Source organism: Tachyglossus aculeatus, chromosome 14 (assembly GCF_015852505.1).
Source record: "Tachyglossus aculeatus isolate mTacAcu1 chromosome 14, mTacAcu1.pri, whole genome shotgun sequence".
NCBI lineage: Eukaryota > Metazoa > Chordata > Mammalia > Monotremata > Tachyglossidae > Tachyglossus > Tachyglossus aculeatus.
This window is the reverse complement of record NC_052079.1, coordinates 3,887,221-4,016,794: the sequence shown is the minus strand read 5'-3', so window position 1 is coordinate 4,016,794 and position 129,574 is coordinate 3,887,221. Positions and strand designations below refer to the sequence as shown.

Genomic DNA, 129,574 nt, shown 5'->3' with positions numbered 1-129,574 from the left:
CTATGTGCCGGGCACTGTATTAAGTCCTGGGGTATATGAGGTAACTGAGGCAGAGAGAAGTGAAGTGACTTGCCCAGGTCACACAGCGGGCAAAGGGCAGAGCCGGGATTAGAACTCGGGTCCTCTGGCTCCCAAGCCTGGGCTCTAGCCACTAGGCCACGATGCTTCCCAATTGTCGGCTCCCCAGCCGGGGTCCCCTGGGGCAATCAAGGCTGGAAGGCCTAGTGGGGAAGCATCTGTTCCGAAAACACCCTTTTCTTGCCAGGATTCTGCCACTCTGGGATTTGGTGTGCGGCTTCTGGATCCCTCGCCGGGACCAATCAATCAATCAATCGTATTGAGCGCTTACTGTGTGCAGAGCACTGTACTAAGCACTTGGGAAGTCCAAGTTGGCAACACATAGAGACGGTCCCTACCCAACAGCGGGCTCACAGTCTAGAAGGGGGAGACAGAGAACAAAACCAAACATATTAACAAAATTAAATAGAATAGATATGTACAAGTAAGATAAATAGAGTAATAAATCTGTACAAACATATATACATATATGCAGGTGCAGTGGGGAAGGGAAGGAGGTAAGATGGGGGGATGGAGAGGGGGACGAGGGGGAGAGGAAGGAAGGGGCTCAGTGTGGGAAGGCCTCCTGGAGGAGGTGAGCTCTCAGTAGGGCCTTGGAGGGAGGAAGAGAGCGAGCTTGGCGGAGGGGCAGAGGGATTGGGGGCATTCCAGGCCCGGGGGAGGACGGGGGGCGGGGGTCGATGGCGGGACAGGCGAGAACGAGGACCAGCTCCGGGGAACCCGAGCGCGAGGCCGTGGCGGCGTGAACCCACCCTCCGACCAGTGGGTGTGACTTTGGGTTTCAGGGTGGAATTAGGCAACAGAAAAGAAATTCCCCCCTGCTTATTCGTTGCTGTTACATTGTTTCAAAAATGCTGAATCTCACAGGCCGGACCCTGCCCCGGGAGCAATGAATAGGAGCCCAACGCATTCCTGTGGCATGTGTGTTTGGGGCAGACGGGGGAACAAGACTTCATTGATGAGGATGTTTTCAGGCTATTAAGGACGTGACCCTTACGGGGGGGAATGTCGGGGCCAGAGGTTCAGGCTGCGGTTTCAGATTCGCAAAGCCCGGGGCACCCAGAGCGGAGGGTCCGCGGCAGAATCACAGGAGAATCAATCAATCAATCAATCGTATTTATTGAGCGCTTACTATGTGCAGAGCACTGTACTAAGAGCTTGGGAAGTACAAATTGGCAACACATAGAGACAGTCCCTACCCAACAGTGGGCTCACAGTCTAAAAGGAGAACTGAGGCAATGAGCCCTGTGGTCGGGGTTGGGGGAGAGGGGGTGAGCTGGATGTTTGGTTTTGTTCTCCGTCTCCCCCTTTTAGACTGTGAGCCCGCTGTTGGGTAGGGACCGTCTCTATACGTTGCCAATTTGTACATCCCAAGCGCTTAGTCCAGTGCTCTGCACACAGTAAGCGCTCAATAAATACGATTGATGATGATGATGATGATGATGGAGGATTTCTCACTCTTGTCTGTGTGGCCCACGGGGAAGTTGAGTTCATTATTTCGTTTCTTTCCGAAGCTGGGTCATCACCGCCACGGGCCCTCCTGATTCTTTCAGAAACCCTCAAGAGGCTGGAGACTCTGAGTTTGGGTTGTATGGCACGGTAGAGGTGTATGGCAAATCATGGCAGCGATAATAACAAGGGCATTTAAGTACCTGCGGGCGGGGAACGTGTCTGCTAATTCTGTTGTACTCTCCAAGCACTCAGTACAGTCCTCTGCACATAGTAAGCTCCCAATAAATACCACTGACTGACTGACTGGCTTTCTCCATGCTAAGCCTTAGGCAAAGCGCTGGACTGGATACGGGCTAATCAGATCGGATGCAATCCCTGTCCCTGCTGGTGCCCACGCTCCAAAAGCCTGGGAAAACGGAGATTTTACATATGAGGAAACAGAGGTCGAGAAAGGTTAAGCGGCTAAACCAAGATCATACGGTGGAATGAGCCCGGGCTTTGGAGTCGGAGGTCAGGGGTTCGAATCCCGACTCCGCCACATCATCATCATCATCATCATCAATCGTATTTATTGAGCGCTTACTACGTGCAGAGCACTGTACTAAGCGCTTGGGAAGTACAAATTGGCAACATATAGAGACGGTCCCTACCCAACAGTGGGCGCATGTCTGCTGTGTGATCTTGGGCAAGTCACTTCACTTCTCTGGGCCTCAGTTACCCCATCTGTAAAATGGGGATTAAGATAGTGAGCCCCACGTGGGACAACCTGATCACCCTGTATCCTCCCCAGCGCTTAGAACAGTGCTTTGCACATAGTAAGCGCTTAACAAATGCCAATTATATATATATATGTATAAAGCATATATATAGTGTATATATATATAGTGTACAGTGTATGTGTATATATATATAGTGTACAGTGTATGTATGTGTATATATATATATATACACATACATACACTGTACACTATATATATATATAAGTGTACAGTGTATGTATGTATATATATATACATACATACATATATATATATACATACATACACTGTACACTATATATATGTATATATATAGTGTACAGTGTATGTATGTGTGTGTGTGTGTGTGTGTGTGTGTGTGTATATATATATATATATATATATATACAGCAGGCTAGGGGGAGAACTGGGATCAGAACTCAGGTCTCCTGATTCCCAATCCCAGGCTATTTCCACAAGGCCCATCTGCCTAGAATTAGGACAGGGAAGTTCCGTTAGGAGGAGAGAAGCAAGAAGATACCTGTGAAAGGGGAGGGAGTGGAAATCCCCGGGAGGGGGGTGGGACACGTCCATCTTCACTCTAAACATAGGAAAGACCAGAGAGCGTCCACCCCCCTGCCACTCCTTAGCTTTCTAATTTTTTTTAATGGTATTCAAGTGCTTACTACGTGCCAGGCATGGTATCGAGAAGCAGCGTGGCTCAATGGAAAGAGCCCGGGCTTTGGAGTCAGAGGTCATGGGTTCAAATCCCGGCTCCACCAACTGTCAGCTGTGTGACTTTGGGCAAGTCAGCGTCTCTGTGCCTCAATTACCTCATCTGGAAAATGGGGATGTGAGCCCCACGTGGGACAATCTGATCACCTTGCATCCTCCCCAGCGTTTAGAACAGTGCTTTGCACATAGTAAGTCCTTAACAAATGCCATCATTATTAGTACTAAGCGCTGGGGTCTATACAAGTTAATCAGGTTGGACACAGTCCCTGTCCGACATGGGACTCGCGATCTTAATCCCCATTTTCCAAACGAGGTAACTGATGCACAGAGAAGTGGAGTGACTTGCCCAAGATCACACAGCAGGCAAGTGATCAATCAATCAATCGTATTTATCGAGCACTTACTGTGTGCAGAGCACTGTACTAAGCGCTTGGGAAGTACAAGTTGGCAACATATAGAGACGGTCCCTACCCAACAGTGGGGAGCTGAATCCCAGGCCCGGGCTCTATCCATCCATTAGGTCCCGCTGCTTCCCTGCTTCTAATCAATTAGTGTTCCTTTTAGAGACTTGTTGCTTTACCTTAGGGATGCGGAACAATTTGCCAACATCTGTTGGCACAAAGCAGCTCAGGAGGAGGTTAATATCGCTTACATTTTGCAGCAGTGAAAACAGCGGGAGTCAGGTGGAGTTCTTTAACCCGCACAAGGGTAGCAATGGACAACCACCGGGCCTTCCCCGGAGAAGCTAAAGGGCAGGGAACGTGGCTGCTCATTCTGTGGTGGTGTGATCTCCCAAGCTCTGCACGTAAAAAGCGCTCAATAAATAGGCCTAGTGGAAAGAGCAAGTGCTGGGGAGTCTGAGGATGCGAGTTCTAATCCCAGCTCCGCCTGCGTGTCTGCTGTCCCTTCCTTCCTCTCCCCCTCGTCCCCCTCTCCATCCCCCCCATCTTACCTCCTTCACTTCCCCACAGCACCTGTATATATGTATATATGTTTGTACAGATTTATTACTCTATTTATCTTGTACATATCTATTCTATTTATTTTATTTGTATGTTTGGTTTTGTTCTCTGTCTCCCCCTTCTAGACTGTGAGCCCGCTGTTGGGTAGGGACTGTCTCTATGTGTTGCCGACTTGTACTTCCCAAGCGCTTAGTCCAGTGCTCTGCACACAGTAGGCGCTCAATAAATACTATTGATTGATTGATTGATTGCTGTGTGATCTTGGGCAAGTCACTTCACTTCTCTGGGCTTCAGTTCCCCCCCTCTGGAAAATGGGGATGAAGACCGTGAGCCCCACGGCGGGCAGGGACTGTGTCCAACCTGATCATCTTGCATCTCCCCAGATCCCCGAACAGCGCTCGTCACAAAGTAAGCACTCAACGCACACCACAGTTATTATTAAATACCATCGACTGATTCCCTTCAGACCCTTCCCTGTAATAAAGTGGAAAACAGGGAGGTTAAACTGGATTTTTCGTTCTTGGCTCGGGTGGTGGGCGTGTGTGTTTGTTTTGGGGGGGAAGGGGAGATCATCATCATCATCATCATCATCATCAATCGTATTTATTGAGCGCTTACTGTGTGCAGAGCACTGTACTAAGCGCTTAGGAAGTACAAGTTGGCAACATATAGAGACGGTCCCTACCCAACAGTGGGCTCACAGTCTAAAAGGGGGAGACAGAGAACAAAAGCAAACATACTAATAAAATAAATAGAATAGATATGTACAAGTAAAATAAATAAATAGAGTAATAAATCATCATCATCATCAATCGTATTTATTGAGCATTTACTGTGTGCAGAGCACTGTACTAAGCGCTTGGGAAGTACAAGTTGGCAACATATAGAGACAGTCCCTACCCAACAGTGGGCTCACAGTCTAAAAGGGGGAGACAGAGAACAAAACCAAACATACTAATAAAATAAATAGAATAGATATGTACAAGTAAAATAAATAGAGTAATAAATCTGTACAAACATATATCCATATATACAGGTGCTGTGGGGAAGGGAAGGAGGTAAGATGGGGGGGGATGGAGAAGGGGACGAGGGGGAGAGGAAGGAAGGGGCTCAGTCTGGGAAGGCCTCCTGGAGGAGGTGAGGGAGATGAGGAGGGTGCCTAATTGGTCCCTAGAAGGGGAGAAGGAGCCGAGCTGCCTCCCGGACGGTGTGCAGCTGGCGGGGTGGGCTCTGGGGCCTCCACCTCCGATTCCCCTTCCCACCGGACCCGCAGCCGGAGGCCGGTAACTTGAAGCCCCCTCCGGCCCCAGCCGCACTGGGTTCCACCAGGCCAGCCACCGGTGAGACCGGTCGCGTCCTTCCTGCGTGCACAGCCCTGGGCTGAGCACCCGAGCCGGGGCGGTATAAGAGAGTTGGTAGGCGCACTCCCTGCCCACTCCTCCGCCGCCAATCTCCTCACCGTTAGGCCTCGTCCTCGCCCGTCCCGCCATCGACCCCCGGCCCCCGTCCTCCCCCGGGCCTGGAATGCCCCCGATCCCTCTGCCCCTCCGCCAAGCTAGCTCTCTTCCTCCCTTCAAGGCCCTGCTGAGAGCTCACCTCCTCCAGGAGGCCTTCCCACACTCATCCCCTTCCTTCCTCTCCCCCTCGTGCCCCTCTCCATCCTCCCCATCTTACGGGAGGCATGACGGGAGCCCGCCCTCACCTCAAGGGCAGCGCGGGACACGACGGTGACGGTGAGGGCCACCAAGTCGCCGGGCGACTAAAGAATGAGTCAGACGGCATGTGGCTGCCGAAAGTTTTAATAAAGTTTTATTGGTAAGGCCGAAGACTGAATAGGGGGGCAACACACACGGCCGGCTCATTTCCTGAAGGGAAGAGGGCCCCGAGTGACCGCCACAATGGGCTTAGAAACTGCTGTTGCTGCTGATCACAGTGACTGGCAGGTTTGAAAACAGTGGGGACTGGATTGGTGCAGATTTGGTGCGGAGCTGGGCGGAGTCTATCCCCTTATGTGGTTTGGTTCCTGGACCCAGCCGGTGGGCTGCAGGGGCTAAGGCCCATACGAGACATGGCGACAGGACCGCGTACATTCAAACAAAATCTGCAACCTTTCCATGGTGCATGGGGGGGGGGGGGGGGGGGGGGGGGCGCCATCAACGGGAGCCCGCCCTCACGCCCGGGGCAGCGCAGGGCATGACGGGCGCCGCCCTGGGCGGCGCGGGGCATGACGGGAACCCGCCCTCATGCCTGGGACCCCGCGGGGCATGATGGGAACCCGCCCTCACGCCCGGGGCAGCGCGGGGCACGACGGGAGCCCGCCCACACTCCAAGGGCAGCGCGGGGCATGACGGGAGCCAGCCCTCGCCCCCGGGGCAGCGCGGGGCATGATGGGAGCCCGCCCTCACGCCCGGGGCAGCGCGGGGCATGACGGGAGCCCGCCCACACTCCAAGGGCAGCGCGGGGCATGATGGGAGCCCGCCCTCACCCCCAGGGCAGCGCGGGGCATGACGGGAGCCCGCCCTCGCCCCCAGGGCAGCGCGGGGCATGATGGGAGTCCGCCCTCACACCGGGGGTGGCGCGGGGCATGACGGGAACCCGCCCTCATGCCTGGGACCGCGCGGGGTTATGACGAGAACCCGCCCTCACTCCCGAGGCAGTGCGGGGCATGACGGGAGCCAGCCCACACTCCAAGGGCAGCGCGGGGCATGACGGGAGCCAGCCCTCGCCCCCAGGTCGGCGCAGGGCATGACGGGAGCCCGCCCTCACGCCCGGGGCAGCGCGGGGCATGACGGGGGCCCGCCCTCACGCCCGGGGCAGCGCGGGGCATGACGGGAGCCAGCCCTCGCCCCCAGGTCGGCGCGGGGCATGACGGGAGCCCGCCCTCATGCCTGGGACCGCGCGGAGCATGACGGGAGCCAGCCCACACCCCAAGGCCAGCGCGGGGCATGACGGGAGCCAGCCCGCACTCCAAAGGCAGCGCGGGGCACGACGGGAGCCCGCCCTCACGCGCGGGGCATGGCGGGAGCCCACCCACACTCCAAGGGCAGCGCGGGGCATGATGGGAGCCCGCCCTCACGCCCGGGGCAGCGCGGGGCATGGCGGGAGCCCGCCCTCACGCCCGGGGCAGCGCGGGGCATGACGGGAGCCCGCCCACACTCCAAGGGCAGCGCGGGGCATGACGGGAGCCAGCCCTCGCCCCCAGGTCGGCGCGGGGCATGACGGGAGCCCGCCCACACCCCCGGGGCAGCGCGAGGCGTGACGGGAGCCCTCCCACACTCCAAGGGCAGCGCGGGGCATGACGGGAGCCCGCCCTCACGCCCGGGGCATGATGGGAGCCCGCCCTCACTCCCAGGGCAGCGCGGGGCATGACGGGAGCCCGCCCACACTCCAAGGGCTGCGCGGGTAATGACGGGAGCCAGCCCTCACAACCCGGGGCTGCGCGGGGCATGACGGGAGCCCGCCCTCACGCCCGGGGCAGCGCGGGGCATGACGGGAGCCCGCCCTCACGCCTGGGGCAGCGCGGGGCATGACGGGAGCCAGCCCTCACGCGCGGGGCACGTGCGGGCGCCCCCCACTGGAAGCCAGCGGCACCGACGGCCTCAACCGCCAGCACCAGGTGGGTGGGGGATGGGTGGGCGGGGAGCCCATCCCCCTCCTCTCTCGCCATTCATTCATCCATTCATTCTCCATTCATTCATTCCTTCATATTTATAGCAATAATGATAACGATGGTATTTGTTAAGCGCTTACTGTGTGCAAAGCACCGTGGGGGGGACACAAGGTGATCAGGCTGTCCCACAGGCTTCATCCCCATTTTACAGATGAGGTCACTGAGGCCCAGAGAAGTGAAGGGACTTGCCCAAAGTCACCCAGCTGACAAGTGGCAGAGCTAGGATTATTCATTCATTCAGCTGTATTTATTGAGCGCTTACTTTGTGCAGAGCACTGTACTAAGCGCTTGGGAAGAACAAGTTGGCAACATAGAGAGACAGTCCCTACCCAACAGCGGGCTCACAGTCTAGAAGGGGGAGACAACAAAACAAAACACATTCACAAAATAAAATAAATAGAATGGTGAATACATACAAGTAAAATAAATCGAGTAATAAATCTGTACAAACATCTATACAGGTGCTGTGGGGAGGGGAAGGAGGTAGGGCGGGGAGAGGAAGGAGGGGGCTCAGTCTGGGATCTTCTAGAAACAGTGACATTCCCTGCCCACAAGAAGCTCACAGTCTGGGGGAGAGGGGAGACAGGCGTAGTAAGTGCTTAACAAATGAAGCAGCGTGGCTCAGCGGAAAGAGCCCGGGCTTTGGAGTCAGAGGTCATGGGTTCAAATCCCGGCTCCACCAATTGCCAGCTGGGTGACTTTGGGCAAGTCAGTTCACTTCTCTGGGCCACAGTTCCCTCATCTGTCAAATGGGCATGAAGACTGTGAGCCCCACGTGGGACAACCTGATCACCTTGTAACCTCCCCAGCGCTTAGAACAGGGCTTTGCACATAGTGCTTAATAAATGCCATTATTATCATTATCAATACAAATAAATAAAATGACAGATGAATTCATAAGGGTGTTGGGCTAGAAGGCAGGGGAAGAGGAAAGGGGGCATGTCAGGGTGAGCCAGAAGGGAGCGGGAGATGAGGAAAAGTGGGACTTAAGTCTGGGAAGGCCCCTTGGAGGAGGTGTGCTTTCAATAAGGCTTTGAAAGAGGGGAGAGCCATTGTCGGTCGGATTTAAGGAGGGAGGGCATTCCAGGCCAGAGGCGGGATGTGGGTCCGGGGTCAGCGTCGACTAAGTGCTTGGGAAAGTACAAACTGAACCCCCTTTTTCCTCTCCCCCCCACCATAACTCCTTCCCCTCCCCACAGCACTTGTATATATTTGTCCAGATTTATTACTCTATTTATTTGACTTGTACGTATTTACTATTGTATTTATTTTGTTAATGATGGGCATATAGCTTGAATTCTATTTGTTCTGACGATTTTGACACCTGTCTACGTGTTTGGTTTTGTCATCCGTCTCCCCCTTCTGGGTAGGGACCGTCTCTATATAATAATAGTGATGGCATTTATTAAGCGCTTACTATGTGCAAAACACTGTTCTAAGCGCTGGGGAGGTTACAAGGTGATCAGGTTGTCCCACGGGGGGCTCACAGTCTTCATCCCCATTTGACAGATGAGGGAACTGAGGCTCTGCACACAGTAAGTGCCCAGTAAATACGATTGAATGAATGAATGAATGGATGAATCATCTTGCTCGTGCCCATCTTGCTCGTGCCCATCATCTTCCTCCTGCCCATCAATCAGCGTGGCTGCTTCTAGACTGCGAGCCCGCAGTTGGGTAGGGACCGTCTCTATATGTTGCCAACTTGGACTTCCCAAGTGTTTAGTCCAGTGCTCTGCACACAGTAAGCGCTCAATAAATACGATTGAATAAATGAATGCCTGAATGAATCATCTTGCTCATGCCCATCATCTTCCCCCTGCCCATCAATCAGCGTGGTTGCTTCTAGACTGTGAGCCCACTGTTGGGGAGGGACCGTCTCTATCTATTGCCAACTTGGACTTCCCAAGCGCTTAGTCCAGTGCCCTGCACACAGTAAGCACTCAGTAAATACGATTGAATGAATGAATGCCTGAATGAATCATCTTGCTCGTGCCCATCTTACTCGTGCCCATCTTGCTCGTGCCCATCATCTTCCTCCTGCCCATCAATCAACGTGGCTGCTTCTAGACTGTGATCCCGCTGTTGGGGAGGGACCGTCTCTATATGTTGACAACTTGGACTTACCAAGCGCCTAGTCCAGTGCCCGGCACACAGTAAGCGCTCAGTAAATACGATTGAATGAATGAATGACTGAATGAATCATCGTGCTCGTGCCCATCTTGCTCGTGCCCATCATCTTCCTCCTGCCCATCAATCAGCGTGGCTGCTTCTAGACTGTGAGCCTTCAGCTGGGTAGGGACCGTCTCTATATGTTGCCAACTTGGACTTCCCAAGTGTATAGTCCAGTGCCCTGCACACAGTAAGCGCTCAATAAATACGATTGAATGAATGAGTGACTGAATGAATCATCTTGCTCGTGCCCATCATCTTCCACGTGCCCATCAATCAACGTGGCTGCTTATAGACTGTGAGCCCACTGTTGGGTAGGGGCCGTTTCTATATGTTGCCAACTTGGACTTCCCAAGTGTTTAGTCCAGTGCTCTGCACACAGTAAGCGCTCAATAAATACGATTGAATGAATGAATGCCTGAATGAATCATCGTAATCGTGCCCATCATCTTCCCCCTGCCCATCAATCAGCGTGGCTGCTTCTAGACTGTGAGCCCGCTGTTGGGTAGGGGCCATCTCTATATGTTGCCAACTTGTACTTCCCAAGTGTTTAGTCCAGTGCTCTGCACACAGTAAGCGCTCAATAAATACGATTGAATGAATGAATGCCTGAATGAATCATCTTGTTCGTGCCCATCTTGCTCGTGCCCATCATCTTCCTCCTGCCCATCAATCAACGTGGCTGCTTCTAGACTGTGAGCCCGCTGTTGGGAAGGGACCGTCTCTATATGTTGCCAACTTGTGCTTCCCAAGCGCTTAGTCCAGTGCCCTGCACACAGTAAGCGCTCAATAAATACGACTGAATGAATGAATAAATGAATGAATCATCTTGCTCGTGCCCATCATCTTCCTCCTGCCCATCAATCAACGTGGCTGCTTCTAGACTGTGAGCCCGCTGTTGGGGAGGGACCGTCTCTATCTATTGCCAACTTGGACTTCCCAAGCGCTTAGTCCAGTGCCCTGCACACAGTAAGCACTCAGTAAATACGATTGAATGAATGAATGCCTGAATGAATCATCTTGCTCGTGCCCATCTTACTCGTGCCCATCTTGCTCGTGCCCATCATCTTCCTCCTGCCCATCAATCAACGTGGCTGCTTCTAGACTGTGATCCCGCTGTTGGGGAGGGACCGTCTCTATATGTTGACAACTTGGACTTACCAAGCGCCTAGTCCAGTGCCCGGCACACAGTAAGCGCTCAGTAAATACGATTGAATGAATGAATGACTGAATGAATCATCGTGCTCGTGCCCATCTTGCTCGTGCCCATCATCTTCCTCCTGCCCATCAATCAGCGTGGCTGCTTCTAGACTGTGAGCCTTCAGCTGGGTAGGGACCGTCTCTATATGTTGCCAACTTGGACTTCCCAAGTGTATAGTCCAGTGCCCTGCACACAGTAAGCGCTCAATAAATACGATTGAATGAATGAGTGACTGAATGAATCATCTTGCTCGTGTCCATCATCTTCCACGTGCCCATCAATCAACGTGGCTGCTTATAGACTGTGAGCCCACTGTTGGGTAGGGGCCGTTTCTGTATGTTGCCAACTTGGACTTCCCAAGTGTTTAGTCCAGTGCTCTGCACACAGTAAGCGCTCAATAAATACGATTGAATGAATGAATGCCTGAATGAATCATCTTAATCGTGCCCATCATCTTCCCCCTGCCCATCAATCAGCGTGGCTGCTTCTAGACTGTGAGCCCGCTGTTGGGTAGGGGCCGTCTCTAGATGTTGCCAACTTGTACTTCCCAAGTGTTTAGTCCAGTGCTCTGCACACAGTAAGCGCTCAATAAATACGATTGAATGAATGAATGCCTGAATGAATCATCGTGCTCGTGCCCATCTTGCTCGTGCCCATCATCTTCCTCCTGCCCATCAATCAGCGTGGCTGCTTCTAGACCGTGAGCCCGCTGTTGGAGAGGGACCGTCTCTATAAGTTGCCAACTTGTACTTCCCAAGCGCCTAGTCCAGTGCCCTGCACACAGTAAGCGCTCAGTAAATACGATTGAATGAATGAATAAATGAATGAATCATCTTGCTCGTGCCCATCATCTTCCACGTGCCCATCAATCAACGTGGCTGCTTCTAGACTGTGAGCCCGCTGTTGGGGAGGGACCGTCTCTAGATGTTGCCAACTTGGACTTCCCAAGCGCTTAGTCCAGTGCTCTGCACACAGTAAGCGCTCAATAAATACGACTGAATGAATGAATAAATGAATGAATCATCTTGCTCGTGCCCATCATCTTCCTCCTGCCCATCAATCAACGTGGCTGCTTCTAGTCTGTGAGCCCGCTGTTGGGGAGGGACCGTCTCTATGTGTTGCCAACTTGGACTTCCCAAGCGCTTAGTCCAGTGCTCTGCACACAGTAAGCGCTCAATCAATACGACTGAATGAATGAATGAATGAATGCGGTTGAATGAATGAATGCTTCCAACGGTCCCCAGCCCAGCGGCCGGTTTCGAAAGGGCTGATTGTAAAGGAGAGCGGCGCCGCCCTGTGGCCGGCCGGCGTCCCTGCAGCTCCGGCCCGCCCCGCTGCGCCCCCTAGCGTCGCCGAGCCCGCATGGCCCCGGGAAAAGTACCGTGTCCAGAGCGCGCCCTGGTGGACGAGGGGTCTATTGCACCGTGGGCGCCGTCGTGGACAGCATTCGCAGGGGAATAATAATAATAATAATAATAATAATAATAATAATAATAATGATATCTGTTAAGCGCTCGGCACTGTTCTAAGCGCTGAGAGTACTGTAATGATAATAATAGTAATTCTGGTATTTGTTAAGCGCTTATCTGTTAAGCGCTTGGCACTGTTGTAAGCGCTGAGAGCGCTGTAATAATAATAATGATGATGATAATAGTAATTCTGGTATTTGCTAAGCGCTCGGCAATGTTCTAAGCGCTGAGAGCACTGCAATAGTAATAATATAGTAATTCTGGTATTTGTTAAGTGCTTACTTATCTGTTAAGCGCTCGGCACTGTTCTAAGCGCTGAGAGCACTGAAATTATAGCAATAATAGTAGTAATTCTGGTATTTGTTAAGTGCTTACTTATCTGTTAAGCGCTCGGCACTTCTAAGCTCTGAGAGCACTGTAATAATAATAATAGAATAGTAATTCTGGTATTTGTTAAGTGCTCGGCACTGTTCTAGGCGCTGAGAGCGCTGTAATAATAATAATAGCAGTAATTCTGGTCTTTGTTAAGCGCTTACTTATCTGTTAAGCGCTCGGCACTGTTATAAGCGCTGAGAGCACTGTAATTATAATAATAATAATAGTAATTCTGGTATTTGTTAAGCACTTCCTTATCTGTTAAGCGTTCGGCACAGTTCTAAGCGCTGACAGCGCTGTAATAATAATTATAAAATAGTAATTCTGGTATTTAAGTGCTCGGCACTGTTCTAGGCGCTGAGAGCACTGTAATAATAATAATAGTAATTCTGGTATTTGTTAAGCGCTCGGCACTGTTCTAAGCGCTGAGAGCACTGTAATAATAATAATAATAGTAATTCTGGTATTTGTTAAGCACTTATCTGTTAAGCGCTCAGCACTGTTTTAAGTACTGAAAGCACTGTAACAATAATAATAATAATAATAATTCTGGTATTTGTTAAGCGCCTACTTAACTGTTAAGCGCTCGGCACTGTTCTAAGCTCTGAGAGCACTGTAATAATAATAATAAAATAGTGATTCTGGTATTTGTTAAACTCTCGGCACTGTTCTAAGCGCTGAGAGCACAGTAATAATAATAATAATAGTAGTAATTCTGGTATCTGTTAAGCGCTCGGCACTGTTCTAAGTGCTGAGAGCACTGTAATAATAATAATAATAGTAATTCTGGTATTTGTTAAGCGCTTACTTATCTGTTAAGCGCTTGGCACTGTTCTAAGCGCTGAGAGCACTGTAATAATAATAATAGTAATTCTGGTATTTGTTAAGCGCTTACTTATCTGTTAAGCACTCGGCACTGTTCTAAGCGCTGAGAGCGCTGTAATAATAATAGTAATTATGGTATTTGTTAAGTGCTTGCTTATCTGTTAAGCGCTCGGCACTGTTCTAAGCGCTGAGAGTGCTGTAATAATAATAATAATAATAGTAATTCTGGTATTTGTTAAGTGCTTACTTATCTGTTAAGTGCTCGGCACTGTTCTAAGCGCTGAGAGTGCTGTAATAATAATAATTATAGTAATTCTGGTATTTGTTAAGCGCTTATCTGTTAAGTGCTCGGCACTGTTCTAAGCACTGAGAGCACTGTAATAATAATAATTATAGTAATTCTGGTATTTGTTAAGTGCTTACTTATCTGTTAAGTGCTCAGTACTGTTCTAAGCACTGAGAGCACTGTAATAATAATAGTAATTCTGGTATTTGTTAAGTGCTTACTTATCTGTTAAGTGCTCTGCACTGTTCTAAGCACTGAGAGCACTGTAATAATAATGGTAATTCTGGTATTTGTTAAGCGCTTACTTATCTGTTAAGCGCTCAGCACTGTTCTAAGCGCTGAGAGCACTGTAATAATAATACTGATTGATAGTAATTCTGGTATTCGTTAAGCGCTTACTGTGGTGGTGGGTTCCAGTCCCGGCTCCACCAATTGTCAGCTGGGTGACTTTGGGCAAGTCACTTCACTTCTCTGTGCCTCAGTTCCCTCATCTGGAAAATGGGGGTGAAGCCTGTCAGCCCCACATGAGTCAACCTGATCACCTTGTATCCTCCCCCAGCGCTCAGAACGGTGCTTTGCACATAGTAAGCGCTTAATAAAGGCCATCATCATTATTATTGTTGTTATTATTAAATGCCATTTAAAGAAATTCTGCTGCCCCTTCCCTCCTCGAGAAGGAGGTGTATCCGAGTCGGCGGACCTGTCGGGATCCTGGTTTCGGGGTTGACGGAGAAGAGGTTCCCAGCAGTGTTGGGGCCCAGTATCCGAGGGGGGCAGGTTGCCCAGGCAGTCGAGTGGCGGCGTGTGGCCTGGTGGGCATTTGCCAGGTGCCCCCACCGTCCTGCCTTTGTCCTGCTCCCGGCCTAATCCTCACCCCTTCCTATGCCTGGCCCGAATTGGGGGGGGACCTCTCAGTCTCCTTCCAGGCAGTTGTTCTGCCCGGGGGGCTTGGGGGGAGCATCCTGCTGGTGACCCTTAGACCCTTGGGCAGGGCCAAGGTGCCCGTACTCTTTTCCATACTCTTGCCCGGATTGTCTTTGTCCAGAAACGCTCTGGGCGTGTTACTCCCTTCCTCAAAAATCTCCAGTGGCCACCAGTCAATCTGCGCATCAGGCAGAAATTCCTCACCCTGGGCTTCCAGGCTGTCCGTCCATCCCCTCGCCCCCTCCTCCCTCACCTCCCTTCTCTCCTTCTCCAGCCCAGCCCGCACCCTCCGCTCCTCTGCCGCTAATCTCCTCACCGTACCTCGTTCTCGCCTGTCCCGCCATCGACCCCCGGCCCCCGTCCTCCCCCGGGCCCGGAATGCCCCCAATCCCTCTGCCCATCCGCCAAGCTGGCTCTCTTCCTCCCTTCAAGGCCCTACTGAGAGCTCACCTCCTCCAGGAGGCCTTCCCACACTAAGCCCCCTCCTTCCTCTCCCCCTCATCCCCCTCTCCATCCCCCCATCTTACCTCCTTCCCTTCCCCACAGCACCTGTATATATGTATATATGCTTGTACATATTTATTACTCTATTTATTTATTTTACTTGTACATATCTATTCTATTTATTTTATTAGTATGTTTGGTTTTGTTCTCTGTCTACCCCTTTTTGACTGTGAGCCCACTGTTGGGTAGGGACCGTCTCTATATGTTGCCAACTTGTGCTTCCCAAGCGCTTAGTACAGTGCTCCGCACAATGTAAGCACTCAATAAATACGATTGAATGAATGAATTTAGCTTTAATTCTATTTGTTCTGACGACTTGACACCTGTCCACATGTTTCGTTTTGTTGCCTGTCTCCCCCTTCTAGACTGTGAGCCCGTTGTTGGGTAGGGACCGTCTCTATATGTTGCCAAGCGCTTAGTGCAGTGCTCTGCACACAATAAGTACTCAATAAGTACGATTGAATGAATGAATAATGATGATAATAAATGATGGTGCTTGCTAAAGACTTACTGTGTGCCAAGCACTGGGTTAGATTCAAGTGAGTCAGATTGGCCACAGTCCCTGTACCATGTGGGGCTCAGACTCTTAGTCCCCATTTTACAGATGAGGGCACTGAGGCCCAGAGCAATGAAGTGACTTGCCCAAAGTCACCCAGCAGACAAGTGGCGGAGCAGGGATTAGAACCCATGACCTTCCAACTCCCAGGCCTGGACTGTACCCACTATGCCAGATTAAGACTGTGAGCCTCTGTGGGACATGGATTTTGTCCAACCTGATTAGTGGGTATCTACCCCAGCATTCAGTACAGTGCCTGGCACACAGTAAGCGCTTAACAAATACCAATTTTTTTTTAAAAAAAGCATAGTCTCCATCTCCCCAGGAACGGCGGCGAGCTGACATTCCCACTCCAGTGCCAGCGGAGGTGATAGGGAAAGCTGGAGGCTGTCACGATCCCTGGGGACTTGATGTGTCTGTTGTTATTTTGTCCTCTCCCAAGTGCTCGGTACAGTGCTTTACACGTGGTAAGCGCTCAGTAAATATCATCATCATCATCATCATCATCATCAATTGTATTTATCGAGCGCTTACTATGTGCAGAGCACTGTACTTGGGAAGTACAAATTGGCAACATATAGAGACAGTCCCTACCCAACAGTGGGCTCACAGTCTAAAAGGGGGAGACAGAGAACAAAACCAAACATACTAACAAAATAAAATAAATAGAATAGATATGTACAGGTAAAATAGAGTAATAAATATGTACAACCATATATCCATATATACAGGTGCTGTGGGGAAGGGAAGGAGGTAAGATGGGGGGGATGGAGAGGGGGACGAGGGGGAGAGGAAGGAAGGGGCTCAGTCTGGGAAGGCCTCCTGGAGGAGGTGAGCCCTCAGCAGGGCCTTGAAGGGAGGAAGAGAGCGAGCTTGGTGGATGGGCAGAGGGATTGGGGGCATTCCAGGCCCGGGGGAGGACGGGGGCTGGGGGTCGATGGCGGGACAGGCGAGAACGAGGTACAGTGAGGAGATTAGCGGCGGAGGAGCAGAGGGTGCGGGCTGGGATTCAATAAATGTCATTGAATGAATGACTTGATGGAGACAACATTTGGAGACTCTCCCCATCCCCTTCCCCCCCAACCCCCCAACCCCGGCCCACTCTCCAGTAGGCGGACGGTAGATCCTTAATTTTCCCCGGCCTCCCCTGCAAAATGCTAAGGCATCCTTCCTCTGCTCCTGCCAGCTGATGTGACAGAAATCCAGCCACCGGAGACGGGCACCTGCCTGCCTATCACCATGCCAACTTCTCCGTCTTCTCAGCCTGTCTCCCCTTCCCTCCCTCCTCCCCAGGCTCCCTCCTGAAGGTTGAGGATCAGCACACCCTCACTCCATTTCCAATTAGAACTGCCTTCCCCCACCCCTTCCTCCATGAGAAGGGAAAAAAAGGGCCAGAGAAAGAGTCTTTGCTGGTTAAATAGCATTGCCTTTTGCAATGGCCGACCTCCCATCGCATTTACCCTGGGCGAGGCAGGAAATCAGTGGGCCCGGGGTTGCTGTGGGAACCAGAAGGGGAAGCCCACTTTATCAATCTAAGCGGGCCTTTTCCTGGAAACCTCCGGCATTTCTAGGCACATGTAACTCTGGACCGAGAAACGAGCGTCTGCGTTCAAATGTTCTCCTGAAACGGCATCACGAGACCAGCTCGTGGGGCCGGCCGGGCAAGGAGCTAGCGCATGTTTCGAACCCGGGCAGGCTGTTTTTATTTTAACGGTGTCTGTTAAGCGTTTACTACGTGTCAAACTGTTGTCAGCACTGGTAGGTACAAGTTGGACTCAGTCCCTACCCTGCGTGGGGCTCACAGTCTAAGTAGGAGGGCGAACAGGAAAACCGAGGCCCAGTAAAGTGACTGGCTCAAGGGCACCCAATCAATCAATCAATCAGTCGTATTTACTGAGCGCTTACTATGTGCAGAGCACTGTACTAAGCGCTTGGGAAGTACAAATTGGCAACACATAGAGACAGTCCCTACCCAACAGTGGGCTCACAGTCTAAAAGGGGGAGACAGAGAACAGAACCAAACATACCAACAAAATAAAATAAATAGGATAGAAATGTACAAGTAAAATAAATAAATAAATAAATAAATAGAGTAATAAATATGTACAACCATATATACAGCAAGCACCCAGCAAGCAATTGGTGGAGCCGGGATTAGAACTCGGGTCTTCCGACTCCCCAGCCACTTGGCCACGCTGCTTCGCCGCCCCCTGCGCATCTTTCCACCACCAGAAAGTGGTTCGTCCCTCCGTAACCCCCAGACTGCAGAGCTGGACACCCTTGGCCCTTCGCGGAGGTGAGAGTAGAATAAACCCGATTGGATTTTGCGTAAATGAGGGGAGGCTGTTCTTTTGGTAGGGGCGGACCTGCCTGCTGAGATGCAGGGAAGGGGAAAGAGAGAGTGTGAGAGAGAGGGAGGGAGAAAGAGAGATGCGGGGGGGCCTCTTTAGCTGGTAACAAAATGGGAAACTGAATTGCAGAAATGAAACGAGCAACGGAAGCGACTGTTTCGGCCCTGCTTCCTGCCAGGCCTCTGCCATTCCCACCCCTTAGGGTTGCCCTCCCTCGCTGGAAGGAGGGCGCGAGTGTATCCCGGTTGCCGTCCCTCCATCCATCAATCAATCAATCAATCAATCGTATTTATTGAGCGCTTACTATGTGCAGAGCACTGTACTAAGCGCTTGGGAAGTACAAATTGGCAACACATAGAGACAGTCCCTACCCAGCAGTGGGCTCACAGTCTAAAAGATCTAAAAGATCCATCAAATTGGGGTGCTCAAATCCGTAGTCTGCGAGCGTCACCTGCCCTCCGGGGGGGCTGGGGTTCAGGTGGCCATCGTACTGGGGGGAAGGACCCAGCAGAAGTGGCCGGCAGATGGTCCGTGCCCCCCGGGACAGCTTCGATTACCCTGGCATAGCTTCGACGCCTCCGGGAGGCTGGGCCCTCTTCGGCCGCCCCAGAAGCGACCAAGACGCGGCAGGATCTGGGCATTATGCCAGTCGCACAATGCTCCGTGATGCTCTCGTGGGGTGCCCGGGCCCTTGGCATCTCCCTCCCCGATCCCAGTGAGCCCGGGCGCTGCTTCCATGCCTCCCTCTGCCCATCCGCCAAGCTAACTCTCTTCCTCCCTTCAAGGCCCTACTGAGAGCTCACCCCCTCCACACTGAGCCCCTTCCTTCCTTTCCCCCTCGTCCCCCTCTCCATCCCCCCCATCTTACCTCCTTCCCTTCCCCACAGCACCTGTATATATGTATATATGTTTGTACATATTTATTGCTCTATTTATTTTACTTGTACATATCTGTTCTATTTATTTTATTTTGTTAGTATGTTTGGTTTTGTTCTCCGTCTTCCCCTTTTAGACTGTGAGCCCACTGTTGGGTAGGGACCGTCTCTATATGTTGCCAACTTGTACTTCCCAAGTGCTTAGTACAGTGCTCTGCACACAGTAAGCGCTCAATAAATACGATTGATTGATTGATTGATTGGGAGCGGGCGGCAAGAGCCGAGACGGGGGGAGGCTGGGAGCCCAAAATGAAAATATTGTACATATTTGCTACTCTGTTTTATTTTGTTAATATGTTTTGTTGTTTTTGTTCTGTCCCCCCCTTCTAGACTGTGAGCCCGTTGTTGGGTAGGGACCGTCTCTATATGTTGCCAACTTGTACTTCCCAAGTGCTTAGTCCAATGCTCTGCACAGAGTGAGCGCTCAATAAAGACGATTGAATGAATGAATGAAAAGATACGTCCCCAGATTTTTGATCAGAGAAGCAGCATGGCTCAGTGGAAAGAGCCTGGACTTTGGAGTCAGGGGTCATGGGTTCGAATCTCGGCTCTGCCAATTGTCAGCTGTGTGACTTTGGGCAAGTCACTTCACTTCTCTGGGCCTCAGTTCCCTCATCTGTAAAATGGGGATTAAGACTGTGAGCCCCCCGTGGGACAACCTGATCTCCTTGTAATCTCCCCAGAGCTTAGTACGGTGCTTTGCACATAGTAAGCGCTTAATAAATGCCATTATTATTATTATTAGTTTCCCCCTTTAGGGAGGAATGCTCTCTCCTCCTTCACATCATCTTCAACGGTATTTATTGAGTGCTTCCTGTGTGCAGAGCACTGTACTAAGCACTTGGGAGAGTGCAGTGCAACAGATAATAATAGTATTTTCTGCGGCACCACCTGCCAGGGGACTAAAGTTCACCTGAAACCTCCGGGAATGACAGCCCGTCAGGAAAGTGGATGGAACCTTTCCAACCGTGGAAGGAAAACCCTGCCTTTCCCACTTCCTGACTGCTGGATCACATGCTGGTTCGTCAATCGTCGTCAATCGTATTTATTGAGCGCTTACTGTGTGCTGAGCACTGTACTAAGCGCTTGGGAAGCACAAATTGGCAACGTATAGAGACGGTCCCTACCCAACAGTGGGCTCACAGTCTAAAAGGGGGAGACAGAGAACAAAACCAAACATACTAACAAAATAAAATAAATAGAATAGATATGTACAAGTAAAATAAATAGAGTAATAAATATGTACAAACATATACATATATACAGGTGCTGTGGGGAAGGGAAGGAGGTAAGATGGGGGGGATGGAGAGGGGGACGAGGGGGAGAGGAAGGAAGGGGCTCAGTCTGGGAAGGCCTCCTGGAGGAGGATCACACACTGGTTGCCTTAGTGTCTTGCCATATGTGCTCACTTGGGAGTACATTTGCCCAGAACGTTGTGTATCTCAGGACGTTTGCTTGTATATTCATAATAATCCGTGTGTATACCAAAGCTGGTATATCTAAGAGTGTGGAAGCTCTTAAACAGCGGGCCCTAGTCAGAAGGCCCTGGGTTCTAATCCCAGCTCCGCCACCTGTCTGCTGCGTGATCTTAGAAAAGTCACGTAATGTCTCTGTGCCTCCGTTACCTCATCTGTAAAATGGGGATTTAAGACTGGGGGCCCTGTGTGGGACAGGGACTCCGTCCAACCCAATGTGCTCATATCCATCCCAGCACTTAGTACAGTGACTTTGGGCAAGTCACTTAACTTCTCTGTGCCTCAGTTACCTCATCTGTAAAATGTGAGCACCCCCATGGGACAACCTGATCCCGTTGTAACCTCCCCAGCACTTAGTAGTGCTCTGCACATAGTAAGCGCTTAATAAATGCCATCTTCTAGGCTGTGAGCCCACTGTTGGGTAGGGACTGTCTCTATATGTTGCCAGCTTGTACCTCCCAAGCGCTTAGTACAGTGCTCTGCACACAGTAAGCGCTCAATAAATACGATTGATTGATTGATTGTTCATTATTATTATTATTAATTGCCTAAAAATACCACAATTATTATTATTTGGATCTGGTTTTACCACCCTCACTTTCGTCCCCCAGGGCGTCAAATTAACCTTTGCGTCTCAGCTCGACATGCTTGGAAAATTTCCGGCAAGGCCATGAACTTTTCTCAGCCTCCTCCCCCAATAACCCCGACAGACCCACATGGGTAACAACTGCAGCCTGTGGCTTGGAATCCCCGTCTGAGACATTTTAAAGGACCTAAAAGCCAAACCCTTGACATTTGGAAAACCCCAAATGCTGCTTCTCTCCACTTCAATCCATACTTCATGCTGCTGCCCAGCTTATCTTTGTCCAGAAACGCTCTGGGCATATCACTCCCCTCCTCAAAAATCTCCAGTGGCTACCAATCAATCTGCGCATCAGGCAGAAACTCCTCACCCCGGGCTTCCAGGCTGTCCATCCATCCCCTCGCCCCCTCCTACCTCACCTCCCTTCTGTCCTTCTCCAGCCCAGCCCGCACCCTCCGCTCCTCTGCCACCGCTAATCTCCTCATTGTACCTCGTTCTTGCCTGTCCCGCCGTCGACCCCCGGCCCACGTCCTCCCCCGGGCCTGAAATGCCCCCAATCCCTCTGCCCATCCGCCAAGCTAGCTCTCTTCCTCCCTTCAAGGCCCTACTGAGAGCTCACCTCCTCCAGGAGGCCTTCCCAGACTGAGCCCCTTCCTTCCTCTCCCCCTCGTCCCCCTCTCCATCCCCCCATCTTACCTCCTTCCCTTCCCCACAGCACCTGTATATATGTATATATGGTTGTACATATTTATTACTCTATTTATTTATTTATTTATTTATTTATTTTACTTGTACATTTCTATCCTATTTATTTTATTTTGTTGGTATGTTTGGTTCTGTTCTCTGTCTCCCCCTTTTAGACTGTGAGCCCACTGTTGGGTAGGGACTGTCTCTATGTGTTGCCAGTTTGTACTTCCCAAGCGCTTAGTACAGTGCTCTGCACATAGTAAGCGCTCAATAAATACGATTGATTGATTGATTGATTGATTGCTTCTCTGCATTGTTCGGTCACGCCTGCCTAAAAACAGACTTCAGTCCATCGGTGGTATTTGGTGAGTGCTTACTGTGTGCAGAACGTGGACACAAGCTTGGGAGAGTATGGCACAACAGAGTTGGTAGACAAATTGACTTCCTTCCCCGGGAAAGAAAGGCTGTTAGGGCTGGACTTGGGCGCAGCCTTCTTTCTGGAAATTCGTGACATCTTGCAGTCTTTCTCCGCTCTGGAAGCCGAGTTGTAGAGGCACACCTGTGTCCTCCTGGCCTGATCCCCCTCCCTCCACCTGCCCGCCACATCCACCCCATCCCTGCTCAGCCGCTCCGCTGTGATTAAGAGGAGTTTTCCCACCGAGCAAATCCGATTCTTTCACTCTTCGCATATTTCCTTTCATTCAGTCGTATTTATTGAGCGCTTACTGTGTGCAGAGCACTGGACTAAGCGCTTGGGAAGTACAAGTTGGCAACAGCGGGTTCACAGTCTAGAAGACTGGTTTCCTTCGGTCCTTCCAGAGGAGGGTCTGAGAAACCAGTGAGATCTCTCGACACTCGCATCTTATTTCGTTTCCGGGCCTCGGTCCCCGCCGGAATTGTTAGGACACCAGTTGTTTGTCGTCGGTCTCCCCCTTCTAGACCGTGAGCCCGTTGTTGGGTAGGGACCGTCTCTCTATGTGTTGCCCGTTTGTACTTCCCAAGCGCTTAGTACAGTGCTCTACACACAGGAAGCGCTCAATAAATGCCCATCCGCCAAGCTAGCTCTCTTCCTCCCTTCAAGGCCCTGCTGAGAGCTCACCTCCTCCAGGAGGCCTTCCCAGACTGAGCCCCTTCCTTCCTCTCCCCCTCGCCCCCCTCTCCATCCCCCATCTTACCTCCTTCCCTTCCCCACAGCACCTGTATATATGGATATATGTTTGTACATATTTATTACTCTATTTATTTTACTTGTACATATCTATCCTATTTATTTTATTTTGTTAGTATGTTTGGTTTTGTTCTCTGTCTCCCCCTTTTAGACCGTGAGCCCACTGTTGGGTAGGGACCGTCTCTATATGTTGCCAACTTGGACTTCCCAAGCGCTTAGTACACTGCTCTGCACCTAGTAAGCGCTCAATAAATACGATTGATGATGATGATGATGAATAAAGACAACTGAATGAATAGGACTGGCAAACCATCCCCAGTGCTTAGTAGAGTGTCTGGCACATAGTAAGCGTTTAACAAGTCCCGCAGTTATTATCATTAAGGGACCCGTCTAAGGGCACCCAGGGGGTGGGTGGACTCAACCCTGGGTCTCCCGATCCTCAGCTCCCGTGCCCTTTCCACTAGGCTACACCGCCTCAGCGTCCATCAAGAAAGGCTTGTTTTCTTCCTCTGTTAACAAAGAGCTTCTCATGTCTTAGAATCAGCCTTCCTCTTCTCTGGCATACGGGGCGCGTGAGTGGCAGCAGCCACAAAGGTCACTCGGAGGCTGGGCACTGAATCACCGGATTGAAAGGGAACCGGTGAAAAGAACACAGGAGCAGCTGTATGACCTTGGGCTGGTCACTTGAGGTCACCCCTCCCTGGGCCTCAGTTTCCTCATCTGTAAAATGGAGATAAGATAGATTGTAAGCCCCCCCCCCCCCCCCCCCCCCCCCCCGTGAGGGTCAGGGCTCTGTCCGATCTGACAGCCTTCCTCCAGCACTTAGGCATACATGCCATCTTTTAGACTGTGAGCCCACTGTTGGGTAGGGACCGTCTCTATATGTTGCCAACTTGGACTTCCCAAGCGCTTAGTACAGTGCTCTGCACACAGTAAGCGCTCAATAAATACGATTGATTGATTGATCTTCTTATGATTACTACTTAGCTGATCTCATAATGACCTCCCTTCTGTACTCTTGGCCTCGCCTTGGAGGGTACCATCGGCTTTTCTGTTTGGATTCGAACTAGGCTGGTCGGAGGCTAGCGTGTTCTATATACAGCATCTCCCTTTCTAAGTGTTTTCAGCTTGTGCTTCGAAAAACGGTTTCCGGATTTTCTCCTCCACAAACATTCCACTCTGGAACTTCCCGATTTGGGCAAGATTGCTTGAGAGCCGGTTTTTAGGAAAAAAAACCAAAACAACAACCCTAAAACTAAGCAAAATCCCGGAAAAATTTAAAATGGACAAGCTCCGAAGCAGCTGGGAAGTTTATTTTCGTGCAGATTCCATGCATTTCGGGAGTAAAGTAGTGGACACACACCCCCACCCCAAAAATCTTTCTTAGGGGCAGGAATGGGGTGACTTGGGGGCCCAAGCCTGCATGAGTCACGTGTCAAAGACTACAGTCCTCTCCACAACGTGGATTTCCTGGCCTTCCGATCGGGTCGTTCACCTATTGAGAAGTAGGGGAGGGAACGTTGGGTCACCGCTGTGGAACCAGAAACATTTACCGTCAACCCAGAAGGCGTCAACATCTTCCCTAAGGAGAGGCCTGTAGTTGCTCCCCGATGTGCTGATATGAAATTAAAGCTCTCCATTAGCCTGCCCTGCCCTGCCCCATCCAATCAATCAATCAATCTTATTTATTGAGCGCTTACTGTGTGCAGAGCACTGTACTAAGCGCTTGGGAAGTCCAACTTGGCAACATAGAGAGGGTCCCTACCCATCAACGGGCTCACAGTCTAGAAGGGGGAGAGTTGCCCTCATCCCCTGCCGTAACCTCTTTTGTTCTCCTCTCCAGCCAAACCAACTTAGCTTAGTCTCCTCCGGCTTCTTTGCCCCTGCTCCGGTATTGTGTCTTCCCCCAACCCTATCCAAAACCCGCCCCATTTCTTCCCTCTCCTCCTCAAACTCCACCTTCTCCGTGAGGCCTTCCCAAATGGCTGCCCACCCACCTGGAACCCCCTGCACTTAATTTGGCCCCTGCAAGTGAGATCCTTGACACTGTGGATTCCCATCGGTGACTATCGGTGTCAGTAAGGACTTCCTGCTCCTGCTCTTCCTGCTGCTGCCCCTTCCTTGGAAATGCCCTGCAGAAGTTCCCTGGGCTCCCTCCTTTTTCCTCTCCTTCTCCCCATCCCTCCCTTCCTACCTCCTTCCCCTCCCCACAGCCCCTGTATATATGTTTGGACAGATTTATTACTCTATTTTACTTGTACATATTTACTATTCTATTTATTTTGTTAATGCTGTGCATCTAGCTTTATTTCTATTTATTCTGATGACTTGACACCCGTCCACATGTTTTGTTGTCCGTCTCCCCCTTCTAGACTGTGAGCCCGTTGTTGGGTAGGGACCGTCTCTATATGTTGCCATCTTGTACTTCCCAAGCGCTTAGTACAGTGCTCTGTATACGGTAAGCACTCAATAAATACGATTGAACGAATGAATGAATGAATGAATGGTGAGAACCCCCTCCCCAGCCCTCTCACCTGTCACCTAGCAGCCCAGCCTTGGGCCGGGACTTTCCTGCAGTGGAGGGCGGAAGGCAGTGTGCTCGGGTGCAGCCCCTGTGATTCATTGCTTCCTCATCCCACCCCCTCTGCCACCCTCCACCCCTTCACCCTCCTCCCTGCCCTCCCTGCAAGAACAGGAGCAGCAGCAGGAAGAGCAAGAGCAGGGGTAGAAACAAGAGGAGCAGGAGCATCAGCAGGAGGAGCAGGAACAGGAGCAGCAGCAGGAAGAGCAAGGCAGGAGCAAGAGCAGGAGCATCAGCAGGAACAGCAAGAGCTGGAGCAGCAGCAGGAAAAGCAGGAAGAGCAAGGCAGGAGGAAGAACAGGAGCAGCAGCAGGAAGAGCAGGAGCAAGAGCAGGAACATCAGCAGGAGGAGCAGGAACAGGAGCAGCAGCAGCGGGATTATTATTAATCATATTTATTGAGCGCTCCCTGTGTGCAAAGCACTGTACTAAGCACTTGGGAAAGGACAGTACAACATCAAACACACTTCGTACCCACAGGGAGCTCACAGTCCAGAGGGGGAGCCATTCATTAATATAAATAAATAGATAAATATCACCCTCCTCTCGGCCTCCCTGCTTCCCCTCCCCACCCCAGGGGCCGATGGGTGGAGGGACGGTTGTCCCAGGGTGCCCAGACCACAGGGCCGCCCGGGAGGGAGGGGAACCCGGAGGACCCTGGGGGGCTGCAGCCTCCCGCTCCTGCTTGGCTCTTCCTTCTCCTGCTCTTCCTGCTGCTCTTGTTCATGCTGCTTCTCCTGCTCTTGCTCTTCTTGCTCCTGCTCTTCTTGTTCCTGCTTCTGCAGTTCTTGTTCCTGCTCCTGCCTTGCTCTTCCTGCTCCTGCTCTTCATGTTGATGCTCCTGCCTTGCTCCTCCTGCTGCTGCTCCTGTTCCTGCTCCTCCTGCTGATGTTCCTGCTCTTGCTCCTGCTCTTCCTGCTGCTGCTCCTGTTCTTCCTCCTGCCTTGCTCTTCCTGCTTTTCCTGCTGCTGCTACAACTCTTGCTCTTCCTGCTGATACTTCTGCTCTTGCTCCCGCCTTGCTCTTCCTGCTGCTGCCCCTGTTCCTGCTCCTCCTGCTGATGCTCCTGCTCTTCTTGTTTCTACCCCTGCTCTTGCTCTTCCTGCGGCTGCTCCTGTTCTTGCTCCTGCCTTGCTCTTCCTGCTTTTCCTGCTGCTGCTACAACTCTTGCTCTTCCTGCTGATACTTCTGCTCTTGCTCCCGCCTTGCTCTTCCTGCTGCTGCCCCTGTTCCTGCTCCTCCTGCTGATGCTCCTGCTCTTCTTGTTTCTACCCCTGCTCTTGCTCTTCCTGCGGCTGCTCCTGTTCTTGCTCCTGCCTTGCTCTTCCTGCTTTTCCTGATGCTGCTCCAGCTCTTGCTCTTCCCGCTGCTGCTCCTGTTCTTTCTCCTGCCTTGCTCTTCCTGCTTTTCCTGCTCCTGCTCTTCCTGCTGCTCCTGCTCTTCCCGCTGATGCTCCTGCTCTTCCTGCTCCTGCCTCGCTCTTCCTGCTCCCGCTTTTCCGGCTGATGCTCCTGCCCTTCTTCTTCCTGCTCCTGCTCTTGCTCTTCCTGCTGCTGCTCCTGCTCCTATTCTTGCTCCTGCTCTTCCTGCTGATGCTCCTGCCCAGGTGGTTCGCGCAAATGGAAGGAGAGGAGGAGAGGGAGAAGGAGAAAAGACAGCAGCAGCAACAGCCCACATTTGGAGGAGGAGAAGGAGGAGGAGGAGGAAGGAGGAGATGCGTTGCCGCTGCTTCCTGATTGAAGACAAAAGCGGGGAGGGGAGAAGGACTGGGCTCTCCGTGCCCCCGCCTCCCTCATCCCCGCAGACATTCACAGACACAGACACACACATAGACGTACACACACACACACACACACACACACACACACACACACACAGAGAGAAAGAGAGAGAGAGAGGAGTCGCTGCGGCCGCCGGGCTGGGCTCCTGCCCATTTTCCCGCTCCTTTCCGAAGAGATCAGGCACTTGGTCGCCCGAGCAGCCTCGAGGAGCTAAGGTAAAAGAAAACCCCTTTCCATTTTCATCCTCTTAGTCCACGGAATGTACGGAGCAGAGGGCTCTTAGGGCCAGGATTTCAGAACCGGGGAGGGGCAGGGTGCCCCTGTGTGTGTGTGTGTGTGTGTGTGTGTTTTGGGGAAGGGGGGAAGGATGAAAATGGATCATTTTTTTAAGGACTAGTGGACACTGGACATTATAAAGGGGGAGGGGGAACCAAACAACAACAGCAAAAAAAAAAAACCCAAAAAAGAAACGCCCTCCTTGAATTGCCTTTTCATTCCAATTTAAGCAATCCTCGTTCTTGGTCACAGAGATAAGCCAGATCACCCTCAGCAGACCGTTGTGCAAGATGCATAACTGTTTCCCCACCAACCTCTCCCCAATATATATATATATGCATGTATATATTGTGTGTGCATATACACACACACACATATGCATGCACATATATGTGTATGTGTGTGTATATATATATATGCATGTATATATTGTCTGTGCATATATATATACACACACATATACATATATACGCATGCACATATATGTGTGTGTGTACACACATATATGTGCATGTATATATTGCATGTGTGTGTATTATATATTTATATATACATATACACACATTTTTAGTTTAAAGGGCCCAGGATGCCGGGGGTCAGGGGCCACCCAGGAGTGGTCCAGACCCAAACGGTGTTACTACTGTGAGCCCATTGTTGGTTAGGGACCGCCTCTATATGCTGCCGCCTTTTATTTCCCAAGCGCTTAGTACAGTACTGTACACATTAAACGCTCAATAAATACGATTGAATGAATGAATGCTTCAGGGATTGGAAAGGAGCACAACGTTTCCTGCGCATCCCCGCCCTCGGACCCCATTCTTTTGTTCGAGATAAAAGGTCGTGGGGGGCTGATCTTTCTTTCGGGGAAGAAATCACTGTGGGGTTTTCAGTTGGCCAGCCAAGCCCCAGGCCTTTATTGAGGGCAGGATACTGTCAGCGCCCGCCGGGGTCCCCCAGAAACAGGGCTGACCCCCCAAAATGCCCCCAGGCTGGGCCACTGGGGTAGTAACAGCAGCTTGCCGTGGGCACCATCTGGTCATGCTTTTGTCGCCTGCCCACCCTTCCATGTTGTTCATCTTCAGGCTCCAGGCACTACCGGTGCAGTCCTTGGTGGGAGAACAGAAAATGACCAAAATCTAACTGGGTTTGTTGCCCAGCCGAGGGAGGGAAGGAAAAGCAGCCTGGTTTTATTCGCCTTCTTCAGTTCTTGAGTGATGGCTGCTTTCATGGAAAGCCTAGTACTATTTCTTGCCCTGCCTTTTTCCCCCCATCATTCACAAACGCGAATGGCTAAGGAGGCAGACCGAGATTCTTTTCGCAGAAACCAGCTGAGAAAGACTTGGGACGCGGCAGCTCTGGGAACGTTAGGGAGATATCTTGATGTCTCCAGGTGAGTCGCGGTAGATTTCCTCAAACAATTAATCAGTGATATTCATTGAGCACTTTACGATGTGCAGAAAACTGTATTAAGCACTTGGGAGAGTACAGTTCAACAGGATTAGCAGACATGTTCCGTTAATTGAAAATAATCAGGATTGAACACAGTTTTTTGGCACGAATGAATTAGAGGAGTCAAACGGGAAGGGGAGAAGTCTTTTGAGAACACAGAAAGAGCACTGCAAATAGATAATGACAGTGATCATGTGCATACATACGCTTTTATTGTTTGTGGCAATATTAAATTCTGCATGTGGGTGTATTTTTCTACCCAAGATTTCCAGTGCTGTCTTCCTAGTCGAAGTCTCTGACTAGAAATGTGTAGATGTCAGAAATGCCCCTCCAGCCCCGCCTCCATGAGAGTTGTGGCTTCTCAAATTCTGTTTTAGAATGAAAATGGGGCGTCGCAGTGCTTTCTTGGAGGCGAGCTATTATTGAGCAAGCGTGCAATTGAAAGAGCATCTTTCCACGAAAAGGAGGATGCTCTTTAATAAAGTGAATGCGGACCAAATAGAGCATCAGCCTCTAGGTAGACAAGGGAATCTCAGGAAACTTGAGCCCCAAGATGGCGATGGGGCATGTTAAAGACAGGAAAGCCACAGAGAAAGAACTGGGGCAGTTATTTTTGAAGGGGTCCAGGAACCAAAGATGGTTTGTGTACTAACTAAACCCAGTCAGAGAGAACTTTTCCTGCCTCTCGGCAAAATCTTCAAGTTGAAACCTTGGCGGGTTAGCCTTGGAAGAATAACTTGAAGTGGATTTAGGGGCTCTCTTGTTTCCCCAAGGAAATGCTGGGACCAGTTCTACCCTAGCCAAAAGAAAGGAAGAGTTGGTGATTATGTAGGGACCTTGCACTGGTCAAACTGGATCATTCTGGACAAGCAGATTTTTGTTTTAGTTTTCTGGGCAAAGGGATGCTGTTTTTTGTTTGTTTTTTGGCCCTACTGATCCATATTGGCCGTCTACCCAGCTTGAATTCACCGGATAATTGCCACTTTGTGTGGGGTAAAAAGGACCCATCGAGGTCGTTTCTGAATAATTTTTGTGTGTGTGCGTGTGAGTGAGGAGCTTGTGTAAAATGAACTCGTACATATTTTATGCTAAGGAATCCTGGCCAAAAAGGCTTAGTGCAGTCAACGGAGGCCCGACTCCCCTTGCCCAAACCAACAGAGCAGTTTTGCTGAGTTGTAGGTCACCTCCCTTAAAGGTTCAGTTTTAGGTCGGAGAGAAAGTTCAGGGCCCCTAAGAAAAGTAGGGGTAAGGTCCCAAGCAGAATAGGGATTGCCCCTTCCGTGTACCCTTTCTTTTCTGTCGAGGAAGGTAATTTTGCCTATAGTTGAACTGCCTTAACTGAGTCTTTAGTGAGTTGGTTGAGACTGAAGTTTTTCTTGGTCCGTGGCCAGTGGCTGAACTGAATTATGTCTCCGTCACGGCTGGTACTTGGGGTGAAGGTTTCAGAGTTGCATGTTGCCCTGGCCTCCTGAAATTCGGGCGAGTAGGAACAACGAGAGTAGAAAGCCTGATGTCGGGAAGCATTAGCAGATTCTTGGTTCCTATCCTTATCTAATTAAAGTTGTCTCAGATGATTGATTTTGGTCTTCACATCATTTTACTCTATTTTGTAGTCTAAATATCAAGCCCTGCTGTGGGTCTAGTGAGAAGAGAGTGACTCTCTGAATCAGGACACCCAAGGAAGTCATCAAATTTATTGAGCACTTGCTGTGGGTAAGAGCACTGCTCTAAGTGCTTGGGAGAGCATAGCGCAATCGAGTTGATAGGCACATTCCCTGCCCACAGCGAGCTTACGGTCTAGAGGAAGAGACAGGCATTAGTATAAATCAGTATATTACGGATAAGGACATAAGTGTTGTGGGGCTGAGGGAGGGGTGAATAAAGGGAGCAATAAATAAATAAATCCAAGTGCAGGGGTGATGCAGAACGGAGTGAGAGGAGATGAGGGTGCTTAGTCAAGGAAGTCCTCTTCAGTAAGTCTTTGAAGGCGGGGGGAATAATCGTCTGATGAGTATGGTACTTATTAAGCACTTGCTATGTGCCAAGCGCTACTCTAAGTGTTGGGGTAGATGCAAGTTAAGCAGGTATGAGGCCCTGTCCCACATGGGCCTCATAACTCCCATTTTCCAGATGAGGTACCTGAGGCCCAGAGCAGTGAAGTGACTTGCCCAAAGTCACCCAGCAGACATGTGATGGAGCCGGGATTAGAGGAAGGACAAGGGTGAGGGGTCGGTAGTGAGATGGAGGTGCAGCGAGTAGGTTGGCATTAGGAGCCACGCGTGCGGCCTGCGTTGAAGTAGGAGAGCAGCAAGGTGAGGTAGGAGGGAGCGAGGGGATTGAGGGTTTTAAAGCCGATGGTGAGGAGTTTCTGACGTGTCTGAGTTTCCCTAGAAGGGGGATGTCCGTGGGGGCTGTGGCGTCGGCAGTGAGCCTTACTCTCAGAACGAAGAACCATGTGTGGTGTGCCGTGAGGGCTTTGGAGTCAGAGGTCGTGGGTTCAAATTCCGGCTCCACCGCTTGCCAGCTGTGTGACTTTGGGCAAGTCACTTGACTTCTCTGGGCCTCAGTTACCTCATCTGGAAAATGGGGATGAAGACTGTGAGCCCCCCCGTGGGACAACCTGATCACCTTGTAATCTGTCCAGTGCTTAGAACAGTGCTTTGCGCATAGTAAGCACTTAAAAAATGCCATCATTATTATTATTACTATGAGACGGACAAGAATCCTGTAAACCCGCTGGCTACCGCGGGCCACACAGACTGCTGTGGCTACCAAGGCAACCAACTCCTGGGCTGTGGCGCTACTTTCATTCATTCATTCATTCATTCATTCATTCATTCAGTGGTATTTATTGAGCTACGGCATAGCATTGGCATTACAGCCCCCCGCGGGTCCTGCAGTTAAAAAAAAACAACAGAGCCAGTGGCATTGGGCAAACCACCAGCACCATGGCCAGTTTTCTTTCATTCATTCAGTCGTATTTATTGAGCACTTACTGTGTGCAGAGCACTGTGCTAAGCACTTGGTAGAGCACAATATAATAATAAACAGACGCATTCGCTGCCCACAGCAAGCTTACAGTCTAGCATTCAAACTTACTCTCTGCTGAGGGTCTCTGTCTTGAAGTCACAGGACCGAGCTCCTCTGTCCCATTCCTATTGAGTGACTCCATCATCATTATAGATATTGAAATATTGCAACACCTACACTCTGTATGCAAGCACGAATCATTTCAATATTTGTAATGCGTAATAAAAGTTGTTTTAAGGGAATATCCTTATATCATTACATCTACCTAAATGTCATCTCTGCTTTCTACTGTAATGAGTAGTGTCAGAGGGAAGGAGTTGATCTATTCTTCAATAAATCAGGTTGGCCAGGCTCACAAGTCATCACAGAATCAAAAGGAGACAAGATGCTAATGAGCCAGCAAAGTGACAAAAAAATCCCAAATTAACAGTCGCTGAATAATGGAGGGCTGCCTGAATTGACAGTTTCCCCAGAAGGTTGTGTCTCTGAATTTTTAGATGGTAGCTCTCCCCACAGAAACAGAAGAGTGTGTTTCTGGAGCCTTAACTATAAATGAAAGGGAAAGCTATCATGGTAAAGAACAAAGGCGATACATCAGAGTAATGTGAGAAGCAGCGGGGCGTAGTTAAAGAGCAGAGGCCTATCAGAGTCTGAAAGTCAAGGGTTCTAATCCTGACTCCACCACTTGTCTGTTGTGTGACCTTGGGCAAGTCACTTCACTTCTCTGGGCCTCAGTTACCTCATCCGCAAAATGAGGATTGAGACTGTGAGCCCCACGTGGGGCATGGACTGTGTGCTCTTATCTGCCCCAGCGCTTACTACAGTGGTTGGCACATCATCAGCATTTAATAAGTACCGTAATTATTATCAGAGTGATCCCATTAACCAGGTGGTAGATTTCCCCACCCTTCATCCCTCAAAACTCAGACCCATGGGAATCCACCTAATTTGCCTTGGTTATTAAATATCCCACGTGTGTAACTTGTACATATACCCATGTATATGACCATCATTCTCCCCCCACCCCTTTTTATGGCATTTGTTACTATGTACCGGGCACTGTACTAAGCGCTGCGGTAGATACAAGTTAATCATATTGGGCACAACCCATGTCCCACATGGGGCTCACAGTCTTAACCCCCATTTTACAGATGAAGGAATTGAGGCCCAGAGAAGTGAAGTGACTTGCCCGGGATTAGAATCCAGGCCCTCTGTTTCCCAGGCCTGTGCTCTTGTTATTAGGCCACGCTGTTATCCTCCCGTCCCATAGCCAAATCAATCGGTGGTATTTATTGAGTGCTTCCTTCATTCATTCATTGAGTCAATTCATTTGTATTTATTGAGCGCTTACTGTGTGCAAGGCACTGTACTAAGCGCTTAGGAGAGTACAATAGAACAGTAACGACACATTCCCTGTCCACAACGAGTTTATGGTGTGGTGTGTATTTGTACATATGTATTACTCTATTTATCTTATTAATGGTGTGTATGTAGCTATAATTCTATTTTTCTTGGTGGCATTGACACCTGTCTACTTGTTTTGTTTTGTTGTCTGTTTTCCTTCTATACTGTGACCTCATTGCTGGGTAGGGATTGTCTCTATCTGTTGCCAAATTGTACTTCCCAAGCGCTTAGTACAGTGCTCTGCACACAGTAAGCGCTCCATAAATATGATTGAATGAATGAATGAGGGGGAGACAGACATTAATAGAAGTTAATAGATGAATAAATTACAGATATAATTCTGTGTGCAAAGCACTGTGCTAGGTACTTGGGAGAATACAATACAACAGAATCGGTAGACATGTTCAGGTATGAAAGCCTAGCCTATCCTGCAGCCTCTAATTATTTTAGTTGGTGAAGAAAATAGAAGGTATTTACTGAGCAACTTACTCTGCAGAGTCCTGAACCAAATTATTGGGAAAGTACAGTGTAATTGGGTTAGTAGACACAAGAATCAATGAGTGGTATTTACTGAGCAACTTCCTCTGCAGAGTCCTGAATCAAATTGTTGGGAAAGTACAGTGTAATTGGGTTAGTAGACACAAGAATCAATGAGTGATATTTACTGAGCAACTTACTCTGCAGAGTCCTGAACCAAATTATTGGGAAAGTACAGTGTAATTGGGTTAGTAGACACAAGAATCAATGAGTGGTATTTATTGAGCAACTTACTCTGCAGAGCCCTGAGCCAAATTATTGGGAAAGTACAGTGTAATTGGGTCAGTAGACACAAGAATCAGTCAGTGGTATTTACTGAGCAACTTACTCTGCAGAGTCCTGAACCAAATTATTGGGAAAGTACAGTGTAATTGGGTTAGCAGACACAAGAATCAATGAGTGGTATTTACTGAGCAACTTTGCAGGGTCCTGAACCAAATTATTGGGAAAATACAGTGTAATTGGGTTAGTAGACACAAGAATCAATGAGTGGTATTTACTGAGCAACTTACTCTGCAGAGTCCTGAACCAAATTATTGGGAAAGTACAGTGTAATTGGGTTAGTAGACACAAGAATCAATGAGTGGTATTTATTGAGCAACTTACTCTGCAGAGTCCTGAGCCAAATTATTGGGAAAGTACAGTGTAATTGGGTCAGTAGACACAAGAATCAATCAGTGGTATTTACTGAGCAACTTACTCTGCAGAGTCCTCAACCAAATTTTTGGGAAAATACAGTGTAATTGGGTCAGTAGACACAAGAATCAATCTGTGGTATTTACTGAGCAACTTACTCTGCAGAGTCCTGAACCAAATTATTGGGAAAGTACAGTGTAATTGGGTTAGTAGACACAAGAATCAATCAGTGGTATTTACTGAGCAACTTTGCAGGGTCCTGAACCAAATTATTGGGAAAATACAGTGTAATTGGGTTAGTAGACACAAGAATCAATGAGTGGTATTTACTGAGCAACTTCCTCTGCAGAGTCCTGAACCAAATTATTGGGAAAATACAGTGTAATTGGGTCAGCAGACACAAGAAGTTCAACGGTTTACGGGGGGAGGCTGGCAGTAAATGACACAAAAGGAAAGTGGCACATTCGCACCCACAAGGTGTTAACCATCCAAGGGGGAAACACGCACAGGTGTTTACCTTCTGAGGGGGAAATACACAATGAAAAACCCAAGGTAATGATCTAGAAGAAAGTTCCCCCAAACTTGAGTTTGGGGTCATTTGCCAGGAAAGGCAAAGTGGTTTTGTGTCCATTTATGTCACCGACAATCTCGGTCTTTATTTCAAGAAAAGGCAAGTTTTTGTGGACTGCAGTGCAGGTAGAAGAGGATCGAATTACTCGCTCTGGGAATTTACAGTCAACTAGATTGTCAGCTCCTTGTGGGCAAGGATCCGGTCTCCTCCATCTGTTGTCCTTCCCACACACAATGCCCTGTATCCAGTAGGCACTCAGTAAATACCACTTATTGATCGACTGAAAATAATCTTCGGACCGGTTGATCTTCCATTTTTCTGGCTGGTAGAAAACAGTTTCAGTGCTCCTACATTTTTTTTTCCGACTCCCCTATCAAAGCCCGGAACCAGCGTGGCTCAGTGGGAAGAGCCCGGGCTTGGGAGTCAGAGGTCATGGGTTCAAATCCCGACTCCGCCAACCGTCAGCTGGGTGACTTTGGGCAAGCCACTTAACTTCTCTGTGCCTCAGTTGCCTCGTCTGTAAAATGGGGATGAAGGCCGTGAGCCCCACGTAGGACAACCTGATCAACTTGTATCCTCCCCAGCGCTTAGAACAGTGCTTTGCATGTAGTAAGCGCTTAACAAAATGCCGTCATTATTCTGAGTTGATCAATCCACAGTAATGATTGCATCTGTAGTATGTGTAGACTGTGAGCCCACTGTTGGGTAGCGACTGTCTCTATATGTTGCCATCTTGTACTTCCCAAGCGCTTAGTACAGTGCTGTGCACACAGTAAGCGCTCAATAAATACGATTGATTGATTGTAGAGTACAGTCCTAAGCAACGTGGCCAAATGGGAAGAGTATGAGCTGGAGGATCTGGGTTCTAAATCTGGTCCTGTCACTTGCCTTCTGTGTGGCCTTGGGCAAGTCACTTCACTTCTCTGGGCCTCAGTTCCCTCATCTGCAGAAAAGGGGATTAAAACTGTGAGCGCCAATGTGACGGGGACTGGGTCCAACCTGATTAGCTTATATCTACCTCAGTGTTTAGAACAGTACTTGACACGTAGTAAGCGCTTAACAAATACCGTCATCAATCATCATCCACCAGTCCTGGCAGCCCTTACATTCACACCTCGGCTGTCGAGGAAGGGAGCGAGTTGTGCCCTGGACTCTGTCTATTTATTAATCAATCAATCGTATTTATTGAGCGCTTACTGTGTGCAGAGCACTGTAGTAAGCATTTATCATCGAGACGTGTGAAGAGGGAGACCAGGGCTGGGTTTCTGTTTGTTTGTTTGGATATGGTACTTGTTAAGCGCTTACTATGTGCCCGGCGTTGTACCAAGCAGTGAGGTAGATACAAGCTAATCAGGTTGGGCACAGTCCATGTCCCACGTTGGGCTCTCCGTCTTAATTCCCATTTTCCAGATGAGGTCACTGAGGCACAGAGGAAGTGAAGTGACTTGCCCAGGGTCACCCCGCAGACAAGAGTCAGAGCCCAAGTCCTTCCGGCTCCCAGGCCTGGGCTCCATCCGTTAGGCCACGCCACTTCTCTAGAAGCAGCGTGGCTCAGTGGAAAGAGCCCGGGTTTTGGAGTCAGAGGTCATGGGTTCAAATCCCGGCTCCCCCATTTGTCACCTGTGTGACTTTGGGCAAGTCACTTCACTTCTCTGTGCCTCAGTTACCTCATCTGTAAAATGGGGATTAAGACCGTGAGCCCCCTGTGGGACAACCTGATCACCTTGTAACGTCCCCAGCGCTTAGAACAGTGCTTGACACATAGTAAGCGCTTAATAAATGCCATCATTATTAATCCATCAATCAATCAATCGTATTTATTGAGCGCTTACTGTGTGCAGAGCACTGTACTAAGCGCTTGGGAAGTACAAGTTGGCAACATATAGAGACAGTCCCTACCCAACAGTGGGCTCACAGTCTAAAAGGGGGAGACAGAGAACAAAACCAAACATACTAACAAAATAAAATAAATAGAATAGATATGTACAGGTAAAATAAATAAATAAATAGAGTAATAAATATGTACAAACATATCTACATATATACAGGTGCTGTGGGGAAGGGAAAGAGGTAAGATGGGGGTGGAGGGGGGGACGAGGGGGAGAGGAAGGAAGGGGCTCATTATTATATTATATTATTATATTATATTATATTATATTATATTATATTATATTATATTATTATGTTATATTATATTATATTGTATTATTATATATTATATTATATTATATTATTATATTATATCATATCATATTATATTATAACATATTGTATTATATTATGCTATGATGTAATATTATTATGTATTATATAATTATATTATGTAATTATGTAATAGTATGGTGTTATATTATTATTATGAATATCATTATTAATATTACTGGTAAGGGAACGATTCTGCAGCCGTGCCATTAGCTGGGGGAGGTCTCTGACCAAAGAACCGCCTTTGAAGCTTCCATGCAGTGCCGTCCGGTGGGAATTCTGGAAAAATGCCCGGCCAGTGGTGGGAGAGGGGAACACCCCAGCGGCTCTCAAGGCCTACTGGTTTATGGCGCTCCAGCACTAAGCTGCGGAAAGTACAGTGCTTTGAACACAGTAAGTGCTTAACAAATACGATTGAATGCACTTCAGCCTGCATGGGGAAACCTTCTGAATCCTGCACTTGGCCAGGAGCTGGCCCCCGGCTCGTCCATTTGCCCGTTGCACAGGGCGCCACGACAGGAACACGGCCGGCAGGATCGAGAGGGTGTGGATGTTGCCACCCAAACCCCCACTGCTGGAATCAATCCTCCACCCCGGTTCTGGCTCCTAAGTCTCGGGGCCAGGCTTCTTCTCAGTGGGAGACTCTATCATCAAAGGGTTGTTATTTATTTTATTAGTGTTTGTTAAGTGCTTACTATAATAATAATAATGGCATTTATTAATAATAATAATAATGATGGCATTTGTTAAGCGCTTACTTTGTGCAAAGCACTGTTCTAAGCACTGGGGAGGTTACAGGGTGATCAGGTTGTCCCACTGGGGGCTCACAGTCTTAATCCCCCATTTTACAGATGAGGTAATTGAGGCCCAGAGAAATGAAGTGACTTGCCCAAAGTCACACAGCTGACAATTAGTGGAGCTGGGATTTGAACCCGTGACCTCTGACTCCAAAGCCCGTGCTCTTTCCACTGAGCCACGCCGCTTCTCAATAATAATGGCATTTATTAAGCGCTTACTAGGCTCTTAGGCACTGTTCTAAGCGCTGGGGAGGTTTCAAGGTGATCAGGTTGTCCCACTGGGGGCTCACAGTCTTAATCCCCCATTTTACAGATGAGGTAACTGAGGCCCAGAGAAGTGAAGTGACTTGCCCAAAGTCACACAGCTGACAATTAGTGGAGCCGGGATTTGAACCCATGACCTCTGACTCCAAAGCCCGTGCTCTTACCACTGAGCCACGCCGCTTCTCAATAATGATGGCATTTATTAAGCGCTTACTAGGCGCTTAGGCACTGTTCTAAGCGCCGGGGAGGTTTCAAGGTGATCAGGTTGCCCCATGGGGGGCTCACAGTCTTTTATTTTCGGCAAAACAATTAACCCCGATGTGTTGCACGGGGCGTAATGGTTTCCTGCATCAGTGCTGGATCCGAAAAAAGGACGCTGTCTCTATATGTTGCCAATTTGTACTTCCCAAGCGCTTAGTACAGTGCTCTGCACATAGTAAGCGCTCAATAAATACGATTGATGATGATAATGATGATGACGCGAGCAAGCTAGAAGAAGGAAGTTTACGTATTTGAAAAGTCCCGTTCGAGTGGGTATTTTCCCGGTTGGCTCGGCACTAAATCAGAGTGTATTTTTCTTTGCTTGTGAAAGAGCAAACAGGCTTACACAAGGCAAGTGTGTTTTTGAGTAAGACGTTTGCCTTTAGAAATAGAATAGAAATTGCAACCACATAGCAAGCACCACCCGTGTCCAAGTGAAGTGACTGGCCCCAAATCACACAGCTGACAATTGGTGGAGCCGGGATTTGAACCCATGACCTCTGACTCCGAAGCCCGGGCTCTTTCCACTGAACCACGCTGCTTCTCTGGGGTAGACGCAAGCTGACTGGATCAGACACAATGTGTGCCCCACATGGGGCTCACGGTCCTAATCCCCGTTTTCCAGAGGCGGTAACTGAGGCCCGGGGAAGTGAAGTGACTTGCCCACAGTCCCACTGCAGACAAGCAGTGGAACGGGAATTAGAACCCAGGTCCTTCTGACTCCCGAGCCCATGCTGTATCCATTAGGCCATCCTGTCCCATCGTGAATCCCAATCTTTGAATTATTTTCCTATCCCCTGGTTCGTTTCGTACATTTGCCCAGACCGTCCTCTGTCCACCTGACTGTTAAATTGGGTCTCCAAAACCACAGTGTGGAATGCCTTAATTATTTAAATTAGGACTGGATTAATTATCTCCAATATAAAAATTCAAATTAATTTCATTATATTTCTGAGGTTTAAGTTGATTAATGTTGGGCTGTTGGAGAATTCAGATATTTCCTTTTTTTTTTTTCCTTCATCCTAAAGGAGCCTCACACTTGACGAGTTTCTTTTACCATCCCGCTAGCTATGCTACTAGGAACAAAAAAATAATTACAATTTGCAAGGGAGTTTTAGATGGTCTCTCTAATCCTGAATCCTGTGTGACTGGGACTTCCGGAAAATGAGAATTATGAGTCATTGCGAAAGCAAAATACACACACGCGCGCGCACACACATATAATCACATTGCATGCGTTGCCATGGTAAGTAGGCTTGTCAAGATGGATTGCTTATCTTCCTATAGAGGGGAAAAACAATATCAGCTTCACTTTAATGTTGAAAGAGAGATTCAAGGGTTTCTTCAGATCAGGGTCGTTCTTAATGGGAGATGGAGACATAAAGGGGCCTTACCCTTGCTGTTGAACAAGATTCTGAAGTAGTAGAGAGCAAATTACCGACATGAAGGGGAAATTCTTTTTGAAGGGGAAGAAGAAAAAAAAATAAAGTTAGGCTTCTGATGGTGAGAATCACTTGAGCATCTTTGGGGCTGATTTTTGTGTGAGGGCGTGCACCAGAGGTAGACAAATGAAAACTCATTGTTAAGAGCCTTGAGGATTCAGCCTTTAACCCTCTCTTCTTGAAGCCCTGAAATTCAGACAGGGAGGAAAATGTATGGATTAAGTTCCCCCGGCATACGCAGATATCACAGCACCTGTATATATGTTTGTACATATTTATTACTCTATTTATTTATTTTACTTGTACATATCTGTTCTATTTATTTTATTTTGTTAGTATGTTTGGTTTTGTCTCCCCCTTTCAGACTGTGAGCCCACTGTTGGGTAGGGACTGTCTCTATATGTTGCCAATTTGTACTTCCCAAGCGCTTAGTACAGTGCTCTGCACACAGTAAGCGCTCAATAAATACGATTGATGATGATGATATCAGTGCTGCTGATATTATAGCCACTCGACTTGCCTTTAGAACCATCCTTCCCATACGGTTCTCCGTGGGACACTTGAGGAAAGTGGGCCCGTTGTTGGGTAGGGACCGTCTCTATATGTTGCCAACTTGGACTTCCCAAGCGCTTAGTACAGTGCTGTGCACATAGTAAGCGCTCAATAAATACGATTGAATGAATGAATAGGATTGGCAAACCGTCTCCTATATGATGAGTTGAAATTAGGCTACCAAAAACAAAGAGAATGGGGAAAAGTGATAAGGATGCAGTAGTAACCGGATTTATTGCCTGCCCATTGAATGTGGGGCATTATACTGGTTGGGAAATATAAAACAAAGAAATGACACATTTTGGGTCCACAAGGAGTTTCTGTTCTAATACGGGAGATTGGCAGTAAGGCAGGTCTTCGGACTGTGGCCTACAGCTGAAAACCAGGAAACAACTGCACCAGACTGGCAGGGCTGTTTTTGTGACGCTTTGGGAGGATTGTGTAGTGGAAACCACAGCTGCATTTCAAATAACGAACACAGCATCACAACAAAGGAGTGTCTTCGTCAATCTATTGTGGTTAGGACTGTGAGCTCCGTATTGGCCTTTTCAGACACACCCGCCCGCCCCCCCCCCCCCCCAACACACGGGAGAAGCCAACTGATGGCAGGATTATATCTGAGTATAATAAATAATTTAGTGCAGTGCGTCGCACTCAGGTGTTCGATCAATAGAATTTATTTTTTATGGTATTTAAGATAATAATAAAAATAACTGTGGTATTTAAGTGCTTACTGTGTGCCGGGCACTATACTAAGTGTTGGGGTACATTCAAGGTAAATTGGGTTGGACATAGTCTCTGTCCCACACTGGGCTCACAGTCTCCATCCTGATTTTACAGATGAGGTCACTGAGGCACAGAGAAATGAAGTGACTTGCCCAAGGTCACACAGCAGAACCCAGGTCGTTCTGATTCCCAGGCCTGCCCATTCAAGTGCTTACCATGTGCCAGTCACTGTACTAAGATCCAAGTTAATCAGATTGGACAAAGTCCATGTCCCACACGAGGCTCAGTCTTAATCCCCATTTTACTGGTGGGGTGACTTATTGAGCACTTACTGTGTGCAGAGCGCTGTACTAAGCGCTTGGGAGAGTACAGTTGAGCAGAGCTGGCAGACATGATCCCTGTCATCATCATCAATCGTATTTATTGAGCGCTTACTGTGTGCAGAGCACTGTACTAAGCGCTTGGGAAGTACAAGTTGGCAACATACCTCAAGGAGACTTCAGGCTACATTAGTACAGCTATTGTATGCAGTTGGTATTTGGAAATCTGAAATTTGACAAAGATGTGGAGAGGATATGCAGGTATCTATGGATCTGTGTTTTTGTACTACAGCATGTATTCAATGCTGAATGCATTCATTAGTATTTGTGGAGTTTCTGGATGTTCTGGGAGCTTGAAAACATAAAATACAGATTGAAGTCACAGTCCCTTCCCTCAGACAGCTTACAGTTCTAGTTGTCTGTGTTGATTTTTTTTTTTTACTTCTTGTGTTCGAGAACGTCTTAAAACAACTCTTGCAGTTCCCCATTTATAACCAAAGGCAATTTTATTTTCTGCAAAACAATGTGTTTCACGGGGCGTAATGGTTTCCAACACCAGTGCTGGATCTGAAAAAAGGACGCGAGCAAGCTAGAAGAAGGAAGTTTACGTATTTGAAAAGTCCCGTTCGAGTGGATATTTTCCCGGTTGGCTCGGCACTAAATCAGAGTGGATTTTTCTTTGCTTGTGAAAGAGCAAACGGGCTGGCACAAGGCAAGTGTGTTTTTGAGTAAGACATTTGCCTTTAGAAATAGAATAGAAATTGCAACCACAAGCACCACCCATGTCCATGCTTGTATTTCTCCATCCTTTTGCCCACTCTAATATAGGTGGCCAATATAAGCAAGCGGATGGGGAGAGGGAGAAGCTCAGATCTACCACCATCTCCAGGCAACATGACAACAGTCAGCAAGCTGCTGGGCTGATCAAGAGGCACAAATAACGAATTTAATATCATGGCCAAACTTCGATTGTGAGCCCCACGAGGGACAGGCACCGTGTCCAACCTAATTCACTTTGTATCTAGCCCAGCTCCCAGATCAGTGCTTGACACACAGTAAGCGCTTAAATAATACCATAAAAAAAAAACAACAAATGGCAGTGGGCTCCTTGGTCTCCAACCTAATCTTTCCAGCTCGACCGTTTTGAATTTGAGTAGGAGTCGTCAGCTGTCAGGTCCCCCTTCAGGGGGTTGAAAATGAAAATGTGAGTGTCATTAAGACGCCTTTTCAAACTCTCATAAAGTTTGTGTCCAGTTGCGAGGGCTAGACTGTGGGTAAGTGATGATCGCATGATGTATTTGGGGTCTGCAGCAAGCTAGAGTGGTTTCTTAGGTGCTGAACAATACCGTCAAAGGGCAGGCGGTCGTCAGCTGGTGTTTATTGAGCACTTTCTGTGTGCAGAGCACTGTACTAAGCACTTGGGGGAGAACAGAACTCAAACCAATGGCTCGATAATAATAATAATAATAATAATGGTATTTGTTAAGCACTTACTATGTGCAAAGCACTGTTCTAAGCGCGGGGGAGATTACAAGGTGATCAGGTTGTCCCATGTGGGGCTCACGGTTTTAATCCCTATTTTACAGATGTAACAGCAGTGATGGAATTCCTCTGTTGTTGCGTGTTCCACCACGTCGAATTTGAGGGAATTTGGTCTTCCTGAACGGAGCTAGCCCCGGATCAAGGGGTCAGTGATGGCCATCCCAAAATCGGCCCCGCGAGAGACTCCCGTAATATCATCCACACACTGCCATCGCATAGCATAGCACGATGAGGTCACCCGGCCACCATTTTGCAGAAGCGCATCCCGATTCAGCCGGAATCAGCCTGGAAAGTTGAGCTTTCCTCTTGGCACCCCAAGCCCCCCAATCACCCCAGGGTGGTCGCATCCCTCTCCAGTGTCCGGGTGGGTTTGGCCGCCGCTTCAGTTCTGGGGAAGGCTGAGGGCCGGAGAGTGAGTAAACCGGGGATAAAAGCACCCGGTGCCATATTGGGACCGGCCAGGGGACAAGCCAGTCGAAAACCAGATGAATGGCCACCTTATTCCTGGACGGAAAGTCTCCTCAACGGGCTTGGCAGTGCGCGAGGTTGTTAGAGAGCCGGAAATTGGATCCAGCCCGGCAGATTGAAGGGAACTGGGCCTGTTTCTCAGCCAAGTAAAACCGGGGCCCGTGGGCTAGAGCGGGGGCGGCTCTTGGCACCCGGCCCCCCCTGGAAAGTGTGCTTTGTTGCTCGTGAAGTTGGCACGGGTACTACCAGCACCTGAGAACACCTTTTAGACTGTGAGCCCACTGTTGGGTAGGGACTGTCTCTATAGGTTGCCAATTTGTACTTCCCAAGCGCTTAGTACAGTGCTCTGCGCATAGTAAGCGCTCAATAAATACGATTGATGATGATGATGATGATGAGAAACGCCAGGGCTCCTGCTCGGCCCCTCTGCTTGCCCGCCGGCCTGCCTGAAGTGTGACAATAGGGGTAGAATTGAAGGGAGGGAAAAATAAACCAGATTTAAAAATTCAGAGCCCAACCAGGGTGATTCCCCCCGCCCAAACCCATATCTGTACTTGCTTTCATTTCCTCCATCCATGTATCTTAGAGCTACAAGATAAGCAGTTTCTGGTATGGAGTTGGTCTGGAGAGTGAAGGGGGTGTATATGCGTGTGTGTGTGTGTCGGAATAAACATGCCACCAGGTATTTTCACCTCGGTAGAAGCAGCGCAGCTCAGTGGAAAGAGCCCGGGCTTTGGAGTCAAGAGGTCATGGGTTCAAATCCCGGCTCCGCCAGTTGTCAGCTGTGTGACTTTGAGCAAGTCACTTCTCTGGGCCTCAGTTCCCTCATCTGTAAAATGGGGGTGGGGACTGTGAGCCCCCCGTGGGACAACCTGATCACCTTGTAACCTCCCCAGTGCTTAGAACAGTGCTTTGCACATAGTGAGCGCTTAATAAATGCCATCATTAGTACTAGATTGTAACGCTTTGAGAGAGGGAGCGTGTGTCTCGCTGTGGTGGTAATAATAATAATACTAATGGAATTTATTAAGCGCTTACTATGTGCAAAGCACTGTTCTAAGCGCAGGGGAGGTTACAAGGTGATCAGGTTGTCCCACGGGGAGCTCACAGTCTTCACCCCCATTTTACAGATGAGGTAACCGAGGCCCAGAGAAGTCTGCCCAAAGTCACCCAGCTGACAATTGGCGGAGCCGGGATTTGAACCCATGACCTCCGACTCCAAAGCCCGGGCTCTTTCCCACTGAGCCACGCTGCTTTGTGTGGTTTCTCCCAGAAGCACAGAGCTCACGACTTCGCCCTCAGCAGGCGCTTGAGAAATACCAGCCGTGGACCGATCGACTGAGTTCGACTTAAAGGAGGCCTAAAACGAGCAGATTGATTAATCCCTCTGGCACTCCAAATAGCTAAGAACAAATTAGAGAAGGAGCGAGGCCTAGCAATCAATCAATCAATCATATTTATTGAGCGCTTACTATGTGCAGAGCACTGGACTAAGCACTTGGGAAGTACAAATTGGCAACATATAGAGACAGTCCCTACCCAACAGTAGGCTCACAGTCTATCTAGCAGATAGAGCCCGGGTACGGGAGTCAGAAGGACATGGGTTCTAATCCCGGCTCTGCCACTTGCCTGCTGGGTGACCTTGAGCAAGTCACTTCACTTCTCTGGGCCTCAGTTGCCTCATCTGCAAAACGGGGATTAAGACTGTGAGCCCTATGTGGAACAGGGTTTTCGTCGAACTCAAATACCTCGTATCCTCACCCGCGCTTACAACTGTGCCTGGCACGTAGTAAGCGCTTAACAGATACCATAAAAAAAATTCAAAAAGAAACGTCTTTTCAGTTCTAAAAGGCGTAGCTCCCTATGCCCCTCAAAAAGCCCTCTACCCACATTTAATTTTAACGATGGTACTTATTGAGGTGTTTGTTTAAAGCTTACCGTGTGCCAAGCACTGTACTAAGCTTGGAGTAGATACAAGGTAATTGGGTTGGACACCCATGTCCCATGTGGGGCTCACAGTCCCAATCCCCATTTTGCAGATGAGGGAACCCAGAGAAGTGAAGCGGCTTGCCCAAGGTCACACAGCAGACACGCGGCAGAGGTAAGATTAGAACCCAGGGCTTCTCATTTCCAGACCTGTGCTCTTTCTACTAGGCCGTGCTGTTTCTTCTTTCTATTTCTCTCCTCCAGTGAGTGTCCTCTGATGGATATGTAGAAATGCTGTTTTTTCAAATCTCTTGAATGGGCCGAGTTACATTTGAAAACCCCGCCGTGATCGGTGTAAAGCCTTTTACATGAGTTGTGGTATTTATTGAGGGCTTTCTAGGTGTTAAATTCTGGAGTAAATACAGGATAATCAGGTCAGACACTGTCCCAGTCCCACGAGGGGCTCACAGGACAGGACAAATATGGTGCCGTCAAATCAATCAATCAATCAATCGTATTTATTGAGCGCTTACTATGTGCAGAGCACTGTACTAAGCGCTTGGGAAGTACAAATTGGCATCACATAGAGACAGTCCCTACCCAACAGTGGGCTCACAGTCTAAAAGGGGGAGACAGAGAACAGAACCAAACATACCAACAAAATAAAATAAGTAGGATAGAAATGTACAAGTAAAATAAATAAATAAGTAAATAAATAGAGTAATAAATATGTACAACCATATATACATATATACAGGTGCTGTGGGGAAGGGAAGGAGGTGAGACGGGGAAAGAGAGATCTGCCTAGATGTGTCTCCGTCCCCTCATCCGAGCAATATTTTAGCAATATTTACCAGAAATTTCTGCCGTTTCACGCCCCCTCCTACCCTCCTTACAGAGCCCAGACTTTGATTCAGTCTCACCTTGGTGAACTCTCCGCATTTCACGGTGGAAGTTTGGGAATTCGTCATCGCTCCTAGAGAGGAAAAGCCACCCTAACCTTTTCTCAGGAACGTAACCAGGCAACAAGAACTGGGAGTAGCCAAAACGTAACATTTATATTCCAGGGTGGTGGATTTGTGTGCGCCTGTGTGTTGAGTGCTATTTAAAACTCTCCTCAGCTGTGGCATATGCTGGCCGGAGATTCTTGGAAAACACTGGGCAGTCTCCAGCAGGCCTGTTCTTAGAAGATTTACGTCTTCGAGTGTTAGGAAACGTGCCGGCGAAGGTGGATGTGGGGAGAGGAGTTGAGAATCGAGGCGCTAACTGTGCCCCGATGGTATTTTCCCATCGGGGATTAAGAAAGCAGGATTTCTCGTTGGTGGTTGGGTAGGGGGGTGCCCCCGATGCCACAGATACCCCAGCACGCAGAGTGACAGAATAATCTCATCATCATCATCCTCAATCGTATTTATTGAGCGCTTACTATGTGCAGGGCACTGTACTGAGCGCTTGGGAAGTACAAATTGGCAACATATAGAGACAGTCCCTACCCAACAGTGGGCTCACAGCCTAAAAAATCTCAGAGGTGCCATTTTTCAGGACGCCAAATTGGGCCAAACATAGGGGGTTTCTGCAGGGGCCTCTTCATTCATTCAGTTGTATTTATTGAGCGCATCCCGTGTGCAGATCACTACACTACGCGCTTGGGAGAGTACAAGCAGCGTGGCTCAGTGGAAAGAGCACAGGCTTTGGAGTCAGAGGTCAGGGGTTCAAATCCCGGCTCTGCCAAGTGTCAGCTGTGTGACTTCGGGCAAGTCACTTCACTTCTCTGGGCCTCAGTTACCTCATCTGTAAAATGGGGATTAAGACTGCGAGCCCCCCTTGGGTAAGCCCACTGTTGGGTAGGGACTGTCTCTATATGTTGCCAATTTGTACTTCCCAAGCGCTTAGTACAGTGCTCTGCACATAGTAAGCACTCAATAAATACGATTGATGATGATGATGATGACAACCTGATCACCTTGTAACCTCCCCAGCGCTTAGAACGGTGCTTTGCACATAGTAAGCTCTTAATAAATGCCGTTATTATTTTTATTCTCTGGGCCTCAGTTACCTCATCTGTAAAATGGGGATGAAAACCGTGAGCCTCATGTGGGACAACCTGATGACCTTGTATCCCCCCCAGTGCTTAGGACAGTACTTCGCACATCATCATCATCAATCGTATTTATTGAGCGCTTACTGTGTGCAGAGCACTGTACTAAGCGCTTGGGAAGTACAAATTGGCAACATATAGAGACGGTCCCTACCCAACAGTGGGCTCACAGTCTAAAAGGGGGAGACAGAGAACAAAACCAAACATACTAACAAAATAAAATAAATGCTTAACAAATGCCATTATCATTATTATTATTATTATTACAAAATAACAATAAACAGACGCATTCCCTGCTCACAGTCTAGAAAATGAGCTATCTCCCACACACACGGCTCACCCTATAATAATAATAATAATGTTGGCATTTGTTAAGTGCTTACTATGTGCAAAGCACTGTTCTGAGCGCTGGGGGGGATACAAAGTGATCAGGTTGTCCCATGTGGGGTTCACAGTCTTAATCCCCATTTTACAGATGAGGTAACTGAGGCTCAGAGAAGTTAAGTGACTCGCCCAAGGTCACACAGCAGACATGTGGCGGAGTCGGAATTCGAACCCATGACCTCTGACTCCAAAGCCTGGGCTCTTTCCACTGAGCCATGCACCCTATGTGGGTGAGAGGCTGGGGTGGCCCCCACCTTTTATAATTCCTTTTACAGCTAGTTGGGGCATGGTACCCCTCAGCCAGAGCGGGGAATGGGATTGCCCTCTACTCTGCTCAGTAGCCAGAAAAAACAAGTGGCCATGCCTGCTGTGTGACCTTGGGCAAGTCACTTCACTTCTCTGGGCCTCAGTTACCTCATCCGTAAAATGGGGATTAAGACGGTGAGCCCTATGGGGGACAGGGACTGTGTCCAACCTGATTCCTTTGCATCTACCCCACCGCTTAATGCGGTGCTTGGCAGTCTTTAGACTGTGAGCCCACTGTTGGGTAGGGACTGTCTCTATATGTTGCCAATTTCTACTTCCCAAGTGCTTAGTACAGTGCTCTGCACATAGTAAGCGCTCAATAAATACGATTGATGATGATAGTAAGCGCTTAACAAATACCACAGTAATTATTTTTATAATTATTATTATCTCTTACCATCAAACTTGAATCAATTATATTTATTGAGTGCTTGCTACGTGCAGGGCACTGTACTAAGCACTTGGGAGAGCAGTGTGGCTTAGTGGATGGAGCACAGTCTTGGAAGTTAGAAGGGCCTGGGTTCTAATCCTGGCTCTGCCACTTGTCTGCTTCGTGACCTTGGGCAAGCCTCTTCACTCTTCTGCGCCTCACTTAGTTCATTCGTAAAATGGGGATGGAAACTGTGGGCCCCGTGCGTAAACCTGATTACCTTGTGTCCACCCCAGTGTCTAGTATAAGTGCCTGGCATCATCATCATCATCATCATCATCAATCGTATTTATTGAGCGCTTACTGTGTGCAGAGCACTGTACTAAGCGCTTGGGAAGTACAAATTGGCAACATATAGAGACAGTCCCTCCCCAACAGTGGGCTCATAGTCTAAAAGGGGGAGACAGAGAACAAAACCAAACATACTAACAAAATAAAATAAATAGAATAGATATGTACAAATAAAATAAATAAATAAATAGAGTAAAGCTTAACAAATACCATAAAAAAAAAAATTAAAGACACATTCCCTGCCCACAACGAGCTTACAGTCTAATTCTTACCCTAACCGTCCTCGTTCTCTCATGGATTCATTCTTTTTCGAGGGATGGGTTCCATTAGCTGTGACACGAGTTTACCTAATGCAGCACTGTTTTCAAAGACCGAATTAAAGAGAGTGAGAGAGCTCCTGTATTTCAATGGAGCCAGCAGTCACCCTGACTCATCAACCCATCCAGAAATAGTCCTCTGAAAATGGAAAAAAAAAAAAATACACCCGCAAAACAATATCGAGTGCCGCTAATTAGAAGTTGGTGTAGTGGAATTAGACTTGGGTTATTCGGTCTCCTCACCAGAATGAAAATGAAGCGTTCTACCTCTAAGAAAGCGAAAGTCTAATAGAAAAGCCTAATGTGTTGGGTGAGAAGCATCTGGGGTATTTACTGAGCACTTGGGAGAGTACTGCAACCACATTAATCCGGTCCCTTATCCCATCCCGCCTTGATTATCGTATCAGCCTCCTTTCTGACCTCCCAGCCTCCTGTCTCTTCCCTACTCCGGTTTATACTTCATTCTGCCGCCCAGATCATTTTTCTACAAAAACAGGCAGTTCACGTTCCCCCGCTCCTCAGGAATCTCCAGCGTGGTTGCCACCCACCTCTGTATCAAACAGAAACCCCTCACCATTGACTTCAAAGCACTCAATCCCCTTGCCCCCTCCTCCCTCACCTCACTGTTCGCTTACTACAACCCAGTTCGCGCAATTTGCTCCTCTAATTCTAACCTTCTCACCGTACCTCGATCCCATCTAACTCACCGCCCACCTCTGGTCCTCATATCCGACAAACAATTACTCCCCCCCCTTTTAAAGTCTTATTGAAGGCACATTTTCTCCAGGAGGCCTTCCCAAGCCCTCTTTTCCTTTTCTTTTCCCTCTCCTCCCCCCTCCATCCTCCCTTCCTTACCTCCATCCCTTCCCCACAGCACCTGTATATATGTATATCCCCCTCTCTATCCCCCCATCTTACCTCCTTCCCTTCCCCACAGCACCTGTATATATGTATATATGTTTGTACATATTTGTTACTCTATTTATTTTGCTTGTACATATCTATTCTATTTATTTTAGTTTGTTAGTATGTTTGGTTTTGTTCTCTGTCTCCCCCTTTAAGACTGTGAGCCCACTGTTGGGTAGGGACTGTCTCTGTATGTTGCCAACTTGTACTTCCCAAGCGCTTAGTACAGTGCTCTGCATACAGTAAGTGCTCAATAAATACGATTGATGATGATGATGATGATGATCTATTAAACTAGGAAAATAATGGCAGTTTTTGAGGTGGATCCTCTTACTCTATTTATTTATTTTACTTGTACATATCTATTCTATTTATTTTAGTTTGTTAGTATGTTTGGTTTTGTTCTCTGTCTCCCCCTTTAAGACTGTGAGCCCACTGTTGGGTAGGGGCTGTCCCTGTATGTTGCCAACTTGTACTTCCCAAGCGCTTAGTACAGTGCTCTGCACACAGTAAGCACTCAATAAATACGATTGATGATGATGATGATGATGATGATGATGATCTATTAAACTAGGAAAATAATGGCAGTTTTTGAGGTGGATCCTCTTACTCTATTTATTTATTTATTTTACTTGTACATATCTATTCTATTTATTTTAGTTTGTTAGTATGTTTGGTTTTGTTCTCTGTCTCCCCCTTTAAGACTGTGAGCCCACTGTTGGGTAGGGGCTGTCCCTGTATGTTGCCAACTTGTACTTCCCAAGCGCTTAGTACAGTGCTCTGCACATAGTAAGCGCTCAATAAATACGATTGATGATGATGATGATGATATGTACAAGTAAAATAAATAAATGAGTAATAAATATGTACAAACATATATACAGGTATAGTACAGTACTGTACAGTAATTAAGTAATTAGTACAGTAATTAAGAGGTTATTACTGCTAGAAAGCCAGGAAAAGACTGGCCAAATCTTACCCCCCGTCTCTCAATCAGTGGTATTTATTGAACGCCTACTATGCAGAGCACTGTACTGGAGAGGAGAGGACAGTACGACAGAATTAGCAGACTCATTTCCTGCGTACGACAGGGTTATGGTGTAGAGTCTACTCTCGGAGTAGAATAGCATTTAAATTTAGCTGGGCTGGCTTTTTTCAGTCACTTTTACGCTTCACGTTATAGGAGTGAAGAAGCCACCATTCCCTCTTCTAATAAGCGATTTGCATTTGATTTCATCTCCAAATATAATGTACTCTTCCAAGTGCTTAGTACAGGACTTTGCACAGAGTAAGTCCTCAGTAATTATGAATGAATGAATGAATGTTGCCAACTTGTACTTCCCAAGCGCTTAGTACAGTGCTCTGCACACAGTAAGCGCTCAGTAAATACGATTGATTGATTGATTGATTGATTGATTGAATGAGTCCCTCTGAGTCAGGTTATTTTGAAATTATAATAATAACAATAATAATAATAATAATGTTGGCTTTTGTTAAGCGCTTACTATGTGCAAAGCACTGTTCTGAGCGCTTGGGGGGATGCAAAGTGATCAGGTTGTCCCACGTGGGGCTCACAGTCTTAATCCCCATTTTACAGATGAGATAACTGAGGCTCAGAGAAGTTAAGTGACTTGCCCAAGGTCACACAGCTGACATGTGGCGGAGCCGGTTTGAAAGCTCCGCGGGGAGGGATTCCTCCCCTTTGAATTCTTTGACAAATCCAAAAAGGAGGGAAATGTTCTGCTCCCTAATTTGGCATTTCCTGAGTGGGCAGAGAATGAGGCCGACACTGTAAGTGAGCTTCTAGATAGGCCCCCCACCCCAATTAACAATGGGATTTTTAACTCTAATCATGCTCTACTGGTTTGCCTTCCCTTAGAGGCTTAGGTGAGCCCCATGTGGGACAGGAACTGTGCCCAACTTGATTGGTTTGTATATAATGCTTAGTACAGTGCCTGGCACATAATAAGTGCCTAACAAATACCATAAAAAATGAGAGAAAGGGAGAGGGAGGGAGGATACGCACAAAAGAGCAAGAGCATAATTAATTCTTCTAGACTGTGAGCCCACTGTTGGGCAGGGACTGTCTCTATATGTTGCCAACTTGTACTTCCCAAGCGCTTAGTACAGTGCTCAGCACACAGTAAGCGCCCAATAAATATGATTGATTGATTAATTTGAAGTCCTATTTTTTTTTTACTAACATGCCCTCGGCCTTCAGAAACTGAGCCCACTGTTGGGTAGGGACTGTCTCTATATGTTGCCAACTTGTACTTCCCAAACACTTAGTACAGTGCTCTGCACACAGTAAGCGCCCAATAAATATGATTGATTGATTAATTTGAAGTCCTATTTTTTTTTTACTAACATGCCCTCGGCCTTCAGAAACTGAGCCCACTGTTGGGTAGGGACTGTCTCTATATGCTGCCAACTTGTACTTCCCAAGCGCTTAGTACAGTGCTCTGCACACAGCAAGCGCTCAATAAATACCACTGATTGATTGATTGATCGATTGGAAAATTTTCTTCAGCCGCGGTTAGCTCCTTGTGGGCAGGGAACGTGTCTATTATCTCTTTTGTACTGTACTCTCAAGCACTTAGCACAGCATCTGTATTCAGTAAGTTCTCAGTAAGTATGACATATTGATTGATTATTGGTATTTACTGATAACCCCCGGATGAAATGGACTGTACTAAGCGCTTGTTAAGTACAAAACAAGCCGGCGAGATGTTCCCTGCCAACAGGCAACTTCTACACCGTCGGGGAGACGGACATTCCAGCGTATCGAGTGCAGCTTGAAACGTCTTGAAGACATAAGTGTAGAGGTGTCTTGTCACAGCACAGTAGTTTGAGGTTCAGTACTGTTCCATTCTGTTATAGGTAATAGAGGTCTCAGTCTAGTCACAGTTCCTTTTTTTAAAATATATACATATATATATGTATGTATGTATAGGTGTATATATATAAATAATCGGAGGCAGCTGCCTTTGACTGTTGTTTCCTCTAACCATGGTTGTCTGAGCACCACTAGACACAGGATATCCTGTCAATCAAATGTCAGACAGAAGCACCAACTCAGAAGGGAGTGGAATTTTTGACAGTGGGAAGGAGCGTGGCTAGAGCGGGTTTAATAACCGCTAGCACCAGAGAGAGGAGGCGGTGATGGGAATGACTTCATGGAGCACAATGGGGCCTTTCAGAGGAGCACATTTTCCTTTCCATTCCCGGAGGAGCGGGGCATTAGGAGCGCAAGGAAAACTCCCTTTCCCCAGCATCATCATCATCATCAATCGTATTTATTGAGCGCTTACTGTGTGCAGAGCACTGTACTGAGCGCTTGGGAAGTCCAAGTTGGCAACGTATAGAGACAGTCCCTACCCAACAGTGGGCTCGCAGTCTAAAAGGGGGAGACAGAGAACAAAACCAAACGTACTAACAAAATAAAATAAATAGAATAGATATGTACAAGTAAAATAAGTATGTACAAGCATATATACATATATACAGGTGCTGTGGGGAAGGGAAGGAGGTAAGATGGGGGGATGGAGGGGGGGACGAGGGGGAGAGGAAGGAAGGGGAAGCATCCCTCTCCACCAGATGCTGAGAAGCGACGTGCTTAGCGGATAGACCCCGGGCCTGGGAATAGGCAGGACCTGGGTTCCAATTCCAGCTCTGCCACATGTCTGCTGTGCGACCTTCGGCCAGTCACTTCTCTCCTCTGGGCCCCAGTTCCCTCATCCGTAAAATGGGGATTAAGAGTCTGAGGGTCCCCATGTGGGACAGAGGCTGTGTCCAACCTAACTTGTATGTATCCCAGGGCTGAGAACAGCGCTCGGCACATAGTAAGCGCTTAACAAGTACCAGAATTATTGTTACCAGATGAAATTCTGGGCCTGATCTGGGGTGATAAAGGGCTGTGGGCCCTGGGTGACCGATTTCCAGACCACCACGCCCCTGCCCGCCCACAAACAGCCTTCCGAAACGGGCTGGGATCTCCCCAACCCTCTTGCCTCCTCCAGTTTATGTGCATCGGTCACTCTCGTGTCCTGGAGGACCTGCGAGCGGAAGAAGGCCACCACCCACGGCTTGCCGGAATGGTTGGCGGGAGAGGGTGCCCCTGCCAGGCTGGCCCCATAATAATAATAATAATGATGGCATTTATTAAGCGCTTACTATGTGCAAAGCACCGTTCTAAGCTGCTGGGGAGGTTACAAGGTGATCAGATTGTCCCATGGAGGGCTCACAGTCTTAATCCCCATTTTACAGATGAGGGAACGGAGGCTCAGAGAAGTTAAGTGACTTGCCCAAAGTCACACAGCTGACAATTGGCGGAGATGGCTGACCTTGGTTTCCATTCCACCCACTCTGGACTTCCCCCGTCCCTCCGGGGAGCAGAAACGTCAGCGGCAGCGGGCTGGTTTTGACTTGCTCCCTTTATTCATCCCGCAGCTTTCCCAGCCCCACAGCACTTATGTCCACATCCGTCTCCCCCTTTTAGACTGTGAGCCCACTGTTGGGTAGGGACCATCTCTATATGTTGCCAATTTGTACTTCCCAAGCGCTTAGTACAGTGCTCTGCACATAGTAAGCGCTCAATAAATACAATTGATGATGATGATCTGTCATTTATTTCTTTCTATTCACGCCTGTCTCTTCTCCCCCTCTAGACTAAACTCGTTGTGGGCAGGGAATGTGTCTGTTGGGTTGTTATATTGTACTCTCCCAAGCGCTTAATGATCTGCACTTAATAATTGCTTAATGAATAATGATAATAATAATATGTGGTCTTTGTTAAGTTCTTACTTTGTTCCAGGTAATAATAATTGTGGTATTTGTTAATAATAATAATAATGGCATTTGTTAAGCGCTTACTATGTGCAAAGCACTGTTCTAAGCGCTGGGGGGGGGATACAAGGTGATCAGGTTGTCCCACGTGGGGCTCACAGTCAATCCCCATTTTACAGATGAGGGAACTGAGGCTCAGAGAAGTGAAGTGACTTGCCCAACATCACACAGCAGACAGGTGGCGGAGCTGGGATTCGAACCCACGACCTCCGACTCCAAAGCCCGGGCTCGTCCCCACTGAGCCACGCTGCTTCTCTAAGCATTTACTATGTGTAAGCAGGGGCTTGGAAGTCAGAGGATGTGGATTCTAGTGCCTCCTCTGCCAGTTGTCTGCTGTGTGACCTTGGGCAAGTCACTTAACTTCTCTGTACCTCAGTTACCTCATCTGTAAAATGGGGATTAAAAGTACGAGCCCCACGTGGGACAACCTGATTACCCTGTATCAACCCCAGCACTTAGAACAGTGCTTGGCACATAGTAAGCATTTAACAAATACTATTTATTATTATTATTATTATGTGCCAGGCATTGTAGTAAACACTGGGATGCATACAAGCTCATCAGGTCGGACACAGTACCTGTCCTACATGGGGTTCACAGTCTTTATCCTCATTTTCCAGATGAGGGAACTGAGGCCCCGAGAAGTGAAGTAAGCGCTTAGTACAGTGCTTTGCACACAGTAAGCGCTCAATAAATACGATTGATTGATTGAAGTAACTGGTCCAAAGTCACACAGCAGAGAGGCGGCAGAGCTGGGGGTCCATCCCCAGGTCTTTCTGTCTCCCGGGCCCAGGTCCTTCTGACTCCTAGGTCATGCAGCTTGATTGACTGATTGATTGATTGATTGATTGATTGAAGTGCCTAGTACAGTGCGCTCAATAAATATGATTGAATGAATGAATTGCAGTGCAGTGACCTTCCCCACACGCTCAGTTTGATTGAAAGGCTAAATCGCGCCCTCCCCATGACCAGTTGGATCCAGCCCGGCCCCGAGGCCTCTGCTTCTGCCCGCCCGGGGCATCCTATTTATTTTACTTGCACATATTAGTATTCTATTTATTTTGTTAATGATGTGCATTTAGCTTTAATTCTGTTTGTTCTGACGACTGGACACCTGTCCACATGCTTTGTTTTGTTGTCTGTCTCCCCCTTCTAGACTGTGAGCCCGTTGTCGGGTAGGGACCGTCTCTAGATGTTGCCAACTTGGACTTCCCAAGCGCTTAGTACAGTGCTCTGCACATAGTAAGCGCTCAGTAAATACGATTGATTGATTGAAGTAACTGGTCCAAAGTCACACAGCAGAGAGGCGGCAGAGCTGGGGGTCCATCCCCAGGTCTTTCTGTCTCCCGGGCCCAGGTCCTTCTAACTCCGAGGTCATGCTGCTTGATTGATTGATTGATTGATTGATTGATTGATTGAAGTGCCTAGTACAGTGCGCTCAATAAATATGATTGAATGAATGAATTGCAGTGCAGTGACCTTCCCCACACGCTCAGTTTGATTGAAAGGCTAAATCGCGCCCTCCCCATGACCAGTTGGATCCAGCCCGGCTCCGAGGCCTCTGCTTCTGCCCGCCCGGGGCATCCTATTTATTTTACTTGCACATATTACTATTCTATTTATTTTGTTAATGATGTGCGTTTAGCTTTAATTCTATTTGTTCTGACGACTTGACACCTGTCCACATGTTTTGTTTTGTTGTCTGTCTCCCCCTTCTAGCCTGCGAGCCCGTTGTCGGGTAGGGACCATCTCTAGATGTTGCCAACTTGGACTTCCCAAGCGCTTAGTACAGTGCTCTGCACACAGTAAGTGCTCAATAAATACGATTGAATGAATGAATGAATGAGTCCCCCACCCACACTGCCGTTCCCGAAGGAGCGGCATCACTAGACCGCAGGCTCCTTGGTTCCGTACTTCCCAAGCGCTTAGCACAGCGTGTCGCACCTGGAGGCACTCAATAATCAATCAGTGGTATTTATTGAGCGCTTGCCATGTGCAGAGCACCTTACTGAGCTCCCGGGAGAGTACAGTACAACAGAGTTGGTTGACAGGCTCCTTGTCTCCCAACAGGGAGCCGAAAATGCCGTTATAACTGCCGCTAGTGAGTGAATTGGTGGCTGGAGCCAGGTTGGAGCTGTAACAAGTGGAGGTAAATAATAATAATAACAACAATAATAATAATAATAATTGTGGTGTTTGTTAAGAGCTTACTGTGTGCCAAACACTGTTCTAAGTACTGGGGTAGATACAAGGTAGTTGGGCCTGGAAACAGTCCCTGTCCCATATGGGGCTCACAGTCTTAATCCTCATTTTACAGATGAGGTAACTGAGGCCCGGAGAAGTAAAATCATCATCATCATCATCAATCGTATTTATTGAGCGCTTACTGTGTGCAGGGCACTGTACTAAGCGCTTGGGAAGTACAAGTTGGCAACATATAGAGACAGTCCCTACCCAACAGCGGGCTCACAGTCTAAAAGGGGGAGACAGAGAACAAAACCAAACATACCAATAAAATAAGTAGAATAGATATGTACAAGTAAAATAAATAAATAGAGTAAGAAATATGTACAAACATATATACATATATACAGGTGCAGTGGGGAAGGGAAGGAGGTAAGATGGGGGGATGGAGAGGGGGACGAGGGGGAGGGGGAGGAGGAAAATGACTTGCCCAAAGTCACACAGAAGTCATGTGAAGGAGCTGGAATTCGAACCCATGCCCTCTGCCTCCCAGGCGGGTGCCCTGTGCTCCCCCTTTCCCTCTGCTCTTTATTATGAGAAGCAGCGTGGCTCAGTGGAAAGAGCCCGGGCTTTGGAGTCAGAGGTCATGGGTTCAAATCCCAGCTCTGCCAATTGTCAGCTGGGTGACCTTGGGCAAGTCACTTCACTTCTCTGGGCCTCAGTTCCCTCATCTGTAAAATGGGGATGAAGACTGTGAGCCCCGCCGTGGGACAACCTGATCATCATCATCATCATCATCAATCGTATTTATTGAGCGCTTACTATGTGCAGAGCACTGTACTAAGCGCTTGGAAAGTACAAATTGGCAACATCTAGAGATGGTCCCTACCCAACAGTGGGCTCACAGTCTAAAAGGGGGAGACAGAGAACAAAACCAAACATACTAACAAAATAAAATAAATAGGATAGATATGTACAAGTAAAATAAATAAATAAATAAATAAATAGAGTAATAAATATGTACAAACATATATACACCATGTGTATATCACCTTGTGACGTCCCCAGCCAGCGCTTAGAACAGTGCTCAGTGCTTTGCACATAGTAAGTGCTTAATAAATGCCATCGTTATTATTATTATTATTATTATTATTATTACCCTTTTATGGTCCCTTACAAGAAGAGAATGTGCCCCAAGGCCCTAAAGAAATCCCACCCCGCTTCTCTGTCACTGCTCCTTTTAGACTGTGAGCCCACTGTTGGGTAGGAACTGTCTCTATATGTCGCCAGTTTGTACTTCCCAAGCGCTTAGTACAGTGCTCTGCACCCAGTAAGCGCTCAATAAATACGATTGACGATGATGATGCCCCTCCCATCACAAAGGACAAACGTAGCGAAAGGTGACAAATGTAGCCACTGACATCCCGCCGAATCCTCATTTTGTCCATTACCAGCGGGTGAATTCAGTCATTTCTGCAGTAGCACGGCAGCCCCCCAACCCGCCCCAAACATACGTGATACATCATTTGCGTGTAGCGCTTACTATGTGCAAGCACTGTACTAAGAGCTGGGATAGATAAAAGGTAATCAGATTAGACTCAGTCCCTGACCCACACGGGGCTCCCGGTCTCAGAGGTAGGGAGAGCCAGAATCCTCTCCCCGTTTAACAGATGAGGAAACTGAGGCCCAAAGAAGTTAAATGACTTTGAGACCTTGCAGGCTGGCGGCAGATCTGGGACTAGAACTCCTGATTCCCAGCTTTGTGCCCTTTCCACTAGCCCGCTCTGACTTCTGGATACCTTTCCATCTATATATATATATATAGGATATATATATATATATATATATATATATATATAGGATTCCGTATACCTTTCCATCTATATATACAGGATTCCATATACCTTTCCATCTATATATACGGGATTCCGTATACCTTTCCCTCTTCGGTCAGAAGGCCCAAGACAGCACTTGGCACTCTCTTCTGAGTACTGGAGGTCCTCAAGATCTCATTAGAAAAAGCTTTTGTTTTAAATCAAGGGATGTCTTCATTGTCTGTGAAGCAGATCTTGGGCCATTTGTGATATTAATCCTTTTCCCCAGGGTGTGGTTTCAAGATATTGTTCGGAAATTGCCATCAAAACAGAGGAACGTTAAGGGAGCATAAAAGGGACTTTCCGATAAACTCCCTCACAAGAAGGAGGCTGTGTAAAGAGGGGCACATCTAGTCGTAGTAATGGTAGTGATACTTTTTAATTTTTAAGTGTTTTTAATGGTAGTAGTAGCAGGGATGCTTATTTTTTAAATTTTCAGAGTGGTTCTTGTGAAGCACTTACTCTATGCCAAGTCCTGAATTAAGCCCTGGGATAAATACGAGCTAATCAGGTCAGGCACAGTTCCTGTCCGACGTGGGGATCCCAGTCTTAATCCCCATTTTCCAGATGAGGAAACTGAGGCCCAGAGAAGTGAAGCGGCTTGCCCAAGGTCCCACAGCAGACAAGTGGCAGAGCCGGGATTAGAACCCAGGTCCTCGGGCTCCCAGGCCTTCGCACTTTCCTCTAGGCCACACTGCTTCCCTGCTTAATGATTGCACCAGGCAGTGCTCAATAGACTGTCATCATCATCATCAATCGTATTTATTGAGCGCTTACTGTGTGCAGAGCATTGTACTAAGCGCTTGGGAAGTACAAATTGGCAACATATAGAGACAGTCCCTACCCAACAGTGGGCTCACAGTCTAAAAGATAATGGTGTTAAGTGCTTACTATGTGCAAAGCCCTGTTCTAAGCACTGGGGTGATACAAGGTGATCAGGTTGTCCCATGTGGGGCTCACAATCTTAATCCCCATTTTCCAGATGAGGGAACTGAGGCCCAGAGAAGTGAAGTGACTTGCCCAAAGTCACACAGCTGACAAGTGGCGGAGCTGGGATTGGAACCCATGACCTCGGGCTCCAAAGCCCGGGCTCTTTCCACTGAGCCACGCTCCTTCTCTAATAATAATGGCATTTGTTAAGCGCTTACTATGTGCATAGCACTGTTCTAAGTGCTGGGGGGGGATACAAGGTGATCAGGTTGTCCCACATGGGGCTGACAGTCTTAATCCCCATTTTACAGATGAGGTAATTGAGGCTCAGAGAAGTTAAGTGACTTGCCCAAGGTCACACAGCAGACATGTGGCAGAGTCGGGATTCGAACCCATGACCTCTGGCTCCAAAGCCCGGGCTCTTTCCACTGAGCCACGCTGCTTCTCGTGGCTGTGACTGTGACTAATAAAGTGCTCTGCACATGGGAAGCACTCAATAAATACAATTTATTGATGATATAAAATGGGGATAAGGATGGTCGCCCCTCTAGGCCACACTGCTTCCCTGTTTAATGACTGCACCACGCAGTGCTCAATAGACTGTGACTAATAAAGTGCTCTGCACACGGGAAGCACTCAATAAATACGATTTATTGATGATATAAAATGGGGATAAGGATGGTCGCCCCTCTAGGCCACACTACTTCCCTGTTTAATGATTGCATCAGGCAGTGCTCAATAGACTGTGACTTATAAAGTGCTCTGCACACGGGAAGCACTCAATAAATACGATTTATTGATTATATAAAATGGGGATAAGGATGGTCACCCCTCTAGGCCACACTGCTTCCCTGTTTAATGACTGCACCAGGCAGCGCTCAATAGACTGTGACTAATAAAGTGCTCTGCACACGGGAAGCACTCAATAAATACGATTTATTGATGATATAAAATGGGGATAAGGATGATCACCCCTCTAGGCCACACTGCTTCCCTGTTTAATGATTGCATCAGGCAGTGCTCAATAGACTGTGACTAATAAAGTGCTCTGCACACGGGAAGCACTCAATAAATACGATTTATTGATTATATAAAATGGGGATAAGGATGGTCACCCCTCTAGGCCACACTGCTTCCCTGTTTAATGACTGCACCAGGCAGTGCTCAATAGACTGTGACTAATAAAGTGCTCTGCACACGGGAAGCACTCAATAAATACGATTTATTGATGATGTAAAATGGGGATAAGGATGGTCGCCCCTCTAGGCCACACTGCTTCCCTGTTTAATGACTGCACCAGGCAGTGCTCAATAGACTGTGACTAATAAAGTGCTCTGCATACGGGAAGCACTCAATAAATACGATTTATTGATGATATAAAACGGGGATAAGGATGGTCGCCCCTCTAGGCCACACTGCTTCCCTGTTTAATGACTGCACCAGGCAGTGCTCAGTAGACTGTGACTAATAAAGTGCTCTGCACACGGGAAGCACTCAATAAATACGATTTATTGATGATATAAAATGGGGATAAGGATGGTCGCCCCTCTAGGCCACACTACTTCCCTGTTTAATGATTGCATCAGGCAGTGCTCAATAGACTGTGACTAATAAAGTGCTCTGCACACGGGAAGCACTCAATAAATACGATTTATTGATGATATAAAATGGGGATAAGGAGGTCGCCCCTCTAGGCCACACTGCTTCCCTGTTTAATGACTGCACCAGGCAGTGCTCAATAGACAGTGACTAATAAAGTGCTCTGTACACGGGAAGCACTCAATAAATACGATTTGTTGATGATATAAAATGGGGATAAGCCTGGTCGCCCCTCTAGGCCACACTGCTTCCCTGTTTAATGACTGCACCAGGCAGTGCTCAATAGACTGTGACTAAAAAAGTGCTCTGCACACGGGAAGCACTCAATAAATACGATTTATTGATGATATAAAATGGGGATAAGGATGATCACCCCTCTAGGCCACACTGCTTCCCTGTTTAATGATTGCATCAGGCAGTGCTCAATAGACTGTGACTAATAAAGTGCTCTGCACACGGGAAGCACTCAATAAATATGATTTATTGATGATATAAAACGGGGATAAGGATGGTCGCCCCTCTAGGCCACACTGCTTCCCTGTTTAATGACTGCACCAGGCAGTGCTCATTAGACTGTGTCTAATAAAGTGCTCTGTACACGGGAAGCACTCAATAAATACGATTTATTGATGATATAAAATGGGGATAAGGAGGTCGCCCCTCTAGGCCACACTGCTTCCCTGTTTAATGACTGCACCAGGCAGTGCTCAATAGACAGTGACTAATAAAGTGCTCTGTACACGGGAAGCACTCAATAAATACGATTTGTTGATGATATAAAATGGGGATAAGCCTGGTCGCCCCTCTAGGCCACACTGCTTCCCTGTTTAATGACTGCACCAGGCAGTGCTCAATAGACTGTGACTAAAAAAGTGCTCTGCACACGGGAAGCACTCAATAAATACGATTTATTGATGATATAAAATGGGGATAAGGATGATCACCCCTCTAGGCCACACTGCTTCCCTGTTTAATGATTGCATCAGGCAGTGCTCAATAGACTGTGACTAATAAAGTGCTCTGCACACGGGAAGCACTCAATAAATATGATTTATTGATGATATAAAACGGGGATAAGGATGGTCGCCCCTCTAGGCCACACTGCTTCCCTGTTTAATGACTGCACCAGGCAGTGCTCATTAGACTGTGTCTAATAAAGTGCTCTGTACACGGGAAGCACTCAATAAATACGATTTATTGATGATATAAAACGGGGATAAGGATGGTCGCCCCTCTAGGCCACACTGCTTCCCTGTTTAATGACTGCGCCAGGCAGTGCTCAATAGACTGTGACTAATAAAGTGCTCTGCACACGGGAAGCACTCAATAAATACGATTTATTGATGATATAAAACGGGGATAAGGATGGTTACCCCTCTAGGCCACACTGCTTCCCTGTTTAATGACTGCACCAGACAGTGCTCAATAGACTGTGACTAATAAAGTGCTCTGCACACGGGAAGCACTCAATAAATACGATTTATTGATGATATAAAACGGGGATAAGGATGGTCGCCCCTCTAGGCCACACTGCTTCCCTGTTTAATGACTGCACCAGGCAGTGCTCAGTAGACTGTGACTAATAAAGTGCTCTGCACACGGGAAGCACTCAATAAATACGATTTATTGATGATATAAAATGGGGATAAGGATGGTCGCCCCTCTAGGCCACACTGCTTCCCTGTTTAATGATTGCACCAGGCAGTGCTCAATAGACTGTGACTAATAAAGTGCTCTGCACACGGGAAGCACTCAATAAATACGATTTATTGATGATATAAAATGGGGATAAGGATGGTCACCCCTCTAGGCCACACTGCTTCCCTGTTTAATGACTGCACCAGGCAGTGCTCAATAGACTGTGACTAATAAAGTGCTCTGCACACGGGAAGCACTCAATAAATATGATTTATTGATGATATAAAATGGGGATAAGGATGGTCACCCCTCTAGGCCACACTGCTTCCCTGTTTAATGACTGCACCAGGCAGTGCTCAATAGACTGTGACTAATAAAGTGCTCTGCACACGGGAAGCACTCAATAAATATGATTTATTGATGATATAAAATGGGGATAAGGATGGTCGCCTCTCCTTTCCTTACAGGGATGTTGGGAGGACAGAATTAGATCATCACCGCGAGAGGACTCGGGGGTGGGAAATAGAAATGCTTGGCAATTCCCAGGATTATTAATTATTAAGAAGCTTTGAGGAAACCCAAACACGGCTCCCTGCGCGGCCCAGCAGGAGCTGCCCGGCACGGCCAAGGAAGCAAGCCACAGCCGGGAAGCTCCTGGGATTTGAGGTGCTTGGAACAGCTGGTGTTCCAAGACTGTGCTTTTAGACTGTGAGCCCACTGTGGGTAGGGACTGTCTCTAGATGTTGCCAATTTGTACTTCCCAAGCGCTTAGTCCAGTGCTCTGCACATAGTAAGCGCTCAATAAATACGATTGATGATGATGATGGTGTTGGTCCCTTTCTCCCCCCCGTTCACCTTTCCCGTGGAAGCCCTCTCTCCCACCGTGTCTCATCTAGCGGAAGAGGGAACTGAGGCTGTGGAATGACCGCCCCCGAAGCTGCCCGTAAAACGGTAAATAGAAGTCGCTGTCCCATTTTGGCGGCTGGCACCGAGGAGACTTCCAGCAAAAGTCAGCGCCTTATTCTATTAATTGAATTAAAGAGGAAAGACCCAAGTGCATTGAACGCAACCTTCATCCGCCTCGGCTCCCAGCTCTTACGTCCCGGGTTTTACAAAAATCTCAGCCGTGCGCTGCCAGAGCGGATCTAATTGACATAATATGGGTCACCCCCTCCGTGCGGAGTTAGCTGAACGGCCTCAGGGCAGCCTAGTTTATTTTTTCCCCCCCTCCCCTTCTTTGACAAAAGTTAGCGCTTGTCTTGAGCCTGGACGGGGCCAGAGAATCGCAAGGGACACGTCGACCAAGCTTATTGTAGTGTCCTCTCCCAAGTGCTTAATTCATCATCAATCGTATTTCTTGAGCGCTTACTATGTGCAGAGCACTGGACTAAGCGCTTGGGAAGTACAAATTGGCAACATACAGAGACAGTCCCTACTCTGTGCACAGTAAGCGCTCAATAAATACCATTGATTGATTGGGGGGTGGGAGCGGGAGCCAGTCTCCGATTCAGTGTAATAATAATAATTTGGTTTTTTGCATAGCTCTTGTTTTTCCGAAGTACTCTCACATCAGTTATTTCAGTTTTATCCTCAGGATCCCTGTGAGGTAGGGAGAGGCAGGCGTTATTACCTCCGTTTTACAGGTGAGGAAACTGAGGCCCAACCTCAGCAGGCCAGGGGCATAGCTGGGGCTAGAAACCCATTCTCCGGATTCCCAGCACTTTCTAGTAGGCAACCCTGCCGTCTTTCTCCTCACCCTGTCCTCCACCCCAGTCTTTTGTCATCCGAGCTAAATGAAATGTGATTATTGCTCAATCAAATCTTGGAAATAAAACGCTCCTCTCTCCTCCATCTACCCCAAGGGGGACGTTGTCGCTGCTGGATTTTGTGTCGAGGTTCGAGGAGAATCATCATCATCATCAATCGTATTTATTGAGCGCTTACTATGTGCAGAGCACTGTACTAAGCGCTTGGGAAGTACAAATTGGTAACATATAGAGACAGTCCATGACATTAAGGGGAGAGCTGCGGTGAAGCCCGCAGGCAGGACCACTGACCTGGTCCGGGGGCAGGAGCGCTCAGTACAGTGATTATTACTATTATTGTTGTGTGTAAGTGCTTACCATGTGGCAAGCACAGTTCTAAGCACTGGGGTAGTGTATAATAATAATAATAATGGTGGTTTTTGTTGAGCACTTACTATGTGCAAAGCACTGTTCTAAGCGCTGGGGAGGATACAGGGTGACCAGGTTGTCCCATGTGGGGCTCACAGTCTTAATCCCCATTTTACAGATGAGGTAACTGAGGCACGGAGAATCTAAGTGGCTTGCCCAAGGTCACACAGCTGGCAAGTGGCAGAGCCGGGATACAAGTTAATCGGTTGGGATTACAGTCCCTGTCCCATTTGGGGCTCACAGTCCAGGAGAGAGGACAGGCATTGAATCCGCATCCCACAGATGAGGATACCGAGGCACAGAGGAGCAAGGCAGCGGGCCTCAGATCACACAGCAGGCAACCGGCAGAGCCAGGATTCGAACCCAGGCCCCTCCTCCTCCTCCCAGGCCATGCCGCTACTCCTCTGCGTAATGGGACTCACATGCCCGTTCTCCCTCTAGAATTTGAGCCCCATGCGGGACAGTGCCGGGCACGTAGTAAGCGCTTAACAGATACCGTTATTGGTTGATTGATTAATTGTTGGTTCGGAAGTGGAATGGGCGGAGGAAGAGAGGAACTTGCTAGCAGCTCCAGGAATAGCGGTAGGAAGGAGCTCGGAGAAACAGGCTCTGGAGACGGGGTGTCAGGAATCATATGTATATATGTGTGTGTATATCTATATCTATATCTATATCTATATATCTATATATATATATAATATTTATATCATATATATCATATATGTGATATGTCCTATATATGATATATATGATATATCATATATATCATATATAGGATATATCATATATATGATATATATGATATATCACATATATCATATATATGATATATATCATATATATCATATATATGTATATATGTTTGTACATATTTATTACTCTATTTATTTATTTTACTTGTACATATCTATTCTATTTTATTTTGTTAGTATGTTTGGTTTTGTCTCCCCGTTTTAGACTGTGAGCCCACTGTTGGGTAGGGACTGTCTCTAGATGTTGCCAATTTGTCCTTCCCAAGCGCTTAGTCCAGTGCTCTGCACACAGTAAGCGCTCAATAAATACGATTGATGATGATGATGATTTCAAAGTACAAATCCACCCTGAGGACGAACGAGAGTCAGTCGAGCTGAAGGCAACAGGTCAGATCACAAGAAGGGAATTAGGTGGGGGAAAAGTCAGAGCTGTAAGAGCGTTGTGGGCAGCGAGTGGGTCTGTTTATTCATCATCATCAGTCGTATTTATTGAGCGCTTACGATGTGCAGAGCACTGTACTAAGCGCTTGGGAAGTACAAATTGGCAACATATAGAGACAGTCCCTACCCAGCAGTGGGCTCACAAGTCTAAAAGGGGGAGACAGAGAACAAAACCAAACTTACTAACAAAATAAAATAGAATAGATATGTACAAATAAATTAAATAAATAAATAAATAGAGTAAAAAAAATATGTGCAAACATATATACATGTATACATATATACATGTATATATATATATATATATACATATATTGTTCTAGGTACTCTCCCAAGCGCTTAGCACAGTGCTCTGTACACAGGGAAGCACTCAATAAATACCTGACTGCCATCCTCACCTTTCTGCCTGGCCACAAGCTGCCCAGCTCGGTGCCACCTGCCCCCAGCCACCGCACGTGGCCTCCATTTGGTCTGGTTCCATCTTACATCAGTCACGGGGGGGACTAAACCCTAAAAGAAAAATCCTGAATAAAGGAAAGAGCAGGCAGCCCAAAGGAACTCGACGTGATTCCATTTTAGAATCGCAAAAAATGAGAAGCAGCGCGGCCTAGGAGAAAGAGCCCGGGCCTGCTGTGCAATTTTGGGCAAGTCGCTTCACTTCTCGGTGCCTTAGGTCCCTCACCTGTGCAATGGGGATTGAGACTGTGAGCCCCATGTGGGACATGGACTGTGTAGCTTGTGGCTACCCCAGCGCTTAGTATGGTGCCTTGGCACATAATGATTAACAAATACCACTTCTATATCTTCCCTGAAAGTTGCCAAATCCCCCTGGTAAATTGCCACCGAGGAAGGGTTAAGAGGGATGCTCCGCGGAGGTGACCAGACAGGAAGCAGAGAAGCAGCGTGGCTCAGTGGAAAGAGCCCGGGCTTGGGAGTCAGAGGTCATGGGTTCAAACCCCGGCTCCGCCACTTGTCAGCTGTGTGACTTTGGGCAAGTCACTTCACTTCTCTGGGCCTCAGTTCCCTCATCTGTAAAATGGGGATTAAGACTGGGAGCCCCCCGTGGGACAACCTGATCACTTTGTAACCTCCCCAGCGCTTAGAACAGTGCTTTGCACATAGTAAGTGCTTAATAAATGCCATTATTATTATTATTATTATCAATCCACGTCACTTCTCTGGGCCTCAGTGACCTCATCTGTAAAATGGGGATTAAGACTGGGAGCCCCCCGTGGGACAACCTGATCACTTTGTAACCTCCCCAGCGCTTAGAACAGTGCTTTGCACAGAGTAAGTGCTTAATAAATGCCATTATTATTATTATTATTATTATCAATCCACGTCACTTCTCTGGGCCTCAGTGACCTCATCTGTAAAATGGGGATTAAGACTGGGAGCCCCCCGTGGGACAACCTGATCACTTTGTAACCTCCCCAGCGCTTAGAACAGTGCTTTGCACATAGTAAGTGCTTAATAAATGCCATTATTATTATTATTATTATCAATCCACGTCACTTCTCTGGGCCTCAGTGACCTCATCTGTAAAATGGGGATTAAGACTGGGAGCCCCCCGTGGGACAACCTGATCACTTTGTAACCTCCCCAGCGCTTAGAACAGTGCTTTGCACATAGTAAGTGCTTAATAAATGCCATTATTATTATTATTATTATCAATCCACGTCACTTCTCTGGGCCTCAGTGACCTCATCTGTAAAATGGGGATTAAGACTGGGAGCCCCCCGTGGGACAACCTGATCACTTTGTAACCTCCCCAGCGCTTAGAACAGTGCTTTGCACATAGTAAGTGCTTAATAAATGCCATTATTATTATCAATCCACGTCACTTCTCTGGGCCTCAGTGACCTCATCTGTAAAATGGGGATTAAGACTGTGAGCCCCCTGTGGGACAACCTGGTCACTTTGTAAGCTCCCCAGCGCTTAGAACAGTGCTTTGCACATAGTAAGTACTTAATAAATGCCATTATTATTATTATTATTATTATTATTATTATTATTATTATTATCAATTCACATCACTTCTCTGGGCCTCAGTTACCTCATCTGTAAAATGGGGATTAAGACTGTGAGCCCCCTGTGGGACAACCTGATCACTTTGTAACCTCCCCAGTGCTTAGAACAGTGCTTTGCACATAGTAAGTGCTTAATAAATGCCATTATTATTATTATTATTATTATTATTATTATTATTATCAATCCACGTCACTTCTCTGGGCCTCAGTTACCTCAATAAATGCCATTATTATTATCAATTCACGTCACTTCTCTGGGCCTCAGTGACCTCATCTGTAAAATGGGGATTAAGACCGGGAGCCCCCCGGGGGACAACCTGATCACTTTGTAACCTCCCCAGCGCTTAGTACAGTGACAGGCGTATAGTAAGTGCTTAACAGGTGCCACAGTTATTAAGAAAGCCCAGTCGCTGAGTAAAACACCCAGGCTTAATCTTGGTCGGTCGTTTAACTTCCTGGGTGCATTTCTAGTAACGGGGGCGCGATCTCTTGTGATGTATTTGGAGTTACAAGTAGACTGTTAAGGAGAACGCACTGCAGGTGCTCATCCCTAATTAATTCATTTGTGAGCTAAAGGCCCAATTAAAGCAGCCTAAGCGTACACCTCGGAAACCCTGAAGAAATGGGGAGCGGAGGGGGAGCTTTAATATAACTTTTTCGGGGGTTCCCTTGGGCTGGACAGGTTTAGGGGGCTTAGTGAGGATGATGGATAGAGTCAATTGTCAGTAAAGGTTGGAACTGTTCTTCTTGGAGGAGCAAGATGGTTTAACCATATGCTTGGGGGGAAGGGGAGGCAGCAGGGATGGATGTGTTAACCGAATTAAATCCTTCTGAGGAGGGGAGAATTCATGGAGTTAGGCAGGCTCGAAGGGTGAGGGTCATTGCCGTTTGCGATTCTTCTGAACCACCGAAAAGCCGAAGGAGACGGGGGGACGAGCTGAAGCCGTTTTTGAGCGCACAGAGAAAGAAGAGCTGGTAGATAAAAGCATCAGGTGCCTGTGGGGCTGGGAGGCAGGGTGCGGTTAATTTGGCTTTTCTATATTACATCACCTCCATCCTGTGGAAAACACATAGTAATGCCTCCCTTTAAGCGTGTCCCATTTACTGCCGTGTTTTCTTCCCGGATTAAATCGAGCCGCCCATCCCACTGAACCCAAGTTGCCATGGAGAAGGGGTTAGCGAAATAAAGATGGTAAACGTGTTCCAGGAGGGCATCTATACCGGTTTCTGGATTACGGGTTGAAAAGAAACAAAGTGAGTGGAGAGAGAGCGGTCTCCGCTTCGCTAGTTGAAATTCCGGGCTCTAGAACTTCTGCAGGGAACTGCAAAATCCAACCTGACGTTGGGCCGAAAACAGAGAAGGCCGATGGCTGTCATGAATCTCAGGTCTTCAGATCATTTTCTCCCCAGAGGAGATAGTAGGTGCTTTTCTCCTAAGGCGGTGGTCTTTTGTGGCGAGAGAGGACTGAGCATTAAAATCAAATTGTCCCGAACAGAAACCGGGAAAGAGCCAGCCGATTAGCATAAAATTATCACCGTTGCCTGCGCGTATCAAATTATGGGGCGTAAATTTAGAGCTAAAGGAGCAGATGTTGGAATCATTTCTCTGTTGGAGGAGCCCGTCGCTTCTAGAATAACATGTCAAAATGTAGGCATCCTCCCGAGAGCCAGGCGGGAGGGGGAGCGTACAAGGGAAATTTCCGACGAGTCCGTATGTTGTAAAATGAGCACGTGATTGAGTAAGACTGTGTTTCCCTAAGAGGAGGTTATGGACAGAAGGGATGCGGTGATGCTGCAGCTGAATGGCTCAGGAAGCATTAAAGACTAAGGTTCCCAAAGTCTGGTTGAGTGCCATACCTGCGGCCTGGACTTTGTGAAGTCCTGCTTTTGGTTCAATAAACAGTGTGTTGTTCTGGGAACCAGGAAACCTGGGTTCTGGTCCCGGTTCTGCCTGGATCTCATCTATCTCGCCGCCGACGTCTCGTCCAACGTCCTGCCTCTAGCCTGGAATTCTCTCCCTCCTCATAGCGGACAATTATCTCCCGGGCTTCAAACCCTCACTGAAGGCGCATCTCCTCCAGGAGGCCTTCTCTTTCATTCATTCATTCAATCGTATTTATTGAGCGCTTACTGTGTGCAGAGCACTGTACTAAGCGCTTGGGAAGTACAAATCGGCAACACGTAGAGACGGTCCCTAGCCAACAACGGGCTCACAGTCTAGAAAGGAGAGACAGATAGCAAAACAAAACACGTAGACGGGTGTCAAAACCGTCAGAATAAATAGAAGTATAGCTGTATGCACGTCATTAATAAAATAAATAGCGTAGAAAATATATACAAGAGTAAATATGTACAAGATCCGACCCCTTCCGCCCTAGAAATAAATCTTTAATTCAGGCCCGATAAATGTAGGTTCCGAGCATCATGTCGCACAGGGAGAACATGGTGTGGACCTGAGCTGATGAGAAGGCCCCGGGCCAGAGGTGGAGTGAGGTTAATATTTTTTCGATATGAACCCATCAGGATCTGGGCGCTCGGCTGAGCTCCAGCCGGCTCTCCTTGGCTGGGGATGGTGCTGGCGGGAATTGCACCTCCTTGTCCCACTCTAGAGATAACACTAACACCAACAAATAATAATAATAATAATAATTCTGGTATTCGTTAAGCGCTTACTATATCATCAATCGTATTTATCGTATTTATCGAGCGTTTACTATGTGCAGAGCACTGTACTAAGCGCTTGGGAAGTACAGATTGGCAACATATAGAGACAGTCCCTACCCCACAGTGGGCTCACAGTCTAAAAGGGGGAGACAGAGAACAAAACCAAACATACGAACAAAATAAAATAAACAGAATAAAATCGAATAAAATAATAAAATTGTCAAAAAATAAAATAAATAGAATAGAATAGACATGTACAAATAAATTAAATAAATAAATAAATAGAGTAAAAAAATATGTACAAACATATATACATATATGGCTTACTATATGCCAGGCACCGTACTAAGAGCTGGGCTGGATCCAAGCAAATCGGTCTGGACACTGTCCCTGCCCGATGCGGGGCTCTCAGTTTCAATCCCCATTTTCCAGATGAGGGAACTGAGGCCCAGAGAAATGAAGTGACTTGCCCAAGGTCACACAGCAGGCAAGTGGTGGGGCCGGGACCAGAACCCATGGCCTCCTAACTTCCAGGCATATGCTCTATCCACTCTTTTCATAAACATATATACAGGCGCTGTTGTCTGTGAAGAAGCGGGAACGGCGGCCAGTTTTGACCTCGGACGGGTCCCTCGGTTGGGTTGTCTTCTCCCTCTCCCTTCTGCCCTGACTTAATCTCTTTATTCATCCCCTCTCCGGGCCCCACACCACTTCTGTCCATATCTGTCATGTATTTCTATTAATGTCTGTCATCCCCTGTAGATTGTCAGCTCATTGTGGGCAGGGAATAGGTGTGTTATATTATGTTGTGCTCTCCCAAGTGCTTAGTCCAGTGCTCTGCACACAGTAAGTGCTCAGTAAATATAATTGACTGACTGCCCGGAGTTGGCTAACGGGGGAGAAGACACACGTGCTCTTTGCGGTGTACTGTAGCCGTGCTCGCCTGTTCGCTCCCTGCCCTCAGGGCCCCGGCTGGCCCACGACTGACCGACCGGACCGGGAAGGTTGAGTGGCCCCGGGCCGGCCTCCAGCACCCTCGTCCGTTCCTCCGGGCAGTTTCTCCGGCTCCTCCGTCCGTCGTCCCTTTTAGACCGTGAGCCCACTGTTGGGTAGGGACTGTCTCTATATGTTGCCAATTTGTACTTCCCAGGCACTTAGTACAGTGCTCTGCACATAGTAAGCGCTCAATAAATACGATTGATGATGATGATGATGATGATGATGAGTCCCCAGCCTCCGTCTCTCTGTCCATCCCTGCGGCCTCTCAATATTCGACCGCTTCATCACGAGGTCGAATATTTCTAAGGCCCTACTGAGAGCTCCCCTCCTTCCTTTCCCCCTCCTCCCCCCCCCGCCTTACCTCCTTCCCCTCCCCACAGCACCTGTATATATGTTTGTACGTATTTATTACTCTTATTTGTACATATTTATTCTATTTTATTTTGTTAATATGTTTTGTTTTGTTCTCTGTCTCCCCCTTCTAGACTGTGAGCCCACTGTTGGGCTCTGTATATATGTATATATGTTTGTACATATTTATTACTCTATTTTACCTGTACATATCTATTCTATTTATTTTATTTTGTTAGTATGTTTGGTTTTGTTCTCTGTCTCCCCCTTTTAGACTGTGAGCCCGCTGTTGGGTAGGGACTGTCTCTATCTGTTGCCAATTTGTACTTCCCAAGCGCTTAGTACAGTGCTCTGCACACAGTAAGCGCTCAATAAATACGATTGACGATGATGAGTAGGGACCGTCTCTATACGTTGCCAACTTGTACTTCCCAAGCGCTTAGTACAGCGCTCTGCTCACAGTAAGCGCTCAATGAATATGATATGAATGAGGTCTGAGGCTGCCCTTCACTGCCACCCCAAAGCGTTAGTTTTTTTTTATGGTATTTAAGCGCTTACTGTGTGCCAGTCACTGTACTGAGCAAGCTAGTCAGGTTGGGAACGGTCCATGCAAACCCCCATGGGGTTCACAGTCTTAATCTCCATTTTACAGATGAGGGAACTGAGGCCCAGAGAAGTGAAGTAATTTGCCCAGGGTCTCACAGCAGACACGTGATGAAGACGGGATTGGAACCCTGGTCCTTCTGACTCATAGGCCACTAGACCAGCCTGCTTCTCTGAAGCAGCGTGACTCAATGGAAAGAGCCCGGGCTTTGGAGTCAGTGGTCATGGGTTCAAATCCTGGCTCCACCAATTGCCAGCTGTGTGACCTTGGGCAAGTCACTTAACTTCTCTGTGCCTCAGTTACCTCATCTGTAAAATGGGAATTGACTGCGAGCCCCCTGTGGGGCAACCTGATCACCTTGTATCCCCCCAGCGCTTAGAACAGTGCTTTGCACATAGTAAGCGCTTAATAAATGCCATTATTATTATTATTATTATTATCCCCTTGTTTTCGATCACCCCCGTCTCAGCTGGACATCAGCCACGACTCTTTGGGTGCCCTACTTTCGTGTGCTTCCCACCCACCTCCCACCCTGTGAGGTCGAATGGAAGGAGCGAAACTTCCGTGCTCATTCCAAGAGAGGAATGGGGCGGTTTCCCAGCCGGCCAGACGACATGGCAGAACAACCGTTCTTCATTGAAATGGTCCTTATGTCCGACAGTGGGGGGGGTGGGGGGAGGGCGGATGTTGGTTTCCTTCTCGTTGCAAGATGTTCTGCAAACTTCCTTTGAGACGCAATTTCCTGTGACAGAAACAGAGCCCAAGGCCCGGTCTGTGCAGAAGGAGCAAGGACCACCACCTTCACCCACCCCGGCCGCTCAGCATCCAGGGAAATAACGTCAAGAAGTGAGGTGGCCTGAGAATCCCTCTCCCACTGAGGTTGATAGATCTGAAAATGGAAGTCATCATCATCATCATCAATCGTATTTATTGAGCGCTTACTGTGTGCAGAGCACTGTACTAAGAGCTTGGGAAGTACAAATTGGCAACATAGAGAGACAGTCCCTACCCAACAGTGGGCTCAGAGTCTCAAATCGCCGCCCTTCCATCCCTGAGCAGGGCTGAGCTCTCGGGTGGCACCAGGGCCAGAGGTGGGGGAAGGGCGACCTGAGTCCCAGGCCCCCCGCCGAGACCCCGGTTCTTGCTCTTGGCATTCCCCGTCTTCCCCATTGGTCACGTGGGTGAGCACACAAGTGTGTGTGTGTGTGTGTGTGTGTGTGTGTGTCGGTCCGAAGGGGTTAACGGACGCTTCTAGTGATTCTCTTCTCTCTTCTTTCATGTCCCTCACCCACGCTTGCCCCCCATCCTCACCCTGGGCTTCCAGGCTGTCCATCCATCCATCACCTCGCCCCTCCTCCCTCACCTCCCTTCTGTCCTTCTCCAGCCCAGCCCGCACCCTCCGCTCCTCTGCCACTAATCTCCTCACCGTTAGGCCTCGTTCTCACCTGTCCCGCCATCGACCCCTGGCCCACGTCATCCCCCGGGCCTGGAATGCCCTCCCTCTGCCCATCTGCCAAGCTAGCTCTCTTCCTCCCTTCAAGGCCCTACTGAGAGCTCACCTCCTCCAGGAGGCCTTCCCACACTGAGCCCCCTCCTTCCTCTCCTCCTCGTCCCCCTCTCCATCCCCACCGTCTTACCTCCTTCCCTTCCCCACAGCCCCTGTATATATGTATATATGTTTGTACATATTTATTACTCTATTTATTTCACTCGTCGATATCTATTCTATTTCTTTTATTTTGTTAATATGTTTGGTTTTGTTCTCTGTCTCCCCCTTCTAGACTGTGAGCCCACTGTTGGGTAGGGACTGTCTCTATATGTTGCCAACTTGGACTTCCCAAGAGCTTAGTACAGTGCTCTGCACACAGTAAGTGCTCAATAAATACGATTGATTGATTGACTGATCATCATCATCATCATCATCAATCGTATTTATTGAGCGCTTACTGTGTGCAGAGCACTGTACCCTGACTCTACAGGACCCTGATCCTGACTCTACCCCTCCCCACCATAAGGAAAAACCTCTGAGGACCACGGGGAACGCTTTCACTCTCTGAGCAGCCAGAAGGAATGAGGATGGGGAAGCCACTGTGGCTCTTCCGCTGGAGAACCATCAGGAGCGGGTCACCCCCAGGTCACAGCATCGCCAAGGCCCAAGCCCACTTCCTCTGCTCCAGAAGGTCCCCACGGAAAACATTTCATTTTTCTGAAGTCACCATCCCAGAGGTGCCTTAAAAGAAAAAAAAAAAACACGTGGGAGAGGTTTATCTCTGCCCGGGGAGAGCTGGGCTCTGCTCCATTCATTTCTCGCCAACGTTTACCGAAGGATTTTCCAGGCCTCAAAGGGGCATCTGTTCTCCCTCATCCCGGCCCCGGAGACACGGTGCTCACCTCGTTTCCTGCCGGCTGCCCAGCCCTGGGCCCCCCTCCCGCTCCCTTGGCACTGGGAGATGTTGGCACGGCCACCTTGGGTCACGGAGCCAACGGGGCAAGGCGGAGAGGCCACTTTGAAGTGGCGATGGCCACCCCCCAACCACCCCCTGCCCCCAGATGACCGGGTTTGCCGACGTGCCCCTCGGCATCGGCCCAGCCCGGCGTGGGGCTGGTGTGGGCAGCAGTAACGACGACTGTGGTATTTGTTAAGCGTTTACTATGTGCTGGGTAGTAATAATAATGGCATTTATTAAGCGCTTACTATGTGCAAAGCACTGTTTTAAGCGCTGGGGAGGTTTCCAGGTGATCAGGTACTAAGCACTGGGACGGGTACGAGCAAATTGGGCTGAACCCATCCCCTGTCCCATGTGGGGCTCACAGTCTCAATCCCCATTTTGCAGGTGAAGTAACTGAGGCCTGAAGAAGGCAAGTGACTCGCCCAAGGTCACAGGGCAGACAAGTGGCAGAGTTGGGATTAGGCCCTGTGACCTATCCACTCCGCCGTGCTGCTGCTTGGCAGAAAAGCAGAGCAATGAGCTCTGCAGTTCCTAATAATAATAGCAATAATGGTATTTGTTAAGCGCTTACTATGTGCAAAGCACTGTTCTAAGCGCTGGGGGGATACAAGGGGATCAGGTTGTCCCATGTGGGGCTCACAGTCTTCATCCCCATTCTGCAGATGAGGGAACTGAGGCCCAGAGAAGTGAAGGGACTTGCCCAAGGTCACCCAGCTGACAAGAGGCGGAGCTGGGATTAGAAGCAGCGTGGCTCAGCGGAAAGAGCCCGGGCTTTGGAGTCAGAGGTCGTGGGTTCAAATCCCGGCTCCGCCACTTGTCAGTTGGGTGACCTTGGGCAAGTCACTTCACTTCTCTGGGTCTCAGTTCCCTCATCTGGAAAATGGGGATGAAGACTGGGAGCCCCCTGTGGGACAACCTGATCACCTTGTAACCTCTCCAGAGCTTAGAACAGTGCTTTGCACATAGTAAGCGCTTAATAAATAACATTATTATTATTATTATTATTATTATTAGAACCCATGACCTCTGACTCCAAAGCCCGGGCTCTTGCCACTGAGCCATGCTGCTTTCTAGATTGTAAGCTCATTGTGGGCAGGGAATGTTTCTGTTAATTGTTCTGTTGTACTCTCCCAAGCACTTAGCACAGTACTCCGCACAGAGAAAGCGTTCAATAAATGCCATTGACTGTCTGAGTGGCCAAACCCCCTCTCTGGTCAGCCCGGGCCCAGGAAGGACCGCTGCGGCATTCATTCAGTCAGTTGTATTTACTGTGTGCGAAACACTATACTAAGCGCTTAGGAGAGTGTGGTAAGCCAATAAACAGACACATTCCCTCTCTTCCTCCCTTCAAGGCCCTGCTGAGAGCTCACCTCCTCCAGGACGCCTTCCCAGACTGAGCCCCTTCCTTCCTCTCCCCCTCATCCCCCTCTCCATCCCCCCCATCTTACCTCCTTCCCTTCCCCACAGCACCTGTATATATGTATATATGTTTGTACAGATTTATTACTCTATTTATTTATTTTGCTTGTACATATCTATTCTATTTATTTTATTTTGTTAGTATGTTTGGTTTTGTTCTCTGTCTCCCCCTCTTAGACTGTGAGCCCAATGTTGGGTAGGGACTGGCTCTATATGTTGCCAATTTGTACTTCCCAAGCGCTTAGTACAGTGCTCTGCACATAGTAAGTGCTCAATAAATACGATTGATGATGATGATGATGATTCCCTCTCTTCCTCCCTTCAAGGCCCTGCTGAGAGCTCACCTCCTCCAGGAGGCCTTCCCAGACTGAGCCCCTTCCTTCCTCTCCCCCTCGTCCCCCTCTCCATCTCCCCCATCTTACCTCCTCCCCTTCCCCACAGCACCTGTATATATGGATATATGTTTGTACAGATTTATTACTCTATTTATTTATTTATTTTACTTGTACATATCTATTCTATTTATTTTATTTTGTTAGTGTGTTTGGTTTTGTTCTCTGTCTCCCCCTCTTAAACTGTGAGCCCACTGTTGGGTAGGGACTGTCTCTATATGTTGCCAATTTGGACTTCCCAAGCGCTTAGTACGGTGCTCTGCACATAGTAAGCGCTCAATAAGTATGATTGATTGATTGATTGATTCCCTGCTCACAATGAGCTTATGCTGCTGGGCTTGCAGAGGGCCGAGACAGACATTTTCAGCCGGGGGGGCCCCGATCATCATCAATCGTATTTATTGAGCGCTTACTATGTGCAGAGCACTGGACTAAGTGCTTGGGAAGTACAAATTGGCAACATATAGAGACAGTCCCTACCCAACAGTGGGCTCACAGTCTAAAAGGGGGAGACAGACAACAAAACCATGAGCGTTGTTGGGCGTCTACCAACTCTCTGGAATTGTACTCTCCAGAGTGTTTAGTCCAGGGCTTGGCACACAGAGAGCGCTCAACAAATGCCACTGATGGATCGATCGATCGATTGATTCCCTCTTTGTGAGCAACCTGCACGTTCTCGAAAGCAGAGCCCAGGGTCTACACTCACAGCAGCCTGATCGTTGTGGTATTTATTAAGCTTTTACTACGTGCCAAACACAGTTTTAAGTGGCGGGACACAGATTTCTGAACATATCAAGTTACTCCCCTCACTCGTGTCTATCCCCGATTTTCTGTCTTCCTCCTATCTGTAAATTATTTGGGGGCCATCTGCTCCACGTGAGATTGTATTTATTTATTTATTTTACTTCTACATATCTATTCTATTAATTTTATTTTGTTAGTATGTTTGGTTTTGTTCTCTGTCTCCCCCTTTTAGACTGTGAGCCCACTGTTGGGTAGGGACTGTCTCTATATGTTGCCAACTTGGACTTCCTAAGTGCTTAGTACAGTGCTCTGCACATAGTAAGCGCTCAATAAATACGATTGATGATGATGATGATGATTGTATATAGCTTTAATTCTATCTGTTCTGACAACCATGACACTTGTCTCTATGTTTTGTTGTCTGTCTCCCCCTTCTAGACTGTAAGCCCATTGTTGGGGAGGGACCGTCTCTATATGTTGCCAACTTGGACTTCCCAAGCGCTTAGTCCAGTGCTCTGCACACAGTAAGCGCTCAATAAATGCGATTGAATGAATGAATTGTAGGGCAGGGATCGTTTTACTCATAGTTCATTCTCTCAGGAGCTTAATACGGTGTTTTGCCGCAGTGCTCCATGAATCCCATCAATTGACCCTCCATTCCTGGAGAATCCCGGGACTGCCCTTTTCATATACATTAAATTGTAAGCTTCTTGAAGGCAGGGACTGGTTGTTTTGCTACTGTTGTACTCTTTCAAGTGTGTAATTGAGTGCCTGGCACTCAGTCGACACTCAGTCATTTCTGTCGATTGATTGATAATTAGGAGACCGTCCGTCTGGATCAGCAGCATGGCCTAGGGGAAAGAGCATGGGTCTCAGAGGACCTGGATTCTAATCCCGGCTCCATCGCTTGTCTGCCGTATGACCTTGACAGGTCACTATAACTTCTCCGGGCCTCACTTACTTCATCTGTAAAATGGGGAATAAATCCTACTCCCTCCAGTTTAGACTGGGAGCCCCGTATGGCGGACAGGGACTGCACCCAACCTGATTATTTTGTATCTAACCCAGCACTTAGTACGGTGCTTGACATATAGTAGAAGCAGCAGCGTGGCTCAGTGGAAAGAGCCCGGGCTTGGGAGTCAGAGGGCACGGGTTCGAATCCTGCCTCTGCTGTGTGACCTTGGGCAAGTCACTTAAGTTCTCTGAGCCCCAGTTACCTCGTCTATAAAGTAGGGATTAAGACTGTGAGCCCCATACGGGACAACCTGATCACCTTGTATCCCCCCAGCACTTAGAACAGTGCTTTGCATGTAGTAAGCGCTTAACAAATGCTATCATTATTATTATTGTATAGTAAGCACTTAAGAAGCATTAATATTATTATTATTACCATCAGCATCTTAAACTATTAATCGTCCCATCTTTGGCTTAGATAAAAGCAGCATGGCTTAGCGGATAGAGCTTGGGCCTGAGAGTGAGAAGGACCCGGGTTCTAATCCTAGCTCTGCCACATATCTGCTGCGTGACTTTGGACAAGTCACTCAACTTCTCTGGGCCTCCGTTACCTCACTATCTCTACACTGTAAGCTTGTTGTGGTCGGGGAATGTGTCTACCAACTCTGTTGTACTGTAGTAATAATAATAATAATAATTATGGCATTTGTTAAGCGCTTACTATGTTAATCCCCTCTCAGGGTTGCACCTATAGAGTTTCCAGCACTCTACCAGTCTCGACTATAGGAGGGAGAGTCAAACAGAGGCATACCCATTCCATTTCTAGCTCGGGCAGCGGCTAGCGAGTGTCAGGGCGTCTGCTACAAGTCAAAACTCAACGTGTGCTGGGCATCAGTGGCACGGGAGAAAGTCAAAGGCAGAGACTCGAGTTTACCAGGTGGAAGGAGGCGATGGCAAATAATAATAATGATATTATTGGAGAGATAATGGGAGAAGCAGTGCAGCTCAGTGGAAAGAGCCCGGGCTTTGGAGTCAGAGTTCACGGGTTCATATCCCGGCTCCGCCAACTGTCAGCTGTGTGACTTTGGGCGAGTCACTTCACTTCTCTGGGCCTTGGTTACCTCATCTGTAAAATGGGGATGAAGACTGTGAGCCCCCCGTGGGACAACCTGATCACCTTGTAATCTCCCCAGCTCTTTGAACAGTGCTTTGCACATAGTAAGCGCTTAATAAATGCCATTATTATTATTATTATTATTATTGTTATTATTATTAATGATGGCATTTGTTAAGTGCTTGCTATGTGCAAAGCACTGTTCTAAGCGCTCGGAGGGATACATTGTGATCAAGATGTCCTGCGTGGGGCCCACAGTCTTAATCCCCATTTTTACAGATGAGGGGACTGAGGCTCAGAAAAGTTAAGTGACTTGCCCAAGGTCACACAGCAGACATGTGGCGGAGCCGGGATTCGAACCCATGACCTCTGACTCCAAAGCCCGGGCTCTTTCCACTGAGCCACGCCGCTTCTCTATACCGCTTCCGGATCTTTACCAGGAAAAGTCTGTGGATCCACTGCCGGGACGATTACAAATTCTGGGAGAGATGTGTCCGTGGCGTCGCTATGGGTCGGAGACGACCCGACGGCATAAGACAAGCGCTTAGTACAGTGCCCTGCACACGGCAAGTGCTCAATAAATCCCACCGACTGATCCATCATAGTCCTTCCTACCCCTTTGAATGCTGCCGTAACTGAGATGCCTCTTGAGCCCGGGGCCGTTGCTCTTCAGAAATGAGACTGTCATCGTTTCTGGGTGCTGTACTTCTCCACCTGAAACTCTTGTACCTTGTCCTAGAATTAATTTAGATGAGGTTCTGAGAGAAATTAAATATTACCCCGGGCCTTAGGGGACGGGGACACAGACGTGTATCTCGGGGCTTCGGGCAAGACTAAAGCTTCTGCCCAGGACAGCTAGTAAACCGAATAGTTTGAAGGCTGGGATTTCATCTGTTTGTGTGTTTTTTTCGTTATTTATGCACTGGTAAAGGGAAAAGGAGAGGTGTAGGAAGAGGATTTGAGAAGAAGGGTGACTTTCTGAGCCACCATCCCCCTCTCCATCCCCCGCCTTACCTCCTTCCCTTCCCCACAGCACCTGTATGTATGTATATATGTTTGTATGTATTTATTACTCTATTTATTTATTTTACTTGTACATATTTATTCTATTCATTTTCTTCTGTTAATATGTTTTGTTCCCTGTCTCCCCCTTCTAGACTGTGAGCCCACTGTTGGGTAGGGACCATCTCTATATGTTGCTGACTTGTACTTCCCAAGCGCTTAGTACAGTGCTCTGCACACAGTAAGCGCTCAATAAATACGATTGAATGAATGAATGAATCGCTCACCTCGTTTCCCTTGTCAGTCTTCCTTGGTGCCTCTATGGGAAGCATCGTCATCCGGTCTGCTAAACCCGTGACCTGTATCCCTTCGCTCGTGTTTGAAACATTAATGAGCTACTGACGTGTGGCCAAGGAGCAAGTGCAGTAACCGTTCAGGATTGAATGCATATGTTGCCAATTTGTACTTCCCAAGCGCTTAGTACAGCGCTCTGCACATAGTAAGCGCTCAATAAATACGATTGATGATGATGATGATATGGGCCCTGCTTCCTTAGCAGTCGCGATAGCAGCCACGGTATTTATGGAGCGTCTACGTGGTACGATGCCCTCGGACTATAAGCTCCTTGAGGGCAGGGAATGCACCTACCAACTCTGCTATGCTGCGCTCTCCCAAGCGCTTAGTCTAATGCTCTGAACCCAGTAAGCGCTCAGTACGTACCAGCGATTGATTGTTGGATTGCACTGTTCTAAGCACTTGGGAAGGAACCGGAGACATGTTCCCCACTGTTGGGTAGGGACAGTCTCTATATGTTGCCAATTTCTACTTCCCAAGTGCTTAGTACAGTGCTCTGCACATAGTAAGCGCTCAATAAATACGATTGATGATGATGATGTTCCCTGCCAACAAGAAGCTTACACTCTAATGCGCACTCTAATTCCCTACTAAAAGAAGTGTGTTGGGTACACTTAACCGTTCAGTAGTAATAATAATAATAATAATGACGGCATTTGTTAAGCGCTTACTATGTGCGAGGCACTGTTCTAAGCGCTGGGGGGGATACAAGGTGATCGGGTTGTCCCACTTGGGGCTCACAATCTTAATCCCCATTTTACAGATGAGGGAGCTGAGGCTCAGAGAAGTTGCCCAAGGTCACACAGCAGATATATGGTGGGGCTGGGATTCGAACCCGTGACCTCTGACTCCCAAGCCCGGGCTCTTTCCGGTGAGCCACGCGGCTTCTCTAAGTAGTATTGCTGAGCTGCGTGCAGAGGACTGCACTGAGCGAGTGCTTGGAAGGGTGCAGAATAGAAATTATGGTATTCGTTAAGTGCTTACTATGTGCCAAGCACTGTTCTAAGTGCTGGGGTAGATACAAGGTAATCAGGTCGGACACAGTCCCTGTCCCAAGTGGGGCTCACAGTCTTAATCCCCATTTTCCAACTCGTACTTCCCAAGCGCTTAGTCCAGTGCTCTGCACACAGTAAGCGCTCAATAAATACGATTGATTGATTTTCCTGATGGGGTAACTGAGGCACAGAGAAATGAAGAGTAGAGCAGCGGCCGGTAATTGTGCCTGAGTCATCGCCGCTTCGGGCAATTCGCTCCGCGAAGCACTTGGGAAAGGACAAGAAAAGTACCAAACCCGTTTCTTAAGTTTAAATAGTTAAAATAACTATTAATAGTTAAAATTTATAGTTTATAGTTTAACTATAAATAGTTAAAATAACTCACCCCGGCAGACATCTGCAAGCGACTGCCGATGATGTGCTGTGAATATCTGACATTTGAAAAAGGAGGAAAAGGAGATATAAAAATAGCCCGCTGCTCTGAAGGTGGAGGAGGTCTGCCAAACACAGTTTTAAGTGGCGGGACACAGATTTCTGAACATATCAAGTTACTCCCCTCGCTCATGTACATCCCCGATTTTCTGTCTTCCTCCTATCCGTAAATTATTTGGGGGCCACCTGCTCCACGTGAGATTGTATTTATTTATTTATTTTACTTGTACTTAGCTATTCTATTAATTTTATTTCGTTAGTATGTTTGGTTTTGTTCTCTGTCTCCCCCTTTTAGACTGTGAGCCCACTGTTGGGTAGGGACTGTCTCTAGATGTTGCCAATTTGTACTTCCCAAGCGCTTAGTCCAGTGCTCTGCACATAGTAAGCGCTCAATAAATACGATTGAGCGCTTAGTACAGTGCTCTGCACATAGTAAGCGCTCAATAAATACGATTGATGATGATTGATGATATTCGTCTACCAACACGGCCGACTGTTATTCCTCTCAGAAATCACTCAGAAAGGTCGGTAGTTAGTCAGAGGCAGACACACCGCTGCACTCTCGGTTTTGGCTCATTTTCTCCGCCCCCTTTTCATTCATTCATTTGTATTTATTGAGCGCTTACTGTGTGCCGAGCACTGTACTAAGCACTTGGGAAGTCCAAGTTGGCAACATATAGAGATGGTCCCTACCCAACAATGGGCTTACAGTCTAGAAGGGGGATTTTTGATTTTTATGGTATTCGTCAAGCACTTACTACGTGCCGGGCACTGTACTGAGCGCTGGGTTGGAGTCAAGTTGGACACAGGCCAGGTCCCCCATGGGGCTCGCAGTCTCCATCCCATTTTGCAGATGAGGGAACCGAGGCCCAGAGAAGTGAAGCGACTTGCCCGAGGTCACACAGCAGACGAGCGGCAGAGCCGGGAGAAGAGCCCAGGTCCTTCTGACTTCTGGATCCGTGTTCTAGCCACTAGACCATCCTGCTTCTCATTAAAGCGCTTAGTACAGTGCTCTGCACACAGTAAGCGCTCAATAAATACGATTGATTGATCGATTGATTGATTAAAACTCGCCCAATGGATCTCTGGCTGAGGCTGAACAGAAAGGAAGCAGCGTGGCTCAGTGGGAAAGAGCCCGGGCTTTGGAGTCAGAGGCCATGGGTTCAAATCCCCGCTCTGCCAATTGCCAGCTTTGTGACTTTGGGCAAGTCACTTCTCTGCGCCTCAGTTATCTCATCTGTAAAATGGGGATTAGGACTGTGAGCCGCCTGTGGGACAACCTGATCACCTTGTAACCTCCCCAGCGCTTAGAACGGTGCTTGGCACATAGTAAGCACTTATCAAATGCCATCATTACTATTTAGTAAGTGCTTAATAAATGCCATTATTATTAAAGGATGCCGGATGGAGGGGATTTGGCTGACAGCTTTTTAGTAAGCGGGGAGCTGGAAGGGGCTCGTGAGGGCTCCCCCTCCGTGTCCCCTCACCTTGGGATTTAGTTCTGCCCTCCTTCCCCGAGCAGGAAGGACATTTGACCCGTGAGGGAGGGCGGCTGAGGACGGTATTTTTGCACCCCTCTATTCTGAAAGAGAAAGTAGCGTTTCCCAATGGCACCGTGAGGCGTGTGAAAAATGCAGCTTGCTCCTTCTTTGCGATTTGTTCATTCTTCTCCTTTCAATCAATCAGTCAGTCGTATTTATTGAGCGCTTACTGTGTGCAGAGCACTGTGCTAAGCGCTTGGGAAGTACAAGTTGGCAACAGATAGAGACGGTCCCTACCCCACAGTGGGCTCTTTCCTAGTGTTGGTTTGCTCAGAAGAAGATGGGCCGAGATTTTCCCCACTCTCGTTTTCTCTAAGGAGGTAAGATGTTTTTTTTTTTTATTTTTATTTTTTTTTTTTTTATTGAGCGCTTACTATGTGCAGAGCACTGTACTAAGCGCTTGGGAAGTACAAATTGGCAACACATAGAGACAGTCCCTACCCAACAGTGGGCTCACAGTCTAAAAGGGGGAGACAGAGAACAGAACCAAACATACCAACAAAATAAAATAAATAGGATAGAAATGTACAAGTAAAATAAATAAATAAATAAATAAATAAATAGAGTAATAAATATGTACAACCATATATACATATATACAGGTGCTGTGGGGAAGGGAAGGAGGTAAGATGGGGGGATGGAGAGGGGGACGAGGGGGAGAGGAGGGAAGGGGCTCAGTCTGGGAAGGCCTCCTGGAGGAGGTGAGCTCTCAGCAGGGCCTTGAAGGGAGGAAGAGAGCATGTTGTTGCCAACTTGTACTTCCCAAGCGCTTAGTACAGTGCTCTGCACACAGTAAGCGCTCAATAAATAGGATTGATTGATTGATTGGTTGATGTCCGGGGCTGGTTCAGGGAATCCGAGAAGCGCTGTGGCCTAGTGGATCGAGAATGGACCTAGGAAACAGAAGGATGTGGGTCCTAATTCCCAGCTCCGCCTCTTGTCTGCTGGGCCGTCTTGGGCACGTTACCTCATCTGGAAAATGGGAATTAAGACTGTGAGCCCCACGTGGGACACGGACTGCGTCCAAAATGATTAGCTTGTATGTATCCCAGCTCCTAGTACAGTGCCTGGCACAAAGTAAGCACTTAACAAACACCATAAAAAAAAATCACTTCACTTCTCTGTGCCTCAGTTACCTCATCTGTAAAATGGGGATAAGAACCTTGCGCTCCATGTGGGACAGGAACTATGTCCACGTGAGATTGTATTTATTTATTTATTTTACTTCTACATATCTATTCTATTAATTTTATTTTGTTAGTATGTTTGGTTTTGTTCTCTGTCTCCCCCTTTTAGACTGTGAGCCCACTGTTGGGTAGGGACTGTCTCTATATGTTGCCAACTTGGACTTCCCAAGCGCTTAGTACAGTGCTCTGCACATAGTAAGTTCTCAATAAATACGATTGATGATGATGATGATGATGTCCAACCTGACTAGCTTGCATCTACCACAGGGCCTGGCACCTAGTAAGCGCTTAACAAATACCATAAGAGAAACCAAAACGGAAGGCAGTCCCTCTGTAGAACCTTAAGAAAGAGGTGTAGACGTTTCTGCTAAAACATGTGTTTTCACTACCGGGCCAAACAGGATTTTATGTCTGTCCGGGTTTGTTGGTTTGTATTAATTTGCAGAATTTAATGTAGAAAAATAGCAGCGAGCGGCAACGGTTAAAAGCATTCTGCCAGCGGTGAGGAGACCAGTAGCAGGCGTTTAGATCAGTGTGTACGTATAGTGATATAAATTTAAATATCAAAAACTGTCAGGCGTGGACCCACTGAGGCAGTGGTTACGAATCATGTGATTTTTCTTCCCTCCCCCGATCATAGGATAACATTCCTCTGAAGGATCCCGCCGCCTATTATCGCCCATTGGCAATTCTTAACCTGAAGCAAGCAAAAATCGGAAATGGAATTAAGCCATGTTGAAGGACAGAGGGACTTGGTTGTGCCTCAGGACCGTTAATTAATTGCGTGTGTCTGTGCATGTGTGTTTCAGCAAGCTGGGAGCCCTGTGGTTCAGTCGGTGCTGGACTATTTTTATTAATAATAATTATTACAGTCGGTGCTGGACTATTAATAATAATAATAATATTATTATCTCTCCTATCAATCAATCAATCAATCGTATTTATTGAGCGCTTACTATGTGCAGAGCACTGTACTAAGCGCTTGGGAAGTACAAATTGGCATCACATAGAGACAGTCCCTACCCGATAGTGGGCTCACAGTCTAAAAGGGGGAGACAGAGAACAGAACCAAACATACCAACAAAATAAAATAAGTAGGATAGAAATGTACAAGTAAAATAAATAAATAAATAAATAAATAAACAGAGTAATAAATATGTACAACCATATATACATATATACAGGTGCTGTGGGGAGGGGAAGGCGGTAAGGCGGGGGGATGGAGAGGGGGACGAGGGGGAGAGGAAAGAAGGGGCTCAGTCTGGGAAGGCCTCCTGGAGGAGGTGAGCTCTCAGCAGGGCCTTGAAGGGAGGAAGAGAGCTAGCTTGGCGGATGGGCAGAGGGAGCAGGGCATTCCAGGCCCGGGGGATGACGTGGGCCGGGGGTCGATGGCGGGACAGGCGAGAGCGAGGTACAGTGAGGAGATTAGTGGTGGAGGAGCGGAGGGTGCGGGCTGGGCAGTAGAAGGAGAGAAGGGAGGTGAGGTAGGAGGGGGCGAGGTGATGGACAGCCTTGAAGCCCAGGGTGAGGAGTTTCTGCCTGATGCGCAGATTGATTGGTAGCCATTGGAGGTTTTTGAGGAGGGGAGTGATATGTCCAGAGCGTTTCTGGACAAAGATAATCCGGGCAGCAGCATGAAGTATGGATTGAAGTGGAGAGAGACACGAGGATGGGAGATCAGAGAGAAGGCTAGTGCAGTAGTCCAGACGGGATAGGATGAGAGCTTGAATTAGCAGGGTAGCGGTTTGGATGGAGAGGAAAGGGCGGATCTTGGCAATGTTGCGGAGCTGAGACCGGCAGGTTTTGGTGACGGCTTGGATGTGAGGGGTGAATGAGAGAGCGGAGTCGAGGATGACACCAAGGTTGCGGGCTTGTGAGACGGGAAGGATGGTAGTGCCGTCAACAGAGATGGGAAAGTCAGGGAGAGGACAAGGTTTGGGAGGGAAGACAAGGAGCTCAGTCTTCGACATGTTGAGCTTTAGGTGGCGGGCGGACATCCAGATGGAGATGTCCTGAAGGCAGGAGGAGATGCGAGCCTGGAGGGAGGGGGAGAGAGCAGGGGCAGAGATGTAGATCTGGGTGTCATCAGCGTAGAGGTGATAGTTGAAGCCGTGGGAGCGAATGAGGTCACCAAGGGAGTGAGTGTAGATTGAGAACAGAAGGGGACCAAGCACTGAACCTTGGGGAACTCCCACAGTAAGAGGATGGGAGGGGGAGGAGGAGCCTGCAAAAGAGACTGAGAAAGAACGACCGGAGAGATAAGAGGAGAACCAGGAGAGGACGGAGTCTGTGAAGCCAAGGTCAGATAACGTGTTGAGGAGAAGGGGGTGGTCCACAGTGTCAAAGGCAGCTGAGAGGTCGAGGAGGATTAGGACAGAGTATGAGCCGTTGGATTTGGCAAGCAGGAGGTCACTGGTGACCTTTGAGAGCGCAGTTTCCGTGGAATGAAGGGGACGGAAGCCAGACTGGAGGGGGTCGAGGAGAGAGTTGTTGTTGAGGAATTCTAGGCAGCGCGTGTAGACAACTCGTTCAAGGAGTTTGGAAAGGAATGGTAGGAGGGATATGGGACGATAACTAGAAGGTGAGGTGGGGTCAAGAGAGGGTTTTTTTAGGATGGGAGAGACATGGGCATGTTTGAAGGCAGAGGGGAAGGAACCAGTGGAGAGTGAGCGGTTGAAGATGGAAGTTAAGGAGGGGAGAAGGGATGGAGCGAGAGATTTCATAAGATGAGAGGGAATGGGGTCAGAAGCACAGGTGGCCGGAGTAGCACTTGAGAGGAGGGAGGAGAGTTCCTCTGAGGATACCACTGGGAAGGATGGGAGAGTAGCAGAGAATGTTGAGAGCCGGGGGGTTGGAGAAAGGGGGGAAGAGACTTTGGGGAGGTCGGACCTGATGGATTTAATTTTGTTAATGAAGTAGGAGGCCAGATCGTTGGGGGTGAGGGAAGGAGGAGGGGGAGGAACCGGGGGCCTGAGAAGGGCCCCTACTGAGCTCACCTACTGAGCTCACCTCCTCCAAGAGGCCTTCCCAGACTGAGCCCCCTTTTTCTCCTTTTTCTCCTCCTCCTCCCCATCCCCCCACGCCCTACCTCCTTCCCCTCCCCACAGCATCCGTATATATGTTTGTACAGATTTATTACTCTATTTATTTTACTTGTACATATTTACTATTCTGTTTATTTTGTTAATGATGTGCATTTGGCTCACAGTCTAGATAAATACGATTGAATGAACGAATGAAGAGCAGTGTGGCTTAGTGGGTAGGGCGCAGGCCTGGGCTCTATATACTTGTATATGTGTATATCACCTGTATATATGTATATATGTTTGTATGTATTTATTACTCTATTTATTTATTTTATTTGTACATATTTATTCTATTTATTTTATTTTGTTAATATGTTTTGTTCTCTGTCTCCCCCTTCTAGACTGGGAGCCCACTGTCGGGTAGGGACCGTCTCTATATGTTACCAACTTGTGCTTCCCAAGCGCCTAGTCCAGTGCTCTGCACAAAGTAAGCGCTCAATAAATACGATTGAATGAATGAATGAATCCCCACCCCGCCGCCAACACAAGGCTCTACCGCGTGGCAGAGCCGAATGTCGACAGTGATGGCAGGGAGGCAGAAGGCAGCCGTCAAGGAGAAGCGGGCCCCGGCGGGCGAATAAAGCGGTTTCCATGGAAACCGGTGCATTCCTCACATCCCCATCTCCGTGGGCAGCCCTCCAGGTCGAAAATCGCCTTCCGGAGTTTACGAAGCCTGCGGTAAAACCATCCACGACTCCAATATCCTTTATCTTTGGGGTCAAAGTAAATACTTCTAGTGGAAGGGGCCGCTGCCATTGGAATAAAATCTCAGTCTCGGCTCCCAATGCCCCCATCGTATCTGAGATGGCTTTTATCAATCAATCAATCAATCGTATTTATTGAGCGCTTACTGTGTGCAGAGCACTGGACTAAGCGCTTGGGAAGTACAAGTTGGCAACACATCAATCAATCGTATTTATTGAGCGCTTACTGTGTGCAGAGCACTGGACTAAGCGCTTGGGAAGTCCAAGTTGGCAACATATAGAGACAGTCCCTACCCAACAGTGGGCTCACAGTCTTATCTACCACGAGCCTTCGCCGCTTGGTTGTTTCGGAGAAAGCGACTGAGAGCATTTGAGCCAACGCTCCCAGGCCCCCATTGCTGGCCGTTTTGAAATCCAGCCCTACGCGAGGCTTTGTTTCCAAACAGAAAACCGATCGCGGACGGAATAGCCTTTTCAAAAACAGCGATTTGCTGAGAAGCAGCAAATTGCCATTTCAGACATCGATTCCGGGAACTAAAGGCCAAGCTGAGGAAGGGTATAACTACGGTGCCTGATTTTCCGCTTACGTGAACCAGACTGCTCCGAGGCTCATTAAAGTACTGAAGTCAAAAGGGCGTTTGTTATGATGCCTCATTTTCTGCCTTTTGAGAGGTTGTAAGCTAGAGCGGTGCAGGAAAAAATGGCCCCAGATTCATTCATTCATTCATTCCTTGTCAGTCAGTCGTATTTATTGAGCGCTTACTGTGTGCAGAGCACTTTACTAAGCGCTTGGGAAGCACAAGTCGATGGTCCCTACCCAACAACGGGCTCACAGTCTAGGAGTTTGGGCTGTGCAGTTCTTCCTCTTACACATCTCTCTTATTAATAGTTATGATGGTGTTCATTAAGCAGAGAAGCAGCGTGGCTCAGTGGAAAGAGGCCGGGCTTTGGAGTCAGAGGTCATGGGTTCAAATCCCGGCTCCGCCAATTGTCAGCTGTGTGACTTCGGGCAAGTCACTTACTCTATTTATTTATCTTGTACATATCTATTCTATTTATTTTATTTTGTTAGTATGTTTGGTTTTGTTCTCTGTCTCCCCCTTTTAGACTGTGAGCCCACTGTTGGGTAGGGACTGTCTCTGTATGTTGCCAACTTGTACTTCCCAAGTGCTTAGTACAGTGCTCTGCACACAGGAAGCGCTCAATAAATACGATTGATTGATTGATTGTGGAGTTCTTCCTCTTACACATCTCTCTTATTAATAGTTGTGATGGTGTTCATTAAGCAGAGAAGCAGCGTGGCTCAGTGGAAAGAGGCCGGGCTCTGGAGTCAGAGGTCATGGGTTCAAATCTCGGCTCCGCCAATTGTCAGCTGTGTGACTTTGGGCAAGTCACTTCACTTCTCTGGGCCTCAGTTCCCTCATCTGTAAAATGGGGATTAAAAACTGTGAGCCCCCCCGAGGGACAACCTGATCACCTTGTAATCTCCCCAGCGCTTAGAACAGTGCTTTGCACATAGTAAGCGCTTAAGAAATACCATTATTATTATTATTATTGTACATATTTATTACTCTATTTATTTATTTATTTTACTTGTACCTGTCTATTCTATTTATTTTATTTTGTTAGTATGTTTGGTTTTGTTCTCTGTCTCCCCCTTCTAGACTGTGAGCCCACTGTCGTGTAGGGACTGTCTCTATATGTTGCCAACGTGGACTTCCCAAGCGCTTAGTACAGTGCTCTGCACACAGTAAGCGCTCAATAAATACGATTGATGATGATGATCATCCTAGTAGCAATGGAATCGGCCTCCGTGAACCACCTGCGATTTTCCAGGCAAAGGCCCTATGAGCAAAGCAAGGATTGATTGATTGATTATTATTAAGCACTTACTGTGTGCCAACTGCTAGGGTAGATACGAAATAATGTGTTGTTATTGTTTTGGTATTTATTAAGCGCTTACTATGTGTCAAGCCCTATTCTTTGGCTGGGGTAGATACAAGTTAATCAGGTGGCCCCTGGCCCACATGGGGCTCACAGTCCAAGAGGAAGGGGGAGTATTATTGTAGCCCCATTTTCCAGATAAAGAGAGGAAGGCCTGGTAAGGTTAACTGACCCCACCCCACAAGGTGAAACAGATGACAGAGCAGGCAATAGAATCAGCCAGTTCCGTTCTACAGAAAATCCACCACGGGGCAAGCACTGTACTAAGCGCTTTAGGAGAGTGCGGTGGGTTTATCGGACACGACTCCCGCTTACGCTCTGGCAAGGGAGTCCGACCCAAAATAAATTAAAGACGAAAGAGGAGGAAGGAAAAATGGACTCCAACCAGCGTGGCCTAGTGGAAAGAGCCGGGCCTGTGATTCAGAGGACCTGAGTTCTGATCCCAGCTCTGCCATTTGCCTGCTGAGTGACTTCGGGCAATAATAACAATAATAATAATAATAATAATAATAATGGCATTTATTAAGCGCTTACTATGTGCACAGGACCGTTCTAAGCGCTGGGGAGGTACAAGGTGATCAGATTGTCCCATGGGGGGCTCACAGTCTTCATCCCCATTTTACAGATGAGGTAACTGAGGCCCAGAGAAGTGAAGTGACTTGCCCAAAGTCACACAGCTGACAATTGGCAGAGCCGGGATTCGATCCCATGACCTCTGACTCCAAAGCCTGGGCTCTTTCCATTGAGCCACGGTCACTTAACTTCTGTAATAATAATAATAATAATAATAATGGCATTTGTTAAGTGCTTACTATGTGCCAAGCACTGTTCTAAGCGCTGGGGAGGTACAAGGTGATCAGATTGTCCCGTGGGGGGCTCACAGTCTTCATCCCCATTTTACAGATGGGGTAACTGAGGCACAGAGAAGTGAAGTGACTTGCCCAAAGTCACACAGCTGACAATTGGCGGAGCCGGGATTTGAACCCATGACCTCTGACTCCAAAGCCCGGGCTCTTTCCACTGAGCCACGCTGCTTCTGTGTGAAGCAAGACATCTGAGCTTTTCAGTGAGACATCTGGTCACGTTTACCTCACTCCCACCCCTCCCGCCTCCCTTCCCCACTGACCTTCCGTATAATAATAATAATAATAATGATGGCATTTATTAAGCGCTTACTACGTGCCAAGCACCGTTCTAAGCTCTGGGGAGGTACAAGGTGATCAGATTGCCCCACGTGGGGCTCACAGTCTTCATCCCCATTTTACAGATGAGGGAACTGAGGCCCAGAGAAGTGAAGTGACTTGCCCAAAGTCACACAGCTGACAATTGGCGGAGCCGGGATTTGAACCCATGACCTCTGACTCCAAAGCCCGGGCTCTTTCCACTGAGCCACGCTGCTTCTGTGTGAAGCAAGACATCTGAGCTTTTCAGAGAGACATCTGGTCACATTTACCTCACTCCCACCCCTCCAACCTCCCTTCCCCACTGACCTTCCGTATAATAATAATAATAATAATAATGATGGCATTTATTAAGCACTTACTACGTGCCAAGCACCGTTCTAAGCTCTGGGGAGGTACAGGGTGATCAGATTGTCCCACGTGGGGCTCACAGTCTTCATCCCCATTTTACAGATGGGGTAACTGAGGCGCAGAGAAGTGAAGTGACTTGCCCAAAGTCACACAGCTGACAATTGGCGGAGCCGGAATTTGAACCCATGACCTCTGACTCCAAAGCCCGGGCTCTTTCGACTGAGCCACGCTGCTTCTGTGTGAAGCAAGACATCTGAGCTTTTCAGAGAGACATCTGGTCACATTTACCTCACTCCCACCCCTCCAACCTCCCTTCCCCACTGACCTTCCGTATAATAATAATAATAATAATGATGGCATTTATTAAGCGCTTATTATGTGCCAAGCACCGTTCTAAGCACTGGGGAGGTTCAAGGTGATCAGATTGTCCCGTGGGGGGCTCACAGTCTTCATCCCCATTTTACAGATGAGGGAACTGAGGCGCAGAGAAGTGAAGTGACTTGCCCAAAGTCACACAGCTGACAATTGGCGGAGCCGGAATTTGAACCCATGACCTCTGACTCCAAAGCCCGGGCTCTTTCGACTGAGCCACGCTGCTTCTGTGTGAAGCAAGACATCTGAGCTTTTCAGTGAGACATCTGATCACATTTACCTCACTCCCACCCCTCCAACCTCCCTTCCCCACTGACCTTCCGTACAATAATAATAATAATAATAATAATGATGGCATTTATTAAGCACTTACTATGTGCCAAGCACCGTTCTAAGCTCTGGGGAGGTACAAGGTGATCAGATTGTCCCACGTGGGGCTCACAGTCTTCATCCCCATTTGACAGATGAGGGAACTGAGGCCCAGAGAAGTGAAGTGACTTGCCCAAAGTCACACAGCTGACAATTGGCGGAGCCGGGATTTGAACCCATGACCTCTGACTCCAAAGCCCGGGTTCTTTCCACTGAGCCACGCTGCTTCTGTGTGAAGCAAGACATCTGAGCTTTTCAGAGAGACATCTGGTCACATTTGCCTCACTCCCACCCCTCCAACCTCCCTTCCCCACTGACCTTCCGTATAATAATAATAATAATAATGATGGCATTTATTAAGCGCTTATTATGTGCCAAGCACCGTTCTAAGCACTGGGGAGGTTCAAGGTGATCAGATTGTCCCGTGGGGGGCTCACAGTCTTCATCCCCATTTTACAGATGAGGGAACTGAGGCGCAGAGAAGTGAAGTGACTTGCCCAAAGTCACACAGCTGACAATTGGCGGAGCCGGAATTTGAACCCATGACCTCTGACTCCAAAGCCCGGGCTCTTTCCACTGAGCCACGCTGCTTCTGTGTGAAGCAAGACATCTGAGCTTTTCAGTGAGACATCTGGTCACGTTTACCTCACTCCCACCCCTCCAACCTCCCTTCCCCACTGACCTTCCGTATAATAATAATAATAATAATAATGATGGCATTTATTAAGCGCTTATTATGTGCCAAGCACCGTTCTAAGCTCTGGGGAGGTACAAGGTGATCAGATTGTCCCACGTGGGGCTCACAGTCTTCATCCCCATTTGACAGATGAGGGAACTGAGGCCCAGAGAAGTGAAGTGACTTGCCCAGAGTCACACAGCTGACAATTGGCGGAGCCGGGATTTGAACCCATGACCTCTGACTCCAAAGCCCGGGCTCTTTCCACTGAGCCACGCTGCTTCTGTGTGAAGCAAGACATCTGAGCTTCTCAGAGAGACATCTGGTCACATTTACCTCACTCCCACCCCTCCCGCCTCCCTTCCCCACTGACCTTCCGTATCCCTCTGTAAAATCTGGCCTTGCTTTGAGGCTCCAGTATCCGACTGAACTTGGACTTCCCAAGCGCTTAGTCCAGTGCTCTGCACACAGTAAGCGCTCAATAAATACGATTGATTAACTGTTTGGAGGCTTCACAAGTTCAGAAGTCATAAAATGCCCCGATTCCAATGTCTTTTTATATCAGTGACTGGGGAGTTAGAGAATAAAGGGAGGAGCATCATATGGCTGGAAAATGTCCATTGTTTGTTTGATTTGCACACGACGTGGGGCAACCTGACTACCTTGTATCTACCCCAGTGCTTAGAACAGTGCTTGGCACGTGGTGAGTGCTTAACAGACGCCATCATTATTATTATTTTTATTCTAAGCCCGGGGCTTTCCCTTCAAAGCCCTACTGAGAGCTCACCTCCTCCAGGAGGCCTTCCCAGACTGAGCCCCCTCCTTCCTCTCCCCCTCCTCCCCATCCCCCCCACCTTACCTCCTTCCCCTCCCCACAGCACCTGTATATATGTATATATGTTTGTACGTATTTATTACTCTATTTATTTTACTTGTACATATTCTATTTATTTAATTTTGTTAATATGTTTTGTTCTCTGTCTCCCCCTTCTAGACTGTGAGCCCACTGTTGGGTAGGGACTGTCTCTATACATTGCCAACTTGTACTTCCCAAGCACTTAGTACAGTGCTCTGCACACAGTAAGTGCTCAATAAATACAATTGAATGAATGAATGAATGACTGCCACACAAACACGGTATCTACTGCAGGCGTCAAAGGCAGTTCCAAGAGAGGATGCCAATATAATTACAATACAGCACCTTGGGGAGATTCTGTCCATAGTCTTGCACTGCATAGACCTCCTCCAGGAGGCCTTCCCAGACTGAGCCCCTTCCTTCCTCTCCCCCTCGCCCCCCTCTCCATCCCCCCCATCTTACCTCCTTCCCTTCCCCACTGCACCTGTATATATGTATATATGTTTGTATATATTTATTACTCTATTTATCTTACTTGTACGTATCTATTCTATTTATTTTATTTTGTTAGTATGTTTGGTTTTGTTCTCTGTCTCCCCCTTCTAGACTGTGAGCCCACTGTTGGGTAGGGACTGCCTCTATATGGTGCCAACTTGGACTTCCCAAGCGCTTAGTACAGTGCTCTGCACACAGTAAGCGCTCGATAAATACGATTGATGATGATGATCATCCTAGTAGCAATGGAATCAGCCTCCGTGAACCACCTGCGATTTTGCAGGCAAAGGCCCTATGAGCAAAGCAAGGAGGCTGCAGATAAAATCTACCTGCATATCCATAATTTATGTAATTGTGTTCATGTCAGTCTACCCCTCTAGACTGTAAGCTCGTTATAGGCAGGGAATGTGTCCGCCAACTCTGTTGTATTGTACTCTCCTAAGCACTTAGTGCACTATTCTGCAAATGCGAGTGACATGTTAATTGATATAAGGAGTTGGCCTTTTCTCCCTCTCATCAGGAGCGAGACAGTGTCATGATTGCTTGATTCCTTCTGAAGGAAAAAAAACCGCAGTCTTATTTTTAGAAGAGCAAAATGGATATGACTATTAAATCTTCTGCCTTGCATGATAGTGAGCAATAACCAGATTTTTCCTCCGAAGGATTACTGCCTTGTTGAAAGCCTTGGGCTTGGTTTTCTGTTCCATGTGCAGGGGTGTCATGGGGATAAGAGGATTGTTACTCATCTCATTTTTAAATGGTATTTGTTAAGTGCTTACTATGTGTCAAGCACTGTTGTATGCACTGGGCTAGATACAACTTAATCAGGCAGATACATTGCATGCCTTCCTCGGTGCTCACTGTCTAAGTAGGAGGGCGAACAAGTACATATTTACTATTCTATTTATTTTATTTTGTTAATGATGTGCTTTACTTCTTTTTATTCTGATTCATTCATTCATTCAATCGTATTTATTGAGCGCTTACTGTGTGCAGAGCACTGTACTAAGCGCTTGGGAAGTACAAGTTGGCAATGACTTGACACCTGTTCACATGTTTTGTTTTGTTGTCTGTCCCCCCCCCCTTCTAGGCTGTGAGCCTGTTGTTGGGTAGGGACCGTCTCTATATGTTGCCAACTTGTACTTCCCAAGCGCTTAGTACAGTGCTCTGCACACAGTAAGCGCTCAATAAATACGATTGAATGAATGAAAGGATTGAATCCCAATTTTGCAGTTGAGGAAACTGAGGCACAGAGAAGTGAAGTGACTTGAAGTGAAGTGAAGACCTCCTCCAGGAGGCCTTCCCAGACTGAGCCCCTTCCTTCCTCTCCCCCTCGTCCCCCTCTCCATCCCCCCATCTTACCTCCTTCCCTTCCCCACAGCACCTGTATATATGTATATATGTTTGTACATATTTATTACTCTATTTATTTATTTTACCTGTACATATCTATTCTATTTATTTATTTTGTTAGTATGTTTGGTTTTGTTCTCTGTCTCCCCCTTTTAGACTGTTGAGCCCGCTGTTGGGTAGGGACTGTCTCTATATGTTGCCAAGTTGTACTTCCCAAGCACTTAGTACAGTGCTCTGCACACAGTAAGCGCTCAATAAATACGATTGATTGATTGATTGATTGATTGATTGCCCCAGGCCACACAGCATCTCATTTTATACCAGAAAGTCCACTTTTCAGTTGGTCTTTCCCTTGTCCGGTATCATTTTGCACCAAACTTCCTTCTGTCCGGAACTTCAAGCCCCTCTCTGCCACAGCTCCTGCGGCCGAGTTCTGCTCTCCAGAAGCAATGGCCGCATCCAGAGGGGCCCCAATCATCATCATCATCATCAATCGTATTTATTGAGCGCTTACTGTGTGCAGAGCACTGTACTAAGCGCTTGGGAAGTCCAAGTTGGCACCATATAGAGACAGTCCCTACCCAACAGTGGGCTCACAGTCTAAGAGGGGGAGACGGGGAACAAAACCAAACATACTAACAAAATAAAATAAATAGAATAGATATGTACAAGTAAAATAAATAAATAAATAGAGTAACAAATATGTACAAACATATATACATATATACAGATGCTGTGGGGAAGGGAAGGAGGTGAGATGGCGGGATGGAGAGGGGCACGAGGGGGAGAGGAAGGAAGGGGCTCATTCTATTTATTTTATTTTGTTAGTATGTTTGGTTTTGTTCTCTGTCTCCCCCTTTTAGACTGTGAGCCCACTGTTGGGTAGGGACTGTCTCTATATGTTGCCAATTTGTACTTCCCAAGCGCTTAGTACAGTGCTCTGCACATAGTAAGCGCTCAATAAATACGATTGATGATGATGATGATGAGTAGGTGAGCTCTCAGTAGGGAGCTCTCAAGAGGCAGCGTGGCGTGGTGGAAAGAGCGCAAGTCTGGGCGTCAGAAGGACCTGGGTTCTAATCCCATCTCCACTCGCCTGCTGTGTGACTTTGGGCAGGTTACTTCACTCCTCTGGGCCTCGGTTACCTCCTTTGCAAAACGGGGGTTAAGAGTCCCATGTGGGACAGGGGCTGTGTCCAACCTGATTAGCTTGTATCCACCCCCCGGTGCTTAGTACAGGGCCAGACACGTCGTAAGTGCTTAACAAATGCCTTAAAAAAAAATGAAGTGGGTGCGGGAGGGGTGTCGGAGTAACCCAGAGAAACACTGCAGGGTTAAGTGGAGTCAAGCTGACGTTGTCACGTTTCCGACTAATCGACTTGCAGCATCGGAAGGCCCGGGGTCAGAGCCGACAGTGATCCCAAAGGGTGGAGCAGCGGGGAAGACTGGGATCTCTCCATGCTCTCATCATCATCATTATCATCAATCGTATTTATTGAGCGCTTACTATGTGCAGAGCACTGTACTAAGCGCTTGGGAAGTACAAATTGGCAACATATAGAGACAGTCCCTACCCAACAGTGGGCTCACAGTCTAAAAGGGGGAGAGAGAGAACAAAACCAAACATACTAACAAAATAAAATAAATAGGACAGATAAGTACAAGTAAAATAAATAAATAAATAAATAGAGTAATAAATCTGTACAAACATATATACATATACACAGGTGCTGTGGGGAAGGGAAGGAGGTAAGGTGGGGGGGATGGAAATGCATAGCCAAAATGATGATCTCCATCCTGATGCCAGGCCTCACCCAACCCCCGTCACATTGAGCATTTACTGGGTGCAGAGCACTGTACTAAGCGCTTGGGAGAGTACGGTAGAATAATGTACCAGACACATCCCCCACCCACTGATTGATTGTTCAGGTCATGCCTTATGCCAGGGCGGAGTTATAACTGTGAGGCCCAGGGTCCATTTTCCTGGTCTCAAGCTGCAAGGATGGAGTTTAGGATCCCAGAGTCGGGGAAGCTGTGTCGCATTTAGAGGGCAAGCGATGGCCTGAAAAAAACCCACCGTGAAGAATCGGACTTGGATTCCCTCTTGAACTTATTAAAAAAACCCTCAAGAATGGTGTGGTTTTGTTTCTCCTCAGAGGGCCCGGGGCTCGTGTGTTTCGACCGAGCCCGTCGGAACAGTCTTTTTGTTTGTCCGGGCCAAAATCCCTCCACTCTTACGTCTCACGGGAATCGGAGCTCCGGGAAGGCGATGCTCTCGATCCGCCTGAGGTGACACCCCAGTCGTTTCGGGATCGGAGCTGAGCCCAGCCGGGACAAACTGGGAAAGGCTCCCGTCCCCACGCACGGCTTCCCGGGGCGGGGGAACCATTGCGTGAGAGAAGAAGAAGCTTCGAGGATGGAGAAAGCACTTCTCTTGGCCCGCGCAGTTGGGAGCCGCCAAGATGCTGGCAGAAGTCAATGCCACGTCTGGGTCCCATCCGTGGTTTTTTAATTATGCTACAGTCGCCACGGAGACGATGTTTTCTCTGGGCACTGATTTAGGGACAAACCATTCTCCCCACCTGCCCAATGCCACACGTATGTGCTTGCTCTGTGCCAAGCACTCTCTTGCACGTATGCACTCTCTGGTTCACTTCCTACCCACATACGTACATGCATGCACAAGTTCCCGTTGGCCAGGGATTGGGCTACCCTGAGGGATCCCGTCGGAAGGTTTCCACCCTGCCTGGCTTTCTAGCTTCATGTGGATCAGCGCTTAGAACAGTGCTTTGCACATAGTAAGCACTTAGTAATTGCCATTAATCAATCAATCAATCGTATTTATTGAGCGCTTACTGTGTGCAGAGCACTGTACCAAGCGCTTGGGAAGTACAAGTTGGCAACATATAGAGACAGTCCCTACCCAACAGTGGGCTCACGGTCTAAAAGGGGGAGACGGAGAACAAAACCAAACATACTAACAAAATAAATATATGTATATATGTATATATGGTTGTACATATTTGTTACTCTTTATTTATTTATTTTACTTGTACATATCTATCCTATTTATTTTATTTTGTTAGTATGTTTGGTTTTCTTCCCTTTTAGACTGTGAGCCCACTGTTGAGTAGGGACTGTCTCTATGTGTTGCCAATTTGTACTTCCCAAGCGCTTAGTACAGTGCTCTGCACATAGTAAGCGCTCAGTAAATACGATTGATGATGATGATGATGATGATAAAATAAATAGAATAGATATGTACAAGTAAAATAAATAAATAAATAAATAGAGTAATAAATATGTACAAACATATATACATATATACATTATTATTACTGTAAGCCCACCAACCCTACTGTACTCTCCTAAGCGCTCAGTATAGTGCTCTGCACCCTGCAAGGGATCGTGTCTACCAACTCTTGTGCTTGCCCAAAGTGCTCTGCACACAGGAGACTGTAAGCTCCTTGAGGGCAGGGATCGTCTCTTCCAACTCGATTGTACTGTCCTAAGCACTCAGGACAGTGCTCCGCCCACAATAAATGCTCAATAAATGCTATTATTGATTGGTTGACTGACAAGGGTGCCAGGAGCTGCCACTCTGCTCAGCTCCCTTCCCTTTCTCCCTTGAGGGAGAAAAGAGCTCATGTTTGTACATATTTATTTATTTATTTTACTTGTACATATCTATTCTATTTATTTTATTTTGTTAATATGTTTGGCTTTGTTCTCCATCTCCCCCTTCTAGACTGTGAGCCCACTGTTGGGTAGGGACCGTCTCTATGTGTTGCCAACTTGTACTTCCCAAGCGCTTAGTCCGGTGCTCTGCACACAGCAAGCGCTCAATAAATACGATTGATTGATTGATTGATTGGAGTGCAGAGTGCAAATCTCCCTCTCCTGAGAGTGAATAAGCCCTGGCTTCCACATATGTACATGTGTACATATGTAATATACACTCAGCTCCCTCCAAGTGTGGGATTTCACTGTGCATTTTGGCTAGAACACGGGCAGAAGCAGGGAAAGTTTTGACAATACGCGTCTGTTTGCTTAGCGTGTGCGATTGGTAGCATGGTTGCGAGTGGCATCATGTGTGGGGTGAATATTTGAATAGACGTCCTCTTCAGGGTGGGGTTCTGCAGGAAGACAATCCCCCCACCATTTTAGGAGAACCGCTAATGGGCTTGGAAGGCGATAGGCCACTTCTGCATGTTGTTGAGTTTCCGTCAAAACAGAAGAAAAGGTTACAGAACTTTGAAGCCTTAGGGTGGCTGTCCAGTTGCCGTCTCGTTTTATTTCAAATGTTCTTTTCCAAGTAGTGTTTGTCAATAAATCAGTGGTATTTATTGAGCACTTAACGCGCCTGGGAGAGTACAAGACGTAAATTCCTCCGTCAGATTGTAAGTTTCTTGAGGACAGGGACGATGTCTTTTGCAGCTTGCTGGGCTCTCCCAAGAGTTTAGTACAGCATTTTTTTTTATTTTTTTTTAATGGCATTTGTTAAGCGCTTAGCACTGTTCTAAGCGCAAGCGGCAAGTTACAGAACTTTGAAGAATTAGGGTGGCTGTCCAGTCATCCTCGACTCCGCTCTCTCATTCACCCCTCACATCCAAACCGTCACCAAAACCTGCCAGTCTCAGCTCCGCAACATTGCCAAGATCCGCCCTTTCCTCTCCATCCAAACCGCTACCCTGCTAATTCAAGCTCTCATCCTATCCCGTCTGGACTACTGCACCAGCCTTCTCTCTGATCTGCCATCCTCGTGTCTCTCTCCACTTCAATCCATACTTCATGCTGCTGCCCGGATTATCTTTGTCCAGAAACGCTCTGGACATATCACTCCCCTCCTCAAAAACCTCCAATGGCTACCGATCAATCTGCGCATCAGGCAGAAACTCCTCACCCTGGGCTTCAAGACTGTCCATCACCTTGCCCCCTCCTACCTCACCTCCCTTCTCTCCTTCTACTGCCCAGCCCGCACCCTCCGCTCCTCCACCGCTGATCTCCTCACCGTACCTCGCTCTCGCCTGTCCCGCCATCGACCCCCGGCCCACGTCCTCCCCCGGGCCTGGAATGCCCCCAATCCCTCTGCCCATCCGCCAAGCTCGCTCTCTTCCTCCCTTCAAGGCCCTGCTGAGAGCTCACCTCCTCCAGGAAGCCTTCCCAGACTGAGCCCCTTCTTTCCTCTCCCCCTCGTCCCCCTCTCCATCCCCCCGTCTTACCTCCTTCCCTTCCCCACAGCACCTGTATATATGTATATATGGTTGTACATATTTATTACTCTATTTATTTATTTATTTATTTATTTATTTATTTTACTTGTACATTTCTATCCTACTTATTTTATTTTGTTGGTATGTTTGGTTCTGTTCTCTGTCTCCCCCTTTTAGACTGTGAGCCCACTGTTGGGTAGGGACTGTCTCTATGTGATGCCAATTTGTACTTCCCAAGCGCTTAGTACAGTGCTCTGCACATAGTAAGCGCTCAATAAATACGATTGATTGATTGATTGATTGATTGATTATCGTCTCATTTTCTTTCAAATGTTCTTTTCCAAGTAGTGTTTGTCAATAAATCAGTGGTATTTATTGAGCACTTAACGCGCCTGGGAGAGTACAAGACGTAAATTCCTCCGTCAGATTGTGAGTTTCTTGAGGACAGGGACAATGTCTTTTGCAGCTTGCTGGGCCCTCCCAAGAGTTTAGTACAGCATTTTTTTTAATTTTTTTTTAATGGCATTTGTTAAGCGCTTAGCACTGTTCTAAGCGCAAGCGGCAAGTTACAGAACTTTGAAGACAAGGTGGCTGTCCAGTTATCGTCTCGTTTTCTTTCAAATGTTCTTTTCCAAGTAGTGTTTGTCAATAAATCAGTGGTATTTATTGAGCACTTAACGCGCTTGGGAGAGTACAAGACGTAAATTCCTCCGTCAGATTGTAAGTTTCTTGAGGACAGGGACGATGTCTTTTGCAGCTTGCTGGGCTCTCCCAAGAGTTTAGTACAGCATTTTTTTTATTTTTTTTTTAATGGCATTTGTTAAGCGCTTAGCACTGTTCTGAGCGCAAGCGGCAAGTTACAGAACTTTGAAGACTTAGGGTGGCTGTCCAGTTATCGTCTCATTTTCTTTCAAATGTTCTTTTCCAAATAGTGTTTGTCAATAAATCAGTGGTATTTATTGAGCACTTAACGCGCTTGGGAGAGTACAAGATGTAAATTCCTCCGTCAGATTGTAAGTTTCTTGAGGACAGGGACGATGTCTTTTGCAGTTTGCTGGGCTCTCCCAAGAGTTTAGTACAGCATTTTTTTATATTTTTTTAATGGCATTTGTTAAGCGCTTACTATGTGCAAAGCACTGTTCTAAGCGCTGGGGGGGATACAAGGTGATCAGGTTGTCCCACGTGGGGCTCACAGTCATAATCCCCATTTTACAGGTGAGGTAACTGAGGCTCAGAGAAGTTAAGTGACTTGCCCAAGGTCACACAGCAGACATGTGGTGGAGCCGGGATTCGAACCCGTGACCTCTGACTCCAAAGCCCCTGCTCTTTCCACTGAGCCACGCTGCATTATAGGAGGCGCTGAATAAGTACAGTGCTCTGCACACAGGATGCACTCAATAAAGGGCCTGGAATGCCCTCCCTCTGCCCATCCGCCAAGCTCGCTCTCTTCCTCCCTTGAAGGCCCTGCTGAGAGCTCACCTCCTCCAGGAGGCCTTCCCACACTGAGCCCCTTCCTTCCTCTCCCCCTCGTCCCCCTCTTCATCCCCCCCTCTTACCTCCTTCCCTTCCCCACAGCACCTGTATATATGTATAGATGTTTGTACATATTTATTACTCTATTTATTTATTTATTTTACTTGTACATATCTATTCTATTTATTTTATTTTGTTAGTATGTTTGGTTTTGTTCTCTGTCTCCCCCTTTTAGACTGTGAGCCCACTATTGGGTAGGGACTGTCTCTATATGTTGCCAATTTGTACTTCCCAAGCGCTTAGTACAGTGCTCTGCACATAGTAAGCGCTCAATAAATACGATTGATTGATTGATTGATTGATTAAATGCGATCGAATGAAATACCACTGATGGATAACCCTCTCTTCTGTCTTAAAGGGTCCTGTGTGATTGTTAGATACTAACATGTTCTTTCTGCTTCTGTTTCTAGGAATTAAGCGTCCCAAATTTGGAGGCCCATCTCTGAAGAAGAAACCTCAGCGGCACACTGATTTGGGTAATTGAAGGAACAGGTGTATCCCGGCTTCCCGTACCCTTTCTCTGCTTTCCCAGCCTTCCTCCCCCTTCCCGATCCCGGCACGGCTTCCTTAGGGCCCGCCCAGCCCCAGATCGATAGTATTTATCGAGAGCCGATTGTATGGGCACGCAATCAACCCATCAATCATATTTGGTAAGCTCAAGGCGTGGGAGTGTCTAGTAGAATTAGCGTATAAGATTCCTGCCTTCAAGCGCTTAGTACAGTGCTCTGCACACAGTAAGCGCTCAATAAATACGATTGATTGATTGATTGATTGAGAAGCTTACAGTCTAGCTGCCGAGGCTCCTAAAAGCAGCAAAAGTCTCAGCAGGGAATCAGGGGTTCTCTGAACAAGAGTCATCATCATCATCATCATCAATCGTATTTATTGAGCGCTTACTATGTGCAGAGCACTGTACTAAGCGCTTGGGAAGTACAAATTGGCAACATATAGAGACAGTCCCTACCCAACAGTGGGCTCACAGTCTAAAAGGGGAAGACAGATGTATCCCGACTTCCCGTACCCTTTCTCTGCTTTCCCAGCCTTCCTCCCCCTTCCCGATCCCGGCACGGCTTCCTTAGGGCCCGCCCAGCCCCAGATCGATAGTATTTATCGAGAGCCGATTGTATGGGCACGCAATCAACCCATCAATCATATTTGGTAAGCTCAAGGCGTGGGAGTGTCTAGTAGAATTAGCGTATAAGATTCCTGCCTTCAAGCGCTTAGTACAGTGCTCTGCACACAGTAAGCGCTCAATAAATAGGATTGATTGATTGATTGATTGAGAAGCTTACAGTCTAGCTGCCGAGGCTCCTAAAAGCAGCAAAAGTCTCAGCGGAGAATCAGGGGTTCTCTGAACAAGAGTCATCATCATCATCATCATCAATCGTATTTATTGAGCGCTTACTGTGTACAGAGCACTGTACTAAGCGCTTGGGAAGTACAGATTGGCAACACATAGAGACAGTCCCTACCCAACAGTGGGCTCACAGTCTAAAAGGGGAAGACAGATGTATCCCGACTTCCCGTACCCTTTCTCTGCTTTCCCAGCCTTCCTCCCCCTTCCCGATCCCGGCATGGCTTCCTTAGGGCCCGCCCAGCCCCAGATCGATAGTATTTATCGAGAGCCGATTGTATGGGCACGCAATCAACCCATCAATCATATTTAGTAAGCTCAAGGCATGGGAGTGTCTAGTAGAATTAGCGTATAAGATTCCTGCCTTCAAGCGCTTAGTATAGTGCTCTGCACACAGTAAGCGCTCAATAAATACGATTGATTGATTGATTGATTGAGAAGCTTACAGTCTAGCTGCCGAGGCTCCTAAAAGCAGCAAAAGTCTCAGCGGAGAATCAGGGGTTCTCTGAACAAGAGTCATCATCATCATCATCATCAATCGTATTTATTGAGCGCTTACTGTGTACAGAGCACTGTACTAAGCGCTTGGGAAGTACAGATTGGCAACACATAGAGACAGTCCCTACCCAACAGTGGGCTCACAGTCTAAAAGGGGAAGACAGATGTATCCCGACTTCCCGTACCCTTTCTCTGCTTTCCCAGCCTTCCTCCCCCTTCCCGATCCCGGCACGGCTTCCTTAGGGCCCGCCCAGCCCCAGATCGATAGTATTTATCGAGAGCCGATTGTATGGGCACGCAATCAACCCATCAATCATATTTAGTAAGCTCAAGGCATGGGAGTGTCTAGTAGAATTAGCGTATAAGATTCCTGCCTTCAAGCGCTTAGTATAGTGCTCTGCACACAGTAAGCGCTCAATAAATACGATTGATTGATTGATTGATTGAGAAGCTTACAGTCTAGCTGCCGAGGCTCCTAAAAGCAGCAAAAGTCTCAGCGGAGAATCAGGGGTTCTCTGAACAAGAGTCATCATCATCATCATCATCAATCGTATTTATTGAGCGCTTACTATGTGCAGAGCACTGTACTAAGCGCTTGGGAAGTACAAATTGGCAACATATAGAGACAGTCCCTACCCAACAGTGGGCTCACAGTCTAAAAGGGGAAGACAGATGTATCCCGACTTCCCGTACCCTTTCTCTGCTTTCCCAGCCTTCCTCCCCCTTCCCGATCCCGGCACGGCTTCCTTAGGGCCCGCCCAGCCCCAGATCGATAGTATTTATCGAGAGCCGATTGTATGGGCACGCAATCAACCCATCAATCATATTTGGTAAGCTCAAGGCGTGGGAGTGTCTAGTAGAATTAGCGTATAAGATTCCTGCCTTCAAGCACTTAGTACAGTGCTCTGCACACAGTAAGCGCTCAATAAATACGATCGATCGATTGATTGAGAAGCTTACAGTCTAGCTGCCGAGGCTCCTAAAAGCAGCAAAAGTCTCAGCGGGGAATCAGGGGTTCTCTGAACAAGAGTCATCATCATCATCATCATCAATCGTATTTATTGAGCGCTTACTGTGTGCAGAGCACTGTACTAAGCGCTTGGGAAGTACAAATTGGCAACATATAGAGACGGTCCCTACCCAACAACAGTCTAAAAAGTCAGCTGGTCGTTCTCTGAGATTTTAGTTCCTCGCCCCCCAGCAGCAGGCCACATCTTGGGACCGTGCTCCTTGTCTCCCCTCCCTGCAGGTAACAACCCATATGTGATATTTGTTAAGCACTTACTATGTGCCAGACACTGTACTAAGCGCTGGGGTAGATACAAGCTAATCAGGCTGGGCCCAGGTCCTGTCCCGCTTGGGGCTCACCGTCTTAGAGGCTAGTGCATTAGGACCGGAAAGATCAATCAGTCATATTTATTGAGTGCCTGCTGGGTGCAGAGCGCTGTAGTAAGCGCTCGGGAGAGGACAGTACAACAGAGGTGGTCAACAGGTTCCCTGCCTGTAAGGAGTTACATTGCAGAGGGGAGCGGTGACAGTAAGTTGTAGACTGGGAGCCCGTTGTTGGGAAGGGATTGTCTCTGTTGCTGAATTGTACTTCCCAAGCGCTTAGTACAGTTCTCTGCACACAGTAAGCGCTCAATAAATACGACTGAATGAATGAATGAATGAAATGAAAGGGAGCTGGGGGTGGGGAGGAGGAGGAAAGTGAGAGAGGCTGTAACCAGACTAGCTGTCAGTTCCTTGTGGACAGTCAATCAATCAGTGGTAAAACTCCTCACCCTGGGCTTCCAGGCTGTCCATCCATCCCCTGGCCCCCTCCTACCTCACCTCCCTTCTCTCCTTGTCCAGCCCAGCCCGCAGCCTCCGCTCCTCCGCCGCTAATCTCCTCCCCGTACCTCGTTCTCGCCTGTCCCGCCATCGACCCCTGGCCCCCGTCCTCCCCCGGGCCTGGAATGCCCCCAATCCCTCTGCCCATCCGCCAAGCTAGCTCTCTTCCTCCCTTCAAGGCCCTGCTGAGAGCTCACCTCCTCCAGGAGGCCTCCCCAGACTGAGCCCCTTCCTTCCTCTCCCCCTCGTCCCCCTCTCCGTCCCCCCCATCTTACCTCCTTCCCTTCCCCACAGCACCTGTATATATGGATATATATTTGTACAGATTTATTACTCTATTTATTTTACTTGTACATATCTATTCTATTTATTTTATTTTGTTAGTATGTTTGGTTTTGTTCTCTGTCTCCCCCTTATATACTGTGAGCCCACTGTTGGATAGGGACTGTCTCTCTATGTTGCCAATTTGTACTTCCCAAGCGCTTAGTACAGTGCTCTGCACATAGTAAGCGCTCAATAAATACGATTGATGATGATGATGATGATGATGGTATTTTTTGAGCACTTACCAGATGCAGTGCACTGCACTGAGAGCTTGGGAAAGTGCAATCTAACAGAATTAGCAGGCATGAGCCCTGCCCATAACGAATTTACAGTCTAGAGGGGGAGGCAGGCATTAACATGAATAAATAAAGCAACTGTCCTTTTGTACTCTCCCAAGGCAGTCAGTCAGATGTGTACTAAGCACTTGGGAGAGCACAAAATCACAATAAACAGACACATTCCCTGCCCACAATGAGCTTGCAGTCTAGAGAGGGAGAAAGACATGAATATAAATAAATTACAGATATCATCATCATCAATCGTATTTATTGAGCCCTTACTGTGTGCAGAGCACTGTATTAAGCGCTTGGGAAGTACAAGGTGGCAACATATAGAGACAGTCCCTACCCAACAGCGGGCTCATAGTCTAAAAGGGGGAGACAGAGAACAAAACCAAACATACTAACAAAGTAAAATAAATAGAATAGATATGTACAAGTAAAATAAATAAATAGAGTAATAAATATGTACAAGCATATATACATATATACAGGTGCTGTGGGGAAGGGAAGGAGGTAAGATGGGGAGGATGGAGAGGGGGACGACGGGGAGAGGAAGGAAGGGGCTCAGTCTGGGAAGGCCTCCTGGAGGAGGTGAGCTCTCAGTAGGGCCTTGAAGGGAGGAAGAGAGCTAGCTTGGCTGTGGACAGAAGTGCTCCCAAGTGCTGAGTACAGTACTCTGCACATTGTAAATCATCATCATCATCATCAATCGTATTTATTGAGCACTTACTATGTGCAGAGCACTGGACTAAGCGCTTGGGAAGTACAAATTGGCAACATATAGAGACAGTCCCTACCCAACAGTGGGCTCACAGTCTAAAAGGGGGAGACAGAGCACAAATGTTCAATAAATACCACTGATTGATCGATTGAGAGGCGAAGCGGTTAAAGATCGATTAAGAAGCAGCGTGGCTCAGTGGAAAGAGCACGGGCTTTGGAGTCAGAGGTCCTGGGTTCGAATCCCAGCCCCACCACATGTCTGCTGTGTGACCTTGGGCAAGTCACTTAACTTCTCTGAGCCTCAGTTACCTCACCTGTAAAATGGGGATTAGGACTGTGAGCCCCACGTGGGACAACCTGATCACCTTGTATCCCCCGCAGTGCTTAGGACAGTGCTTTGCACGTAGTAAGCGCTTAACAAATGGCAAATAAAAGATGCAGCTCCGCTCTTGCTTCACTATGTGGGTGGCCGGGGAAAAGTCGCCAAAGCCTCCCGGAGCCCCCGGAGCCAGACCCGACCAACGGGCACCATGAGAGGGATTCTCCTCTGTGGAGCGGTGTGGGTTGCTGCAAGATTGCCAAGAGTGTGATCTGAATGTCAGAGGCTCCAGACTTGAGTTTTTCTTCCGCCCCCATCCACAAGTTAAGTCAGCTGACAGCAGGAACATTTGGATGCCTTTCGATTGTCTGTGCTGGTAAGGATCTCGGAAATCAATCCATTGCATTTATTGAGCACTTTGTGCAGAGCACCGCGCTATGTGCTTTCGAGAGTGCAGTAAAACAGAGCTGATAGACGCGTTCACAGAAAATTCAGATGATGGGTTTTATCCAGAAGTTTCCCCACCCAGCTTTTACTGATTATTTAATTATTTAATTAATTTAATTTAATTTAATAATTATTTAATTATTATAGAATAATAATTATAATAGAAATTGCGGCGTTAGGCATTTACTGTGTACCAGGCATTGTTCTAAGCACTGGGGCGAAATGCAGTATCTTCAGGTCGGCAACAGTCCCTATTCCCCATGAGGCACGCAGTATGGGGAATGGAGAGCAGGTAGTAGTAAATCCCCATTTTACAGAGGAGGAAACTGAGGCACAGAAAAGTCACCCAGCAGGCCGGTGCCGAAGCCAAGCCCGCACTCTTTCCGCACCGCTTTCCAAAACAAACGGATGGGAATTTGGTCTCCCACCATTTCCCTGGCCTGCCGCCTGGCAAAGACGATCATTCATTCATTCAATCGTATTTATTGAGCGCTTACTGTGTGCAGAGCACCGTACTAAGCGCTTGGGAAGTACAAGTTGGCAACATATAGAGACGGTCCCTACCCAACAGCGGGCTCACAGTCTAGAAGGGGGAGACAGATCGTCAGCAGAGGGGTCAACTTTTCGCCGGGATTGGGGGACAACAGGAGAGCAGCCGTTTTAGGGGGTATGGGCTCCGAGGAGCCAACAGGCCAGAAAGCCGCTATCCGAGGGTCTTTCAGCTGGAATGAGTGAGACGGGGAATCTGGCTCAGCCAGCTGTGGGGGCCCCCTCCCTCACGATCCCTGTGGAGCTGTGATCCCCATGAGCAGAAATAGTGGAAATCCCAAAGGCAGGCAGAACTGAAGGATGGGGAAGCCTCTGCTTCTGATAACCCCCAGAAAATCAGTCCCTTCCGTTGGCTTCCACAATTCTTTAGGCGTTTTTCCATCACCACCATCATCAGTCGTATTTATTGAGCGCTTACTGTGTGCCCTCCCTCTGCCCATCCGCCAAGCTAGCTCTCTTCCTCCCTTCAAGGCCCTGCTGAGAGCTCACCTCCTCCAGGAGGCCTTCCCACACTGAGCCCCTTCCTTCCTCTCCCCCTCATCCCCCTCTCCATCCCCCCCATCTTACCTCCTTCCCTTCCCCACAGCACCTGTATATATGGATATATGGTTGTACATATTTATTACTCTATTTATTTATTTTACTTGTACATATCTATCCTATTTATTTTATTTTGTTAGTATGTTTGGTTTTGTTCTCTGTCTCCCCCTTTTAGACTGTGAGCCCACTGTTGGGTAGGGACTGTCTCTATATATTGCCAATTTGTACTTCCCAAGCACTTAGTACAGTGCTCTGCACACAGTAAGCGCTCAATAAATACGATTGAATGAATGAATGAATAAGCGACATATAAGACATATAAACATATATACATAAAAGCGCTTAGTACAGTGCTCTGCACACAGTAAGCACTCAATACGACTGAATGAATGAATACGCAACATATAAGACATAAGGCATATACAGTAAGCGCTCAATAAATACGATTGAATGAATGAATGAATGAATACGTGACATACAGGACATAAGGTATATAAACATATATACACAAAAGCGCTTAGTCCAGTGCTCTGCACACAGTAAGCGCTCAATAAATACGATTGAATGAATGAATAAGCGACATAGAAGACATATAAACATATATACATAAAAGCTCTTAGTACAGTGCTCTGCACACAGTAAGCGCTCAGTAAATACGATTGATGATGATGATGATGATGATGCAGAGCACTGTACTAAGCGCTTGGGAAGTACAAATTGGCAACATATAGAGACGGTCCCTACCCAACAGTGGGCTCACACAAAGAGAGTTTTCAGGTTGGCCATAAAGATACAGCCTAGAGCGAGCATGACGATGCGTGCCCTCTTCAGTGCTTCATAGTACCTCACTGAGTAATCCTGGGTGCAAATAGGTGTAGGAAGGGAAGCAGTGGGGCCTAGTGGAAAGAGCACCCAACTGAGAGTCAGGAGACCCATTTTTTTTTCTATATGGTATTTTTCAGGCGCTTACTACGTGCCAGGCACTGTACCAAGCACTAGGGTACATACAAGCTAATCAGGTTGGACGCAGTCCATGTCCCACACAGGGCTCACAATTCTTAATCATCAGCATCATCATCAATAGTATTTATTGAGCGCTTACTATGTGCAGAGCACTGTACCAAGCGCTTGGGAAGTACAAATTGGCAACATATAGAGACGGTCCCTACCCAACAGTGGGCTCACAGTCTAAAAGGGGGAGACAGAGAACAAAACCAAACATACTAACAAAATAAAATAAATAGAATAGCTATGTACAAGTAAAATAAATAAATAAATAGAGTGATAAATATGTACAAACATATATACATATATACAGGTGCTGTGGGGAAGGGAAGGAGGTAAGATGGGGGGGATCCCCCATCCCCCTTTAACAGATGAAGTAACTGAGGCAGAGATAAGTGACTTGCCCAAGATCACACAGCAGGCAAGTGGCGGAGGCGGGATAAGAACCCACGTCCCTCTGACTCCCAGGACTTGGGTCTATGTACTAGGCAACATTGCCCGCTGTGTGACCTTGGGCAAGTCACTTCAATCAATCAATCAATCAATCAGTCATATTTATTGAGCGCTTACTGTGTGCAGAGCACTGTATTAAGCGCTTGGGAAGTCCAAGTCGGCAAGTTCAGCCTTTTGGCCTTTGGGGATGATACATTTGTTCCCCCTTCCTCTTCGGTCGGGGATCCATTAAAGGACACGGATCTGTCCGCGTCTGATCCGATTGCCCTATATCTTCCCCACCATTTACCGTTATATTGTACTCTCCCAAGCGCTTAGTACAGTGCTCTGCACACAGTAAGCTCTCAGTAAATACGACTGAATGAACGAGTGAATGAATTTAGCCAAGCACTTGACACAGAGTAAGCGGTGAAGAAGGAAGGAGCCCCATACGTGGGGATGGATGCGTATCTCGGGGGCTTAAGATGGAGAAGTTTTTAAAAACGTCAGTTTTGTTCATGTTAGTAATAGCCAGAGGTTACAGTGAGTCCACTGCAGAAGAACGGCCCAGCGTGTAGCCACCTCGAAAGTATCCGGAGAAGTCACAAGTCTCTGCCTAACCTTCTGTCAAACAAAATGGAAAAGCGAAAGGGCGTGAGTTGAAAGGCTGCGAGAAACAGCTGCTTCGGCTGTTTTGTGGAGAATTGTGTTACTGGTGCACAATCAATTGTTTTTACCCCTTCCCTGGGGCATGATGACCATAAGCTCGCTCCTTGATCCCATTTCTCCCCCAAGAAGGCAGAGCTGCAAATGCGGGATGAGAATCAATCCATCGGTGGTATTTATTGAGCGCTGACTGTGTGCGGAGCACTCTACTCAGTGCTTGGAAGAGTACAGTATGACAGAGTTGGTTAAAACCACAGTGAGCTTCCTGGCTGGGTGGGGAGACCGTGACCCCCATGCGGGACAGGGACTGTGTCCAATCTGATTTTCTTAAACCCACCCCACCACTTAGTACAGTGCCTGGTAACGTACCGCTTCACAAATACCACAGGTATTGTTATTATTATTGATTCATTCATTCGATCGTATTTATCGAGCCCACTTAGACTGTGAGCCCACTGTTGGGTAGGGACTGTCTCTATATGTTGCCAATTTGTACTTCCCAAGCACTTAGTACAGTGCTGTGCACACAGTAAGCGCTCAATAAATACGATTGATGATGATTGAGCGCTTACTGTGTGCAGAGCACTGTACTAAGCGCTTGGGGAAAGTGTAATACAGCAATAAAGAGAGACAGTCCCTGCCCTCAAGGAGCTCCCGATCTCCCGGGGAGAGACAGATGCTAAAATAAATAAGACAGGAAGAAGAAAGAAAAGAGGATATATATGCGCATGAGTTAGTTCTTAAGAAATAAGGGTGTGGAAGAGATATGCAGAAGTGCTTTGGAAGGTTGGGAGTCACTTTTAGTAAAGCCTCCTTCCCCCCAGATTCGCCGACTCTTCAAACAGTTGTTTTGCCAACTTGTACTTCCCAAGCGCTTAGTCCAGTGCTCTGCACACAGTAAGCGCTCAATAAATACGATCGATTGATTGATTGATTGATTGAAATGGTCGTTGATCCCACTATGCATTGCCCTCTGTCTCCTTAGAGCATCTGTTGAGAAGAGAGTCCCCAGATGGCCAGCAACAACACGGCCAACATAGCCCAAGCCCGGAAGCTCGTGGAGCAGCTGAAGATGGAAGCCAACATCGATAGAATAAAGGTAAAGAAAGCCAGCCCCCTGCCTCCTCCTTTAGGCGAGGCTGCAGGCCGGAGAACGGGAAAATACATTTCGATCAATCAATCAATCAATCAATCGTATTTATTGAGCGCTTACTGTGTGCAGAGCACTGTACTAAGCACTTGGGAAGTACAAGTTGGCAACATCTAGAGACGGTCCCTACCCAACAGTGGGCTCACAGTCTAAAAAGGGGAGACAGAGAACAAAACCAAACATACTAACAAAATAAAATAAATAGAATAGATATGTACAAATAAAATAAATAAATAAATAAGAGTAATAAATCTGTACAAACATATATACATATATACAGGTGCTGTGGGGAAGGGAAGGAGGTAAGATGGGGGGGATGGAGAGGGGGACGAGGGGGAGAGGAAGGAAGGGCAAAGGGAAAAATCAAGGAACGGCTGAGTTTTCCTAGCTGGAGACGGGAGCTCTTCCTTCCCTCTTCCAGCCCTTTCCTCCTGGGAGCAGCCAAGCACTTTACCCACATCCTCGCCCTCCACATTACGGCCAGGCTCCTGGAGCCTGGAGGAGGGGACGGGGCTGGGGGCTGGCGGGGCCGGGAACCCCAGTTTCCATTCATTCATTCATTCAATCGTGTTTATTGAGCACTAACTGTGTGCAGAGCACTGTACTAAGCGCTTGGGAAGTCCAAGTTGGCAACATAGAGATGGTCCCTACCCAACAGTGGGCTCACAGTCTAGAAGGGGGAGACGGAGAACAAAACAAAACATATTAACAAAGTAAAATAAATAGAATAAGTATGTACAAGTATGGATTACTTGATGAATGCTTGGATTAATGTGGTAGCAGTTTGAATGCAGAGGAAAAGGGCAGATTTTGGTGATTTTGGTGAAGGATTTCCAAAGAATCCTTCGCAGTTGGGCCTCAGTCCTGGACCCAGCCCTGCAGGGAGGATTGGCTGGGGGGGACTCTTTTAGACTGTGAGCCCACTGTTGGGTAGGGACTGTCTCTATATGTTGCCAATTTGTACTTCCCAAGCGCTTAGTACAGTGCTCTGCACATAGTAAGCGCTCAACAAATACGATTGATAACCAGTGAAAAGAGAACACAGGCTGGGAGAGCAGAGGTGCATCTCTGGGCCCAGCTCTTTATCCCACTCTCCACCCACTCTGTTTTTCTCTCTCCCTCTGGGTTTCCGGAATGAATGGCTGAGAGGAAAGGGATTCAGATTCTTCACAGAATCAGGCATGTGGCTCTGGGTACCAACAGATGAGAGAGACAGAGTAGTTAGAACGTATTTGCTGCTGCCAAGAAATGCACAGATTAACTGGGAAGCCTCCCCCTTCCCGGTTAAGCCTCAGCCCTGCTCCAGAAACACTGACACTCCTGTATTTTCTTCCCATTCTCAGCACTTGAGATGTATGAATATTCAACTGTAGATTCAGTTACTTCATTCAACTGTCTCGCCCTGACATATCTGTCATCGGATCCCTCGTTCTTCCTCCCTCTGTCTGCCGTCTCCCTCAGGAGACGGCAGACAGCGTGCGTCTCCGTGATTTATTTTAATCATCATCATCATCATCAATAGTATTTATTGAGCGCTTACTATGCGCAGAGCACCGTACTAAGCGCTTGGGAAGTACAAGTTGGCAACATATAGAGACAGTCCCTACCCAACAGTGGGCTCACAGTCTAAAAGGGGAAGACAGAGAACAAAACCAAACATACTAACAAAATAAAACAAATAGAATAGATAGGTAGAAGTAAAATAAATGAATAAATAAATAGAGTAATAAATATGTACAAACATATATACATATATACAGGTGCTGTGGGGAAGGGAAGGAGGTAAGAAGGGGGGGATGGAGAGGGGGACGAGGGGGATTTATTTTAATGTCTGTGTGCCCCTCTAGACTATAAGCTCCTTGTGGGCAGGGAACGTGTCTGCCAACTCTGTTGTATTGTACTCTCCTAAGCGCTTAGTAAAGCAACAGTAAGTGCTCCTTCTAGACTGTGAGCCCGTTGTTGGGTAGGGACCGTCTCTATATGTTGCCAACTTGTACTTCCCAAGCGCTTAGTACAGTGCTCTGCACACAGTAAGAGCTCAATAAATACGATTGAACAAATGCCCAGTAAATACTATTGATTGATTGAGAGCGTAAGCTCCTTGAGGGCTAGGATCATGTGTTGTTGCTGTCACACTCTCCCGAGAGCTTCGTATAGTACCTCTCACTCAGTAATAGTAAATCGATCCATCAGTGGTATTTAGTGAACACCTACTGTGTGCAGAGCCCCGTACAAAGCTCTTGGGAAAGCACGATAATAAAAGGGTAGGAATAGATAATCCAGACTGTGAGCCCGTTGTTGGGTAGGGACCGTCTCTATATGTTGCCAACTTGTACTTCCCAAGCCCTTGTTGCCAACTTGCACTTCCCAAGCGCTTAGTACAGTGCTCTGCACACAGTAAGCGCTCAATAAATACGATTGATTGATTGATTCATACAGTGCTGTGCACACAGTAAGCACTCAATAAATACGATTGAATGAATAATCCCTGCCATCAAGGAGCTTAAAGACCAGAGAGGGAGACAGACATTAAAACTGATGACAGGTGGAGGGGTACATAAGTGCTGTGGGGCTGGTGGAGGGGTCAATTACAGTGCTTAAGAGATAGTGGAAGTGATTTTGGGGAGCCCCGTGGATTACTGAGCAGGGTCAGAATGCCAGGACATCGACTGTGAGCCCACTGTTGGGTAGGGACTGTCTCTATATGTTGCCAATTTGTACTTCCCAAGTGCTTAGTACAGTGCTCTGCACATAGTAAGCGCTCAATAAATACGATTGATGATGATGACCCTGTGAACAAACACGTTTCCCCCTTACTGATGAGGCCAAGTGCAGGGAGAGCACGGACGGGGCACCCTGAGGAACTTAACGTCCGAGATGAAAAGGATGCACTCAGGTTGTCATCAGTGGTATTGATTGAGTGCTTACTATCATCATCATCATCAATCGTATTTATTGAGCGCTTACTGTGTGCAGAGCACTGTACTAAGCGCTTGGGAAGTACAAGTTGGCAACATATAGAGACAGTCCCTACCCAACAGTGGGCTCACAGTCTAAAAGGGGGAGACAGAGAACAAAACCAAACATACTAACAAAATAAAATAAATAGAATAGATATGTACAAGTAAAATAAATAGAGTAACAAAGATGTACAAACATATATACATATAAACAGGTGGTGTGGGGAAGGGAAGGAGGTAAGATGTGGGGGGGTGGAGGGGGGAGGAGGTTTAGAGGAAGGAAGGGGCTCAGTCTGGGAAGGCCTCCTGGAGGAGGTGAGCTCTCAGCAGGGCCTTGAAGGGAGGAAGAGAGCGAGCTTGGCGGAGGGGCAGAGGGAGGGCATTCCAGGCCTGGGGGATGACATGGGCCGGGGGTCGATGGCGGGACAGGCGAGAACGAGGGACGGTGAGGAGATTAGCGGCGGAGGAGCGGAGGGTGCGGGCTGGGCTGGAGAAGGACAGAAGGGAGGTGAGGTAGGAGGGGGCGAGGGGATGGATGGACAGCCTGGAAGCCCGGGGTGAGGAGTTTCTGCCTGATGCGCAGATTGATTGGTAGCCACTGGAGATTTTTGAGGAGGGGAGTAACATGCCCAGAGCGTTTCTGGACAAAGACAATCCGGGCAGCAGCATGAAGTATGGATTGAAGTGGGGAGAGACACGAGGATGGGAGATCAGCGTGAAGGCTGATGCAGTAGTGTACAGAGCACGCTACTAAGTGCTTGGGAAAGGGCCTTACAGCCTTTGGAAATCCAGTAATAGAGTTGGTTTCCCTCTTTGAACCGAGCCCAAAGCCCAGCCCGAGCGGCGGGTAGATGTGGAGGTAGAAGATCAACGGGGAAACCTTTCTGTCGGCCCTCCCCAGCCTGGCACGGTTTCACCCGCTCGGTGCCAGGCTGCTGCAGTCAGGGACTTTGTGGCTTCCCGCAGCCTGGTGCCCATCCAGATGGGCTGACTAGTCGCTTGTGAGACCCCAATGCCTCTGAAAGCAGTGTGGCCTAGTGGATAGAGCACAAATCTGGGAGTCAGAATCAATCAATCAATCAATCGTATTTATTGAGCACTTACTGTGTGCAGAGCACTGTACTAAGTGCTTGGGAAGTACAAGCTGGCAACATATAGAGACAGTCCCTACCCAACAGTGGGCTCACAGTCTAAAAGGGGGAGACAGAGAACAAAACCAAACATACTAACAAAATAAAATAAATAGAATAGATATGTACAAGTAAAATAAATAAATAGAGTAACAAATATGTACAAACATATATACATATATACAGGTGCTGTGGGGAAGGGAAAGAGGTAAGATGAGGGGGATGGAGAGGGGGATGAGGGAGAGAGGAAGGAAGGGGCTCAGTCTGGGAAGGCCTCCTGGAGTAGATGAGCTCTCAGTAGGGTAGACACAGGATGAACAGGTCAGATAGATAGGTACAAGTAAAATAAATAGAGTAATAAATATGTACAAACATATATACATATATACAGTCAGAAGGACCTGAGTTCTAATCCTACCTCCACCAGTTACCTGATTTGTGACTTTGGGCAAATCACTTCTCTGTGCCTCAGTTACCTTAGTGGAAAACTGGGGATTAAGACTGGGAGTCCCATATGGGGACATGGACAGTGTCCAACCTGATTACCTTGTGTCTAACCCAGCGCTTAGCCCAGTGCCTGGCACATAGTAAGTGCTTAACAAATACCGGAGAAAAGCCCTTCTCTTCAGCGTTAGGATGTTTCCCCCGCCGAGCGGCTGCTCTGGCCGAGTCGGGCCACCGGCAGCTAAAGTTGGTAGGTGGCCCGTGACCCGTGAGAGGTGCCCCAGGCTCCAGAGGAGTATTTTCAGGTCCTCATGAAGCCCAATAACTATCCCATTGTCTGTTAGACTTTCCAACTCCGCATTTGCATCTCACTTGCAACTGAGGGAGTGGATTCTAGAGCTTGTTGGCCGCTCAGTGCCTCTTGCGGGTTTCCTGGCCAGGGCCTGCTGTGCCACAGAAGAGCAGAAAGTCAGGGGTGCATCATGTAGCAAAGTGACCCCAGCACGTTGCACTAGAGACCGGCAGGCCTCTACGTCAGGGTGGCCACTGTGGCCTTGTTGGCCGGATGGCTTCACAAAAGGCAATATGCATATGGGGGGAGGTGATGACGGAGGGGAGAAATAGACTGATCCCTACTCATCCAGGCTCTTGAAGAGCAGGGTAACAGCCACACGTATTTATTACTTATAAATACGTATTTATAAGTATAAATATAAAATATAAATATATTTATTACGTATTTGTACGTATTTATTACTCTATTTTATTTGTACATGTTTATTCTATTTATTTTGTTAGTATGTTCCGTTTTGTTGTTTGTCTCCCCCTTCTAGACTGTGAGCCCGCCGTTGGGTAGGGACCGTCTCTACCTGTTGCCAACTTGGACTTCCCAAGCGCTCAGTACGGTGCTCTGCACGCAGTAAGCGCTCAGTAAATACGATCGAATGAATTAGTAGCCAGGGAAGAGAACGTAGGTTTGGAATAACGTCTAATCGCTCAGTGCCTCAGCCTCGGGCGTGCCGCGTCCGCGCTCCCAGCACTGTCTGTGGTTCCAGAGAACTCCGGGATGGTCACCCCGTCACGTCTTCTCTGTGGCGAAGGAGCAGCCGTCCTTGGTTCCGGAGGCGACGTCCCGCCTGGCCCTAGTCGGGGACGTGGGCCTTACCCCATCCCCTAGCTCAGACCCCCCCGCTTGGGTTTCCGTCTCTGCGACAGGTGTCCAAGGCCGCGGCGGACTTGATGACCTACTGCGAGGCCCACGCCAAGGAAGACCCCCTCCTGACCCCCGTCCCGGCCTCAGAAAACCCGTTTCGAGAGAAGAAGTTCTTCTGTGCCATCCTGTAACGCCTCCAGGGAGTCTGGGAAGCCCTCGGCCTCGGGGACCGGGGTGTAGAGTTTTGAGCAACACGGTAGCCTTTCCAGTCCACAAAATTGAAAGAGAGGGAGGAAGGGGGTGGGGGGGACCACGCGGACGCTAAAGGCGAGTGCATGTTTAACCAAACCGGCCACCTGCGCTCGGGGGTGGGGTGGGGGGGTTGGGGGTGGGAGAGGGAGAGGAGATCTACGTGCGTCGTGACGGTGGAGATCTGACTTCTTCAGAGCCACCTACAGAGTGAATATATAAAGATCAAATCTGTGTCCCCTTTTTCCGCTCTCCCAAGAGGAAAAAAAAAAAAAATGTCTCTCTCCTATTTAATAAAAGAAAACCAAGGCTCCTGTGCCGAGCGAGGATACTTAATAATGACTGTTACTTGGAATGAATAGTGTTGTTTTCTGAATATTAATTTAAGTCGACTTGTCCTTAGCCACAGGTTTCCAGGGTATCGGTGTTTGGTATCGTGTTATTTTTTTTTTTTTTCTCACTAGAGTAGCAGAAAGGTGAGACGGGCTCTGGCTTTGAGATTGGAGTCCGAGAAAATTCAACCAGACAGAGTGCTGGAGACTCCCCTCAAACCCTCCCCTTTGCCGTAGAAAGCGCTGGCTGTTTTTATTCCTAGAAAGCCCTTGCTCCTGTCCCTAACGTCCATACGATGGTAACTCTGATTCCGCCAGTGACCACTTGCCGTGGTCAAGGGCCGCCAGCTTCCGTGGCCGTTTTTCGGTAATGCTACGTGGAAACAGCCCTATGCCCGCCACCCCCTCCCCACCGGGTCCCTTTCCCCAGCCTCAGTTGCTTTGCTCCAGGCGCCCCTGAAGGAGCCCCCAGAGGACCAAAACGGTTGTCTCGAAAGCAGAGAGGTAACCGTACCACCATAGCCGTGCCTCTGAAGTTGATAGTCACGCGGTCGGCGGGGTGGCCCGCGCCTCACCAGGAGCCATGGGGCCGCCTCGGGCCAGGAAGCTCGGTGGCAACTGGACTGGCAGCTTTGCCTGTAGACTCGGTCGTTAGCCCAGAAACTCCAGGTAAAGAGGATCCTTTTTCTACAAACACATGCAGACGCCCATTTGATAATCTAGGTTCATGATCTGAGCCATCGCTTTTAGCGGGCCGAGTGAGCCGACACTCCATGATGGCCTTGTGGGGCAGTGCCCACCCCCCAGAGCTGCAGTTGGAAAGAACCAGGCTCGCATCACTCTCCAGTCACCAAATTTTTTTCTCCCTTCCCTGCTCTGCTCTCGAGTAGCTTTTCCCTTTTTATCTCCTAACTCCAAGACCTCTTTATCCAGGATCCTCTGCCATCAGGAACCGCCCCTGCCCTTGATGGGCATCTCCATGGCAACCCACCTCTTCCCTTTCCTCTCCTGCTGGCCACTCTTCACTCCCTTGGCTCTTGCAGCTCCCGGTGTGAACCGCAGCACTGCCCGTGAGAGGAGGACAGTTGCAGAGAGGTAGGGATAGGCAGGCACTCTCTGCAAGAGCCAGGGTCTGGGCTCTGGCTCTCAGGACCCAGGGCCCTCCTCGGCCTTAGGTTAAGTCCGTCGGCCTCTTCCCCTCAGGGCCTGCCTCTCAGTTCTTTTTGATCGTGCAGATTTGGCCCTTTCTATGTCCGTTTCCCATCCAGAAGGTCTCCCCATCGTGTCTTGCTTTTGCTCCGAGCGCCAACCGTTGCAGACAGAGAAGGGAGATCTCCAGGGAGCCTCAGGGGGGTCTAGAAGCATCACCTGGGCTCTGGGAGCGTGGGGCCTGTTTAGCGTCTTTGAGCACCGGCCAACAAGCCCACCTATAAAACTGCTGATCTGCAGGAGTTTGTGAGGTAACACACAAACTCAGCCTTAACAACTCCATCCTGAGATCAGCCCGGGATTTCCTACAGTCACTTCCAAATTGAGGTTACCTTACTGCACCAAGATGTAAACGATCACATAGAGCTTGTTTGCTGGTGCTATGGAAATAGCTAAACCCATCACCCCGCAGAAAAATGAAGCTGCATTGTGTCCGCGTCAGGGTGTTTGCAAATAAGCCACTTGGGTCACTGTTATCATGACCACTGGGTGCTGAGAAAAGACGTTTGTCAACATCTACACACTCCTCTTTTCTGTGAAGGCCTCTCCGAGTTTTCTGTGGGGAATCTGGAGCTTGAGAATTAACATTTTGGATTCAAGCGCCTAACCCTCAATGCGGGTTAAATCATATTGGGGTGGAATTGATAAAGTAGCTCAGAATCCAGAGTGAGCTTTTTTTTTTATCCATTTTTTGACATGAGAAGGCTTTAAGTCTTTGGATGTTTTTCTTCAGAAACCCAAAAGCCGTAATCTCAACCGAGTATATTTTTCAGGCCAAATTTGCATAATCCCCAGATTTCATGCCGTTGAGACCCCAACTCGTTAAACCTAAATTCTGTCTGTGATTCTTGACAGGTTGAAATTTTTATAGACTTATTAAGGGCGTTGGAGACAGGGCCCTTCCTTTGGTAGTTTTAAAAAGAATAATTGGGGAAGAAAAAGCCACATTTAGTCATTCCTTGGGGTAGCTTTTATTCCTTCAGCCTCATTGACTGGACCAACACTAGAACTGCTTTAGCTGGTGGAACAACAATGTAAATAAATGTTGAGTGTTCTTTTTTATTCAGAAGATCTACTCGAACTGGCAAAGAAACCTAGCCAAGTCGTTGAAGGCCATCCTGTCTCACCAGGGCCCGATTGGGATTCCGATTCTGTCGTGAAATTGTTTGTAATAACTTTTTAATGGCTTGCTTATTTCATAGAAGGAGAGGGGGGAAACGTCACATGAAGTTCACTGTAGGAGAATGAAATTCCTCCTAACACATTCGTCGGAGCAGACTGTTTACCATAGCTATATAGAGAGATCTTTTTTCTCTTTTTAAAAGACAATCTTATTGGAAACCAATACTTCCATCCACCCAACCCAGCGTTGGCTGGCAATGGTTAAACGTGAGTGCCTATCAAGGAAAACCTAAAGCAGATATAGGTCAGCTTTCCGCACGCTTCATGCTGTTGGGCTGCATTTTGGAAATATCGCTAAATCCTACAAGGGTTTTGGAGGCAAATCGAGAATTCAGGACAAGTAGCTTTTGTATACCGTATTTTTTTAATGCCCACTTTTAACCATCGTCACGGCAAAGGCATCCGATCCCACCTACATCGCATCTTCTCACCCGGGTAGTCGTAACCATCTTCCCCACAAAAGATCGATGTCGCGTGTTCCTTCCGGGAGAGGGAAATGTAACATCCTTTGTTAACTTCGTTTGGCCTTTTTTCACGCAGGGAAGCTTGAATGGAGCTGTGACGTGTGCAATTCCCTTCTATGTGAGCACTGTACTTGTTCTAATAAACTCTTCAGATTCATTTCAAACGCAAGTCGATTCCTTTGAAAGTCTTTCTTTGGGCACCCGTCCTTCGAGGCTCCGGTTTCCGCCTGGGCTCGTCTAGCTCTAAAAGAGGAATCCGGGAATGCTGCAGAGGTCAGAGCGGAACGCCATACCCGCCCGGGAAGATACCGGCACTCTCCCGCGGGCTCTGGTGAACCCTCAGTTGTCTCGGGGCTAGGGAAGGGCGAGAAGGCTACTAGCTCTGCCCTTCCCCTTATCCTGCCCCACTTCTATGGGACGGGCAACCAGAAAGCCCAGTAAGAGACCCATCGTTGCCCGCAGGGCCTCGAACAAGCAATCAGTCATATTTATTGAGTGCCTATTGTGTGCAGAGCACTACAGCGCAGATACTAGCAGGTTTCTAGCATGGTAGCACAAGGGGCCTTTTTGCTGAATAGGATGTGAAAAGTAACACTTCAAAAATTATTTACACGTGTTCACGTTAAAAAAAAACTAAATTGTAGTCTTTCATTATCAACACATTCATTCATTCATTCAATCGTATTTATTGAGCGCTTACTTTGTGCAGAGCACTGTACTAGGCGCTTGGGAAGCACAAGTCTACACTGGTATTTGATCATCTATCTGTAGACACTGATTTAAGTGTGGCTTTGGTCAAGTTTCTGGAATGGGGGAAATGTATTAACCCGCTTTACATTGTTTCAGTGCACTTTTATGTAACATTTTCCGTCTCCACCGTCTCAGTTATGGCACTAACCAGGGTGTAGCAAGAAAGAGAATGATGCTGGATTCCTTCAATCTGGAGATAATTCGGGATCATTTCCAAACACTTCTACCTACATCCCCTCTGGAGCTTCTGATAACAAGGAGGTGAATGGGACCGTATCTCTTGAGACTTCCCAACTGTCACTGCCCCAAGGGAGCAGAAGTGAAACTCTCAATTAATTGTACTGAGAAGGCAGAGGGAGTGGAAGTTGGGAGACTTGGGTTCGAATCCCCGCTCTTCTGTATTATTCTGGGCAAGCCACTCAGCTTTTCTAGATCGTAGTTCCTTCACCTGTAAAATGGGGATAAGGCATTCTTTTTTTATATCTGTTAAGCACTTACTAGGTGTCAACACTGTTCTAAGCACTGGGGAAGAGACAAGTTCATTCATTCATTCATTCAATTGTATTTATTCATCATCATCATCAATCGTATTTATTGAGCGCTTACTATGTGCAGAGCACTGTACTACGCGCTTGGGAAGTACAAATTGGCAACATATAGAGACAGTCCCTACCCAACAGTGGGCTCACAGTCTAAAAGGGGGAGACAGAGAACAAAACCAAACATACTAACAAAATAAAATTTATTGAGCGCTTACTGTGTGCAGAGCACTGTACTAAGCGCTTGGTAAGTACAATTCAGCAACAGATAGAGACGATCCCTACCCAACAACAGGCTCACAGTCTAGAAGGGGGAGACAGACAACGAAACAAGTAGACAGGCATCAAAGTTAATCAGGTCGGACACAGCCCCGTCCTTAACTAAGTAGGAAGGAGAGCAGGTATTGAATCCCCATCTTGAAGTTGCGGAAACTGAGGCACAGAGAAGTTAAGTGACTTGCCCAAGGCCAGGCAGCAGAAGCCGGGGCCGGAATTAGGCCCAGACCCGTTCTCCATCCACTAAACCGCACCACTTCCCCACCTCGTAGAGTGTGACACCCGTAGGGCCAGGGAACCTTTCTCATCCAATTATTCTCATCCAATTACCAGTGCTTAGGTCATAGTTTGTGCTTAATAAGTACCACCGTTATTATTTCTTATTTTGCTTTTTCCACGGCAGTCACGAGCAGGTCAGCTTGGAGCCCGGAGCCCACGGAGGACCCAGACTGGGCGTGAATTCTGTTTGCAGAGAAGTTGAAATCCACTGGTGTTTCGTTCGAGTCGCTCCGGCAGGACTGCCTCCGGCTATTGTACTTAATAAGTTGGTGTAAGACCCGTTTCTGTCGGCCTCCTCCAGGGCAGAGGGAATTGGAGCTGGGTCAGCCCAAATTCACAAATTGCGAGCGTTTGCCCAGGGAAATTCCGTTCCCTCCGGTTCTGTCCCAAATCTACATTTCCTCCTCCTCAGAACCAAGGGGACCGACGTGGAATCTAGTTTTGATGCAGGGGGTGGTCACGGCTGTCCTTGGGTGAGGGCTAGGTCTCGGGTCTTCGGACTGGAGAAGAGGGGCAGCTGGATGGGGTAGGGACTCATTTATTTATTTTATCATCAATCGTATTTATTGAGCGCTTACTATGTGCAGAGCACTGTACTAAGCGCTTAGCACTGTACTACTTTACTTGTACCTATCTATTCTATTTTATTTTGTTAGTATGTTTGGTTTTGTTCGTACAGTGCTCCGCACACAGTAAGCGCTCAATAAATACGATTGATTGATTGATCACCTCCTTCCCCTCCCCGCAGCACCTGTATATATGTTTGTACATATTTATTATTCTATTTATTTATGTATTTTGCTTGTACCTATCTATTCTATTTTATTTGGTTAGTGTGTTTGGTTTTGTTCGTACAGTGATCCGCACACAGTAAGCGCTCAATAAATACGATTGATTGATTGATCACCTCCTTCCCCTCCCCGCAGCACCTGTATATATGTTTGTACATATTTATTATTCTATTTATTTATGTATTTTGCTTGTACCTATCTATTCTATTTGGTTAGTGTGTTTGGTTTTGTTCGTACAGTGATCCGCACACAGTAAGCGCTCAATAAATACGATTGATTGATTGATCACCTCCTTCCCCTCCCCGCAGCACCTGTATATATGTTTGTACATATTTATTATTCTATTTATTTATTTATTTATTTTGCTTGTACCTATCTATTCTATTTTATTTGGTTAGTAGGTTTGGTTTTGTTCTCTGTCTCCCCATTTTAGACTGTGAGCCCACTGTTGGGTAGGGACTGTCTCTATATGTTGCCAGCTTGTACTTCCCAAGCGCTTAGTACAGTGCTCCGCACACAGTAAGCGCTCAATAAATACGATTGATTGATTGATCACCTCCTTCCCCTCCCCGCAGCACCTGTATATATGTTTGTACATATTTATTATTCTATTTATTTATTTATTTTGCTTGTACCTATCTATTCTATTTTATTTGGTTAGTAGGTTTGGTTTTGTTCTCTGTCTCCCCCTTCTAGACTATGAGCCCACTGTTGGGTAGGGACCGTCTCTATATGTTGCCGACTTGTACTTCCCAAGCGCTTAGTACAGTGCTCCGCACACAGTAAGCGCTCAATAAATACGATTGATTGATTGATCACCTCCTTCCCCTCCCCACAGCACCTGTATATATGTTTGTACATATTTATTATACTATTTATTTATTTATTTTGCTTGTACCTATCTATTCTATTTGGTTAGTGTGTTTGGTTTTGTTCTCTGTCTCCCCCTTCTAGACTGTGAGCCCACTGTTGGGTAGGGACTGTCTCTATATGTTGCCAGCTTGTACTTCCCAAGCGCTTAGTACAGTGCTCCGCCCACAGAAAGCGCTCAATAAATACGATTGATTGATTGATTTGGTTAGTATGTTTGGTTTTGTTCTCTGTCTCCCCCTTCTAGACTGTGAGCCCACTGTTGGGTAGGGACTGTCTCTATATGTTGCCAGCTTGTACTTCCCAAGCGCTTAGTACAGTGCTCCGCCCACAGAAAGCGCTCAATAAATACGATTGATTGATTGATTTTGTTAGTATGTTTGGTTTTGTTTTCTGTCTCCCCCTTCTAGACTGTGAGCCCACTGTTGGGTAGGGACTGTCTCTATATGTTGCCAGCTTGTACTTCCCAAGCGCTTAGTACAGTGCTCTGCACACAGTAAGCGCTCAGTAAATATGGTTGATTGATTGATCACTCCCTGGGCTTGTGCCCAGGGCGATTGGCACCAGGGTGGGGACTCTCTTGGGACTCCACATGAACGCCCCAGTAGTTTGCCCCCGGCTTCTACATTTGGGAAGCCCAGGAGGCACAGGAAGCAGTCGAGTCAGCTCACCAGTCCTGCAGTTTTGGGGGGTGGGCTGCTGGGGCCTGGAGCAATGCCAGAAGTCTCCCTCCCCCTCAATCAATCAATCAATCGTATTTATTGAGCGCTTACCGTGTGCAGAGCACTGGACTAAGCGCTTGGGAAGTCCAAGTTGGCAACATCTAGAGACAGTCCCTACCCCACAGTGGGCTCACAGTCTAAAAGGGGGAGACAGAGAACAAAACCAAACATACTAACAAAATAAAACGAATAGAACAGATACGGCGCGCGGAGCGCTGTACTGAGCGCTTGGGAAGTCCAAGTTGGCAACACATAGAGACGGTCCCTACCCAACAGCGGGCTCACAGTCTAGAAGTGTGACTTGCCCAAGGTCACACAGCAGACACGAACCCATGACCGCTGGCTCCCAAGCCCGCGAACCCACGGCCACTGACGTCCAGGCCTGGGCTCTTTTGGCTAGGCCACGCTGGCTATGTTGTGGACGGTTGGGGGGGGGGATCCCCGGGGTCCCTCCCACCAGGGCCAACGGGGCGTCCCCCCCCGCCCGTGCCCACCACCCGGGGGGCACCCTCATGACAGTCAGCGCTTAGAACAGTCCTTGGCCCATAGTAAGCACTCAGCAAATACCATCATCATTATTATTATTACTATTACCCGAGTGCTTAGAACAGGGATTGGCACATGGTAAGCGCTTAACAAATACTATCAATCAATCAATCGTATTTATTGAGCGCTTACTGTGTGCAGAGCACTGGACTAAGCGCTTGGAAAGTTCAACCTGGCAACATGTAGAGACAGTCCCTACCCAACAGTGGGCCCACAGTCTAAAGGGGGGAGACAGAGAACAAAACCAAACATACTAACAAAATAAATAGAATAGATATGTACAAGTAAAATAAATAAATACTATTATTATTATTATTATTGAAGGCGGTCCAACTGGTGCGGGAAAAAATTTCCGACTGGCAAACTGCAAGCCAAAAGTGCCACCCAATTTCCGTTCCTCCTCCTCCTCCTCATCATCAATCGTATTTATTGAGCGCTTACTATGTGCAGAGCACTGTGCTAAGCGCTTGGGAAGTACAAATTGGCAACACATGGAGACAGTCCCTACCCAACAGTGGGCTCACCGTCTAAAAGGGGGAGGCAGAGAACAAAACCAAACGTACTAACAAAATAAATAGACTAGATATGTACAAGTAAAATAAATAAATATTATTATTATTATTATTATTGAAGGCGGTCCAACTGGTGCGGGAAAAAATTTCCGACTGGCAAACTGCAAGCCAAAAGTGCCACCCAATTTCCGTTCCTCCTCCTCCTCATCATCATCAATCGTATTTATTGAGCGCTTACTATGTGCAGAGCACTGTGCTAAGCGCTTGGGAAGTACAAATTGGCAACACATAGAGACAGTCATCATCATCATCATCAATCGTATTTATTGAGCGCTTACTATGTGCAGAGCGCTGTGCTAAGCGCTTGGGAAGTACAAATTGGCAACACATAGAGACAGTCATCATCATCATCATCAATCGTATTTATTGAGCGCTTACTATGTGCAGAGCACTGTGCTAAGCGCTTGGGAAGTACAAATTGGCAACACATGGAGACAGTCCCTACCCAACAGTGGGCTCACAGTCTAAAAGGGGGAGACAGAGAACAAAACCAAACATACCAACAAAATAAAATAAATAGGATAGATAGATAGATTAGATAGATAGATAGA

General features: G+C 47.7%; 1 protein-coding gene across 2 annotated transcripts; it reads left to right on the top strand.

Annotated features, from left to right (window-relative positions):
• The first annotated feature begins 27,424 nt into the window (after nt 1–27,424).
• On the top strand, nt 27,425–120,589 carry GNG2 (G protein subunit gamma 2). Of its 2 annotated transcripts, XM_038756634.1 has the most exons (4): nt 27,428–27,718; nt 104,851–104,916; nt 114,391–114,504; nt 120,305–120,588. In XM_038756634.1, the coding sequence occupies exons 3-4, from the start codon at nt 114,418–114,420 to the stop codon at nt 120,431–120,433; spliced, it is 216 nt and encodes a 71-aa protein (XP_038612562.1). In that variant the 5' UTR covers nt 27,428–27,718; nt 104,851–104,916; nt 114,391–114,417; the 3' UTR covers nt 120,434–120,588. The 2 variants fall into 2 exon arrangements, with proteins under 2 accessions (XP_038612563.1, XP_038612562.1); XM_038756635.1 differs by lacking the exon at nt 104,851–104,916 and having other exon boundaries at nt 27,425–27,718; nt 120,305–120,589.
• The last annotated feature ends 8,985 nt before the right edge of the window (nt 120,590–129,574 follow it).

Excerpts from the sequence above, each read along its gene's own strand:
- GNG2 (XM_038756635.1), top strand. The coding sequence starts at position 114,418 with ATGGCCAGCAACAACACGGCCAACATAGCCCAAGCCCGGAAGCTCGTG. Across the intron at positions 114,505-120,304 it reads CCAACATCGATAGAATAAAG|GTGTCCAAGGCCGCGGCGGA; the intron begins GTAAAGAAAGCC and ends TCTCTGCGACAG.